General features: G+C 61.9%; 6 protein-coding genes and 1 non-coding gene across 11 annotated transcripts in view; 5 read left to right on the plus strand and 2 right to left on the minus strand.

Annotated features, from left to right (window-relative positions):
• Positions 1-11841: 11841 nt before the first annotated feature.
• TLE5 (TLE family member 5, transcriptional modulator) lies at positions 11842-19960 on the minus strand. Its single transcript, XM_044752132.2, has 7 exons — positions 19787-19960; positions 18642-18739; positions 16309-16372; positions 15100-15144; positions 14333-14395; positions 12999-13073; positions 11842-12894 (listed from the first exon to the last, which is right to left on the minus strand). Exons 1-7 carry the CDS (start codon positions 19811-19813, stop codon positions 12673-12675), a joined length of 594 nt encoding a protein of 197 aa, XP_044608067.1. The 5' UTR covers positions 19814-19960; the 3' UTR covers positions 11842-12672.
• Positions 19961-27339: 7379 nt separating this feature from the next.
• LOC123279190 (U6 spliceosomal RNA) lies at positions 27340-27446 on the minus strand. Its single transcript, XR_006517109.1, has one exon. It is a non-coding gene; the product is annotated as a U6 spliceosomal RNA (small nuclear RNA).
• A 14882-nt stretch (positions 27447-42328) lies between these two features.
• Positions 42329-61720, plus strand: GNA11 (G protein subunit alpha 11). The gene is made up of 7 exons (XM_044753798.2): positions 42329-42504; positions 52175-52359; positions 54428-54582; positions 55094-55222; positions 57740-57869; positions 57946-58099; positions 59449-61720. The coding sequence occupies exons 1-7, from the start codon at positions 42369-42371 to the stop codon at positions 59637-59639; spliced, it is 1080 nt and encodes a 359-aa protein (XP_044609733.1). The 5' UTR covers positions 42329-42368; the 3' UTR covers positions 59640-61720.
• A 5869-nt stretch (positions 61721-67589) lies between these two features.
• Positions 67590-88542, plus strand: GNA15 (G protein subunit alpha 15). The gene is made up of 7 exons (XM_014843073.3): positions 67590-68115; positions 74628-74812; positions 78085-78239; positions 78816-78944; positions 83363-83492; positions 84639-84792; positions 85140-88542. The coding sequence occupies exons 1-7, from the start codon at positions 67971-67973 to the stop codon at positions 85364-85366; spliced, it is 1125 nt and encodes a 374-aa protein (XP_014698559.1). The 5' UTR covers positions 67590-67970; the 3' UTR covers positions 85367-88542.
• A 2260-nt stretch (positions 88543-90802) lies between these two features.
• On the plus strand, positions 90803-95406 carry S1PR4 (sphingosine-1-phosphate receptor 4). Its single transcript, XM_070491698.1, has one exon. The coding sequence runs from the start codon at positions 92366-92368 to the stop codon at positions 93995-93997; it is 1632 nt and encodes a 543-aa protein (XP_070347799.1). The 5' UTR covers positions 90803-92365; the 3' UTR covers positions 93998-95406.
• A 3699-nt stretch (positions 95407-99105) lies between these two features.
• NCLN (nicalin) lies at positions 99106-115783 on the plus strand. 2 transcript variants are annotated; one of them, XM_044753792.2, is made up of 15 exons: positions 99106-99445; positions 104981-105171; positions 105969-106113; positions 108053-108147; positions 109963-110043; positions 110919-111022; positions 111385-111473; positions 111575-111714; positions 112004-112182; positions 113378-113465; positions 113544-113582; positions 113663-113826; positions 114393-114446; positions 114541-114619; positions 114706-115783. In XM_044753792.2, the coding sequence occupies exons 1-15, from the start codon at positions 99262-99264 to the stop codon at positions 114763-114765; spliced, it is 1692 nt and encodes a 563-aa protein (XP_044609727.1). In that variant the 5' UTR covers positions 99106-99261; the 3' UTR covers positions 114766-115783. The 2 variants fall into 2 exon arrangements, with proteins under 2 accessions (XP_044609727.1, XP_044609728.1); XM_044753793.2 differs by having other exon boundaries at positions 113666-113826.
• A 7967-nt stretch (positions 115784-123750) lies between these two features.
• CELF5 (CUGBP Elav-like family member 5) overlaps positions 123751-127567 on the plus strand; it is a 48506-nt gene continuing 44689 nt past the window's right edge. For 2 of the 4 annotated variants that reach the window (XR_006516617.2, XM_044752848.2), the window contains exon 1: positions 123758-124151. Coding sequence is in view for 2 of the 4 variants with exons in the window: in XM_044752848.2 (XP_044608783.2) it covers positions 123893-124151 (259 nt within the window). In the remaining 2 variants the exon portion in view is untranslated. Of the gene's footprint in view, positions 124152-124533; positions 124743-127567 lie in introns of those variants that run through there. The other 2 variants (XM_044752847.2, XM_044752852.2) reach the window with 2 other exon arrangements.

Below are 127567 nucleotides of genomic sequence, written 5' to 3' on the forward strand. Positions count from 1 at the left end.
GAAACCTCAGAGTGGCTCCTTCAGTCGATCAACAAACACGCATTGAGTACCCACTGCTGTCGCCGCTGGGGCCTGGCAGGGAACGAGACAGAGAAAACCCCTACCCCGTGTTGATGTCTGCACCCAGGTCAGCAGGCGAGCGAGCGAGCAAACGCGCACACAAGCCCGGATCAGACTTAAGAGCATCGTTTCCAGCCAACAGCCACTTCTTGAACATCCACTGCGGGGCGGGCATCCTTCCAGGGATGCAAGGGCGGATGAAGGAGGAAGAGTCCTGCCTCCTCTGAGTTCAAGGGACGGGGCAAGATGGCAGCTTGGTAGTGACGGAATTATTTGTGTGTCCAAAGGAGTTTGGGGAGCAGTGGCGGAGATGGATGAGAGGGAACCCCATGACCTGGGGCATCTGGGAGAGGCCTCTTTGGGGAGGTTAACATAGGAGACGAGACCTGAAAGATGAGGATGGGCAGCCCCAGGGAGGGAGGGGAAGAGAGATCCAGGCGATAGTGTGTGTAGGGAGTGTTCAATGGCTCCCTATTGCCATCCAAATAAGTTCCAAATGCCTTCCTCTTCCTATGAGGCCCTGCACAAACCCCCTCCCCGCCCTCCCTCCTCCCTCTCTCCCCCTCCTCCCTCTGCTCCAGCCACACGGGCCTCCTCGCTGTTCCTCCCACAGGCCAGGCCCGGTCCTGCCCCAGGGCCTTTGCACTGACTGTTCCTCCCACCTGGAATGCTGTTCCCTTGCTTCTCACCATTCCAGTCTCAGCTCAAATGTCACCTCCTCAGAAAGTCCCCTCCCGGCCACCCATTTAAGCTGCATCCATGTTATCACCCCACCCTGTTATTCTCCAACACTGCGTCCTATCCTTTTTCTCGTTCTAGTTCCTATCAGAGTTTTTTATGTTGTTTGTGGTTCGTTTAGAAGGATTATGTTTCTTCGTGGGTTGTTCTCTTCATTATTTGTCTCCCCTTAGTACAGAGCCTGTCTGGGTCTCTGCAGAGCCCGGCACACAGCAGGTGCTCCATAAATGCACAGGCAGTGGGGCGAGGAGCAGAAACAGCTGATCCAGCCCAAGGCAGAAGTCCCTGGCCGCACTCCTGGTGGGAAATCCTAGGAGACAGGGAGTTCCTCAGTTCCACCACGTTCGGGGGCGTCTCTGAAGTCCTGCCTCCCGCGGCAAGGCAGCATCCCCCCTCCCTGGGCCACCAGTCCAAATGGGGGAGCCCCCCCCGCCCCTTCCCAGCCCGTCTCTCCTCCTGCGCCTTCTCTGGCCAAAAGCGCTCGGCCACCCCAAGTGCAAGGGCCCCTGGTCGGCCCCCATCCCGCAGCCCCGCCCAGAGCAGCCTTCCTTGTCCCCTCTGTCTCCGTGGGCTCCCGACCCGGTGGCCCTGGTCACCTGGGTGTCACCTTGGCCCGTGCTTCTGGCTGCCCAGGCTCTGGGGCACCACATTCTTTTTGAGCTTCGGTCAACACTGTCGTGAGGGTGGGTCCAAGCTCTGCTCCCAATCCTGAGCCCCTCCCCGCCCCGGGGGGTGCAGCCACCAAGGGGCATTTCCCCTGCATGCTCCCCAGGCCGCTAGATGCAGCGTCTTCCCCCACACCTGGTCCTCACCCTGTCGGACCCCACAGCCCACCCTGGTTCCCAAGACGGAGCATCAGCCTGGCCTCTCTCCCCCCACAGCTGCTGTGTAACCCTCCTCCTGTCTCCACAGCCCCCTCCCTGCCTGCACCAGCTCCCATCTGCCATCAAGCTACCTCCCCCCTCTGTGCAGCCTTCACCTTTATCACGTTCCCTTTGAGCCTGGCCCTCCCTCCCTTAAAACCCTCCCATGGCTCCCTATTGCCCTTGGGTCAGATTCCCAGATCTTCGGGCTAGCATCCTTGCCCTGCCCCCGCTGGCCCGCCCAGCTTCACCTCCCTCCACCGGTTCACTCTCTCTGCTCCAGCCACGCCAGCCAGATGACCTCATCTCTGCTCTTTCCCACCTCACCTCGGGGGCTTTGCTTAGGTTGTTATCTCTTCCTGGAATTCCCTCCCACTCCTTCTGCCTGGAGGAAGTCCATGCCTTCAGGGCTCAGCCAAAAAGACACCTCTTCCAGGCATCTCCTCCAGAAGGATCGCCCCCAGCCTTACCTCGCCCGCTCCGCACAAGCACTGAACGCAGACAGCCTAGTGTTGGTGGCTAAGTGGACATTTATCCTACAGCCACTTCCTCCTGCTGGAGGATGCTGGGGCCTTAGAGACAACCCAAGCCTCGCAGGGAGGGCTCCCAGGGTGGGTGGAGGAGGACACAGACCTGAGCACGCACTCCCTGGGCCACACAGTCAGGGCCAGGACTGAGAGAGCACCCGGGGCCCCAGGGACCCAGAACTGGAACAGGGCTTCTGCCGGTGAGTCCAGAGGTGGCTTCCTGGAGGAGGGGGCCTGTACCCACCAGTCTTAGATCTCCCAGCCAGGCGCACTCCACAGGCGTGGGTAAATACAGACTTGTGGATTGCCTGAGAAGCCACAAGACCACACACACACACACACACACACACACACACTCACCCCCCATGGTGTGTGTGACCTGCTAGGAAGCAAGGGACACTTCGTTCTGAACACGAGCATCCCCAGATTTGGAAGCAGAATTTGGGGAGGCTCCACTGAGACCAGTGTGTGAGATGGGGGGACCCCCGGGCAGCCTGGGGCACCATAACCCGCTGACATGCCACATCCGGCCGCAGCAGGAGGCCGGGAAGGGCCGGCCAGTCCAGGCCAGGCCAGGCGAGACGGACAGACTGGACAGTCCAGCACGACCTCCTCATTCAAGCGACAAGACTTTCCCCAGCCAACTCCTTTGCCATCAGGGGCCTTCACGCCCCACCTCCCTGGGTCTCAGTTTCCCCATCTGCAAAATGCAGCCAGACGCTGCAAAATGGGGAAAGGGGCTCGGCTTCCAAGCTCTCCCCTCCCTCCGCACGGAAAGGCTCAGCCCCGGTGGTTGCTGGCTGGCTTTTTATGATGTGGATGTGGGTGGTTGTTTTTTTTTTTTTTTCCAAGGAAAAAGCCGAGAAGCAGCGCTGGGCCCCGGGACCCCTCAGACCACCTTAAATCAACCCCGCCGCCCCGGCTACTGTGGAAATTCCTTTCTCCGCGGTGATTGGCTGGGCGCGCCAGCCAATCCGCCCGCGGCGCTCCCACATGGGCCCGTGACGTCACAATGGGCGCTGGCCAATGGGGGCTCCGGGAGCCGGCAACCAATGGCTGGAGACCCTGGCATCGGCTGGGCCAATCGGAAGGCGGCATGGAGAGTGTAGCTCCCCCTCCCTAGGAGGGCTGAGACCCTCGTGGACGCGCGAGCCTGGCCGGGTGGGAGGGGGGATCGGCTCGAGTTTACCCCAAAACAGGGAGAAGCGAGCCACCCCTGAGCCTGGGGGGGGGGGCCACCCCTTCAAAACAAGACCCCCTCGTCCAACATGCCACCTTGCAAAAGCTCAGGGCGTCTCGCCCTGTTTCACAGATGGGTAAACTGAGGCACAGAGCCGGTTAAGTCACGCTGGACGCCCCACCCCAACCCCATGAAGGAGCTGAGACTCTCCCCCGAGCCCAGAGGCTCCCAGCGAGGCTCAGTTTTTGTCCCCCAGATCAGATCGGGAAGGCATGGGCCTCTGTGTAACCGAAGGGAGAGAGAGGCTGCTCCCCGTGCCTCAGTTTCCCCGAGCGCGGACGGGAGAAGGGAAGGGAGCAGGGGTTCTGGGAAAAACTACGATCCCCAGAAGCCCCCGCGCGGCGCCCGGCCGGGCTGTCAATCAAAGTAACGTGGGACGCTGTCGGCCGCGCTCCCCCGCCCGCCTCTCCCCTGCCAGCTCCCGCTCCTCCCCGCCGGCTCCGGGCCCGGCGCGGTATAATTACAGCCCATTGATCCGCCCCGGGCCGGGAAAGCGGCTCCCTCGGGGAGGCCGAGCCTTTGGCTTCCGACACCGCCAACCTCTGCCTGCCGCCCCCCCAGCAGCGCGGCTGGGCCACCGGCCAGGCCCGTCCCCTCCCGCCTGCCAGGGCTCCGGGTGACCTCTGAGCCTCCGCTCCCCACCGCACGCAGTTGGCGGGCAGCTCCCCCCACACCCCGTAAAAATCACACACACATTTCCTCCCACCCGGGAACCTGGGGAGCCGCACCGCCCCCCCCCCCACCCCGCCGTGTTCCAGCTCCCCCCACCTCCCCGCCTGACCTTGAGACTCTCTCTGGGCCTCAGTTTACAAACCTGGGGGGTGAGATGGTGGGACAAGACTGGTTCGTGAAACCGACGCTCTCTGCCGTCCGGCGTGGGCAGCCAGGGCCAGGCCACGCTGGGGACTCAAGGAGGGGTTCCCCAGGTTGAGGAGATGGGGGGAGACAGAGCAGAAAACGCCCAGCCCCCCTGTGGTCAGGGCTGCGGTAGAAGAAGGGACCAGGGGTGGGGGTGGCCGCAGAACCAGGAGGGAGGTCCACGCTTGGGAAATTGGAAAGGCCTTCTGGATGGCAGGTGGGGGTGTTTAAGCTGGGGTTCTGCGGAATGCATAGGAGTTGTGCCCTTTGAGCAGTGCCTTTATGTTACCCTAACTCAAAGTGGAAGAGGAAAAATGGGGCAGCCATAAGCCCTCCCCTGGGATTGAAGACCCTTGAGCTCTGACCCCTCCTGGGTGGACCTCTGAACTTTCTCTGGTGGGAAATGGGAGGAGGTGGACACACCCACGGGTCCCTCTGCCTGCTTTCACACCGGTCTGTAAAGATGCAAAGACCCTGGCCAATGGGAGGTGGCGACCCAGCAGCCAGGCAGGGGCACTGGGGTGGCTGAGCGTTCAGAGCTCCGGCCTCTCCCTGGGCGAGAACCGGGCAGCTCTGGGGACAAGAGACAGGGAGTCCAGGCCGGCCCCGGCTGGATAGACGAGGTTGATACTAGAATCTTCAAATAAGTTACAGCCTCTAAAGCACTTCATTCATACCAAGTGCTCAGGAAGGGGCAGCCATTTGGACTCCCACTATGCCCCCAAAGGGCCTTCTCTCCCACCCCAAGCTCACACCCCACGGCCGGGCTGTGCACTCACTCTCCGATCCTCCCACCTCTTTGATCACCCATTAAAATGTGAATCAGAGCCCAGCCTTCCCTTTACGCAAGAACCTTCCATAGCTCCCCAGCACTCTCAGAATCTGACCCCCGTCCCCTCCCTGCCCTCCCTCCTCCCTCTCTCCCCCTCCTCCCTCTGCTCCAGCCACACAGGCCTCCTGGCTGTTGCTCCACCACACCAGGCCCGGTCCTGCCCCAGGGCCTTTGCACGGGTTGTTTCCTTTACCTGGACCATGGTTGGCTCATCTCTGCCTTCCAGTCTTGGATCAAACATCCTCACAAGGAGGCCTGGCCCAGCCAGCCTGGCTAGAGAAGCTCCCCACCTCCCTAGCTGGTCAGCCTCTCTCATTTCATTTCCTCCAGAAGCCTCCTCACTCTCTGGACACTATTTATTTGCTTGTGTGTTTATGGTCTGCCCAACACAGCGCCGGCTCCACAGGCTGGGAGGATAGAGGGGTGCGCCTCAGGAGGGGCGGAGCCCCGCCCAGGTCACCCAACATGCAGGGCAGGGCCCCAGAGTCCCTGACAAGCTGCTCAGTGCTGACCAGCCTGCAGGAGTCGACTGCAACCTGAGGTCAGAGCACCCCCGAGGCCTGGGTTCGAATCCCCCTTGGCCGCTGTGTCGCTGTGATTCTGTAAGGTGGGAGCAATAGGGTCAAACAGCTGAAGGGATGAACAGGCCTTTGCTATTATTATCGTGCGAGAGCGTGCAGGGCCCGCCGGGGACCACCCTGGGTGGGGGGGAGCAGGGCTGGAGCTGGCACCCAAAAGGCAGCCCCTGTTTTTGCCCCCCTGGGGTGTCCTGGTCATTGCACCCATCCCGGCCCAGGCCCATCCACCCTCCTGACACCCCCCTGGAGCTTGCCTCCCTCGGGGTTCCTCGCTGGACCCTGGCCTCCCCCGGCCCCCAGGAGGCCAGCACCCGATTCCGGAACAACGCTGTGGCCCGAGCCCCGTCCTTCTCTTCCAGCCTCTGCTTGGCTGAGGCCCGTTACCCTCGCTGGGCCCCGGTTTGCTCCTCTGGGAAAGGGGGCCAGCCCTGATCAGGGGACCTGTGCTGCTGGCGAGGTTGTGTTGAAGGCCCCCATGGCAGTCCTGCCTCTAGGCTCACGGTCCCCACTACCTGGAACAGCTTCCCTCCCCACAGCCGTCTCCCCCTGGCAGGCTCCTTCTGTCACCCGGGTCTCAGCTCCAATGTCACCTCCTCAGGGGGGCCTCTCCCATCTCCGGGCTTAAGCAGCCCCTTGTCATCCTGTCTCCTGCCCCTGCTCGAATTTTCCTCCTGGCACTATACTGTTCCCTGGAATTATCTCGTCTGCCGGCGTCTGTGTTGTCTGTCTCCCCCACGACCCCGCTGTCACGCTGTGGGCTCCCTGAGGCTCGAGAAGGGCTCTATCCTGGGTCCCTGGCACCCAGCAGGCACCTGATCAATTCCGGTTGGTCTAGCTTGGGGTGGGGGAGAAGGGAAGGCGGCCAGGCCCAGAGAGGCCTGGGGACCTGCCCAAGGTCACACAGCGCCGCGCACAGGGGGGGCGCTCTGCAGCTGCTGCTCAGGAGCCTCAGGGCCACCCCTCCCCGCGTTCCAGGCCGGGCCGGGCCAAGTGCCAGGTGGCCCGCCCCTCCTCCCCCGCCACCGCCGCCGCCGGGGCACCCAGCATCAAGCAGGCGGGCCGGCCCAGCGCGCTCCCCAGCAGGCCGGGGCAGGCCCAGCGGGGGCCGGGATCCGGGAGGCGGAGGGAGAGAGAGGGAGGGAGGGAGGGAGGGAGGGAGGAGGAAGGGGGCGGAGGAGACAAAGCGGGAGGAGGCGGAGGGAGGGGGATGGGAGGAGGGTCAGGGGGGGAGGGGCGGGCCTCCCGGCCTGGCAGACGCCCAGCATCAGGGCCCGGGGCGCCTGGGGGGGGGGGGGGGAGAGGTTTGTAGGGGGAGGGCGGGGCGCACGGGGAGAGGAGGAGGGAGAGAGGGAGGGAAGGGAGGGAACCTTGGAGGACCTTGAAGGGCAGAGGGAGAAACAGAGAGAGAGACGGGAGGCAGAGGGAGCCGGAGACGGAGCCCTGGGGACCCCCCCCCCCCGAGGCAGCGGGGGTGGGGGGAGAGTCAGAGAAGGGCAGATCCCCCGGGAGGGACCCTCAGCGGGAGGCCTTAGCGTAGGGGCGGTGGGGCACAGGTTGGGGCTGCAGGCGGCTCCCCCCTGCGGTAACTAAGGTCGGACAACATGCCCTGCGCCCCGGCCTCCGTCTCTCCCCGCCAGCCTGGCCCCTCAGCGCCCCCACAACCTCCTGGTCCTCGCGCATCTCGGGGCGCCCCTGCCCTGCTCAGACACCTCCCATGGCTCCCGGAGGCCCCCCAGCTCTCCCGCCTGGCAGGCAGGGGCCTGCGGGGGGCCGGCCCAGCCCCCCTCCTCCAGCTCACTTTTCCCCCTAAATCTTCAGGGACCCCCTCCTGTGTGCCAGGCACAGTTCAAGGCCCCGGGGATTTGGGAGGGACCCCAACAGACCAAGTCCCTCTTGTCACGGAGCTCACAGGAGGGGGGACAGAAGGAAACCAGGGAACGTTTGTTGACCCAAGTTGTGCGCGCCCGATAAAGCAAGCAGGAGCGAGGAGGCGGTGGTGGCTGTGGGGACAGTGTGTTCCAGGCAGAGGCCAAGGCCCCGAGGTGGGACGGTGCTTGGTGCTCGGTCACCCTCCAGCCTGGAGCAGAGGCCAAGAAGGGCGAGGAGGAGGGCCACGCGGCTCGAGGAGCACCCCTGCCCCGCACCCCTCCTCAGCAGCCGCCTCCTGTATACCTGGCCCTGCCTGGCACCCCCACCTTTGAAGTCCTCCCCACTCCCGCCGCTCTGCCCGTCTGCACCGGGTCCGGAAGCTTCTCTTCCTCTTCAACAAAATGGCTAAGATCCTGGACCCCAGAGCTGGGCCCTGCCAGCGTCTGGACTCAGCTTCCCTGCTGTGTGCCCGTCGGGGAGGCACTTTTGAGTCTCGAGCCTCAGTTTCCTCGTCTGTAGAATGGTCCTTCTTCCACGGGCATTTTCCGGAATTAATGGAGACCCGCAGTAGAGGCGGGAGCCACAGCGGACGGTCAGCAAAGGGCAAATCCAGCAGCCGGGGCAGCAGACCCGGCCGCGGCCCTCCCTGCCTTGCTTGGTGACAGGGACAATTTCCTGCCCGTCCTTGGGCCTCAGTGCTCCTGTCTGCACGATGCGCAGAGAGCGAGATCCCTTCGGGGTCCCCCACTCCAGCGTCCCGGCAGCCAGGCCTCTTTCCTGTGTCCCCCAAGCCCACGTGGAGCGCAGACCCCCAAAGGACCGGGAAGGAGGGAGGCGCTGAAATATTCGAGGTCACAGATGGACCTGGCCGGCCTGTGACTGTCTCACGTGTCACCTCCCAGTTTTGGCTCCTGGTTTTCTCCGGGGTCAGGGGTCCCTAAGTCCTCTCACCCCTGCTGAGCCCAGGAGGCCAAACCCCGGAGCAGCAGGGGGGCTGGGGGGGGCCCTCAGTTCGCAGGGGTCCCCCGGGGTGTGGGATGGGTGCGTGGGGACAGGGGCTGGTCAGTCTCACGACACTGGGGCTTGTGGGATTCTCCAACACTGGATGGGGAAATGGAGGCACAGAGAGAGCCCCACGACAGATGGAATGTATACCCTTGAGGCATACAGACCCCCTGCCAGAAAGACCCTTAGAAAGGGGGAGGGGGCTGGGAGTGGGGAGGGATCTGAGAAGTGGGGGGGGGTCGGCCTTCGAGAAGGGACTCCCGGGAGGGACAGGGTCTGAGACGGGGCAGGGTAGTCAGAAGGGGGGGTTCACCCCAGGCTCGCTGCTCCCCTCCCCTCAGGAGCTGGGAGCACCTCCCCCCCCTCAGCCCCCTCCCCAGGTCCTCCACCCCTCCCCTCCCCGCCCCTTCCTCTCATTCCTCCTTCCCTCCCCCTTCCCTTCTCCCCATCCCCCTGCATCCCCCTGCATCCCCCTTCTCTCCTCCCCCTCCTCCTTCCTTTCCCGAACCCCCTGCCCTCCCTTTTCTCCCTCCTCTCCCCCTCCCCTCCCGCCCTCCCTTCCTCCGCCTCATTAGGCGGCCGCGGCGCGGGCCCCATTAGCGGATCAATTAGCCGAGGTCGCCGGCGGCGGGTCGTTAAGCGCGGAGGCCGAGGCGGCGGGAGGCCCTCCGAACCCCCCACCCCCCCCCCCCCCCCCCCCGCCTCCTGGAGCCCCAACCCTCCTCTCAGGGGACCCAGCCCTGCAGGGGGGGGGGGACCAGGCCAGAGGGAGACCAGAGGTCACACACCTGCCCCTCTTCTTGGAGAAGAACCCCGGGTGGGGCTGCCGGCTTGGCCCCCCCCTCGGTGCCCTGCATGCATGTGCCCCAGCGTCAGTAATAATAATTACAGCATCAGCTGCCAGCCCGGGAGGCCTCGCTGGCCCACAGTCGCTCCGGGGTCGAGCCCCGTGCAGACCAGGGCTGCCCGCAATAAATTTGCGGACAATTATCGAGTCGCTTCTATGTGCAAATTTCAAAAAAAAAAAAGGAACCGACCCTCTGGTCTCTGCCTCGTGTCTGTCACACGCCCCCGGCGACACACTGTATTTTCCTTATTTCTCTGTCTCCCCGACCCACGGCGGGGATGTGTCTGTTCTGTCCTCGCTGTGGCCCCCGGGGCTCAGAGTGGAGTCTCGGAAAATGAGCGCACGCGTGTGCCGGGCTCTGCGTTCCCGGGGTTAAATAAGGCGATCTTGGTCACCAGCCTTGGTTCTGCGATCAGACCCATTTTCCAGGGAGGGAAGCCACGACCCAGCCGGGGGAAGCCACTTGCCCAGATCAGGCAGCTGGGGAGGAAGAACCGGAATTTAAACTCACCGCTGGGGACCCCATGCCTGGCACCATTATGTAACACATTAATAATATCCACTATGGGGGGAGGGGAGGAAGATGGAGGGGGGCGTGTGTCACAGAACCCTGCTTTGGGGGAGGGTCAGGGAAGGCCCTCGGAAAAGTGACTTCTGGGGAGTCTTGGGGGATTAGAACCCTGAGGAGGGGAGAAAAAAAAAGTACACTGTTCCTGGCGAAGGGAACAGCCTGTGCAAAGTCCTCAAGGCAATAAACAGTAAAATGTTTCAACCTGGCTGCAGCCTCAGCCTGCTGAGTAGGAATGATTGGAGGGCTGGGTGGCAGGACTGGCCCAGCAGGGCCTCGTGGGCCTTGGTGAAGAATTTAGCATTTATTCTGAGGGCCACCGGGGCCAAAGATAATCGATTTTTAAAAATTGTGAAAAATAACGCACCGACAGAAGAGTGCACAGATGGTAAATGAACATTTCTATGGATTTTCACAAAATGAACACACTCCTGTGATCAGCCGGCAAGTTAAGAAAGGAAACAAGGCCAGCCACGTCAGAAGTCCCTTTTGCCCCTCCCCCCTCCTAAGGGTAAACTGATGGCATGGGACACTGTCGGTCACTTGGCCTGTTTTGTTCTTCCAATTGCACGGTATTTACTCTTTTGTTCAGCGTTATGGGTGTGAGATGCCTGGTGTTGAGTCCCATTCTTTTTCACGGCTGCGTAGTATTCCACTGCACAACTAGGTCGTGACTTCTCCTCCTGTAGCTGATGGACAGCTGGTGGTTTCCAGTTTGGGTCGATGATAACTCACTTCAGTGGCTCTGAACGCTGTGATTTACAGCTTCTGGGCCGACTCAAACAGCATTTCTGTTGGAGGATGGACGCAAGAGGGGGATTGCTGGGTGCCAAACAGCCTTCCGAAGAAGATGGAACAATTTACACTCCCCAAGTGGCTGTGGCGTAGGTGACTTCGGGTTTTCAACACGAGGATGTGTGTTGAGCGGCGAGTGACCCCATCACACGGGCGTTTGGGGAGGTGCTTCGGCCGCAGTGGGGGAGACATGGGAGCCAGTAGGCGGCTGGTGTGACCACTCCGGTCCCCGCTCTGCCTCCTCTTTCTCTCCTTGGGGACACGAGGAGTTTTCCCTGAGGTCGGCAGTCCCGCCATGGCCCCCCTCTCCCTCCCTCCTTCCCTCTCTGTGCCTTTGCTCCAGTGGGAACCCACTGGACTAGGAGACGGGGCAGAACATCTTGGACTTCAGTATCCCTCAGTGTCCCAGCTCCCAGCGGGGGTTTATGTGCCACGCGGCCCTGGGAAGGATCTTGCAAAGTCAGGATGGCTCCCCCCACCCCAGCGCCACATCCTGGGTGGGCAGCCTGAGGTCCCCTTGGCCCAAGTGCCGGATGCACCGGGGGAATGTGGCTCCCCTTGGGGTGGTCCAGCTTGGGTGCAGTGGTGATGCTGGGGGGCTTTCAAAAGGGTCCTTGGAGGGTCGAGATTCAGCTGGGGGTCTGCGTTCTCTCATCCAGGACAAGGGTCTGTGTGTGTGTGCCACGGGGCCGGGGGTGAGGATTCCAGTCTCCACATCTTCCCTTTCAAAGGGAAAAGAATATCACTGGGAGCCCTCTGGCTTGGGGCTCAGAACCCAGCTCTGCCACACACCATCAGTGACCCCTTAGCCTTTGCCCCTATGTCTAAATGGCTGGCGAGACCTCAAGCACCTAGGCCGTGCTGTGTGACCTAGAGCCTCCGGCTGACCCTCTCTGGTCCAGAGATAAGACTACGCATACACCAGGAATCACCTAGGCTCCTCCATATCCGGTCCTGTAACGGAGGAAAGGGGCTCAGACATGAAGGACGCCCCCTCCTCCCCCAGGGAAGGCCCCCCCCCCCCCAGGGCAGCCGCAACACAGAGGCAGGAACACGGCAACCAACCTTCTCACATCTTTATTTGAAAGGCACAGCTAAGCCCACCCTCGAGACAGCATTTCACTTCTCTCCGCAGAGATCAAACGAGGAACACACAGAAGCCGGCAGTCTAAGAAACTATATACAGACACAGGTGTGGGTGTTGCTTTCTCTTTTTTTTTTTTAAACATTTTTCTGTGCTGTTTTTTGTTTGTTTGTTTGTTTTTAATATCCCCCTTCTTCAAAGACAAGCTAGTGTACTGGGAAAAGAAAAAAAGGAAAAGAAAAACCAAGACAACTCGAGTACCCTCATCTTTATTGGGGACGGGCAGGAAGAGGACTGTGGGGCGCCCGCCCGCCCCGCTCGGGCCCCTCTTCTGTGGGCGAGGGGACAGGCCCGGGGGGGCGTGTGCGGGGTGGGGGGGGACGGGGACTCGGGGGGCCCGGGCGGGGAGGGGGCAGCTAGCATCGCTCGCATGCAGTGCCGGTGGGGGGGAGGCTGGGGGCGCCCCGAGGGCCCGGGCGGACTGTCAGGTGCACGTGTGCGCAACAGGGGGTGCGGGGCGTGGGGTTCTTGAGGTTTTGCTCCCTTCCGACCTGGCCTCCATCTGCACCTCGGCTCGCCTCGGCTCTCTCGCCTTCAGGTTGCAGGGGGAGAGGGGCGGGAGGAGGAGGAGGAGGGGGGTCCGGGGCAGGAGCCGAGCCAGGGGGCGCCCCGCGCAGGCTGGGGCTCCCAGAAACACCACCGGGCGAGCCGACCCCGGGCGATCCTGTGTCTGGCGCCGAGCCTTCCTCTCTCTCTCTCTCTCTGCCTCCCCTCCCCGTCCCCCCCCCCCCCCCCCCCCCGCTGCCCGCTAATCCGACTTGTCGCCGTCGTCCTCCTGGTGGGTGTCCCCGTCGTGCCCGTTCTTGTCTTCCTTGGAGAGATGCGCCTGGGAGCCGAGCGCCGACAGCGACAGGAGGCCGGTGCCCGCGCTCACCGCCGGCAGCGAGGGCGGCTGCAGCCCCACGGGCAGCGGGGTCAGCGGCAGGGCCAAGGCCTGAAGCTGGGACAGCTGGTGGGCCTGGAGCTGCTGCTGCAGGGCGGAGGAGGGGGCGTTAGTCGGCAGGCACCCCCCCCGCAGCGCGCACGCCCGCCCGCCCTCCCTCCCTCCTGCCCGCAAGGCGACCCCAAACGCACTCGGATAATGGAGTTGAGCTCCGGCGCTGTGACCTGCTTGGCCCTCTCGATGGCTCCCAGGACCTGCTGCTGGTGCTGGAAGGAGGGTGGGGAGGAGAGAGGAGTCAGGTGATGCGCCCTCATCTCTGCCAGGGTTTGTGGCACCCACGCCCCTCCCCAGAAAGCCCCCTCTCTGCAGGGGATTCTTTCACCAAGCTTCAGTCTCTTCATCTGGAAAATAGAGGGGCCTACAAGACCCAGAGAGGCTGGTGGAAAAAGCCTTTGGAGGAGTCAGAGGTTAACCCCTGGGTGGTGACCTATCCGATGCCGCGTGCACAGAAATAAAAATGCAGTGCACAGCCCGGCCAAATGTACAGGGAAGTCCTGATCCTAGGAACTCAGAGACTGTGCTCTGAGATGTGCTAATCTAAGCTTCCCTACTTCTAGACCTGGGAAAGGCACAGCAAATTCTAGCAGGGCTGGGGTATGAGCCCAGGTTCAGGGCATTCCCGCCGCTCCTCAGAGCCCTGCCTGAAAGTCTGTCTCTCCTGCCATCAGATGCTAGAATCTGCCAATCTCCTTTTTCGCCTTGGCTACCAGGAAGCCCCTGTCACGAAAGGAAAGCACCAATCTAGGTCTGCAGAGCCCCAAGTGCCCCCTTCTCTGGGGCTGTCCTGGTGTCCTTCTGGGACTGTCCCCAGGCATGCCTGTCACCTAAAGGACCCTGAGATATGAAAAAGGAAATCATGAATTATTGACAGTCAACCTGGCAGAGAGCCGGAGCTGAGCCCTACATGGCCTCGCGGGTGCTGGTGGTGGAGCCAGCCTCACACCAGGAGTCTGAGAACCCGAGAAAGAAGAAGAGGAAGGACTGGCTGCCCAGTTCCCCTGGGTGTGTGTGTGTGTGTGTGTGCGCGCGCGCCTGTGGCCGTGTGTGCCCGTGTCAGCGTACACCTTGTGCGCCTGCGTGTGTGTGCACCTCTGTGTGTCTGCCTGCCGTGTGCATCCGTATGTTGCATCTGTGTGGGTCTGTGTGCTGGGCGTCCTCCCCACAGCCTCCGTCCCCTTGTTCCCAGCCTGCAGCGGGAACATCCGCAGGGCCTAGCGGATGAAGCCCCGGAGGGTGAGAAATGAGGCAAGACGATTCAGGGCGGCCTTGGCCGATCTGACATTTTACCCGAAATGACTCACCCGGCCTGGGAACTCCACAGCGGGGGAGGCCCCTCCCTCCCCGCCCTGCGCCCCTTGGGGTTTTCGGGCCTGGGAGGTCCAAAGAGGGCCGGTGTGTGCCCTGGGGCGCCCAGCACGCTGTAGCCCCAGGCGGCAGGGGGGTGTTCCCGTCCCGGAGCGCTCACCTCCTGGGACAGGTAGGGCAGCACCTGCGCGCAGATCCCATTCAGCCTCTTCACGATCTCAGCCTGGAACAGACAGCCGCCTCGGTCCGCAGGTGCCGCCGGCCCGGGCCCCGCCCACCAGACCCAGGGCCCGCCCACTAGACCCAGGCCCCGCCCACCAGGCCCAGGGCCCGCCCATTAGGCCCGGGCCCCGCCCACCGGGCCCAGGGCCCGCCCATTAAGCCCGGGCCCCGCCCACCGGGCCCAGGGCCCGCCCACTAGACCCAGCCCCGCCCACCAGACCCGCGGCCCCGCCCACCAGGCCCAGGGCCCGCCCACTAGACCCAGCCCCGCCCACCAGGCCCAGGGGCCGCCCACGTGGCCCAGGTCCGCGCCTAACAGCGCAAGCGCAGGCCCACGCGGGGGCTGGCGGCCAGCGGACGATGACGCCGGTGCCGACGGGTAGTGGGCGCCCCGTGGGAGGGAGCGAGGGAGGGGGCGGTGGGGGCAGTCGGCATCCACATTCCGTGACGTCCCAGATACTGGCCTCATGGAGGCACCGACGGCAGAAGCCAGGGCAGAGGGCAATCCGGGGGTTGCAAGGCGTACCCACCCCGCACTGTCACCAAGGGGAGGCGACAGGGTTGGGGTGGCACGTCCCTGCCCCTCTCCTTGGAAGGGGATCAACCTGTGACAGGATCCCAGGGCGGACCTGATGCTCAGCCGGGCCAGAGGGGGCGAGGGGACGGCGGAGGAGGGGGCGGCGGCGGCGGCGGAGGGGTCCGTACCTGCTTGTGCATCTCGATGTTCAAGCCGTAGGACATCTCGTAGTACTGCGTGGGGGGGACAGAGAGGGAGAAGTGGGGCGGGCGAAGACGGGGGCTCGAGAGACAAAGAGATGGGGGTGACAGGGAGAGACAGGAGAGGGAGGCAGAGAAGGGGAGAGACGGTGGGAGGGAGAGACGGAGCCAGGCAGGGGGAGGGAGGGAGGCTGGGAGGGGGGACACCCGCCCCTGGAGCGGGAGCGAGGCGGCCCAGGTGCCTGGCTGGGGGGCTGGGCCTCTGGCTTCTGGCGTAATTATCGAGTCCCCCCCTCCACCAACACACACACATTCCAGGCCTCCTAATCTCTTATCTTTATGTGTCTTGTCTGCGGGTGGCCCCAGACTCCAGGGAAGTTTGCCTTCCTGGGTATAAATAATCCAGGATACACAGAGCTTGCCGGGTCTGGCTCCGAAGCCGGCAGCCCCCCTCCCCACGCCCCACATCTGACCCTGCCCCTCCCTTGCTGGCAACTGTCCCGTGGGAGAGGGGAGAACCAAGTTGGTTCCAGCCCCTTGCACGCTTGCTTTCCCCTTCTCTGCCGAGCAAGCTCCTACTCGTTCATCAAGACCCCAGCAGCAATACCCCACTCTCCACGCAGCCTTCCTCAGGCAGCGTGCCCCCCTTCTGGAGCCCCCAGTCCCGGGTCCCTTCTCTGCCCCAGCGCCATCCCTCCGGGCCGAGAGGGGCCGTGTCTGGCTCTGCTCGGGGCTGGACCAAGGCAGGGGTTTTGGGGGCCAAAACGGCCACCTGGAGGGGATGCAACTGAGCAAGTGATTTCAGCAGGGTGCACGGGCGGGGGCTGAAATGTCAGGCCAAGGGGAGCCAATGTCACCCCCCAACACACTAACCCCCAAGGGCGTCCCCCTCCCAGGGCGGGCAGGGGAGGAGGGGGCGGGGAGGGGCCCACGTCAGTTCCTGGCCGCGGCTCCACAGCTGCGTCCGCGGCTGCCAAGGACGGCGGGGGGACCTGGCAGGCCCGGGCTGCAACCCGGTGGCTTGGCACCTCCGTCACCGCCTGGGCCGCCAGCCAGGCCAGCCGGGCGGACGCGGCCGAGCGCCAGGGGCCGCGGGATGGAGAGCAGCCGCGACGCCCTGCTCTTCCCGGGGGGAGGCGGCCGCGGTGCGGCGGGGAGGAGGGTCCGGGGTCCCCCACGCCCGCCCGCCCGGCTTACCATGACGTAATGACGCTGCATCTCCGACTTCTCGCTGGCCAGCTTGTCGCATTCGAGCTTCAGGCTGAAAGGGGGACAGGAGGGAGGGGCGGGCGCTGGGCTGGGGTTCCCCGCCCCCCAGGTGCTGGGGGACCCCGACCTTCAAGGGGGACACACGTGCCCTCCTCTGTGAAGACGGGGCAGGGGGAACCTCGGTTCATTAGCTCTAAGATGGGGATTATGAAACCAGCCTCGCGGATCGGCGGTGGAGAATAATAATGAGAATAATAATAAAAAAATAACCAAAGTCAGAGCGATGGCCGGACTCTGGGTGAGACGGGGATTCAGAGAACCCTTGACCTATCCCGAACCTGAATGAAGTCAAAACTATTAGCGTCACTCTCATTTTACAGATGATGCAATGTATGCCCAGAGACGTTGAGTAACTGGCTCAAGGTCACACAGCCAGGAAGCTGGCTTCAGAGGCCACACTCTCCACCAGTGGGGAAAACTCTCCAGCGAGGGAGGGACAGACAGACACGGCAGAGGGGCCCAGAGGGCGGGGCTGGCTGTAGGGCCCTGGGATGGACTCACCAAGGAATCCCCAAGAGGCCACAGCCCCTCTGATTTCAAGAGGGGGTGAAAGTTCCAGTGCTGGGTAACACGATGGTGACCCGGCCTCTCTCAGGCTCCCCCAGTGAGGACGAGCTGCGGCATTTCTCTAAGCACCGCGCCCCCCAAAGGGAGCTGACAGCACAGCCACAAGGCAGCCCGGCCGGCTTCCAAGGTGTCCTGCTCCCTCGATGCTGTGTGACTGCAGGCAAACTCCTCTCCCTCTCTGGGCCTGGGTCTCCAGGCTGTTAAATACCAACTTCCCCAGGTGGGGTGGTGAGGAGGAAGCGGATTAAGACAAGAAGCGCTCTTAGAACAACGCCTGGCATACAGTAAGCATCCAATAAATGCTTAGTGGTCTCATGGTCAGCCCAGGAGCCGAATGTGTCCCCCCAGGGGGTCCAGTTTGTTTTCTGATTTTCTTTAAAAATGTGCGTTTGTTGACATCACTAAAAAACAGAAAATCAGGCCGTTTGATCCCCGACTCTGGATTTTTGGCCTTTTCTGAGGGCCCGGCAGAGCCGGCGGCGCCCCCACATGGCCGGACCCCTCCCTGTACCGAGGGAACCCCCGTCCAGGGCACCGAGACCCGCAAGCACAGAGAGGGCTCTGGCCTCCCCGAGGTCACACAGCACTGAGGCAGCGATGTGATGCTGAGTCTCTGGGGCTGGACCACCCGGGGCTCAGAGTGCGGTGGGCGAGGGCCGGGCTGGGAGGGGAGGACCCCCCAGGTCTCCCAAAGGCCAGGCCCACCAGGGCAACCCGAGACCCCTCCCCGTCACGGGACCAGAGCACATTCCCGGGGCCTGCCTTTCAACTGTGCGTGCCTCAGTCTCCCCATCTTTAAAATGGGCACAATTACAGCACGGCACGAACGATCTCCTGAGAGGGTGTCTGTTCCCTATTTAGCACCCACGGAAGCTACGAGGCAGCCCCAAATCGCTGGATGTTCGTAAAAAAAAATCACTATTCTTTCTATTTGGAGGAAACCCAGCATCCTTCAGTAACTCCTTCTGTATGGGTAAACTGAGTCCAGAGAGGGTCCCCCAGACCCCCCTGGGATTTGTGGCCTCCTTTGGACCCCCTTCTGATTCCCAGGTAACCCCTCCCCCATTCTTCAACCCAGAGAGACTGCGTGCAAATCTCAGTTCTGCCACCTCCTTGCTGTGCATCCCCAGGAAATCCCTGACCTCTCTGGGCCGAAGCGTCTCAAGCGTAAGATGAAAGTAATACTACTTCCTTCCTCTTACAGGGGTCACACGCCAGCCCCTTAGAAAGGCCAGAAAGTGACATTCTGGAGGGAGGATCACCTTCGAGAACCTGCCGGCTGCCAGGGTGGCTGTCTCCAAAACCAGGCCGAAAGAGACAGCCCATCAGGCGGCACGATTTTTCCTTTTGGGGGTGGGCAGCCGGAGGGTGCAGCCCCTACTCCGGTTGTGGGGAGGTCGGTTATCCAGTGGGGACTGGGGTGGGACGCGGGCTCTGACGCCCTACAGCTGAGGCTTGGGGCAAATTATTTAACTTTCTGTGCGTCGATTTCCGCATCTGAGCAATGGGACTGCTCGAAAAAAGAAATGAGTTTAAAAACGGGCCCAGTGCCCAGGGTGGCACCTGCCAGGGGAGACCCTCTGGATCTGGATTTTTCCGGGTGTGTGCACACGGGGGGGGGGGTGGCGCCCTGGCTCGGGGCTGTCCTGCTCCGGGGTCCCCCCCGCCCCCCGGGGCGCAGACAGACCCCTCACCTGTGGTACTGCGCCTGCAGGAGCTGGAACTCGTCCTTGATGCGGTCGCACGAGTCCGAGGTGGTGAATTTGAGTTGCTGGGGTAGGTGCGACGAGCCCTGCGGGAGGGGGCGGCGGGGTCAGGCCCAGGCGTGGAGGGGGGACCCCTCCCTCCCTCCGGGGCGGCCCCGAGGCCAGGCCGGCCCAGCTGCGCATCCCCTCCACCCCCGCGCCCCACTTCCCGGGCCCGTGTTTACAGCCCCCGGCGTGCCCCCGCCCTCGCTTCCTGCCCTCGCCTCTCCCGGGGGAAGCCAGGGGGTGGGCGCGCCCGGAGCTGCCGAGTCCCCGCCGCCCCCGGGCTGGGGGGGGCGCTGGGAGGCCCGCCCTGGGGTGGGAGGGGGGCATGAGGCGCCCTCTACCGCCCCTCCAAGCGCCGGGAGGGGGGCGCCCATCGAGCGCCCCCGCTGCCTCTGGGAGAGGGAGGGGGCGCAGGCGTCCTAGGGGGTCCCCGTCCCCAAGATGGGGGGAGCCAGGCCTCCCTGCAAAGTCCCGTTGGGGGAGGGGCCCCTCTCGGCGCCCAGAATCTCCCGGCGGGGGTCCCTCACCCCAGATTCCCAGCACCCTTCCTCCGGGCCGCGCTCTTTCGGGAGGGGTGCGCCTCGATAGGCCCCCACTCCCGGCGCCGAGAGCAGCCCCGCCGTTAGAGGTGCGCGGTGGGGCCCCGGGGCGCCCCAGGCCCGACGCCAAGGCCGCCCAGGCCCTGCCTGGCTCGGTGGGGGGGCGCAGGGCCCAAGCGCCGGGGAGGGGGGGCGGCGCGGGGCCGGGAGCTGGAGGGGACACGGCCTGGGAGCTGGGATGGGGGGGCTCGGCCCGGAAGCTGGGAGGGGGACCGGGAGCTACGTGGGGGGGGGGAGCCCTGGGAGCTGGGGGGGTGAGTAGCGCTGGGCCTGGATCTGGAGGGGACCGGGCCCAGGAGTTGGGGGGAGGCGCCGAGCAGGGAGCTGGGGTAGGGGGGCGCAGGGACGGGACCTGGGGGGGAAACGGCAGAGCTGGGAGCTGGGGGTGCCGGGCGCGGACTTGGGGGCGCGCAGGGCCGGGACGTGGGGAGGGGTGCGGTGCCCGGATCTGGGGCGGGGGGGGACGCCGGGCCGGCGGGCCCCGCTTACCGAATGCCTGCTTTGTGGAAACATCATGTCAGTCGCGGCGGGGGGCGCGGGCTGCGCCCCGGCTGTGCGCCCCGGCTCGGGCGGCTCGGGGCGCCGGGCGGCCGCGCCTTTGTCCCGGCGCCGATCGGCAGCTCCCGGGGCCGCCGCCGCCGCCGCCTCCCGCGCCCGGCCTCGCCCGCTTCCTGCGCCCCCTCCCCGCGCGCCCGGCCCCGGCGCGCCCCGGGCCCCGCTTCCTGCGCGCCCGGCGCCCTCCCCGCCCTCCGCGCCTCCCCGCCCGCCGCCCGCGCGCCCGGCCGCCGCTCCTATTGTCTAATGGCGGCGACGCCGGCGGGGGCCGCGGCCTCGACTCCACCTGCTGCCGCCGCCGCCGCCGCCGCCCGGGCCCCGTGCGCGCCGCCGAGGGGGGGGGCGCGCGCCCGGGGAGGCCCGCCGATCCCTCCCCGCCCGCCTCCCCCGGGCCGCCGGCGCGGTGACCTTGGGCCCGGCGCGCGCCCCCCTCCCCGCCCCCCACCCCGCGCCGCCGCCCCTCCCGGCCTCCCGGGCCTCGGTTTCCCCATCTGTCAAAGAAAGGGGCCCGGCCGCCCCCATCGCCACGGCTGGCTGTGTCATGGCGCGACCTGGACGCGTGCCAGGGACATGCTCTGTCACCTTGGCTCGCCGGCTGTGCTCTCCGAGGCTCGGTTTCCTCCTCGGAAGAGAGGCGGGGGTTCCACCGCCGGCCTCCTGGGAGCCATGGCTTCCGCGCGCGCATGGATGGAGCGCCTACTGTGTGCCAGGCCCTGCTCCAGGATGCGGGGGTCAGGGTGTGCGGGGCGGGGGTGGGGGGCGCGTACAACGTGGGGAGACGAATACACCGGGCAGACCCCCTGCGGGTCAGATGGTGGTCGCAGGCGTGGAGAAAAGAAAGCAGAGAGGAGGCCCGGGCCGGTGCAGTTTTAGAGAGGGCACTGGAAGGGGCGAGAGGGAGCCAGCAGGGGCCTGCGCGGGTGCAGGCTTCCCCAAAGAGGCGAAACAGCAAGAGCAAAGGCCCTGAGGCAGCACGGTGCCTGGCACGGGGGCGCAGGGCGGGAAATGAGCGCAGGGAGGCAGGGCCGGTGGCCTGGGGCCTGCGCCCAGGTGCCCGGCTCCCAGAAGGGCCTGTGCGTGGGGTCAACTGTTGTGCTCTGGAAATCCCGAATAATTTTTGAAGGAGGGGCCTAGCAGTTTTGTTTTGCATGGCGCGCTGCAAATTCGGTAGCTGGTGGCTGTGAGCAGGGCAGATGGGGCCCGGCCTGGGGAGCCGCCCCGGTGTGTGTGTGGGGGCCACCCGGGCTTGTCCCCTGAGGGAAGGGGGGAGCCCTGGAGGGCTGTGGGTGGAGGAGGGCGGGTCTGACAATTTTGATGGGATCTCTCTGGCGGCCATGTGGGGAACAGACCTGGGAGAAGCTGTTGAAATAACGCAGGTGAACCCCTGGCAAGTGCTAACTGCTGTCGCTTCCTTCTCGTCATGGTCGTTGTCGTCGTCAGCTCCGCAGCTGCCACCAGTCAATTAACTGCTCTGGGCCCTGGGTTCCCAAGTGTAAGATGGTTACGACCCCGGTCACCTTTCCCCGGCGGATGAGGGGCGGCGACTAGGATGAGAGAAATAAGCAAACTTGAAGGCTCTCTCTGCCCCTCCCAAAAAAAAGCCCCTCAAGATAAATAATACTTCAGGGCAGTATTTTAAAAAATAAAAATTAGGGGCCGGCCCCATGGCGCAGCGGTTAAGTTCACATGTTCCGCTTCAGCGGCCTGGGGTTCGCTGGTTCGGATCCCGGGTGTGGACATGACACCGCTTGGCAAGCCATGCTGTGGCAGGCGTCCCACATATAAAGTAGAAGAAGATGGGCATGGATGTGAGCTCAGGGCCAATCTTCCTCAGCAAAAAAAATAAATAAATAAAAAGGAGGATTGGCAGCAGATATTACCACAGGGCTAATCTTCCTCAAAAAAAAAAAAAAAGGTTAGGGTTTCAAGATGGTGACCACAAGGGCATGAAACCGAGCGTGGGGTCCTCGAGTGCAGGACCCTGTGAGATGTGGAACCAGCCCCACCCCAGTCCCCACCCGCCCCCCAGACCATGGGGACAGACATCGTTTCTCTGGGGAGGCCCTCATCCAGGCAGGCACCTCCCGGTGTTGGCACTTGGGAACCAGCGCTCCCATCGCAGCAGACCACAGACTGGTTGGGGGGACAGAACTGGGCACAGACGCCCCCCCAGCACTGTGGGGTCCGGGCTCACCTCTCAGCGCATAAAGAAACCTAGAATTATGGCCCAAACTGTGAGCACAAAGAAACCCACTCACCCAGATATGTTTTTACTCCACGCCAGGCCCTGCCGTCCACATTTTAACTTAGGAACAGCCTTGATGGCCTTTTGGAAGATGGGGAAATTACGGCCCCGAGAGGTTACGTGACTTGGCCGAAATCACACAGCCGGTAGGTGCCAGAGCCAGGATATAAAGCCAGATATTTGGGCCCTTGACCGCTGAGCAAGGCTGCCCCTCTCGGTGGGGCATGAAGGCAGGGCACTGGGGGCTTCTGGCTGGAGAGGGCTGGGAGCCAGGACGAGGCGGGGCCCTGCTTTCCGCCCTGAGTTCGCATTTTACCTGCAGGGCACTAGGGAGCCATGGGAGGCGTTAGAGCACGTTTTCAGTCTGCGCTGTGGGCATTCTGGCCTGGATTATTCTCCGTGGGGGCCGTTCTGGGCACTGTGGGGTGTTGAGCAGCATCCCTGGCCCCCCTTATGGGATGCTCAGAAACACCCCCAGTCTTGACAGCCACAGGTGCCTCCAGACATGCGCCAGTGTCCTGGCTTAGAGCAGCAGACAGAGGCCTCCAGGGCCGGGTGGTGGAAGATTCCTGCTGGCGAGGCAGGAGGCCGGCAGACCAGGGGAGAGGCCCAAACTGGGGCTCTAGGAGGGGCCGGCCGGGCTAGGGCCGAAGGCTGCGCCCCATGAGGGAACCGTCTGAACGGTGTAATTAATGTGGGACCCCAGGCCTTTGGAGGATCTTACCGTCTGGGTGGCTGCCGTCCCACCCCTCTGCCCCCATCCATCCCCGACTCCCTGGGTGCCCGTCGTGCACTGTCCTCTCCCTGGGGTCCCAGGGCCACATCGGGAGCCAGTTTGGGGTGGGAACGAGTCGCCTGTCTCCAGCCACATGGCCACTCCTCAGAGGCGGGAGGAAGCAGGTGGAGGGCGCTGCGGGAGCCAGAGCCCCCGCTGTCCTGTTCTGGGTTCCAGCCCCTGGTCTGTTGCACCCGAGTGGGTGACCGGGGGCCCGGGTGACTTCAGTGCTCTGCACCTCAGTCCTACCCTACCGCAAGTGGAGCCGGTGTTCGTTCACTCCCTGAGTGACTGTTTGTTTAACACACCTACTGTGTGCCGAGCGTGGCTCTCAGTGGAGGTTTACAGCAGTGACTAAGGAGGATGAAATTCCTTCCCCTCGAACACACCAGTCCCGGGCCTGCCCCAGGGCCTTTGCAGGGGCTGCGCCCTCTGCCTGGACTGCTCATCCCCAAATCCCAACTTGGCTAAGGCCTTCATTTCCTTCTAGTCTTGACTTAAATGTCACCTTCTCGATGAGGCCTCACTGTGACTTCCCTAGTTCATTCTGGCAAGGCTGGGACTAGAGTGGGCAAGTGTACTTTCGAGTGACACACTTTCTTCAGACATAAAACTTAAGGGGACACCAAAAATCTCAGTCAACATCATAAACACTATTTTAATACAACTTTTTTTTTTTTTTGCTGAGGAAGATTAGCCCTGAGCTAACATTTGTGCCAGTCTGCCTCTATTTTGTATGTGGCACACCACCACAGCATGACTGAAGAGTGATAGGTCTGCGCCCAGCATGTGAACCCGCGAACCCAGGCCGCCAAAGCAGAGCATGGCCAGCTTAACCACTACACCACGCGGCTGGCCCCTATTTTTTTGTTTTCCTTTGTTTTTTTTTTTTTTACAGATCGACACCTGAGTGAACATCTGTTGCCAATCTTCTTTTGTTTTTCTTCTTTTCCCCAGATCCCCCCAGTACATAGTTGTCTATTTTAGTTGTGGGTCCTTCTAGTTGTTGCATGTGGGGCGCTGCCTCAGCATGGCCTGACTAGCGGTGCCATGTCCGCGCCCAGGATCCCAACCGGCGAAACCCTGGGCCGCTAAAGCAGAGTGCGCAAACTTAGCCACTCGGCCACGGGGCCAGCCCCTATTTTTTTTTTTATTGTATTAAAATATATGTAAAATTTCCCATTAGAGACACTCAGTGCATTCACAACGTTGTGCAATCATTACCTCTATTTTATTCCAGAACATTCCATCCCCCCAAAAAGAAACCCCATCCCCATCAGCATCACCCTCACCCCCCAGCCCTTGGCCCCCCTGAACCCGCTCTTTGTGGATCTGCCTGTTCTGGACATTTCACGTCCATGGGATCATACACTGTGTGTCATTCTGTGTCTGCTGCTTCCCCTGAGCGTCGTGTGTTCAGGTCCGTCCATGTGCAGCCGTGTCAGGGCCTTGCTCCTCTTCACGGCTGCATAATATTCCACTGTGTGGACAGACACTTGTGTGTGTCCATCATCCGTCGATGGGCACTGGGGTGTGTCCCCCTTTTGACTGTGGTGAATAAGCCGCCGTGAACATTCATAGATGCGTTTTCCTGTGGACGGACGTTTTCAGTGTTTTGTGCGGAGACCCAAGAGGGGGCCCGCGGGACCACGTGGCGATCCGTGTTTAATTTTCCGAGGACCCGCCCTCCCGTTTCCCGCGGCGGCTGCACCGTCTTATGTTCCCCCCAGCTGCGCACGGGGCCTCCAGTTTCTCCACGTCCTCGCCAACACTTGTTCTTGTCCATTTAAAAAAAAAAAGATAATGTCAGCCATTCCAGCGGGTGTGAAGTGGCATCTCGCTGTGGTTTTGATCTGCACGAGGCAATATTTGAACCGATCGTGATAAATGGAGAAGTTTCCATGATGAACAAAATTTCAAACTTTTAAATAAAAACAGGACCCAGTGCTTCAATTGCATGACCCACGTCCATATTATGGGCTCAATAGATGCTGTGACGGGTCACATTTGGGTCCCAAACTCATTGCATGAGGAAATCAGTGATTATTATATTATTTCTTCCTTCTCCTACCTTCCTTTCTTTAATAAATGCCTCTTCTTTACCAGGCCATTTGCTATGGAAAAACAGTGGAGAATAAACAGATGGACACTGACGGGACACATATTAATGCCCAGGCTGGCCCCTAATTTTCATCCCCATCACTACAATGCAAGATACATGAACATGAAAAGTCAGTTACCCCAGGGCCTTTGCACATGCTGTTCCCCCTCTCTGGAACACTTTTCCTTACATCTTTCCGTGAACTTAATCCTTCTTGTCTGCTTGAATGGCTGTTCCTCAGAGAAGCCCTCCGTGATCAGCCCAATGGAAAAAAAAAAAACATCATTCTTTACTATCTCATCCACTTTTATTCTTTAAAATAGCATTTGTCAGTCTGAGATGGTCATGTTTAATCTCGGTCTTCTTGGTTATCTGTCAGCCCGTCTGACTAAAAGATTCGTGACAGCCTGTCCTGTTTCCCGCTGTGTCCCAGCACACGGCTGGCGTCTGGCTAGGGACTGACAGTCAGTACAGAAAGCAGGTATTTGTGAAACGACTGAATGAAGTAGGAGTTACGATCCCCATTTTCCAGATGAGGAAACTGAGGCTCAGAGAGGAGCGATGATGGATTCTGTGATTTGTGTATCTTTGGAATCCTTGTCTTCTTTTCCACCCACAGAGCTCAGTCTCTTGATGAGCATTTATTAAGCACTGACTGTATGCCCGGCCCTAGTCTGGATGCTAAGGATGCAGGGACTCCCAGGGACCCTGACCTTACAGTCTCCCCGGGAAGCCGGCCAGTAACCAAGTAACTGTACAGACAGGCATCCTGCCGTGGCCCGTCAGCAAGCCCACTGGTCCCAGCTTCACAAATAGACCCGGAACCCAAAGGTCCCCAAATGGGGCCCCTCTCGAGAGGCCCTCTGAGGCGGCCCCCGTGTCACGTGATGCGTCCCCACAGTCTCTGAACGCCTCCTTGCATTCCAGCCCCACGAGACGTTCCGGGCTCCTCCTGTCCTTTCCCTGCTCTGCTCCTGGCGTCAGACGTCTCTTGCGGGAGCCTGTTCCTGGAGACGGAGATGGTACTTAGACACCAAGGCCCGGGCGCTGGGGCACGCGGCTGTGACGTCGCTGTTCCCCGGCCTCCAGGTGAGTGGAGTTGGGAGACACACGCACGCACACACACACACATTCACATATTTACACCTAAGCCTATCGTCTGTCATCTGTCTATCCATCCGTCTATCAGCTAGTGATCTTATCTATTACCTATCACCTGTTTATCATCTGTCTCTATATTTATCATCTATTTATCTACCCTATCTATGCTCTATCTTTATCTATTGTCTATCATTTGTCTGTTTATCTATCATCTATATATCTATCATTTTATTTATCTTATCTATCATCTGTCTACATCCTCCAGCAATCTAATCTGTCTGTTATCTATGTATCTATCTAGTTATCATCTGCGTCTATCCATCTATCACATATCATCTATATCCATCTGTCTGTCTATCTATCTATCATCTATCATCTGTGTCTATCTATCTGTCCATCCACCTATCTATCGATCCACTTATCTATCTATCCATCTATCTATCTACCCATCCATCCATCTATCTATCTATCCATCCATCCATCTATCTATCATCTGTGTCCATCCATCCATCTATCCATCTATCCATCTATCATCTGTGTCCATCTATCTGTCTATCCATCTGTCTATCTATCCATCCATCCATCCATCTATCTATCATCTGTGTCCATCTATCTATCTATCCATCTGTCTATCTATCCATCCATCCATCCATCCATCCATCTATCATCTGTGTCCATCTATCTATCTATCCATCTGTCTATCTATCTATCCATCAATCTGTCTATCCATCTATCTATCTATCGTCTGTCTGTCTAACTATCTATCATCTGTGTCCATCTCTCTATTTATCCATCCATCCGTCTATCTATCTATCTATCCATCATCTCTGTCTGTCTATCTATCCATCCGTCTGTCTGTCTATCCATCTATCTATCCATCCGTGCATCCATCCACGTCTCTCTCTCTCTGTCTTAAGGGCTGAGTTCACACTGACCCCTCCGATTCGCTCCCACCCCCTGCATTCCCCCCCTCTTACCGCATTGACCCCCTTCTCCAGCGGGGCTCCCGGCTCCGAGGGGAAGTTTTGAAAACACAAATGAAGTTGTGTCCGTCCCTGTTCAGGACCTTCCCTGGGCTCCCTCGTGCATTTGGTTGTTATTATTATTAATTATTATTATTTTACAAAACAAGTTACGAGTTTGTTGTGAAATTCTCCTAGCCGAAAAACCAAATTGAGTATTTATTCTGTCCATTTCATTGTACGTATTTCAATTGCCTGGTTAGTGAAAAATAAAGAAACCTATCATTTTTGGCTTAAATTTTTAAAAACATGGAACGCTTCCCGAATTGGCGTGTCATCTTTGCTCAGGGGCCCCGCTGACCTTCTCTCTATCGTTCCAATTTTAGTATATGTGCTACCGAAGCGGGCACCCTCACGCATTTTCAATGAGACCCACATCCTCCCTGCGGGCTCCCAGGGTCCCCCTCCCTTGGGGAGAAGCTGAGTCCTCCCCAGGCCCCGCACGACCTGCCCCGTCCCCTCCCCGCCCTCCCTCCTCCCTCTCTCCCCCTCCTCCCTCTGCTCCAGCCACACGGCCGCCTCGCTGTTCCTTCCACACACCAGGCCCGGGCCTGCCCCAGGGCCTTTGCATGGGCTGTGCCCTCTACTGGGAGGTTCTTCTCCTAGAGGTTGCCTGGTCTGCTCCTCACTTCCTTCGGGTCCCAGCCCGGATATCGTTTCCTCAACCTTGGACCTCCCTAAAATAGCCCCACACCCATTCGCTGGCCCTGCTCTATTTTTCTTTCTAGCAACATCTCTATCTCTGTACATTTTCATTCACATGCTCACTGTCCCCACTAGAACGTCAGCTCCAGGCAAAGCAGAATGCAGCTTGGTCCGGCCGGGCTGCCACACGCTGGGCAGCTTATAAAGGAGGGACGCTTATTTCCCATGGGTCTGGAGGCTGGAGGGTCCAAGGTCAAGGGCCGGCAGCTCGGGTTTCCGGCGAGGGCTCCCTCCTGGGCTCGCAGATGGCCGCCTTCTTGCCGAGGCCTCCCGGCATCTCCCTCTCGTCCTCCTCTTATAAGGACACTGATCCCGTCGGGTGAGGACTCCATCCTTGTGACCTCATGTCACCATCGTTCCCTCCTCAGGGCCCCATCTCCAAATACAGCCACCCTGGGGGTCCCACGCAGGACTTTGGGGGGACGCAACTCAGTCCGCAGCACAGCTCCGCTCCTGGGAAATGACTGACCCGCGCTGTCCCTTCCCACATCCCGTGTGCCGAGCCCTGGAGCCCCGGGAAGGGCCGAGGAGGCCGGGCTCTGGGCTCCGCTTGGTGCGAGCATAGCAGGGGAAGCTGACATTTACGCCATTTCTCTCTCACGCTGTGCTCCAAACCTGGGGCGGGCCTGCCCTGGGGACAGTCGGCCACATCTGGGGACCTCTGTGGCTGTCACAGCTCCTGGCATCGAGTGGGTGGGGCCAGGGTTGCTGCTCGACCCCCCACAGCGCCCAGGATGGCCCCACAGAGAGTGACCAGCCCCGTGTCCACAGTGCCGAGTGGGGGGTCCTCGCTGCTCTAATGAGAACCAAGTGGAAGGAAGCGTATGGGGAGCTTGGTTCCAGGAAAATTGGTAACAATGGGGCTGACCTTGGCTGGGGGCCGGGGGGCTGCTCAGGGAGGGCGCCCCCCAAATGACGGAAGTCGGGGTTACCTGGGTGACAAGTGACGGGCTGGGGAAGTTTACACCTGCAAAGGCCCGGAGGACGGAACAGAGCTGCCGAAATCGGGGAGCACAGAGGGGGCTGGAGGCGGGGTGGGTGAGGGGGAGAGAAGGGAGGAGACGGTGGGGGCGGACCACCCGGGGCCTCGGACTCTGCAATCATCATTCACTCAAGGGAGCTGGGGAGCCACAGAAGGGCTGGGAATATGGCGGGAGGGCAGCATGACCCCATTCAGCTTTCAAAACCTCCCTCTGGCTGTCGGTCACATATCCACAAGATACATAAAGTGCAGGATGCAGGGGTGCATTATGACTTTTGTGGGTCCCTCCCTGTAAGAAAAATATTAAAGATGATATTTTGCGACAGCGTGGGTACACAGACGGATGTAATCCGGGCTGGATGTCTGATGACATATTCATGATCATTCTATTCATTGTTTTTTTCTGATTTTAAAGGAAATTAAAACATTTTCTTTCTCTTTTTTTTTTTTTCTTTTTTTTGAGGAACATTAGCCCTGAGCTAACATCTGCTGCCAATCCTCCTCTTTTTGCTGAGGAAGGCTGGCCCTGAGCTCACATCCGTGCCCATCTTCCTCTATTTTCTATGTGGGATGCCTGCCACAGCATGGCTTGCCAAGTGGTGCCACGTCCGCACCCAGGATCCGAACCTACGAACCCGGGGCCACCAAAGCAGAATGCGCGAACTTAACTGCTGCGCCACCAGCCTGGCCCCTAAACATTTTCATGGAAGCCTGCAAGTATCCTGGGTTCCGGGCACGGCCCAGGGGACACGTTGGCCCCGGCAGGAAAAACATCCCGAGAGCAGAGAGGAGCTGGACCAGGGTGGGGGCCAGGCAGAGAGAGAAGCGGCCAGATGTGAACGGGGTTCAGCGGGTGGCGGTCAGGATGGACGGCGGGAGGGAGGGGTGACAAGGATGGACGGCGGAGCCATCGTGACAGTGAGCTGGGCTGTGAGAGGTGAGGGGGTGGCTTCCTGCCTCAGTTTGGACATGCTGAGCTTGAGAGCCCTGTGACTTGCCCACAGACATGCCAAGGAGGGGAAAATAGATACGCTGGACGTCGTCGAAATTAAGAACTTTCATGTGTCAAAGGGTGCCGTCAAGGGAATGAAGACAACTCACAGAATGGGAGAACAGAGTTCACATCCCGTGTCTGATGGGGGTCCATTCTCCAGCATATATAAAGAGCTCCTAGAATTCAACAACAAAGCAAAACAAACCGCCGCATTCGAGAACGGGCAGAGGACCTGGACGGACTTTTCTCCAAGAAGATATCTGATGGTCAAGAAGCCCATGAAAAGATGCTCGACATCACTAATCATTAGGGAAACGCCAATCAAAACACAATGAGGGGCCTGCCTGGTGGCAGTGGTCAAGGTCACATGCTGCACTTCAGTGGCCCAGGGTGCACCACTCATCAAGCCATGCCGAGGGGGCGTCCCACGTAGAAGAACTAGAATGATCCACAACTAGGATATGCAACTATGCACTGGGGCTTTGGGGAGAAAAAAAAGAAGAAGATTGGCAACAGATGTTAGCTCCACGGCCGACCCTCTGAGGACCCTCCAGGCTGTTTCCCACGGTGGCCGCCCCGCTCGCCTTCCCTCACCGTCCATCCCGTGTCCAGCCCTTCGAGCAGCCCCTCGTTCCCAGGCCTCGCGCGTTCTGTCTGCAACCGGGAAAGTCCGGGAGGATGAAGAAGCGAGGCCCCCTGTGCTGGGGCTGGTCCCACAGTGGACTCACTTGTCGCCTATTCTGTGTGTGGGGACAAGGGAGGCTCAGGGAGGGTGTGGCCCGGCCTCGTAGGGGCCGGAACCGACCCTGGCCGAGCTCGACAATGAATGCATTTTGTCTCTAAGCTTCTCCTCATGTCTGGAGCATCCGCCCGCGCCCTTGGGATCCACTCTTGGGGTGTTTAAAGGTCTTCCCAGCGTTTCCCTGGGGCTGTGCTGTAATTAGGCGCCGAGATTAGGGGGCCACCTCCAGCGGGCGTGTCTCTGGGGACATCCGGGGACCACGGGGAGCAGGGAGGCGTGGCTGCCCGCCTGGCCTGCCCTCCCGGAGACACCCAAGGGCCAAGTGCCAGCCGCGGCTCTGCGACTGGTGGGCTGTGTGACTCTGGACAAGCGTCTGGCCCTCTCTGGGCCTCTGCTTTCCCATCTGTCTAGTGGGTGAGGATATGGCGGGGCTCCTGCAGGACACTGTGCCCCGGTCCTGGTGCCCAGAGGCCCCCAGCCTCCCCGCTAACAAATAAACACCCCGTCATCGTTAGTGGCCCGGGTCCGCCGATCTCCCCCATATCCCCAGTGCTGTTCCAGGCGCTTGAAGTGGGACACGATGATCACTCCCATTTTCCAGCTGAGGCCCAGAGAAGTTGAGGAACGGACCCAGGGGCACACAGCAGACGAGTGGAAGGGCCAGGATTTGAACCTCAACCATCTTCCTAAAACCACCGGGAAATGTTTCCTGACGTCCTGCTGGGCGTGGGCTGAGCTCTCCTCGTTCCGCAGGAGTGCAGCGGGGCGATCGCGGCCCCCAAATTCTTAGGCTGAAGCCCCAACCCCCAGGGAATGGCATCCGGAGGGCGACTTTTGGGAGGGGGGAGAGGAGGTCATGGGGGCCCCACGGTGGGACTAGTGTCCTCGTAAGAGGAAGGGGCCAGAGCTCGCTCTCCACCGCGTGAGGACACAGCAGGAGGCGGCCGTCTGTCATCCAAGGAGAGAGACCTCACCAGACGCTGACCCCGTCGGCACCTTGGTCTTGGGCTCCCAGCCTCCAGGGTGGTAAGAAAATAAATTTCGGTCATTTAAGACACCCCGTCTATGGTATTCTGTTATGGCAGCCCGAGCAGGCTAAGACAACGGGTTATGCACAAGGAGACCCAGAGGCTCAGAGAAGGCAAGACACCGCCCTAAGGTCACACAGCCAGGAATGAACAGAGGTGAGATTCGAACTCCAGTCTGGCTGGTTCTCAGTTCCCCGTGGGTCCCCCCCGACCTTCGCGTGCCCCCACAAACCGCTACAGGGGGCAGTTTAACCTCATGGTGGGTTCCAAGCCTCGCTCTGCCATTCTGCTCACTGAGGGATGGGGACCAAAGCACCAAGCTGCGTCCTCTCTCTCCGCCTTGGTTTCCTCATCCGCAAGACAGGAGTCCTAACAGTTCCAGAAAATTGTGAGGATGGGATGAAATCAGGCCTGAGGGGCCCTTCGCCGGGGATCAGCACAGAGGGAAGAGCGCCTGGCAGCTGTCTACTCTGACCCTCGGTTTCTTCTTCTATAAAACGGGCAGCATGTCAGTACCTACTTGAGTGGAGACTGGAGTTGAAGGAAATAAAGTGCTCAGAACAGAGGCTGGGGCCAGTGAATGATGCACATATATTAATTTTTTTAAAAATGGTTATAAACACAAACAAGTCCGGACCCAGAAACACCACGCCCACGGACTGACACACACTGGGACCCCGGCTGCCCAAGGACAAGTGGGGCTTTCTCTGCAAACCCGGCTGTGCACTCCGGACACCACGGGGCACACGTGGCTGTTGGCATTTAAATGCAAATAGCTCGAAAGAAAAGGAAATTAAAACTCCAGCTCCTTGCTTGCCAGGGCCACATCTTATCGCCATCGGGCAACAAGCGCCCTGCGGGGACCCCGCCACCCCAAGGTCAGGGGAGGCGGCAGCGCAGGGCCGGGTGCGGTTCCACGACCGTCCACACGGGGGCAGCGCGTCTCCGGACCTGGCGGAGGCCAGCCAGGAGCCAGCATCCCTCCGCCGGCGCAGCCTCCGCGGGGACCGCCCTGGGCCTGGCTCCGTGCTGGGCACTGCGCACCGGACGGCCCAGTCCAGGCCCCCCCCCCCCCCCGGGGCACTTGGACATGGGGGCCGGGTCATCTCTGGGGGGGGCCGCCCTGGGCACTGTGGGGGGCTGGGCAGCATCCCTGGCCCCACCCACTGGATGCCAGGAACGCCCACAGTGTGACACCCACAGATGTCCCCAACATCGCTGACTCTCTCTCGACAGGGCAAGATTACACGCAGCCGAGATGCGCCGCGTCGACGCATCGCCCAGGAAAGGATTTAAATCACGAGATAAGAAGCGGTTATACAGCGACGGGGGCCTTCGAACTTTTTTTGGCCCTGTCACCTCCACCCAGTACAAATAAAAGAAATAAACACAGAGAAATTAATTAAAAATATGGGGCTGGCCCCGTGGCCGGGTGGTTGAGTTCGCGCGCTCCGCTGCAGGTGGCCCAGTGTTTCGTGGGTTTGAATCCTGGGCGCGGACATGGCACTGCTCATCAAACCATGCCGAGGTGGCATCCCACATGCCACAACTAGAAGGACCCACAACGAAGGATATACAACTATGTACTGGGGGGCTTTGGGGAGAAAAAGGAAAAAATAAAATCTTTAACAACAACAAAAAAAGAAATTAATTAGAAATATATCTATGTGCACACACTCAGGATGCACATTTAAACACGCACGTTGCCCCAGTAAGAGTTGCATGGGGTGACACGCGGCCTGCACAGCGTGACGAGTTGTGATGGGTCCTTTTCTACTTCATCTAAAATCAAGATGAGGCTCGTGACCCACTCTCTTGATTTCTCGACTCGCAGGTTGACGAAAACAATGATTTGGAATCCGGGCCGGGAAGGACCCAAAGGGGACCCAAACCCTAAAGCCCGGCGGTTACCGAAGAGGTCGTCTGTGATGGGGTCGCGGCCTGGGAAGTGGCCAGCGGCTATGTCACAACGTGGGTGTGTGTTGGACGCAGGATGTGGAGCAGAGGGGCCCAGACGTGGAGAGCCGGCAGCCCGGGCGCAGGGACAGGAGGTTCGCGAGCAGGCTGGTCTGACCCGCTTAAAACACGGCAGAAGGGGGCCGGCCCGGTGGCACAGCCGTTAAGTGCACACGTTCTGCTTCCCGGTGGCCTGGGGTTCGCCGGGTCGGATCCCGGGTGTGGACATGGCACCGCTTGGCACGCCATGCTATGGTAGGCGTCCCACATATAAAGTAGAGGAAGATGGGCATGGATGTTAGCTCAGGGCCAGTCTTCCTCAGCAAAAAGAGGAGGATTGACAGCAGTTAGCTCAGGGCCAATCTTCCTCAAAAAAAAAAAAAAAAAAAACACCACGGCAGAGGACTCCAGCGGACCTTCCTCCAGAGAGACGTGCAAATGGCCAAGAAGCACATGGAAAGCCATTTAGCATCATCGGTGATCTGGGAAGAGCAAATCGGAGCTGTGACGGGATCCGCCTCACACCCGCTAGGACAGCTAGGAGAATAATTAGAGTAAAACCCAGAAAGGGTGATGGGTTGGAGGATGTGGAGACATCAGAAGCCTCACGCATGGCGGGTGGGAGGTAAAATGGGGCAGCCGCTGTGGACGACGGTCTGGCCGGTCCTCGCAATGTGAGACGTAGTGTTTCCATCTGACCCAGCAATGCCGTGCAGAGGTTTTTATCCAAAAGAAGTGAAAGCACGGCCTCAAATAGATATTTGCACACCCACGTTCACAGCAGCCAAAAGGTGCAAACACCCCGGGTGTCCATAGACGGGTGATGGATAAACACAGTGTGTCCATCACAGCCTGGAATATTACGCAGCCGTGAAAAGGAAGGAGAGCCTGATGCCTGCTCCCACGTGGAGGGACCTGGAGGACGTGATGCTCAGGGACGTGAGCCAGACACAGAAGGACACACACTGTGTGGTCCACTCACAGGAGGTCCCCAGAGGAGCCACATCCACAGAGACAGAAAGTGGATGGGGGGCCAGGGGCTGGGGGAGGGGTGGGAGTCAGTGTTTCCTGGGGACAGAGCTGCAGTTTGGGGAGATGGAAAGTTCTGGAGACGGATGGAGGGGATGGTTGCACAGCAACGTGAATGTGCTTCATGCCGCTGAGCTGGGCCCTGAAAATGGTGAAAAGGGTCAATTTACGTGAGGTGTATTTCACTACAAGTAAAAAAAAAAAAAATGAAATTGAAAAATGTAACGAAATACCCCCCCTTTGCTCGGATCAGGGAACAGAGCTGGACATGCCGCCCCCCGCGGTCGGGGCTCGGTGGAGGGAGGGATGCGCTGGGGTGACCCGGGGGGTGGAGGGGGCTGGGGGAGGAGCGAGGACTCAACCGGGCTCGGAGCCCCCAGATCAACCCCGGAGGCCCCGGGAGATGCGCCCGCGACGCCCTGACCGTAAGGGCCCCCTCGGTGCTGCCCTGAGATCCCCGTCGACTGGGCCCCGGTGTTTTCATTCGTCAATCCAGCTGTCCCCCCGGCTGCCTCGTGCCCTCCCCCCCGGGGACCCTTCCAGGCCTTTCTGGAAGAGGCATGCTGGGCCCCCCAGCTGTTCCCTGCCCAGGACACGGGGAGCCACACGGAGCCCGCGTGGCCGCCGTCCCTGTGCCCTCCCCTCCCGCCCGCCCGGGCGCCTGGATCGCTTTTACTGCCAGGGCCCAGATAAGGGAACCGACGCGGGACGAGTCACCCATAAGACTCAAAACCGAAACCCTTCTCGGCCACACCTCTCGTGCCCACGGGCTGACCGGGCAGGACTTGGGCCCGACCCACCTCTGTCTGCCCCTCTGTGCCTCAGTTTCCCTCTCTGAAGGAAGGGGCCGAGACGGAGGCATTCCACGTGGCATCAGTTGCTCCGTGGTGAGCAGTGTTTATTCCAGAAGTGCGGTGTTGATGGCAACGTACATGGGGGGCGGGGGAAGCGTATGTGACAATGGTTTTGAGTCGTGACATAAGGTGAGGCAGGGCATGTGTACAGCCCGGTCTGTGGGGCACATGCTCCTTCCTTCCTTCCTTCCTTCATTCATTCATAGTTAGTAAACTCCTTGATGCCCCCTCTGTGGCCAGCCCTCTGCCGGGCAGACCCCGAGGGCCCAGTAAAGAGCCTTAGGCCTGAACATTGAAACGTCCCCAACTTGGAGGACGCAGAGCTGGACACAGATACTCTTAGCCCCAAGGGGCAGACGAGGGGACCTGAGGTTGAGGAAACCCCAGGGAAGGAATCAAGTATTTGTCAGAGGGAGATTGGTAAAGACTGTATGGAAGTGGGGGCATTAATGTTGGGGCTTTGAAGGATGAATAGAGGTTCACCACTTCTGGCCATTGGAAACCCCGCAGTCTGGGAAAGACAGGGTTGGGCACAGATGCTCCTAGCCCTGTGGTGTAGGAGCTGTGGCAGAAGGTGGGACCTGAGGCTGGGGGAGTTCAAGAGGGGGGAGTGGGCTTGTGTGTGTAGGGAGAGGGAGGAAAGGCTGCCTGGAGGAGGAGGTGTTGATCTATTGGAAACTGGCAGAGCAGAGAGGGTGAGGAGGGTGTTTGGGCATTTGAGCTGAGGTTTTGAAGGATGAATAGGAGTTCACTAGTCCTGGCCCTTTGCAGCCCCTAAACTTGGGAGGAAGGTTGTGTGGACCAAGCCAGGACAGAGAAATGGACACAGGGGTGGGGAGCCCAGGGTGGGGGGGGCCTGGCGCTGCCTTGAAGAGTCATTCATTCCTTCACTGCCACCTGCCTGAGACCTGGCCCTCGGCTGGAAGCTGGGGACACAAGGATGACAACACTCCAGTCCTGGTTGTCCAGGAGTCCAGCTAGGGGTGGGCCTTGGACGTTCCCCAGGGAGCACATTTCGGGAAGAGGGGTTGGTGGAAGCGGACCCTGGGCTACCAGCTGCGCCTCCCCCCCCCCCCCACCCCGGAATAGGAACTAACGATAATTACGGTTATTGCAACAAAAATCACTACAGCCGGCTCGGCGGCTGCAGATGAGGCCGTGTCTCCAGCGCTTGGCGGGAGTTAAACCCTCGAGGCGCCGACCGTCGTCGCTCAGTTGTACAGAAAAGGGGACGGAGGGACCGAGTCCCCGCCTCAAGGTCGCGGAGCTGGGATTTGAACCCAGAAATCGTGGGCGCAGAGTCTGGGGCGTTACTGACCGCCTCTCTTCCCGCCATCCCACAGCCTCCACCTGGGCCCTGGCGTCGCCTCCTGGACCAGCGCCGGCCCCTCCTCCTGGTCCCCGTCTGTCCTGCCCGCAGCCGCCACCAGAGGGCGCCCGGAGCCCCTGAGTCCGTCCCGCCGCCTCCTCCCGCAGCCCTCCAGGCTCCCCTCCCTGGGCGGGAAACCAAGTCCTCCCCGAGGCCCCCCAGATCCCGCACGACCTGCCCCGTCCCCTCCCTGCCCTCCCTCCTCCCTCTGTCTCCCTCCTCCCTCTGCTCCAGCCACACGGCAGAAGGAACGGAGTCTCAGAGAGGGATAGCCACCTCCTGAAAGTCACACAGCCTGGCGGGGAGTGTATGGGAGAATGAGAACCAGAGAGTTCGACTCTTACCTCCCAGCTTAAAATGAGACAGTTGGGGCCGCCCGGTGGCGCAGTGGTTAAGTTCACACATTCCACTTCTCGGCAACCTGGGGTTTGCTGGTTCAGATCCTGGATGTAGACATGGAACCAATTGGCAAGCCATGCTGTGGTAGGCGTCCCACATATAAAGTAGAGGAAGATGGGCACGGATGTTAGCTCAGGGCCAGTCTTCCTCAGCAAAAAGAGGAGGATTGGCAGCAGTTAGCTCAGGGCCAATCTTCCTCAGAAAAAAAAAAAATGAGACAGCTATGAACACCTGGGTGCCAATCTTTGCATGGACGTATGTTCTCATTTCTTTTGGGTAAATGCCCAGAAGCGAAATGGCCAGATCCCATGGAGGGTGTATGTTTAACCTTCGAGAACCCAGTTCCGGCCGCCCCCTGTCCTCGCCAGCACTTAGTGTGGTCGGTCTTTCTCATCGCAGCTGTGCTGGGGGTGGCTCCTCGCTGTGGTTCCCACGGGCCTTTTCCTGACGTTCTTGCTGGCCACCCGTCTGCCTTTCTGGGTAAAGAACAAAGGCTCATATTTATGGAGCGTGCGGCAAACGTGAATTGAGGGGCTCCGTAGACCAGGTGGGGTGTCGACACCCAGACCCCCACGTCTTCTGGGATCACACCGTCTTAGAGAGATTAAAACAAGGGAACAAATGGAAACCGCCCATGATGGCAGGTTGGGGACACTGTGGGGGTACTGGGAGGAGCCGAGCCCCTCTCTGGTTCCTCCGAAGCTGGGTGTCCGGGGACGTCAGTGGTTTGCCTTTCAGGGGAGAACGGCGAGCGCCCCATTTTCAGAGGCCGGGGTGGGGCAGGGCCTGGAGAGCTGTGGACTCTGTGCCCTGGAGTCCAGGCTGCTGCCCCTCCAAGCCGCCCGCCCCCCCAGGCCCCGGGCCTCACTCACCTTTGCCCTCAGCTCCGTGCCAGCAGACAGCCTTGTCTCCCGACCCCTGGCCCCCCATAAAGTGGGGCTCCCTCCTCCAGGCCCGAGGCCACTTCCAAGGCTGCAGGAGGGGGGCCTGTGGGACCCAGGAGGGCAGGCTCCGGGCCATCAAGGTGTGGCACCGCGGACTTTGTGTCTCTGGGCCTCCTGGTGGGGAGGCCAAAGTCAGGGATCAGCAACCAGCCGGGCCCTGGGGCCTGTTCCCCATCTCTGCATGGGCCTCAGTTTCCCTTCTTACTCTCCGGGGGCCTTCCCGGCGTCCATCCAGCTCCCGGCACGTAGTAGGCACTTAGTGAACAGATGAGGATGATGACACCCCCGTTGATTCTGTTCCCTGCTGTTCCCCTCGCTTCCTGCTCCTGACGCCCAGGGTAGAGCTGTGGCCAGGAGGGGGTGTCTCGGGTGACATTTGATAAATACCTGGGGAACGCAGGAGCCCACTCACTCTCCCCTGGTCTTATTCATTGCCATGCCCTCAGCGGCAGTCCCCGCCTCACTGCCCCTGCCTCAGCGTCCTTTGAAACGTTTAAGCATCTATGAAGCACCTACTGTGTACTTTATCAGTACCACCTCCTTGCACGTTTTTTTTCCAGCTTTATCAACGCATAATTGACACGCAACGAACTACACAGATTTAAAAGGTACAATTCGATGAGTTTTCTCGCATGTCTGCTCCCGAGCAACCACTGGCACAATTGAAAGTTTCCTTGTTCCTCTCCCTGCCCCCACCCTCCATCCCCAGGTGACCAGCAAGCTAATTTCAGTCGCCATGGACTTATTTCCACTGGTGGCATTTTCCAGAATGTTATATAAATGGAATCACACAGGACGCCCTCCTCTCCGTCAGCATGAGGCATCTAAGGTTTGTGCATGCTGCCATGTGCTTTTCCTTTTTCACGGCTGAGTAATATTCCAACATGTGGCTGGATCATGGTTTGCTCTTCCGCTCGCCTGCTGCTGGACATATGGGTTGTTTCCAGTTTGGGGTGTTACGAATAAAGCTGCCGTGCACAGCCCTAGGGTGACATTACTCCCACTTCCCTCGAGGCTTGTAGGTGTTGTCGATTTCTGCATAGCAAGTCGCCCCCCAACTCGGTGCCTTGAAACGATCAACATTCGCGATCTCACAGCGTTTCTGAGGCTCAGGGAGTTGGGGGGGATGTCGAGGAGTGGTTTTGGCTGGGGGTGGGGGGGTGTCTCTGAGGAGGTCACGCTCAAGCTGTCGGCCGGGGCTGCCTCATCTGAAGGCTCGACTGGGGCCGAGGAGCCGCTGCCAGGATGGCTCCCTTGCGTGGCTGGTGGCAAGAGGCCTCAGTTCTCCTCCACATGGCTCTTCCAGCGGGATAGTCTGGGCGTCTTTACAGAGCCACCGGGCTCTAAGAGCGAGCGAGGGGGAGCCCAAGGTGGGAGCCCCAGACGTCTTATAACCCGATCTCAGAAGCCACGTCTATCATTTTCTCCTTGTTAGAAACAGATCGAGAAATTCAACCCACATCTCAGGCAGGGGGCGAATTACACACGGCCACCAAGATCAGGAAGCGGGGCTCCCCAGCGGCTGTCCTCGAGGCCATCTACCACCATCCCCTCGTATTTAAATGTTTAAGCAAACATTAGGCTTCTATGGTATACTTCCCAAGAACCTTTTTCTTGACGATTTACAACAGCTCTCGGATAAAAAACTAGCGTATAAATCGTGCCCATTTTGCAGATGGGGATCAGGCCCGGGGAAGGGAAGTTGCCCGCCTGCAGCCCACACCAGAGGAGGCAGCCGAAAAAAGATCACGTGCCGAGGGTCACGTCCTGCCTGAGGAGGAGGTGACGGCGTCGAGGGACAGGAGCAGAGAACGGAAGAAAATACAAGGAGTCTTTTTTCTCCAGAGGAAGAGAAGAAGCACCCGGGAGAGCTGGGTTCCTTCATCGACTTGACAAACATTTATCAAGTGCCCATGGAATGCCAGGTTCTGTTTTAGGGCGTGGGGACTCCACAGAGAACGAGGTGGACAACATTTCCCACGTGCGTGGAGGTCACACATGTGAATGATCTACTCCATGCCTCGCTGTGCAGAGTGGTGCTTGGCACGCGGGAGGGAGTGTCACCAGAGGAGGGAAGAGGCCTCCACGCTGGACGTGGGGGACCCCGTGGTGACCGACACACGCACGGTCACTGCCCACAGTCTGGTGGTTGACAAGGACAGCAAACAACTCCAACAGAAAACAACTCATCCATCCTTTCCTTGAATCTTTATTGAGCACCGACTGTGTACCAAGCCTGGTTCTAGCTGCTGCAGTGATGGAGACAGACAAAGACACCTTGTATTCTGGGTAAATGAGTAAAGAGATAAAGAGGATGACTTCGGCCATGAAAGGGGCTGTGGGGCAAATCCGGTGGGTGGTGACGGGGGTGGGGACGTTCAAGCCCGAGCCACAGTGGTTTTGTTCAGTTTCCCCGGTTGTGGGTTCGTTGCACAGTGGAGCGTCTGTCTGTCTGTGGGGGGCCCAGGAGCCTTGGCTGCGGGTCCCGCTGGGGCGGGAACAGAAACCCCGAAGGCGAGAGGTTCAAGGAGCGAATCTGCCTGCATTCCCCGTCGACTAATAAAGGCAAACTTTGACCCCCTCGTCCCTTATCTGGGGACACGGGACTGTGGCGTGTCAAGGTGCAGGGATGGGACCTGGGTAGGGCCGGGTGGGGAGGGGAGTGGGGGTCCCGCCAGGTTGGGGCTGGCAGAGGTGCCAGGAGGGGAGAACAAGAAACGGTTTCCGGGTCCGTGAAACGGGTTTCCAGGACCAGGAACACTCCAGGCCCTTTTATTATTTTTCTATCATTTCCTACGCATTAGTTGAGCACCTCCTGTGTGTCTGGGACTCGTTCTAGGTCTTTCTGGAAGAGGCCAGAGAGTATCTGTTTCAGGGCTGTCTGCAACGACTCAGCTCGGGCCTCGCAGCGTGCAAGCGGCCGAGCTCCACAGCGAAACGGACGGGGGTGGCCATGTTCTGATAAAACGCACCAGGCGGTAGGGTTGGTTTAAAGGGCTCATAGCAGTGCTTGGTATACAGTAGGCACTCCATAATGCTTGTGCCCTGTCTGATATATAGCACGAATCACATTAATTCTTGGGCCATGCCCAGTATACAGCAGGCACTGCATTAATGCTTGGTCCATGCCTAGTATACAGCAGGCACTGTATTAATACTTTAGCCCTGTCTGGTATATAGCAGGCATTACATTAATGCTTGTTCTCTGCCTGGAATACAGCAGGTGCTACCTCATGCCTGGTCCATGCCCGGTTTACAGTAGGCATCCTACAAATGTATATTTCCTGCCTGGTATACAGCAGGCAGTGCATCAAAGCGTGGTCCATGCCTAGTATACAGCAGGCACTGCATTAGTGCTTTAGCCCTGTCTGGTACACAGCAGACGCTGCATGAATGCTTAGTCCCTGCCTGTTAGGTGGTAGGTACTGCATTAAAGGCTGGTGCACGCCTGGTATGCAGCAGGCACTGCATTAATCCTTGCTCCATACGTGGACTAGAGCAGGCGCTGCATCAGTCCTGGCCCCGGGCCTGGTATGCAGCAGGCCTTCCATTAATGCTCGTCCCAAGAATGGACGAGCGGAAGGCTCATTTCCGGGCAGGCAGTGCCAGGACGGCCCGGGAGACCGCAAGGGCCGGTCCCCCCTGGGTCTCGCGCAGGGCGGGGGTCTCCCGGCCCCGCGACCGCCTCGGCCGGGCGCGCGCCTCCCGCTCCGGGGCCGAGCGGGGCCGAGCGCGGCCGAGCGGAGCCGAGCGCCTCCGAGCCGGCCGGCGGAGTCCGCCACATTCCCACAATCCCGGGCGGCCCCGCCCGGCTCCCGGCCGCGCGTCCCCCAGCCCACGTCGGCGCAACCTAACCCGCGGGCGCGCCCGGCTCGCCCCGCCCCGCCCCGCCCCGCCCGCCGCTAGTCCCGCCCCCGCGGCGGCGCGCGGGCCGCCGCCCCCTCCCATTGGCCGCGCCGCCCGCCCGTCGGCGCCGTCCGCGCGCGGGTTAGGTTGTGCTGTGCTGTCGCTCGGTCGGCGGCTGCGGTTGGCGGCGGCGGCGGCGGCGGCGGCGGCGGCGGCGGCGGCGGCGGCTGCGGCGGCTGCGCGGGCGGAGGGCGGCCGGGCGGGAGAGCGCGGCCGAGCGGGACCGGCGCTCGCAGGTGGCCGAGCGGACCGGCCGGCCGGGGGCCGAGCGCCGAGGCCAGGCGGGCGCGGCCGGCGGCGGCGGGCAGGGCGGGCGGGGGGCGGCGGGGGCGGCGGGGGCGGCCGGGCGGCCGGGGCCGGGACGATGACTCTGGAGTCCATGATGGCGTGTTGCCTGAGCGACGAGGTGAAGGAGTCCAAGCGCATCAACGCCGAGATCGAGAAGCAGCTGCGGCGGGACAAGCGCGACGCCCGGCGCGAGCTCAAGCTGCTGCTGCTCGGTGAGTGGCCGGGCCTGCGGGCGCACCGGGGCCGATCCCCGCCCGGGCTGGACACGGGGGCCGATCCCCGCCCGGGCTGGACCCCGATCCCCGCCCGTGCTGGACACGGGGGCCGATCCCCGCTCGGGCTGGACCACGATCCTCTCTCCGGCTGGACACGGGGGCCGATCCTCCCTCTGGCTGGACCCCGATCCCCGCCCGGGCTGGACACGGAGGCCGGTCCCCGCCCAGGCTGGACCCTGATCCCCCTCTTGGGCTGGACATGGGGGCCGATCTCTGGCTAGGCCGGACCCCCATCCCATGCCCATGCTGGACACTGATCCCTCCCCAGGCTGGACACCAGTCCCTGCCTGTGTTGGACACGGGGGCCCCGATTCCTGCCCATGTTGGACGTGGGGGTCCGTCTCCACCCATGTTGGACAGACCTCTGCCCGTGCTGCCCCCACCCTGAGTCTGAATTGTCTACAGTGGGCCCTGGGGCCTCAGGTCAGCCTCTACATGTGCTGTCCACAGCAAGGCCTCAGTTTCTGTGGGGTCAGCGCCCACCTGTGTTGTCCAACTCGGGGCCACAGGGTCAGGTGCCTGTGCCAGCCAGGTGGGGCCTGACCCTGCCCATGCTCTCCACCTCCAGAGCCCCTTCAGTCTCTGCAGGGTCAGCTCCTGAGTGTCCTGTCCACATCAGGTCCCAGGTTCCTTCAGGGTCAGTCCGTGTCTTCGCTGTCCAGCTGCAGTCCCTGGACCCCTAGGGGCCATCCCCTGTCTCTGCTGTCCAGGTGGAGTCTCTGGACCCCTAGGGGTCAACCCCTGCTTCTCCTGTCGAGGTCAGGCCCGCAGAAGCCTGGAGGCTCTGTCCTCCGCCCCTCCTCATGGGACGACCCCCTCCGCACACAGGGCTGGCCCCTGTCCCTACTCCACCGAGTATCCCGCCTTGCTGCCCCCTGCAGCAGTTCAGAACCAGCCCTCTGGGCTGCCATCCACACGGCGCCCCTCACCTCCCAGCATCCCATCTCTCCTCCCACCAGGTGGAGCCCTGTGCCCTCCAGCCCCGCTCCCTCCGGCTGCTGCCTGCCCCCGCTGCCCTCCCCAGTGGGGTCCACCCCTTGAGGGAGGATGGCCTGCCCTCTCATCTCGGGTTTCGGTTTTAGCCAGAGGCCTGGCCGGGCAGACCCTGCAGGGGCCTCGAGGGTGTTCTGAACATCCCCGTTCCCTCTCCTGCGTCCTCTCCTTCCTCTCCGGGAGAAGATGCCGTGGTCTCCGTTGCCCCGAGGCACACCTGTTGCAGGGAGCCCGGCGGCGCAGCCGTGGGCACAGTGTTGTCACCCCAAATAAGGGCTGTTGAAGGACTTAGCTTTGCTGTCAAAGGCTGCAAGGTCGTTTACAGAACAGAAACCCAGCCTGCCCTTCCGCTGAGCTCTGCGGGGCCTGGGCTGCAGGGATGGGCAGGCCTGCTGGGGAAGGGCGGGATGCTCGCTCGCGCTCAGAGTAGCCTCGGTGGGCCCGGGGCCCCATGGGAAGGGCTGTCACGGAGGGGGTACCGCAGAACAGGGGAGGGTTTAGAGGCACCGAGTTTGATGGACGAGTGGCGTTGGGGCCCTTTGTGGGTGGCACGTCTTGGCAGGAACACACTGCTTCTCCCTCCCACAGGGACCCACCGGATACTCGCCTTGATGAAATATCTTCTCTGGGTTTTTGTACATATGTTCTGATTTACCTAAAAGCTATGCAGTTGGCCGTCTTTCCCAGACAGACAGGCGGGGAGTAACCTCAGAGCCTGGAGGGAGCCGGCAGTGGGCTTCTCCGGGTGGCACTCTGGTGACAGTGTGGCGCTGGCCGGCCTTGGCTGCGCGCGTGGACTTTATGTTGGAGCGCACTTTGGACATGACTGGCATCTTCACAGTATTACCAGCCGGCCTTGCCCAGGGCTGCGTGAGCCTCCAGCCTCCCCGCTGCCTCCGGAGCGCCCCCAGGCTGCAGATGGCGGCGGGGTTCAAGGATGCAGGTCAGCAGCCCGAGCTCCTGCAGCCTCGCTCTCTGCTCTCCCTGGGCTGGCAGGCCTGGCCCGCGTCCCACGGGCAGTGACCTATGCCCCCCTAGAGTCGGCTGCTGGAGCACCTGTGTCTGTGTCCCCCTCCTCCCCGTGTGACCCCAAACGGCACCCAACCCTCCCCCGCTAGCCTGCTCAGGGATTCCTGCTCCTGTCCCAGGAGCTCACGGGTCCAAAGTGAAGGTTTATGACACCAGGAGGACAAGCTGTAAATGCCGGGCCGAGGTCTAGGGGCCGCCCTGGCGCTGCAGGGTGTGGAGCCGCATCCCCAGCCCCACCCACTCCATGCCAGGAGCACCCCCACTGTGACCACCACTGATGTCCCCACGTGTCACTCGTGTCCCCTGGGGGCGGGATCGCCCCTGTCTGAGGCCCCTGCCTTGTGGTAGCACAGCGCAGACGTGTGTGGCAGAGCTGGTGTGTAATCAGCGTGGATAGTCACGTCAGACCTTTGTGAATGCTCGAGAAGCAATGGCTTTGTCGGGCCGCATGTGTGCGTGTGTGCACACTCGGCGCAGTGTGTGCACGCGTGCATGTGGCACACGCACCTTTATGGGTTCTGTGGTCTGGGCTGCGGCCTCGTTAACGTGTCGTCTGGTGGGAAGTAGGAGGGGGCAGCCCTGTCCGCAGTGCACACGCTGCCGCCAGCCTGGGGCCCGTGGACCTGGGGACCAGTGTCGCTACCCGTTTTTTTTTTTTTTAACGATTTTATTTTTCCCTTTTCTCCCCAAAGCCCCCGGTACATAGTTGTGTATTCTTCGTTGTGGGTCCTTCTAGTTGTGGCATGTGGGACGCTGCCTCAGCGTGGTCTGATGAGCAGTGCCATGTCCGCGCCCAGGATTCGAACCAACGAAACACTGGGCCGCCTGTAGCGCAGCGCGCGAACTTAACCACTCGGCCACGGGGTCGGCCCCTCGCTCCCCCGTTTTACTGAAGAGAACCTGGGGCCGGGGCTGCAGCCCGTGGGGAGCCACTGGGGCCAGGGCCCCGGCTGCCTTCTGCCTCCATCGTCTCCTTTGCCTCCAGGTTTCGGTTTCTTGGCAGGAACCACCGAGGAGGCGCTTGTCTGTCCCTCGGCAGGGAGAGTGACGCCTTCCACGGGAAGCGCGTTCCTGGAGGCCCGTGGCCTGGGGTTTCTAAATAAAGCAGGGAGGCCGGTTGTCCGGGCTTCCTCTCCTGCTCCACAGCCCCGAGGGGCAGGGACACGGCCGGAACCCGAGTGGGGTGTGGCAGCCGGCGGGAAGGGCGAGCCTCCCGGCCACTGGGAGAGTGGGGAGTGCCCTTGGGTGGCCTCGTCCACCCTGATGACCCTGGGGCTGCCACAGTTCCGAGGCCCCCCGGGACGTTCCTCCCGTGCGTTGTTTTCTTGCTCTGAGGGTCTGCTCCCTGGGGTGCTGTCCCTGGACGCACGAGGATCTGCCTTCCCTCGGGTCCCTGCCCCAACCGGGATCACCCTGTCCCCTTGCTGGGGCTGTAGGGCTGGGCCCCTGCAAGGACTCCTGGTGAGGGGCAGTTGGTGTGGCGGGGCCTCGCGGGTGTCGCGGGCTCGGGTTGGCCCTACACTCGGGCCGCGACCACAGCGGTGGTGCACTCAGGCGGGCCGTCCCCGCGCGGTGCCGAGCTGCCCTGGCCGCTGCGGCCGGGCCGGAGGAAGTGCTTTACTCTGATTTCTAACCACAGAAGGTTTCACTTTCTGATTTTTGTGGCGCAGCCATCCCCGGGCAGCCCCGTGAGCATGTCTGTGGCCTCGCTGCTCCTGGCGGGGGCTGGCGCGGTGGGCGGGGTCCAGGATGGAGCGCGGACAAGAGCGCGGGCAGGAGGGGTGCCAGCCACGGTCCCTGCTCCGTCCCAGATGGCGCTGGGTGCAGAGTCGGAGCCGGGCGGGGCGGGTCTGGTCTGGGGCTCCAGCCGAGCGAGTGGGCAGAGTGGACCGCAGTCAGGAGGAGCCGGCCTGTCTTGGGTCCCCCGTGGGGCCCTCCTTTCCCGCTGGGAGCTGTGGCCATTCACAGAGGAGGGTCAGGCTTGGCGGCCTGCTCGCCTGGGGTCCCCGAGTGGCGACAGAGTGGGGCGTCTCCGCGGGCTGTGGGAGCGCCCATGTCTGTCCTGGAGGAGCGCGAGCTGCTCCCAGCACCGGCTCCCGGGCTCGGGCTGGCCTGTGGGCACTCAGTGCAGCCGCTCACGGTGTTGCCAGCTCCTGGGGCAGGGCCTGTGGGCTCCCCGTGCCTCCCTGCCGGTCCCTCCACCGCCCCCCACCTCGGGGTCCTCGCACCCCACGGCCGGGGGCACAGCGCTGGGCAGGCCTCAGAAAGGTTTGCTGAGTGACTCTGATTTGCTTGCTGAATTTGCTTCCCCCGGGGAACGGGAGTGACTTGGTGTCCTCACAGTGCGCTTGGACGTGAGGCCCCCTGCTCAGGCGGGCCCCGTGCACCTGGCCTGTGGCCTTCGGCTCCCATGTGTCTGCAGACGGGGGCTCCAGGGCACAGCTCCCAGCTGGGTCCCTCCTCAGGCCTCCTGTCGGCCTGGGATGGCCCCGTGTGGCCAGCGCAGTGGTGGGGAGACCGTGGTGATCAGGCCATGTTTTCCAACCTCATCTTCCTCGTCTGTCTGGGGGGAACGATGCCTCTACCCATGGCTTTGTCGTAGGACTGAAGGTGAGGATGCCAGCCATGCACTAGGCACACAGTAGGCAGTCTTTGCACACAGTAGGCCCTCAGCAAGTAGGAGAAGTTGTTTTGTGTTTTGTGTTTTGTTCCTACTGGAAGCTTTGCGCATGTTTCTTTTTAAAAGCTGTGGAACAGCCTTAGGAGGGAGCTAGCCAGGACGAGCTAGAAAGTGCCAGAAGGTGCTGGATTGGGGTTTCTGGCCCCACATGACTCCCGAGCCTCTGTTTTCTCTTCTGTGAAATGGGAGACTCATGCTGATTTTTTTTAGGACTAGTCTGAGGGTTAACGAGGTGATGGTTGTGAAGCTGGGGAGCGCCACCTCTCTTGTTCCTTTTATTCCACCACGCTGTCCACACGCGTCAGCGGGTCCGTCTGCCACTGGGCGGGGTCTCCCTGCCCCACAGCAGGGTCTCCGAGCTTCAGCCATCTCGTTGCCCGCTCTGACCCCCAGCACCTGGAGGGTGCTGTGCGTGGTGGGCGCACCCTGAGCACCGTCAGAGGAGCGGCCCTGGCTGGGCCTGGTGGACACTGCTGTGGCAGCCGTCCTGTCGGTGTGCTCGGGGACCTCAGTCGGGGCGTAGAGCTGGAGGGGATGAGAGGTGACGGGTCAGACCCGCATGGAGGCCCGGGGGGCGGGAGTTTGGGAAGCAGGTCTGGGTTCTGAGGCCCCATGGAGATGTCCGTGAGCTGGGCAGCAGGTGCGGTCTGTGCCCAGGCCCCAGGCCCCAGCCTTGCCAATGCACCTGCAGCTGAGCTGGACGGCGGGGTTGGGCAGGATGGGGGGCTCACACCAGGCCCCTGACCCTTGGGGGTGTCAGGAAGGGCTGCAACATGGCCCAGTACATAGGGACAAAGTGGGCTCAGAAGGCACGTGGTGGGTGAGGGACGCCCGCCAAAACCTCACAGTCGCAGCAGGCGCGGGGCCTGGCCAAGGGGTGATGAGTGTCGGCACCGGGGGGCCCGGGCAGGGGACACCAACCCTGTGCCCGCCCCAGCCCACTTTGGCCTGGAGTGGAGATAAGACGACGTGACGAGTCCAGAGGTCCATCCCATCGCCGCCCATGGCTTCCCGTCGCCTCGGAGCAGCAAGCTCTCACCTCCTTCCTGTGCTGTCGGCGCCCGCTGGTGCCTTTCTGTCGCTGGGCCCTCGGCTGGCTGAGGAGCACTTCCCCCAGGGCACCTGCCTTTTCTCACGGCCCTGAGTGATGGTCGTAGCAGAACAAGGAGAGACAGATGCCCTGGGGGCGGGGGGAGGGGTTGGGGGACCTGTGGTTGTGAGGCCAGGAGACCCGAGTCTGTTGAGGTCCGACAGTTACCTGCTGTGTGACCTCAGTGAAGGAAGGAAGGAAGGAAGGAATGAATGAGTGGAGCTGGAAGTTTGTCATCGTGGTTCTCGGCTGCACGCGGGTTTGGCATTTTTTCCATCACCTGCAAGAGGTCGGTGCCCTGTCTTTGATCTCAGGCCATTGACACAGCTCGAGGTCCGTCCTGGGTTCGGGCTGCATTGCCAGGACTCTAGGTCTGGGCAGGGCCGTCACCTGGGCCTCCCCGCCTTCTGGGGGTTCCCGTGGTTGTGGACAGCCAGGCGGCAGCCACGGGCCCCACTGTGGACTCCAACAGTCACGTTCTCATCGCCGGGTCGTGGCCAACTTCCTGCCCTGCCCTCCTCTCCCCAACACTGAGAGGGTGTCCGCAGACCTGCTCCCCCATCCCCCCTTCTGCTGGCCTGGGTCTTGGCTGGAGGGGGCCGGTGCTGCCTCCTCCTCCGCATGCGCCTTCCCTCCGCGTGCTGCCTCTTCCCCAGGTCCTCACCGAGGTTGGACTGGGAGTGTGCCCAGAGGGTGTCCTGCAGGCTCCCAGGCCGGCCCTGTCCCCGCTGTCCCCGCCCCGTGCTGGAGTGCGACCTCTGACCCCTGGGCTGGACCCCAGGTGCTCCCGTTCCTGGAGAAATGACCAGTCAAGCCCGGCCCCAGCACGGGGGATGTGTGGGGGACGTGGACAGAGCCGGCTTGGTGGATGGGACTAAGTTCATTCTGAGAAAGCGTGCGCAGCGCCTTCTGGAGCTGGGCCTGGGCGGGGGCTGGGGCACAGGCCGCAGGCAGAACCCCTCGAGAGGGGACAGGGGACCGCAGGCCTCACAATGGTGACTCGGCAGCGGCCTCTGGAGCAGAACCAGTGGGGCGCTGGGGGGGCTGTGACTGTGGTTTCCGCGGGGGGCCAGTCATATGGGGCCGATGGGGTGGCTCCTGTCCTCAGGGGCGTTTCTGGGAAGGGACGGTGGAGGGGGTCAGGGGCCTCGGACGTGGACTTGGGGTCCGCCTGCAGCGTGGACCTGGAGCCGCCCGGCTTCCTCATGGGGAGGTGTCTCATGCGCTTGTCCCTCAGCATCCCCACCTGTGTGGGTGCAGACCCACCGCCGCCCTCTGTGTGAATGTCGCCAGCACCTCGGGGACCCACGACCCACCAGCCCGCAGCAGCCCCTATGTCCTCTCACCCTGCAGCCTCGTCAGCTCAGAAACATTCCCTGAACAGAGCCGTGCGCTGTCCAAGCCCCGGGGCGGCTTTTTCCTCTCATTCCCAGAGGCCATCGGGCTGCTGTGTGTCCACATGCGGCAACTTGTCATTGCTGAGTGGCAATTGTGGTACAGAAGGCACAGATGGCAGCCATCCGCCAGGGGAGGCCATTCGGGCTGATGCCACGGTCTGGCAGTTACATGTGAACCTGTCCCGGGTTGTGTGCGGGTGTCTCATGTCGTGTTGCTTCGCTCAGGCCGGTGTTGGCGGAGCTCAGAGCCTAGGTGGCCGTGCCCTGTGCTCTGCGTGGTTGGGAGTGAGTGGGGTCTGCGTGGCCAGGGCGAGGCCTGACCAGGGGGCTCGAGCGCCCTTGCTGTTGGGGGCTTGTTTTTCTCCTGGCGGGCAGCTGGTGGAGCCTGTGAGACCACATCTGTTGGTGGGTCGTCCCAGGGCGGGCAGGATGCACTGGGGCTGCAACACTGGGGCTGGGTGAGCAGCCGGTTCCCGATGGGCCTCGAGCCCAGAGACCCCGCTGGGCAGGTGGACACTGTGGGGGCAGCTGAGTTGCACATGGCGGCAGGCCGTGTCACAGGTGGCCGTGTGAGGACAGCAGCGAGGACATGGGTGCAGCTCGGGCACATGCGTGGTGGGCAGAGGCTGGGCCGACTCAGGGTGGTGAGGATGGGCCTGAGCAGCGGGATGGGGCGCGTGTGGGGGTCCGGAGTCCCCAGAAGGGGGCACTGGGCTCGGTCTGTGAGCGGGTGGCCCCCACGGGGGCATTGAGTGGGGGTCTCAGGCAGTGTGTTCTTAGAGTTCAGAAGTTGTCCCTTGCTGTGTAGTGAAGTCGCTCCAGAACTCGGTAGCTTGAAACCACACAATTATCTCTCAATTTCCGAGGGTGAGGAACCTGGGGGTCCCAGCTGGGGGTCTCTCGTGGGGTCGAGGTCAGGCTGTCGTCCAGGGCTGCCTCATCTGAGGGCTCGACTGGGGCTGGAGGAGCCACTTCGGAGCTGGTTCCCCTGCGTGGCTGTTGGTGGAGGCCTCGGGTCCTCGCTGCGTGGGCCTCCCCACAGCACAGTGCTGCCTCCCGTGGTCAGGGGTCCAGAGCGCCAGGAGGAAGCGCCTGCCATGTGTCACCTCGTCCCGGAAGTGATGCGTATCGTTCGCCATGTTCTGCTGGTTAGGACGGGTCCCCGGGGCAGGCGGGCTCGGGAGGAGTCGGGCTGTGCCTCTGGGACGAGGCAGGTGCGTGGACGTGTTGGAGACAGCTGCGGCTGCCGGCCCGTGCGCAGGGTGGATGGGGGTGGGAGACGGGTTTGCTGCTCATGGCGGGAGGCAGTGGTCCTTGACCGGGGGTGGCAGGGGGGAGGGTGGGCGGGGAGAGGCTGAACAGGAGGGACCCCAGCAGCGTCGGTGCTGGTGCGGGATCGGGGTCCCCAGGACCCCAAGTCACACGGGAGGCGTTGAGACTGGGGCCCATTGCGAGCTGGGATGAGGACACAGCCGGCCATGTGGCCCCTTGTCTCACAATTTCCAGCCCGACGCTCTGGGCCCCTTGATCCTGCGAGGCAGCCGACCACTATGCCCCCCTCAGGGTCAGCGTGCCCGCCTGGAAGGGCCTCGGGAGGTGGTGTCCCCTCACACTCACGGAGGGAGAGCGGGGCCCAGCAGGGGTCAGTGACGTGATCGTGCCCACTGGGGCGGAGGGGAGAGAGTGGATGCGCGGGAGTGGCGAGCCGGGGGGCCTCTGGGGGGACCTGGGACGTGGGGCTCGGGGTCGTCCGGGTGCCGTGGTCACGCTGGGTGCAGCCGGGGGCTCAGCGGTGGGTGGCTGATGTGGGGCAGGGTTCCAGGTTCGGGGCTAACGAGGAAGGAGCCTTTGGGGGTCGTGGGGTGACGATATGGTGCCCTGGGACTCGATCTGGCCCTCGAACCGCGTGGCCTTCGATGCGGCTGCCAAGCCCCTGCCCCGGAGGACAGTGCTCGGGTGGCTCTCGCGGTGGAGGAGCGGCCCGGGTCAGGGGAGAGGCGCTCAGGTCAGGCTCGCTTGTCCCGGGGGCGCGGGAAAGCATGGAGCGAAGGCCACAGAGAGGGACTGGAGGCGCGACTCTGAGGGTGGTGTCACTCCCACCTGGGGAGGGTCTCAGCCTTTCGGCCTCTGCGTCCTCCTCTGCAGCCCTGTCACCTCCAGATGTGGCAGCTCCAGTCGCTGTGACCGGCAGGCGCTGGGGGCGCAGACGCCGCCCTTCCTTTCTCTGGGCCTCAGTTTCCTCTCGTGCAGGACGCGGTGTGCTGGAGGAGGAGGAGGTTGAAGGCGGGGACACACTTTGCAGGGCGGCTGCCCGCTGGACGGGTGCGCCCCACGCCCCCTCCGAGGGCGGCTGAGCCAGGGGCGCGGAGGGCGGGTCCTGGCGCCACGCTCACCTGCCCGCCCCACGTGCGTCCGCAGGCACCGGCGAGAGCGGCAAGAGCACGTTCATCAAGCAGATGCGCATCATCCACGGGGCCGGCTACTCGGAGGAGGACAAGCGGGGCTTCACGAAGCTGGTGTACCAGAACATCTTCACCGCCATGCAGGCCATGATCCGCGCCATGGAGACGTTGAGGATCCTGTACAAGCACGAGCACAACAAGGTGAGGCGCGCGCGCAGGGCCCCGCCTCCGGCCCTGGGGCAGCGCCGCCGCTGCGCCTCTGACGGCCTCCGTCCCCGCCATGCACTGCCTCTGGAGGCCACTGGCCTCCGTGCCGGGCGTGTCCGCTTGACCCCAGACTCCCTGCCACGTAGCTGTCAGCAGCCCATGTGGCAGACGGGGGTGCCGGGCCCTGGTAGCCGCCTCCGGGCTGGGCAGTGCGGGCTTACCTACTGGTTTTGGCCCCCTCGGAGGGCCACACTATGTCTGACCCTCTGGGTGACCCCTCATGGCAGGGAGTACTTCTCTCCTGTGTTCTACAGGAACAACTTTATTGAGATAAAATTCCCACATCATACAATTCGATTAAAGGGCCGAATTCCCTGGTTTTTAGTGCATTCACAGAGTCGACATTCCGTCACCCTAAGAGGAAGCCCCGTCCCCACCAGCAGTCACCCCCACCCCCTCCCCAGCCCCTGGCCCCCACGAGCCTGCTCTCTGTCTGTGGATCTGCCTGTTCTGGACGTTTCGCGTCCATGGGGTCACACGCCGTGTGTCCTTTTGTGTCTGCTTCTCTCCCTGAGCGTTGTGTGTGCAGGTCTGTCCACGTGCAGCTGTGTCAGGGCCTCGCTCCTCTTCATGGCTGCGTAATATTCTAGCGTGTGGGTGGACATGCTGTGTCTGTTGACTGCCAGCAGACATCTGGTTGTGTCCACTTTTTGGCTCTTGTGAATCGTGCCTCGGTGACATTGGTGTGTGGGTGTTTGCACGCCTGTTCTCAGCTCCTGGGCGTGTACGGGGAGTGGAGCTGTGCCCCGTGGTGGCGGCAGTGCGCCCTCTGGGGGAGCCGCCCCCTGCTCGCCCAGCCAGCGCCCCTGGCCTCCCTGCTTTGCTCTTGTGGCTCTGTCCTCGGTGGCCCCTCACACACCAGACGTTGCGTCCGGCTGACATGTGGCGTGGAGTCCACTTTTGTTCAAATATGACTTACATGAGTCATTTGCTTTGAGGCTTAGGAAGGTCAATCTGCCAGGTTTCTGATGTGGCTCCGATTGGCGCCTTGCTTCCCTTTCCCCCACTTCACAGGGATCAGGGCACCCACAGGGCCAGGCACTGGGGGGGGCCCCACTGGCCTGGCTGTGGGGCCCTGTGTGTGGGGCCCCTGGGGTCTGGTTGGTCCCATCCCTTCAGCCGAGGCCCCCCCAGAGGCTCACGGTGGGACACAGATCTCCATCAGCATCCAGAACGGGCGCACACCGCGGCCGCTTTCCTAACTCTGGTGTTAGTGATGCGCGGCTGCACCCTGCCATTTGCATATTGTCCTTGGTGGCTTTTGCTGCAGTGGCTGAGAGTGTGGCCTCTCTGGCCCTCCACAGAGCCAGGTCGCTCGTCCCCGATCTGCATGAAGCCGCGGTTAGTCGGCTTTCCGGGGCTGTCTGCCTCTCCAGGGCTGATTAAGCCGTGGGCCACTGGCCGTTGAGTCCCGCTCCAGCCCCTCCCCGCCCGTGGTTGGTCCCCTGGCCCCCAGCCCCCAGTCATCTCATTCCCACACAAACGACACTGTCGCTTCAGAGATGACAAGGGTTCAAGGAGCTGTGTGCCAGGAAACGGGGGCAGAGACCAAAGGAGCAAGCCTCGTTTGTCACAGCAGCTCCCTGTGACTCGGTGTCCTCACTGTGACGGGAGCTGCCGGCGGTGCTGTTGGCTCCCTGTCCTGTTGGGAGGCTGGGATCTCCTCCCGGGGTCTTCGCCTGGTGGCTTTGTAGAGAGAGAGAGCTCACTCAGGTGTCTGTCTGCTCGTTCCCAGCCCCTGCCTGCTCCCACCTGCCAGAGCCGCCAGGGCAGCCCCCCACCCTGGGGACGCGGGGGCCGGGTGGGCCGCTCCCAGGAGCTGCCTGGCTCCTCGCCCTGAGGGACAGTGGCTGCTGGCGCCCTCGCTTCTTTCTGACACGTGTTCCCGGGAAGCTGGAGCCGATGGGCCCGACTCCGGCCGCCGGGGGCTGGGTGCGCGGCCGTGTCCCGGGGCCTCCGTGTGGCCGGGCCCCCGGTGAGCCTCTGCCCTCCCACCTCGCAGGCCAACGCGCTCCTGATCCGGGAAGTGGACGTGGAGAAGGTGACAACCTTCGAGCACCGGTACGTCAGCGCCATCAAGACGCTGTGGGCTGACCCCGGCATCCAGGAGTGCTACGACCGCAGACGCGAGTACCAGCTCTCCGACTCGGCCAAGTAGTGAGTAGGGGCCCGGCGGGAGCGGGCGCGAGGGACATCCAGGGACCCGGGGTGGGGGACTGAGAGAGAACGTGGGCGCAGGCGTGGCACGTGTGCTAGAGGAACGGAGACACCACGCTGGGGGCGCGGGCCATGTGCTGGAATCTTCTCTGGTGTCTGCGGCCTTTCTGTGAATCTGCAGCAGTTCTAGCCGAGGGGCCATCCCTGGAAGCCCCAGCCCTGGCCCTGGCCCTGCAGCGCCTGCTTGGGGTCCCTCAGACCGGCCTCTGACGTCCCAGCCTTCCCTGCTTGGCGTCCTTTGTGTCCCCAGAGACCCAGCCGCTGACCGGGTCCTTCCTCCCCGGTCGGGGGTGGGCAGGGCCCCACAGCGACCCCAGCATCCTGTCTTGTCCGGGGGTGTTGGGCCGACTCAGACCCCGCCAGCGAGCACGGTGCCGGGCCCCTTGGACCGGCGGTGGCCGGGATGTGCCCGGGCAGCTGGCCTGAGCGCGCCCCTCCCACTGTGTTACAGCTACCTGACGGACGTGGACCGCATCGCCACTCTGGGCTACCTGCCCACCCAGCAGGACGTGCTGCGGGTGCGCGTGCCCACCACGGGCATCATCGAGTACCCTTTTGACCTGGAGAACATCATCTTCAGGTATCTGCGCGTGGCTTCCTTGGGGGGCGGCTGGCGGCCTGGGGCTCTGCGAGCTGGCGAGGCCGTTGGTCCCCCAGACCCCGAGGCCCTGTCGTGGGGCAGCGGAAGGCTCCTTGGCCCCCGGGCTTTGCTGTCAGGGAGCTTCTGGTCCAGGAGGAGAGAAGACTTGTAAACAGTGACTGTCACCGAGTGTCAGCGGAAGCCCTGCCTGGGTGGCCGTGACCTCGAGGGGTCGGGGGCTGGCCGGAGGGGCCTGGAGGCTTGGGCGGGGCCTCTGCAATGGGGCCGCAGCAGGGAGGGTGCCGGTGCGTGTGCGGATGGGGGGTGGCCCAGAGTCCCAGCCAGAGCAGGGCGTGGCGGAGGGAACCTGAAGGCCCCCAGGGACCCATGCAGAGCCAGGTGACGGGGCTTCCGGGCCGCTGTGCCTCTCAACATGTTGTAAAAGGGACAAGCTCTCCCTCAGGGTCCAGTCCTGGCAGGTTGTGCGGCCGGAGTGGACTCGGTGCCGTCCCCGAGGACACGCACCCCGCCACTCAGCGAGGCTGCAGCTTGTCCAGAGCTGCTAGCGGCAAGGCCAAGTGTGGTCTCCTGGGGCGGCCACGACAGATGACCACAGACGGGCAGTTTCCACCCGCAGACATTTGTGCTCTCCCAGTCCTGGAGGCCGGAGTCTGAGATCGGGCATCGCAGGGCTGGTCCTTCTAGACTGTGAGGGGGCGTCTGTCCCATGTCTCCCGGCTTCTGGGGTCCCTGGCAGTCCTTGTGTCCCTTGGCTTGTGGACGCGTCACCCCGATCTCTGCCTCCATCATCACATGGCCTCCCTGTGTGTCTGCGTCCACGTGTCCCCTATTCTCGTAAAGACCCCGGTCCTTGGACCAGGGCCCCCTCTCCAGCAGGGCTCAACCCAGCCAGTTACATCCGCCCTGCCCTGCTTCCATGTTGGCCGTTCCCTGTTCCGGGGGCACTGAATCTGGGGGACACCGTTTGGCCCCGTGCACTGAGGCACAGGCTCTGGTGGGCCTGTCTCCCGGCCGTGACGCCTCCCTCGCTGCACTTGTCACGGCGCCTCCCCGGGCAGGGGCTCCTCCCACGGAGGCGGGCAGCTGTGTCGCTGGCCGCGGTCTCCTGCCCTGGAGCCTTGAAGCGCCCGCCCCGCCGGGGTCTGGGGAGTGTCTTGGGTTTGTTTCGAGGGTTTGTGTCCTCGCCCGAGACCTGCTGGGTCCCTGCTTCATGTGGGGGCTGCCTGCGCCCTTGTGTCCTGGTGTCCTGGGGTCCCTCACACGGTCTCCCCCTGCCTCTGCCCCAGTGCCCATCCCTGCTCCCTCCTGGAGCTCAGGCAGTGGTGTCACCTCCTCCCGGAGGCCTTTCCCTATACCCCGCAACCCCACTGAACGCGCCCACTGGGTGCCCGAGCCACACATGGCCTCCACTCCTCTGCCGGCATTGCCCCTCCTCCGGCCACCCCTTCCTCCGGTCGTGTGTTCACAGAAGGCAGGCTGGGGGCGCCGGCACCGAGCTCGTGGCCCGGCCCCAGTGCGAGCCCGGCTGGCACTGACTGATGGCGTGGTCGCCCCAATGCGTGAGGACATGAGCCTGGTCCCAAACAGGACCTGGTGTGGAGACTGCCCCTGGGGCCTGCGTTCTGGCCCCGTCCTGGGGAGGCTCACGCTCCAGAGGCTGTGGCCTCCGACCTCACGGCCCTGCTGGGTTCCCCAGACTGGCTGCTGCTGCTGGCTGGGCCTGGCATCCGAGCACGGGGCCCTCAACTGGCCACCACCCTCCTGGGGCTTCACAGTCACCCTGGCACACCTGCCGTCCACCCACTCCTGCTGGCCGCTCCCTGAGAGCCCTGCAGGGTGATGGGCCTCTGCTGGCGTGCAGGCCGCCTGTGCTCCCCTGGGCGCCCCCGCCATGTCTATCCGAGCCCAGCCTTCCACTCGAGCTGCGGACGGGTGGCCATGGGGACCTCACCTCCTCAGGCTGGTGTTCGGGCCTGTCCTCTCCATCTCCATTTTCCTTTTAAAAATAGAGCATCTCCCCTCATTGTGGAAAACTTAGGAAATTCACAAGTAGAAAGAAGAGCCCCCATAGCTGCCCGTGACACTCAAGGCCCCCTTGTGTCTGTGCCTGTCGTCAGTGTTCCGTACACGCAGCCCAAGAAGGGGACAAGCATTTGTGCCCCACAGCTGTCCCCTCGTGATGGCCAAGGCCCGTCCGTGGCGCCTGTCCCTCCGTTTGTCCAGCTGTTGCCATGGGGGAGCCTGAGACGGCTGTGGGGTCTCGGGTGCTGCCTGTTGCCCAGCGAGGGAGGGTGGGCCCTCTCGGGTCCCACTGGGGTCTGCACTGCGCCCCCGGTGCTGTAGACGGGGCCCTTTCAGAGCAGTCGCGCCCCCAGGGGCGGCCCTGCACCCCTGCCGTTCCCGCCAGCGCTGGCCACTCCGGGGCCATGGCTCGTCGGGGGGAGGCCGTGTCGTGGGCAGCCCCAGCACTGATCCCCGGCGCTTCCGCCCCTGCAGGATGGTGGACGTGGGAGGACAGAGGTCCGAGCGGAGGAAGTGGATCCATTGCTTCGAGAACGTGACGTCCATCATGTTCCTCGTGGCACTCAGCGAGTACGACCAGGTCCTGGTGGAGTCGGACAATGAGGTGAGGGCCTGGGGCAGGGCGGCGTCCCCGCAGGGGCCCGGCGGAGGGGCCGTCACTCGCAGCCTTCCCTCCACAGAACCGCATGGAGGAGAGCAAGGCGCTCTTCCGGACTATCATCACCTACCCCTGGTTCCAGAACTCGTCCGTCATTCTCTTCCTCAACAAGAAGGACCTGCTGGAGGACAAGATTCTCTACTCCCACCTCGTCGACTACTTCCCCGAGTTCGACGGTGAGCCCGGGGCGGGGGCCTGCGCGCGGCCGCGGCGTCCTCACCCCTCTGCCCCGTGCTCCCTGTGGGGCCCCCGCAGAACCAGGAGAAGGTTCTGGAGCCCCCACACCCTACCGGGCCTGTTGGGGAGGGCTGAGTGCTGGGTGTCTCCAGCGCATCCCTTGCCCTCTCTGGGCCTCAGCATTCTCATCTGGGAATCAGGGACGGCAGCGAGGAGGGTGTTTCCTGGGGTCCTCTGGAGGCCAGCAGCACCGTCAGTGTCCCAGGGAGCTCCCCGGGGCTCTGGGCCGCCTCTCGCCTCAGCTCGGTGCTGCTCCCGGGCCTCTGACGGGCAGAAAGGCCCGCCTGTCCCCAGGGGGTTCTGTCCTCGAGGGGGCTCTGGGCTCAGCGCCACGCCGGGACACTCCCAGTCCCCACTCGGCAGCCTGTCCGCACGCGCCCATGGCCCGAGCCAGGAGTCCCCGTGGGCTCGGTGGCCCTGCGGGGAGGAGCGAGGCGCTGGAAACGAGGGCAGGAACAACACACCAGGACTGTGTCCTGACTGCTCCCTGGATGGCCCGCACTCCTCACGGGAGGCGAACAGCTCCCTGCAGACCCCCAGGCCCTTAGAGGAGCGGGGAGGAGGGATGGGGGTGGCAGGGCTGGGCCTGGGGACGGCTCCGGTGGGGTGCTCCTGTAGACCGGGGCCGGTGCTCTGAGGGGGCAGGGGGTCAGGAGTGTGGCTCTCGGCTTTCGCAGCCTCCTGGGTGGCGGGTGGCTTCCCCGTGGGGCTGAGCCGTAGGGGGTGGCAGGGGGTGATGCGCTGAGACCCCAGGGCGAGTGGGCTGGGCGGGAGGGAGGGTGGTGCGGCCATGCACGTGTGCACGTGTCTGCAGGTGTGCATGGCGGTGTGTGCGCCCAGGGGTGTGTATGTGTGCAGATGCGTGGGCGGGGGTACCCGAGCGCATGGGTGCGGCGCCGGCCCTGTTTGGTTGTGGGTGTGTTTGGGGTGCGGCGTGAGCGCGGTGGGGGGAAGCGAGGCCGAGAAGGAGGGTCAGCTCCAGTGTGGAGGAGGTGGGAGCATCCACGTGGGCAGCAGCAGCGGCCCAGGGGGCCGGGGCTGGGGGCTGAGGGCCGGGTGGGTGGGGATGGGCGGATGCCTGAGTGGACCCCGGGGCGGACCCCCACGCATGCGCACGTGCGGGAAGCTGCGCCCAGCGGGGCCCCGGCTCAGACCCCGAAGCACGTGGCATAAACCGCGGGCAGCCGGCCCAGGAGCCGGGTGGGAAGCTGTCCCCGCGGGGCCGGGGGCCGGTGCCCGGATCCGGGTTCCCAGGCAGGGAGCTGTGCTCACCGCCCCGCCCCCCCAGGGCCGCAGCGGGACGCGCAGGCCGCGCGCGAGTTCATCCTGAAGATGTTCGTGGACCTGAACCCCGACAGCGACAAGATCATCTACTCGCACTTCACGTGCGCCACCGACACGGAGAACATCCGCTTCGTCTTCGCCGCCGTCAAGGACACCATCCTGCAGCTGAACCTGAAGGAGTACAACCTGGTGTGACCCCGGCGGCCGCGGAGGGAGACCGAGGGCCGGCGACAGGCCCCCCTCCGGCCGCGCGCCGGGCCGCCCGCCGCCCCGGCTCTGCCCACGGAGGAGACGGGTTTTTTTTCATATTTCTAACAAATGGTTTTTATTTCACAGTTATCAGGGGATGTACATCTTTGTTTCTACACGATTCGTGCAGCTTCTCACCTTTTGTCAGCCGCAAAGGCAGCCTTTTTCTGGCCTTGACTTGTGGCTCGCTTTTTTCTAAAAAAAAAAGAAAAAAAAAGGAAAAAGAATCAAAAAAGGAAAACGGAGACAAGTGGAGATGAGCCCCGCGAGCGCCGAGCCCCGGCAACCCCAGGCCTGGCGCGGCCGCAGCCCCGGCGCCGGACTCCTGCCCCCTCCACCGCGGAGGGGGGCGCACGGACTCCGACTTCCCCCCCTTTTTTAAGTTATTGGCATCCTCGTGACGGACGCTGTGTTTTGCCCACCGGACTCCAAGAAGTGGGGGGTGGGTGGCTGGCGCCCCCCGCTGCCCACCCTGGGAAGTGCCTGACCATTATTTTTCTTTTTTTTTTTTTTTTGCGGAAAAAAATGATGAGTACGTCCTGCGTACGCTCCACCGTGGAGGAGACGCCCCGGGCCCTGTCGCACCCTGTGCGGCCGCCCCATCCCCACCCCACTGCCGGGGCCCCGACCCCGGGGAGCCGCGGGGAGGCCCCTCGCTTGGGAGCGGCTTCCGTCGTGTTCCGTTTTGCAGCCCATTTGGGAAGAGCGATCGCGGGGCGGGGACGGTGTCGGGATATTCTCAGGTCTGTCCCCAAGAGGCGGGGCCGTGGCCTCCATCGCCCGGCCGGCCGTCGGGGGCGCCTCGGCCCGGGGGGTCTCCAGGCCTGGCCCCCCCGCCCCGGCCTCGCACTGAGCCAGAGCCGCGGGGCCGCTTCCTGGGGGCGCGGGGTGGCTCTTCACCTGGTGGAGACCGAGCACTACAGTGTTTTTGTTTTGTATGTGTGGGTTTTGTTTTTTTGCACAAACGGACCGGGAGGGGAACTGCCGGCGATGCCTTGGGCCCCGCGCCACCGGGAGTGGCCGTGCGTGCCGCCGGTGCTGCGCCCGAGCAGGAAGGGGGCTCGTGGCCCTGGGGGCAGGCGGCGGGCAGGAGTTGGGGGCTGCGGCGCTCCTGGGGGTCAGAACGGGCCGGGGGCCCCCAGCCTCTCAGCCCGTTTCTCTTTGGCATCTCTGCCAAAAGGGTCCTTCTCGTGCCATTCTGTGCCGCCCCCCCAGGCGCGCCCGCAGTGGGGGGCAGATGGTGCTGCTGGCGGGGCCCCTCCGGTCCTCGCGGGCCGGCCTCTCCGCGTCCTCGCGCCTCTCCAGGGCCCCGATCACAAGAAGGGACCAGGATGGGCTCTCCGGGGGGTGGCGTGGATGGGGAGGGGGCCCCCAAGTATTAACTCTTCCCCGAGGTGGGCAGCGTGCCAAGCATCGCAGGGCCAACGCCGGGCGGACGGCAGGGCCTCCCACGCCCGGGCGCCGAGGCCGGTTCCGTGCCAACGCCAGCCGGGCCGGGGTCTCGGCCCCTCCCTCGCCCGGGGGGTGAGGCGGGTGGGTTTCTCGTTCTCCACCCTGTGAACTTCACCTCCATCGAGATTTCTCCGAGCGGCGACCTCCCTCCGGTCCTGTCTCCCCGCAGAAGGAAAGCCGCCGCCCGGGCGCCCTGGTCCCCGCCGGGGAGACATCCCAGTGCCAACGCCCCCGCCGCGCGGACGTGCTCCAGTCGCCCTTGTATATTACACAGTCCTGATTTCAGACGATTTAACCCTTAACCTATTTAAAAAAAGAATATTATATAAAAATGCTGTTTTTAAACCTTTTGTCATTTGAAATGCATGTACTGTGCGTGCTGGGGGCGGGGCGCCATCCGCTCCATGCCAGCTTCCTGGGCCGGGGCCGCCCGCGACCAGGCCGGGGGGACGGCGGGCGCAGCTCAGCGTGTGGGGCCCTGACCCCTTAATCCAGGGACACCCGATGGAAATCGACTTTTCATATCTTTCTCCTGAAATGAATTGTTTTAAATTGGAATAAATTTTGTTCCTAAACGCTGCGGCCCCTTCTGGCTTATTTCCTTGTTGCTGGTGACAGGGGTGGGTGGGGGGCAGTGGAGGGGCCCTGAAGGTCCCCGGATGTCCCCTGGTCTCCCTGCGGTTGGCTGGGAACCCGCACCTTCAGGCTGCGATCAGCTCACAGGAGCCACGGCCACGGCTGCCCAGGGTGCGCCCCCCACCGTGAGGGGCCCGTGCCTGCAGCATCCCCTCTCTGAGCTCCTCCTGGCCCCTGACTTCAGGTCCGTCTGTGTGTGCTGCGGGGCTGGAGCGCCCTGCGAGAGGCACCTCTGTGTTACGGGGCAGGGGCCTGAGATGAGGGACATGCTCCCTGTCGCCGATGCCCTGGGAGACACACCCTCCCCCGCCTTCATGGCTAGAAACTGAAGAGGGTGAGCCAGGGGGTCTCTGCCGTCTTCCTTCAGTCGTGTGTTCCTTAAACGACTTTTTTCTAATTGTGGTAAAATAGACATAAAGTTTACCATCTTCGCCATTTTTCAGCGCACAGCTTGGCGGCATGAAGCACATTCACACGGTTGTGCCACCATCCCCCCCCATCTGTCTCCAGAACTTTCCATCTCCCCAAACTGAAGCTCTGTCCCCATGAAACGCTGACTCCCACCCCTCCCCCAGCCCCTGGCCCCCCATCCACTTTCTGTCTCTGTGGATGTGGCTCCTCTGGGGACCTCCTGTGAGTGGACCACACAGTGTGTGTCCTTCTGTGTCTGGCTCACGTCCCTGAGCATCATGTCCTCCAGGTCCGTCCACGTGGGAGCAGGTGTCAGGATCTCCTCCCTTTACATGGCTGCGTAATATTCCAGGGTGTGGAAGGACCACACTGTGAGTGTTCATCACCCGTCCAGGGACACTCGGGTGCTTCCAGCTTTTGGCGGCTGTGAATCCAGCTGCTCTGCGCGTGGCTGGGCAAATAGCCCTTCAAGCCCCTGCCTTCGATTTCTTGGGGCGGACACACCTAGCAGTGGGATTGCGGGCTCACACGGGGATTTGATGTTTAATTTGTTTTGAGGAGCCATCATCCTGTTTTCCGCCGCGGCTGCCCCACTGCACGATCCCGCCAGCCGTGCGCAAGGTCCCAACTTCTCCACATCCGCCTCCTGTTTGATGTACTCGTCGGTCAGCTGATAGGCCTTGAAGGCCCCCTGTGTGCCAGGCACCCTCCTAGCTGCTGCGGACACAGCCGCGGAGATAGCACTTAGCGTCACGACTTAATCTATGAAGAGAAACAGCAGGGAAGGGCGACAGGGAGCAGTAGAGGCCACTTGAGACGGGCTGTTCAGGAAAGGCTTTTCTGAGGAGGTGGCATGTGAGTAGGAAGACTGGAAGAGAAGGGGCCGTGCTGTGACCTCAGGGAACAGCTTTCCAGGGAGAGGGCACAGCCAGTGCAAAGGCCCTGGGGCAGGCCCAGGCCTGGAGTGTGGGAGGAACAGCGAGGAGACCCGTGTGGCTGGAGCAGAGGGAGGAGGGGGACAGAGGGAGGAGGGAGGGCGGGGAGGGGACCGGGCAGGTCGTGCGGGGGGCCTAGGGGGTCGCGGGGAGGACTTGGCTTCTCCCGGAGGGAGGGGGAGCCTGGAGGGCTGCGGGCGGAGGAGGCGGGCCCGACTCAGGGGCTCCGGGCGCCCTCTGGTGGCGGCCGCGGGGAGGACAGGCTGGGGGTGAGGGCGGGAGCCGGGGACCAGGGAGGAGGGCCCGGCGCTGGTCCGGAGGCGATGCTGGGGGCCCAGGCGGAGGCGGAGGAGGGCGGTGGGTGGGAGGGAGCCGCCGCCACCGCAGCCGGCGCACCTGGACGTCTTGCCCCCCGCGTCCGGCAAGTGTCGCCCGCCCCCCACCCGCCGGAGGTCCGCTCATCATCGGGTGTCCCCGTCGCTCCTGTGGCTCCTCCGCGGTGCGGGCCTGTCCGAGCGCCTACTGTCCTTTCTCTCGGATGCACACCCAGAAGGGCAGTGGCTCGATGGAGAATTTTTTGTCTGATCCAAATCAGTGATTCCTCAGTCAGTAAAAGGGAGGGGGGTGGACCTTTGTGTCCCAGTCTTCCCCCACCCTGGGGGGGGGGGGCGTGACCTTGGGTGTGGCCAAGGGCAGCGTCCAGGGAGGGCCAGGCTGTCCACTCAGCGGCCAACACTCCCAGCCACTGAGGAGCGGGAAGTACTTTGAAACTGTGTGAACACCCTATTCCTCATTAGACGGAAAGGCCGTTTTTAATACCAAAGAGGCAGCGAGGGGGGTGTGGATTCTGAATAACGGAGGCTGTTTGGGGTGGAAGAAATTGAGCCCCATAAAAACCCACCCGGGCTCGTGGGGGGGGGGTCGGTTGGTGGGTGCCCTTTGGCAAAAGATCATTGATATCTGGGAAGTGGCTGATAACCCAGCAGTTCCGCAGCTGGGTGTTTATCCTCAGAAAGTCGTACCTTGAGTCACCAAAGGGGACGCGCCAAGTGGCCGGAGCCGCCCTGTTCATGGTGGCCCCGAACTGAAATTGAACCAAATGCCGGTGACCGGAGGAGCGAGGAACAGCACAGCACGGTGCCTGCGGTTGACAATACTTAACAAGGCCGTGTCGTCCACTTGAAAGTTGCCAAGAGAGCTGATCTTAAAAGTTCTCATCACAAGAAAAAAAAGAAATTGTAACTATATGTGGTGATGGATGCTGACTAGACACTTATGGTGCTGAGCGTTTTGCAATATAGACAAATATCGAATCGTTACGCTGTACACCTGAAGCTAGAAGGATGTGACAAGTCCATTGTATCTCAAGTAAAACAAATAAATAGAAAATACTGATAAGAAACAAAAAAGAATGGACGAATAGATGGTGGGATGTTCGCCTGGGGGAATCGTCTTCGGCAAGGAGAATTGATAAACAGCGACCACGCGTGCCAGTACGATTTATCACACAAACGTATTGTTGAGTGGCAGATAGAAACCAGACTCCCGTCGGGCAATTCCATTTCCATAAAGTACAAAAAGGGCAAAAATTAAACACGATTTTTAGGGATGCTAATGCTGTTCTAAATTTATAAAGAAAAAACACCAAAAGTTTCCTTTTGTGTAAAAATGGAGGAAATTTCATAAGAGAATCAATTCACCAAGAAGACCCAGTAATCCGAAATATGCACAAAATAGATGGAGCAAAATGTGACAGAACCCAGAGGAGAAAGGGACAATTCCACAAATGCGCTTCAAAACGTCCACACTCCTCTCTCAGCAACCGATAGAGTAAGAGACAGAATATTAGCAAGAACATAGGGGATCGAAGAGACATCGTCACCCGAATAGACTCGCACAAATACAGTGAAATGACTTTTGGCCAACGTAGAAAGGCAATTCGATGCGGAAGGACCATCTTTTCAACAAATGGCGCTGGGACAAAAGGATATCCATATGCAAAAAAATAATTTAAAAAAAAAAAGGAACCTCAATCTAGACAAAATGAACTCAGAATGGATCACAGATCTAAACGTCAAATGTAAATCACTATAACTCCTCGAAGAAAACATGAGAGAACATCTTTGTGGCTTCGGGTTTGGCAAATCGTTCTTAGCTACGACACCAAAAAGCACCATCCATATAGGAAAAAAATGGATAAATTGAACCTCACCCAAATTACAAGCTTTTGCTCCACAAAGGACACAGGGAAGAGGGTGACAAGCCAAACCACAGACTGGGGGGAAATGTTTGCAAATCACCTCCCCAAGAAAGGACTCGTGTCCAGAATATATAAATAATTCTCAAGACGCGATAACAAGAAAACAATCTAGTAAAGGAAACATTTGAACAGGCGTCTCGTCAAGGTAGATACACGGGTGACACGTGAGAAGATACTCAACGTCATCACTGATCACGGAGATGCAGGTGAAATTCCCAGTGAGACACCATCGTGTGTATCTGAAAATGGCTAAAGCGAAAAATACAGACAATACCAAGTGCTGACGAGGATGCAGGGCAACTGGAACTCTCATACGTTGCTGGCGGGGATGCGAAATGGTACGGCTGCCTCGGGGACCAGAGAAAGCAAATACAACGCCCCGTGAATTTTAAGAATGAAAAACGAAATAAATCTTGTTACTGAAGAGTTCTTCCCAAACAGAGACACACGGTGCACGGCAGAGCGATGCAGACCACGGTGACGGGGGGGAAGGAGGAGGTCCCCATTGCACAGAACTCCTGGGGGCCCCGGGGGTCGGCCTGATGGGCCTCACAGGGGTGTTGGCCTCACAGGAGCCGATCAGGTTGTATATTCACATTTTATGCGTTTTCTGTATGTGTGTGTGTTTTCAAAGACGCACGCTGGCTCGCCCGACTTCCCAAATGGACTAGAACGTGACAAATGTCCCGAACGGCACCGGCACATGGAAAGGAAGCAGCTGGCCCCTTTGGGGAACTGAAAAGGGACGTTTGTTTTGAAGCTGGAGGAATTCGCAGGGGCCGGGCCCCTGGAGGAGGGGGATCGAGAAGCGGGGTGGTTACTCTGAGGTCAGTGGGAGCCATGGAGGGAGTCAGACCAGGCCTGACACCGGTCCTGTTGTGACGTGCCAAGGGCCTGGGGTCCCCCACCCGGAGACGGACAGCAGGGAGATGCCCGGGGTGGGGACGGCCCTCGTGTTCCCGGCACGCCGGGCTGTGACTCAGCCGGCCACCCCAGCTGTTCCTTTCTGCAGCCCAGCAGCCCTCCCAGCTCTGCCGGCCCAGACGCATTTCTGCTTTTCTTCACCTGCCCGGAGTGGGAAGTCGCCCGGGGCCCCCGGCTCGGGAGCGCCCCTCCTCTCGGCCGCCCATCCGGTTGAGGGCGGGAGGCTGGCTGGGCGGGGCAGCGCCCACCAGTGACCCAACGGTGGTGGGGGGCAGGGCCCGGGGTGGGGGCCCTATCGAACTTCCCATCTGCCGTTCGTTGTGAATTAACGGCAAAGAAAACCGCACGCTGCGACCCGCCAGGGGCGTGGGGGAGGGGTGACGGTGGCTGCTGTGTGACCCCAGGCGCGTCACTCCACCTCTCTGAGCCTCGCTGGGACCATCTGGGAGGGATCCAGAGGCTCTCCGAATCGTGTGTATCTGCACAGGGGGTTTGATCCGGAACTTTCTAGAGCATTCTAGAACCTCTCAGATGGGGTTCTGCACCCAAACACGGCAAAGAGCTGCTGGGTTGGAGACAGTCTGTGACCTCCCCTTTGACTGTGAGTGTCTAGGAGGCAGCCATATGTGCACCCCACGGTCCTCGTCCTACTTCTAGGGTCCTGAGGACAACGGGGGTCCAGGCAGGGGGCCTGGCGGCCTCGTTGGGAAGGTCCTGGGCCAGGCTGCTGTCTGACTCCTCCCCCTGGACCCAAATGTCATCTTGTCAGCATGACCTCCATGACCCATTTATAGCCCCAACCTCAGCCCCCCCCACATGCCCGGCCCCCTTCTCTGCTTTAGTTTTTGCTTAGACTGAACCGCCATCCAACAGGCTCAAATATTTTTAAAAATGTCCAGAATGCCTGGTACACAGTAGGCGCTCAATAATTGCGCAAAGAATGCACAGCCCCTCCCCACAGCTGCCTGGTCAGCGTTTAGACCCTGGGCCCCCACGGGGGAGAGATGACTCCCCGCCCCGTCTCCTCCCAATCCTGCGGCCCCCGGCAAATGTCTTCATGGCTGTGTGCCTCATTTTCCCTGTCTGCACATCAGGATGATAACATTAACTCGGGGCGATGTGCGCAGGAAATGAATCCATACAAGAGCACGGCACGCAGCAGGTGCCCCCTGGATTCGGCTGTTTTTTGAGAAAGGATCATGGTTGGTATTGGGAGGACAGCTCCTCATTGGCTCAGAGGAGGGGGTGGGCCTGGGCACAGCAGGGGGCGGCGTCAGAGGCCCTTCCCCAGAATGAGGAAGGAGGGCCCAGCAGGTTGCTGCCGGTGCCCCGACTGACTGCGTGCTGGCAGGCGTTCCTTGGGGCCGCCCCGCCCTCCCTGGGTGCCCACCTCATCTCGTGCCACCCACAGCCTGTCTGGCCAGGCCCGGGCAGGTCTGAGGATGGGTGGGGAGCCCTGAGCCTCACCCCCTCTCTCCGCCGCCGCCTCCGCCTGCCCCGCCCTGGGCCCGGCACTCAGGCCTCGCCGAGCTGGGCCCTCCTGGTGCCAGAGGCTGAGAAATCGGGGGTCCCTGAGGGGGTCCCCAGAGCCGGCCGGGTGGGGGCGCCCTCCCCAGGGGGGCCGGGGCCATGCCCCCTGGCGCCCTCTGAGCCCCGACCATGGCCCGCTCGCTGACCTGGCGCTGCTGCCCCTGGTGCCTGACGGAGGAGGAGAAGACGGCGGCCCGGATCGACCAGGAGATCAACCGGATCCTCTTGGAACAGAAGAAGCGGGACCGCGGGGAGCTGAAGCTGCTGCTGCTGGGTGAGCCCAGGGCCCGGCGGGGGCGGGCAGCGGGCAAGGGGGGCGACACGAGGACAAGGACTCGGAGGAGGGCCCAAGGAGGGGACCCTCAAATCCCTCGGGGGCCAGGAGAGCCTGGAAATCCATTTCCCAGATGAGGAGACCGAGGGCCAGGGTGGCCCAGTTGCTCGTCCAAAGGTGTGGGCGCTGGGCCCATCCACAAGAACGGAGGTGGCTCGGCCGGGCAGCCCGACGGGGACCCGCTCCTGCCCAGCAGGCCCAGCCCGCCCTACCAGCTGCTGCGTCACGGGAAGGGAGCGAGGACGCGGGGCCGCGAGCCCGGCTTTCCCTCCCTACGCGGCCGGCCCGGGAAGGCGGAGGGCCCCCCCGGGTGGCTCTGGAGGTCGCTCAGCCCAGGTCCTCGGGGCAGAGCGTGGGTTTGTTCATTCATTCCCGCCGCGTCAGGGAACTCGTGGGGACATCGTCTTCCGGGCCGGGGACAGGCGTGAAGCCCGTCAACTAACAAGCAGGGTGACTTCCGGCAGCGAGAGTCGCCCCGGGCGAGGGAGCCAGAGGGACTCGGTGGGGGGGCAGCCATTGTAAGGTTCTGAGATGCGACCTCAGAACCTCGAGTCTTGTCGCCCGCGGGGGTCCGCTCCCCCAACCTCCTGGCCGTGCGTGTGGCTCCGCCCACCAGCCTAACCCTGGGGACTGCGGCCCCGGAGGGACCCCCCTGAGCCCTGGGTGGGGGGGCTGGGGAAGGGCCCTGGTGTCCCCAAGTCACCTCTGCCTGCCCGGGGCAAATAGGCTGGTCATCGGCTCGGTCGCCCTCTCTGTTCCCTTGCCCGGTGGGCCAGGCAGCCCCATGGAGTGGAGGGAGAGCAGAGAGGGGACTCTGGGACCCCCCAGGAGCGGCATCTGCACGGGGCCCCTCTGATTCGGGTCTGGAATCAGGCAGAGGAATTTCCTCCCCATCCTTGGAGGAGAGCCGGGGCGGCGTGAAATTCAGACTCTCGGGCCCCAGCTCACCGCCCCGCCATAGTCCTTCAGCTGCAGCCCCCCGGCCCCTCCACCCACCGCATGGGTCTTGTTTCCCTTAAATGTTTGGGAAAATCATCAATGAAGCCATCGGAGCCCAGAGGTTTTAATTAAGAACTTAATTTCTTTAATAGCTGGGCTATTATTATATTAATAATATATGTGGTCTCTGATATTTATTAATTTTTAATAAATAGGGCGATTGAGGCTACCTATTTCTTCTTGAGCGAGCTTCGGCTATTGGGGTCTTTTAAAGAATTTGTCAGTTTCTTCAAAGTCGAGCGGACGAGTGTGAAGTTGCTTATGACGTTCCCTCGTCTGTAGGACCCGTAGTGATGGCCCCTTTCTCATGCTGTGTCTCGAGCTCTCTGATCCGTCAGGCCAGGGGTTTATCCACGTTAGGGATCTCTCCGCGCACATGTCGGGTTCACTTGTCTGTGCCTCGGGGCCTTTGCACTTGCCATTCTCCCCGTTAAGAGCGTGGCGGGCGCTCCCACTCGAGGCAGGTGGCAGCTCAAGTGTCCCCTCCTCCGAGAAGCCTTCCCTGATTTCCCCCAGCTACAAAGGCAGCCCCATCCTTCTCCTACCTTTGTGACTTTCCGTCCTGTTTTGGGGCCATTTTCCCCAGAGCTGTGCCACATCTTCCCGGAGCTGGGACGGTCCCTTGCCCGGCTCCACTCTGACCACCGCACAGCCAGCCCCAAATCAGGAAGCCCCTTCTGCTGGTGCGGGGGTAGGGGGACAAGGACGGGAGGGGGGCTGCCCATGTCCCCCAGCGCCCACGTTGGCACTTGGACAGCCCTGGCGACTGTGGTTTACACCACCCCCACCCCAGCCCCACGGCCGCCTCTGCACCCCGCTCCCTTCTTGAAAACAGGAATTGAATCCAAAAGTTATTTTTTCCTCTTTTTGAGGAAGCGGCCGAGGGTCGGGGGTCTGTCCGTGACAGACAGTGCTGACCCCCTCGGGGAGGTGGGGAGTCAGAAGGAGGCAATGAATGGGGCCGACTCTGTCCATGGCGCTGGAGGCAAGTACTTCTCGCATCCCCGGATGGAGAAACTGAGGCCCAGAGAGGTGAAGCGACTTGCCTGAGGCAGCACAGCCAGGATCTGAACCTAGGATTCCGGTTCCAAAGCCCGTGCGTTCACCTGACCGCCTTGAGAATGTGCGGCGGGAGAGAAGAGCCACAGAACCCCCATGACAGATGGGGAAACTGAGGCCCAGGGAGGTGGCAGGAGTGGTCTGAGGCCCAGTGGGATGTGGAAACTGAGCTGCCTGCCCCCCGGCTGCCCAGGCCTGGCTCCCCATGGCCCTGGCACCCTGTTTCTGGGGCGGGCAGGGTGGGTGGGGGTGCCGGCCCCCGGGGAGGGGGCCTCTCGGGATGCCCGGGGCTGGGCCCGCTGCTCCCCATGTCTGCCGGCTCCCACTTCCTCCTCCCGCCCCCGGAGGAAGCCGCCACTTCCCGTCGGGGCTGCATGGCGGTGGCAGCCAGGTGGACACGGCCACCCTGCAGCCCCCCGCCCGCCCCTCGCAGACCGGGAGCGGGTGCTGGACGGGCTCCCGAGTCCCCGGGGCCCGAGGACAGGCTCGGGCCGCAGACGGGGCCCCGCCCGGCCTGGGTCTCCAGACTTCAGGCTCTGACCCGTCCGTGAGTCACGACGTCCGCGGTGCGGGTGGCGGACAGGAATTTTTTTTCTTTAATGAAACCAAAGAGAAGAGAAAAAAATCAGTGCGTGTCCACGCGGGGACCTGGTCCTTCCGGGGACCTCTGTTCTCTACCTTTTTGGGGAGACCCAGGGCGTCACCCACAGCCCCTGAGCCTCCTGGCGGCCACGTGTCCGGAGAAACCGCGAGTGGCTCAGATTGAGAGGATGCCCGGGCCAGTCGACGGGCCGCGTCCCGTTTTGTGGCAGGACCCGTAAGGGCTCGAGTTGGCGCCTCTGATTCCCCGCTGGCTGTGTGACCCTGGGAAAGTCACATCACCTCTCTGAGCCCCCCGCACGGATGGGAAAACAGCGGGAATCTGCGTGAGGATTGAGCCAGGACACGCACAGCGGACCGTGGCCCCGGGCCTGGCAGGTGCCAAGAGTCCATCATGCTCGCCGGGATGATGATGATGACGGTTACTATTATGGGTGGTTGTTATTGTTGAGGCAGCGCCTGGGGAACTTCCTGGGATGATAATTATAAAGCCCATGAGCTCTGGACTCAGCCAGGATTGGGGTGGAGTCCCCGCTTGGCCACTCACCAGCTCCACGACCCTAGGAATCAGTCCCCTTAGCTGATCTGGGACTCAGTTTCCTCACATGAAAAGGGGGGCTTAGAGTCGTCCCTCTCTCACCGCGACTCCTGGCAAACTGGTCCCGTACAGCACCCAGGGCCTTGGGAGCGCGCAGTCAAGGGCCCCGGGGCTCGCAGCTGCCTCTGCCGGCCCCAAATGGCCGTGGATCCGAAGACCGGCCGGTCCACCGGCTTCGTCCGTGGGCAGGAGGGCTGCGGGCTCGTCTCGCTGACCGTGTCGTTCAGATGCTCCCCTGCGGGAACAGTTAGTGCGCTTGACGTGTCCCTGTCTAACATCCCAGAGATTCCAGAATCTGCGACACGTACAGCCCCACGCTGGCGAGCTTCACATGGCGGACCTGGGGCGTGGGTTTTTTTTTTTCTTTTGAGGAAGATTAGCCCTGAGCTAACTGCTGCCAATCCTCCTCTTTTTTTTTTTTTTTTTTTTTTGCTGAGGAAGACTGGCCCTGAGCGCACATCCGTGCCCATCTTCCTCTACTTTCTATGTGGGACGCCTACCACAGCATGGCGTGCCAAGCAGTGCCATGTCCACACCCGGGATCCGAACTGGCGAACCCCAGGCCGCCAAAGCGGAACATGCACACTTAACCACTGTACCGCTGGGCCAGCCCCGGGTTGTTTTTTTTAAGGAAACTTTTTATTTTGGAGTAATTTTAGATGCACAGAAAAGTGGCAAAGCTGCTGAGACTCCCTGGGTCCTGTGACCAGCTTCCGCTCAAGGGCACGTCCGATGTCACCCCTGGGCATAGGTCACAGCCCAGAAATTAACCCGGAACCCGGGACCTGACATTGACGAAACTCCAGACTGTGGATTTTACGGGTGTTTCCCCCGAGGCCCCTTTTTCCGTTTCACTTTCCAATCAGGCATCTCACTCGGCATGTCAGGCTTTTTCTTTCTGTTTCTTAACTTTTTATTTTGAAAGACTCCCAGACTCAGAGAAACGTTGCCCCCAGATTCTGCAGATGTTCACATTTTATGGTTTTTTTTTTTTTGAGGAAGACTGGCCCTGAGCTCACATCGGTGCCCATCTTCCTCTACTTTCTATGTGGGACGCCTACCACAGCATGGCGTGCCAAGCGGTGTCATGTCCGCACCCGGGATCCGAACCGGCGAACCGCGGGGCTGCTGAGAAGCGGAACGTGCGCACTTAACCGCTGCGCCACCGGGCCGGCCCCCATTTTACTTTTTTTTTCGTCTCTGTCCTCTCTCTCTCTCTGAACACGTAACACACAATTTATAAGTGGACGTGCATCTACTTAGACTTTATATAATGCACAATTATATCGAAAATTTATTTACCATACATTTCTATGTTTCATACATACCTATTCATTCTTTTTTCTGAACCGTTTGCAAGGAAGTTACAGACCTGACAGCTTTTTACCCCAAAATGCCTCATCAGTGGGTTTGAGTTCCACAAAAAAGCCAAGCCCGTCGTCCTCCCGCGAGTCTGACTGCCATCCCGCCACTTTGTCCCACTTTCCCAGCTCATGTCCTGGAGGGCAGAGAAAGTGACCCTTCTTCTCGGCCCTTGAGTCCAGCCGCTTCATTAACACCTGGTGTCACCCCAGACCTGCCCTTGCTGTCCTCCGATGGACCGGAGGCGGGTTGGGGACAGGGCCCCCCGCACGTGGGGACGAGGGGACAAATGCCACATCCTAGCTCCCCTTCCCTCCGCCTCCAGCTCCCCCTCGTCCCCGCTCCTCGCCCTCTGCTCCCATTTCCTCTTTCTGGGCTCCAGCCGGGTCACCCCTTCCCTTTTTGCTGCTCGATCCAGTTCCTCCTGCCCCGAGCCCCTCCCGCCCCGGGAAGGACCCCATGCCCGTGTCCCCAGGAGCCACAGAGGGGACAGTTTACAGATGAGAAAACAGAGGCCCAGAGAGAGCCAGATCTCGGGGCTCAGACAGCGGGGGGCCGAGCCTCCGTCTTCCAGCTTCTGGCCCCCGGCTCTGGAAGATTCCAGTGTCACGATCACAAACCGGGGGCCCGAGTCGCGGGTGTGCGGCCTGCGCTCGGAAGGGCCCTGTGGTCTCGTCTTGACCTCGGCCCTGTGGATTCTGCAGACGCCCTGCAAGGACGCCTCTCCCCACTGTGGTCCATCGGCAAGGCCATGCCGATCTGCCTCCCAAATATCTCTGGAATGTACCCCCTTCTCTCCAGCTCCACCGCGGCCACCTGGTCCCCCAGCATTGCCCCCTGGACCTGCCCCGTCCCCTCCCTGCCCTCCCTCCTCCTTTTCTCCCTCTCTCCCCCTCCTCCCTCTGCTCCAGCCACACAGGCTCCTCGCTGTTCCTCCCACACGCCAGGCCTGGGCCTGCCCCAGGGCCTTTGCACGCTCTGTGCCCGCTGCCTGGAATGCTCTTCCCGGAGATCTTGGCATGAGAGCAACCTTCCCAGCCTTCAGATCTCAGCCCCACAAGCCACCCCCACCGAGAGGCCTTCCTTGACCCTCAGCTCTGGTGGTCACCTGTTCATTCCTTCCCCTGTTCATCCTGTCTTATTGCCTTCATACAAGTTTCTCTATCTGAAATTATCATAGCAAGTAATAAGGGGAATTATTACCATGCTAAACATACTTCGGTCACTCTTACTATGTCTAGTCTCCTATAAACCGGGATCCACAAATTTTCTCCGTAAAAGGCCAGATAGTGAATATTTCCAGCTTTGTGAGCCTCTCGGTCTCTGTCTGACGGCTCAACTCTGCTGTTGCAGCCAGAAAGCAAAATAGGCAACTCGTAAAGGAATGGGTGTGGCCGTGTGCCAATAAAACTTTATTTACGAATGCCAGAACTTGAATTTCATATAATTTTCACGTCACCCAATAGTCTTCTTTGGATTCCTTTCAGCTATTTAAAAAATGTCAAAGCCGTAACCGTGAAAACCGGGAGAAACATAAAAACGGTGCAAGTGGTAAAAACTCGGGGGCCGCGCGAAAACAGATTGGGGGCGGCATTCGGCCCGCGGGCCGCAGTTTTCGAGCCCTCCCGGGGCAGCTGACAATGAACTCCATCAGCCCCGCACATCCACGAGCAGGCAGGGCCTCCTGCGATCCGCCTTTTCCAGACGGGGAAACTGAGGCACAGAGCGGTTTCAGCCCTGGCTGAGCGGGGATTTGAACCCCGGGGGTTGGGGAGCGGGGAGCGTCCGGGGTTCGGAGCCCGCGGAGGGCTGAGCCGATCGCGCGTCTCCGCAGGCCCCGGGGAGAGCGGGAAGAGCACGTTCATCAAGCAGATGCGCATCATCCACGGGGCCGGCTACTCGGAGGAGGACCGCAAGGGCTTCCGGCCCCTCGTCTACCAGAACATCTTCGTCTCCGTGCGCAACATGCTCGAGGCCATGGAGCGGCTGCAGATCCCCTTCAGCCGGCCCGAGAGTAAGGTGAGCGGCCGGGGCCCCTAGGACTTGGGGGGGGGGGCGGCCTGTCCTAATGGACCCCCAAGGAGGAGCTGTGTCCCCTCGGACCCACCCCCCGGGATCCTCCCCTCCATTCCAGGCGGCTGGGCCCCCGCAGGGTCCCCCCACCTCGTGTCGCCTCCAGCGGAATCCTGTCCCCTTGTCTCTATCCCTCCGTCCCTCACTGGACATCAGGTGACCGCCCCTGCTCGGCTATTGTGAACAGCGCTGCAGCCAAGGCGGGCCTGCTGGTCTCTTTTCCAGATCCCGATTTCAATTCCTTTGGCTAACCCCCCGAGAAGGGGCCTTGCTGGATCCCATGGTAGCCCTAGGGTTCGTTTTTGGGGGACCCTCCTTGCTGTTTTCCACATTGACACATTTCCACATTGACATCCCCCTCCTCAGGGCACAGGGTGGAGGGGGGCGCAGTTTCTTCACATCTCCCCCCCCCCAACGCTTGTGTGTGTGTGTGTTTTTAAAATTATTATTTTTTTAATTTTTTTATTTTTGAGGAAGATTGGCCCTGAGCTAACATCTGCTGCCAATCCTCCTCTTTTTGCTGAGGAAGACTGGCCCTGAGCTAACATCCGTGCCCATCTTCCTCTACTTTATACGTGGGACGCCTGCCACAGCATGGCTTGCCAAGCAGTGCCATGTCCACACCCGGGATCCAAACCGACGAACCCCGGGCCACCAAAGTGGAACGTGCACACTTAACCACTGTGCCAGCCGGCTGGCCCCTAGAAGTTCTTAATTTTAATGAAGTCTAACATATCAATCTTTTCTGATTAATGTGGTTTTCTTTTTTTTGTGGCCAGTTTAAGAAATATTTTTGTACCCCAAGGTCCCGGTGAAATTTTCTATTGCTATCTTTTAGGAGCTTTATCGTTTCACATTTAAATTCACATTCCACCTAGAATTGATTTTTTTCGTGTAGGATGCGAGGCAGGGATCAAATTTCTTTGCTTTTTTTTTTTCTATGTGGATATTCGATTGTTCCGGCATCATCTATTGAAAAGACCACCCTTTGCTCCCCTTACTACAATCTCACTGTTGTCATAAGTCATGTGTCCTAATGTGTCTGGATCTGTCAGTGCTCACTGTTCTCTTCCATGGTCTGTTTATCTCTGAACGAATATCGTTTCAAGTTATGACTGTAGCTCCCTAGTGTAATCTTGACATCCACTAGTGTAAATGCTTCCACTTGTGTCTTCTCCCGAATTGCAGTGGCTACTCCAGGCCCCTTGCATTTCTATATAAGTTTAGAATTATCAATTTTTGCACACACACACACCCCTTTCTGGAGTTTTGGTTAGGATTGCATTGAATCCATAGATCAATTTGGGGAGAATCATCAACTTAAAAACACTGCTTCTTCCAATCCATGAACATAGTATATCCCTCCAGTTATTTTCCTCTTTCAAATGTTTTCTTAGCGATGTTTTGTCCATTTCAGTGTGGCGAGTTTTCACGTCTATCGACAGATTTATTCCTAGGTGTTTGATCCCTTCTGGTGCTGCTGTAAATGAGATTTAAGGTTTTTAAAATTTCCGCTAGCGGGTGCTTAGCGTATAGACACACATTGGATTTTTGCTTATTGATCTTGCGTTCGGGGCCTTGGTTAAGTTCACTTGCTTATTCGAATAGCTTATCTCTAGACTATTCTGGATTCTCTGCATATGGTCATCTCATCCGTGAACAACCACCGTGTAATTTAGTCGCTTCCAAACCTGGCGCCTTAGATTCCTTCTTCCCGTGTGGTTGCACTGGCCAGGACCTCAGCTTGGTGTTCGTTAGCGGCAGGAACGGACATCCCTGTCTCATTCCCAGGCCCAGAGCACAGTCCCCTGCCTTTTAAAATCTTCAAGGACCCTCATTTGCTTCAATCAAAGCACATTACGATCTACTGAGGGCCTTCCTTGAATATAATTTTTACTGTGAATTTTTTTTTTTTTGAGGAAGATTAGCCCTGAGCTAACATCTGCTGCCAGTCCTTCTCTTTTTGCTGAGGAAGGCTGGCCCTGAGCTCACATCCGTGCCCATCTTCCTCTACTTTATGTGTGGGACGCCTACCACAGCATGGCTTGCCAATGTCTGCACCCAGGATCCTAACCGGCGAATCCCGGGCCACCAGAGCAGAACGTGCGAACTTAACCGCTGTGCCACCGGGCCAGCCCCTACTGTGAATTTTTCAAAGGATGTTTCCTTAAATTTCTGCTTTTAAAATTATTACCCATTTTGATTGTCCATGTTTTTCAAAACTTCGGAGCCAATATATTTTCAGGCTGTGTATTTTTCTGCTCGGGCCGCCATAACAAAGTGCCACAGCCAGCGCAGCTTAAACAACAGAAATTTACTTGCTCATAACTCTAGTCTTAGAAGTCCACGATCCAGGTGTCGCCGGGGCTGGTTCCTCTGTGGCCTCTCTCCTTGGCCTGCAGATGGCCATCGTCTCCGTGCATCCTCACATGGCCGTCCCTCGGTGCCTGTCCGTGTCCTCATCTTCTCTTCTTATGAGGATACTGGTCCTTTTGGGTCAGGGCCCAACTTAGTGATCTCATTCTAACTTTACCTCTGTGGAGACCCAGCTCCAGATAAGGTCACCTTCTGGGGTCCTGGGGGTTACGGCTCCGATGTGTGAATTTGCAGAGGGCAGGGGGAGTGGAGGACACAGTTCAGCCCATAACAGGCTGCAGGCTTTTTCATCGATCCTACACAGGTCACATGCCTGCATATATACACTCAGATGCACACACACGTGCAAATGCCCACAAATGCACACACCGGCGCATGTGCCCACACAAACACAAATCCACATGCACGCGCAAGGACACAGCCAAGTGTGCGCACAGACACCAGTGCACCTGCAGGAGCACAAGTCACATGTGTGCACGTACAAATACATGATGCACGCACGCACACAAGGGCACACGCACACTCAGGCCATCGCAGAGGGCTCAGCGACACTGGTGCCTGTTCCCGGTGGAAGGAAAGGAGGACAGAGGAGCACAGGTTGCTGTGCGGACGGAGGAGGAGCGCTTTCCCTCGGCGCCCCCCGCCACCCCGTGGATAAATGCATGAAGGGAGGAGGGAGCAAATCGGAGGGGCCGATGGAGCGGGCAGAGCACAGGCCACGGTGCATGTGGAGGCAAGTGGCTCCGGGATGGGAAGGAGAGGCAGTCGGGGCAGGAGGGCAGGGGGCTCCTGGAGACGTGTGGAGGGAGCAGCCCTGACCCGCCCCGTCCGTCCCCCCCCAGCACCACGCCAGCCTGGTCATGAGCCAGGACCCCTACAAGGTGACCACCTTCGAGAAGCGCTACGCCGTGGCCATCCAGTGGCTGTGGAGGGACGCGGGGGTCCGGGCCTGCTACGAGCGTCGGCGCGAGTTCCACCTGCTCGACTCGGCCGTGTAGTGAGTCTGGGGTCCCCGGGCAAGGGGCGGGGGTGGGACTGAGGGCCAGGCGGGCACTGGGCACAGCGGCGGCCGAGACGCAGCTAGCGGAGACCCGGTCCCCAGGGGCGGGAACCCGACAGAGGGTCCCCAGGCTGCTGGCGGCTCCCCCCGCGCGGACATGCTGTGGGGCGCAGGCTGGCCGTGGGGATGGTCTTGCTGCAGGGTGACTCTATCCCGGGGTGACACAGCTCCTGGGGTGACGCTGCTCATCATCGCGCAGCAACATGTGCTGGGCATCTAGAGAGAGCTGGCACCTGCGAGCCCGCTCCTGGGCCATCAGTGTGCTTGGGACAGTGCCACTCCAGGGGTTGACAGCTCCCCCAAGGTGACACCCCTCCCTAGTGACCGACACTCCCACGGCTTCAGGCTGCTGCTCCTGAGCCACCTGCAGACCCTAGGGGTCCCGGCCCCTCCCCAGGGGTTTCCCGCCCTCCCCAAGCAGGGTCCTCCCACTGGGCTCTGCCTGGGTGGGGTGGGGGGTCTGAGAAGCTAAGGGGGCTGCCAGGCCGAGCCTCAGGGCTCCTCACTCCACAGCTACCTGTCCCACCTGGAGCGGATCACAGAGCCTGACTACATCCCCACGGCACAGGACGTGCTCCGCAGCCGCATGCCCACCACCGGCATCAACGAGTACTGCTTCTCCGTGCAGAAAACCAACCTGCGGTGAGTGCACGGCCTGGCGGGTGGGCAGGCTTCCTGCCAGAAGGGCGAAGGAGCTGGGGCCCTGAGGGATGAGTAGGAGTTTGCTTGTCCCAGCCCTCACAGGGCTTCCAGGCTGAAGGAGGCAAATCTGGACACACACACCTCCAGCGCCCCCCTGCAGTCACGACTGGGACCTGGAAGAGCCCAGAGTGAGGCACTAGAGCTCCAGGAGGGGAGGTCTTCCTGGAGGAGGGGACATTGGTATTGGGGCATTGAAGGATGAGTAGGAGTTCACTAGTGCCCACCTTTGAGGGGCTGCTGGGCAGAACCAGACAGAGACTATGTGGTCCGGGCTATGCCAGAGGGAATGGTTCAGGGCAGGAAAGCTCAGAGGGTGAGCCCTCTAGTGGCCAATGAGGAGGTGAGGCTGGAGGTCAGAAGACTCAGAAGGAGGCAGGAACCACAGTCCAGGCAGGAAGGGTGGGTAAGGGCCAGGGCAGTGGCCGTGGGGATGGAAACGAGGGGATGGCGCAAAAATTGTTTCTGATGTAGAATGGGCAGCGGGGTGGGGAGGCTCAGATACGATGGTGAAATCATTGGGGCAGGTTGAGTCTGAGGGGTCTGGAGCATCTGGGAACTGGCTGGATGCACAAAGCCTGAGCTGGAAGACAGAGGTGTGAGCGGCCAGAGCAGCAAGGGGTCGTCCAGGGAGAGTGACGGCCAGTGTCAAAGGCCAAGGAGAGGTCAGGAAGAATATAGGACAGTGAGAGGGACATCAATGACCTTAGCAAGCTCGGCATCTGTGGGCTGATGGCGGGGGCTGTGGAAGGTGCGGAGTGATGCCTGGAGACACGGGTTCTACCCACCCATGTTGAGTCTCTCCCAAGAGAGCCTGGACCGCCCCCCAAATGTGCTGTTCTGGCCTCGGCAATGGTCTTTACCAGGAAACTTCCTAATTTGTCTGTTTGCCATGGGTCTCCTCCACCAGATGGAGAGCCCCACAAGGTCAGGGGACGAGTCTGATTCTCCTGCTTCGCCGGTGATCAGGTCAAGGTCAGAGTGGACATTGGTCAACGTGGGAGGATGGGTAAAAGGATGGAAGGATAGATGGGGGGGTGGATGGGTGGGTAGATGTGTAGATGGATGTATGGATGGATGGATGGATGGAGGGAGGGATGGATGGATGGATGGACAGATGGATAGATGGGTGGATGGGTGGGTGGATGGGTGGATGGATGGATGGATGGATGGAGGGAGGGATGGATGGATGGATGGACAGATGGATAGATGGGTGGATGGGTGGGTGGATGGGTGGATGGATGGATGGATGGATGGAGGGAGGAATGGATGGATGGATGGACAGATGGATAGATGGGTGGATGGGTGGGTGGATGGGTGGATGTATGGATGGATGGATGGAGGGAGGGATGGATGGATGGATGGACAGATGGATAGATGGGTGGATGGGTGGGTGGATGGGTGGATGTATGGATGGATGGATGGAGGGAGGGATGGATGGATGGATGGACAGATGGATAGATGGGTGGATGGGTGGGTGGATGGGTGGATGTATGGATGGATGGATGGAGGGAGGGATGGATGGATGGATGGACAGATGGATAGATGGGTGGATGGGTGGGTGGATGGGTGGATGTATGGATGGATGGATGGAGGGAGGGATGGATGGATGGATGGACAGATGGATAGATGGGTGGATGGGTGGGTGGATGGGTGGATGGATGGATGGATGGATGGAGGGAGGGATGGATGGATGGATGGACAGATGGATAGATGGGTGGATGGGTGGGTGGATGGGTGGATGGATGGATGGACAGATGGGTGCATGAGTGGATGGGTGGATGGATGGGTGGGTGGGTGGATGGATGGTGGATGGATGGATGGATGATGGATTGTGGATGACTGGATGGATGGTAGATGGATGGATGGAGGGATGGATGGAGGATGGATGGGTGGATGGATGGGTGGATGGATGGATGGATGGGTGGATGGGTGGGTGGATGGATGGTGGATGGATGGATGGATGGATGGATGGGTGGATGGATGGGTGGATGGATGGATGGATGGGTGGATGGATGGGTGGATGGATGGTGGATGGGTGGATGGATGGATGGATGGGTGGATGGATGGGTGGATGGATGGTGGATGGGTGGGTGGATGGGTGGATGGAGGGATGGATGGATGGATGATGGATGGGTGGATGGATGGGTGGATGGATGGATCGTGGATGACTGGATGGATGGTAGATGGATGGATGGAGGGATGGATGGAGGATGGATGGATGGGTGGTGGATGGATGAATGGATGCGTGGATGGGTGGACGGATGGATGGACAGATGGGTCCATGAGTGGATGGGTGGATGAGTGAGTAGGTGGATGGGTAGATAGATGGATAGATGAGTGGATGGAAGAATGGATGGATAGAGGATGGATGGATGGGTGGGTGGATGGATGGATGGAGGGAGGATGGATGGGTGGATGGAGGATGGATGGGTGGATGGATGGATGGATGGATGGACGGGTGGATGGATGGATGTATGGATGGAGGATGGATGGATGGATGGGTGGATGGATGGTGGATGCATGGATGGTGGATGGATGTAGGATGGGTGGATGGATGGGTGGATGGATGGTGGATGGATGGATGGTGGATGGATGGATGGTGGATGGATGGATGGATGGGTGGCTGGATGGTGGATGGATGGATGGTGGATGGATGGATGGATGGTGGATGGATGGATGGATAGTGGATGGATGGATGAATGGTGGATGGATGGATGGACGGTGGATGGACGGTGGATGGATGGTGGATGATGGATGGTGGATGGATGGATGGTGGATGGATGGATGGATGGGTGGCTGGATGGTGGATGGATGGTGGATGGATGGATGGTGGATGGATGGATGGATGGTGGATGGATGGTGGACGGATGGATGGATGGTGGATGGATGGATGGATGGTGGATGGACGGTGGATGGATGGTGGATGATGGATGGTGGATGGATGGATGGATGGTGGATGGATGGTGGATGGATGGATGGATGGTGGATGGATGGTGGATGGATGGATGGATGGTGGATGGATGGATGGATGGTGGATGGATGGTGGATGGATGGATGGATGGATGGATGGTGGATGGGTGGATGGATGGGTGGATGGATGGTGGATGGATGGTGGATGGTGGATGGATGGTGGATGGGTGGATGGATGGATGGGTGGATGGATGGATGGATGGTGGATGGATGGATGGATGGTGGATGGATGGATGGTGGATGGATGGATGGATGGTGGATGGATGGATGGATGGATGGGTGGATGGGTGGATGGATGGATGGAGGATGGATGGATGGATGGATGGTGGATGGGTGGATGTATGGATGGAGGATGGATGGATGGATGGATGGTGGATGGGTACGGGTGTATAGATAGGTGGATGGTGGGTAAAATTTTGTGAGCCCAGGTGGAGTTGGGAAAGTTCACAGGGAAGGCTGGGCTGAGGAGGGGCTTTGTAGGTGGAGAGACTTGAGTACGTTCTTAGGCTGAAGAGAGAGACTCACCAATGGAGTGAGGGCTCAGAGGCAACTGAGACTCTGAGACGTGAGCCTGACGAGCAGCGTCCCCCATCCGTCTCGGTCTCCAGACCCCCACTCTCAACTACTGCACCCCCCCCCCAGTTCTGGACGTGGGGGTTGAGGGAGTCTGAAGGCACGTGAGAGGGTTTGGTATCGGGGATCAGGAGCCACAGGCACCAGCCTCGGTTTCCCCTCCTGCACATAGGGCAAGTCGCTTCTTGCTGTGTGAGGCTCTGGCATTTCCTGTCGGCAGCCCAGTACCAGGTGCATCCCCCGGGAAGTGACGCAGGCCTTGCGATCAGTGACCCGCCTTTCCTAGAAGGGGGAACAGGAAGGCCAGTGGGCTCAGCCTTTTGTTGCGGTGTGTAGGGTGCAGCTGGGCCCTCGCCCTGGGCCACACACACAGGATGGCGTTTGCCCAGCTCTGTCCCCCCCAGACACTCTGGTGGCCAGCCAGAACACAGCACCCCCATTCCGCTGATGGGGAAACTGAGTTCTGGAGACGTCGCACAATTTGCCCCGGGCCACCCAGCCAGAACCAGACTCCGGATGTGTCCTCCACCACAGGGGTGGAAGTCAGGCAGCCCAGCACAGTAGAAGCTCGGGACAGTCCCCTCGCCTCCCTGTGCCTCAGTTTCCGCCCCCCTGTAAAACAGGCACAATAGCGATTCCTGCCCCACGGGGGTGAAATGCAAGAATGCACAAGAGGCGTCGGCCAGGCAGCTGGCACCTCTTCGTGCTGCTATTAGTACTGATCCCGGCATGCCCCAGAAGTGATGGGGGTCTGGGGTGCCACGTCGCGGGGTCCTGACTGGGCCTGAGCTCTGAAAGGGGGCGGTTCCCTGTAGGATCGTGGACGTTGGGGGCCAGAGGTCAGAACGTAAGAAGTGGATCCACTGCTTCGAGAACGTGATCGCGCTCATCTACCTGGCCTCGCTGAGCGAATATGACCAGTGTCTGGAGGAAAACAACCAAGAGGTGAGGGGCCTCCCCCCTCGATGGCCCAGGGACCCGCCGCGGAGCGGGGGGCCCCACATCGCTCTCGAGCGGGCCTGTGTGTGTCCTGCGTGGCTTTGAGCTTCACCCTCTACTCTCGCGCGGTCAGCCCACTGAGCCCCAAGACAGATGCACAAGGACTTGTGTAGCCAGGACCCTGGACACGCGCGTGTGCACGTGTGCACACACACACACACACTGAGGGATGCTCAAGCCCGGGACACGGCCCCCCCAGAGGCACAACACAAGCTGTCCCGGGTAACAGGTCCCACTGCGGGGTCCCGCCCTGCTTTCATTCAGAAAGTCCGGGGATCGCTTGTGTTCTATGAATGTGAACTCTTCTCCTGATTAACACCTGGGCACGGAGGTCGGGCACCACGTCATCTCTTAAGGGGGCCCCTCCAAGAGTCGCAGTTTCACAGCAACAGTTTGGGGATCCGAGCGTCCGATGATCTAATTCTGACTTTCAGACTGAATCACACAGGATGAGTCTGAGGTTATTCCGACACAGCCCTTGCTCGAATCCAGCCACACGAGACGTCCCAGTTTGCTAGGGCTGCCGCAGCAAAGGAGCACCAGGCGGGAGGCTGAAACAACAGAAACTTATCCTCTCACGCTTCTGGAGGCCGGAGGCCAGAGGTCGAGGTCCAGCCTCCGGGGTTCCTGGCATCCTCCGTGGTCATTGCCTTGTAGACGCCTCCCCTCCTCTCTGCCTCCATCTTCACGTGGCGTCCTCGCTGCGTGCCTTCTGTGTCCTCCTTTCCTCTTTCCAAAAGGACACCAGTCCTTGGACTTAGGGCCACCCTACTCCAGTATGACCTCTTAAATAATGACATCTTCTGAGACCCTATTCCCAAGTAAGGCCACATTCTGAAGTTCCAGGTGGATGTGAATCTCTGGGTGGGGGATGCCAGTCACACCAGTTCAGGCACAAAACCACATCGGGCACACACGGGCAGCTGGCCACATGAAAGTATGGGCACCCCCCTCTGACCCAGCCCACCAGGAACTGGGGAGCCCAAGCCCCTGGACTGTGGGCCGACAGCCCCATGTCCACGTGGGGGGAGGGCTCCTGTTCGGCCGAGGTGTCCGGCTGGAGCAATGACCTGCCTGTGTCCCCCGACCTAGAACCGGATGAAGGAGAGCCTGGCCCTGTTTGGCACCATCCTGGAACTTCCCTGGTTCAAAAGCACCTCCGTCATCCTCTTCCTCAACAAAACCGACATCCTGGAGGAGAAGATCCCCACCTCCCACCTGGCTACCTACTTCCCCAGTTTCCAGGGTGGGTGCTTCTAGAACTTTCTCTACACTCCCACTTTCTAGGGCCTCCCAAAAGCAGTGTGTCTCTCTCTTTAACCCAGTTCTGCCCAAAGTCCCAGAGCCGAGTCTCATTGGTCTGTTCCAGGTCATGTGACTCAGCCAGGCCCGCTCCTATTGGCTGAGCCTGGGTCATGTGACGTGCTGGAAAGCCCAAAGATGGCGACCCCCTGCAGGAAACCGTGGTGCCTGGTCCCTGGCGCCCCTGGTTCCCTGCTGTTGCCTGTCTCGGGAGGAGGGTCTCCAGGGCGCCCCTTGGTCCCAGGAGGGAGGGTCTGCCGGGTGCCCTGACCGCCCACTGCCGCCCCGCAGGCCCCAAGCAGGACGCGGAGGCGGCCAAGAGCTTCATCCTGAACATGTACGTCAGCATGTACGCCAGCTGCGTGGACGGCGCCGACGCCGACCGGAAGGGCACGCGCTCCCGGCGCCTCTTCAGCCACTACACGTGCGCCACGGACACGCAGAACATCCGCAAGGTCTTCAAGGACGTGCGGGACTCGGTCCTGGCCCGCTACCTGGACGAGATCAACCTGCTGTGACCCAGGCCCCGCCGCCCCCGGGCTCGGACCCCCGTGCAGCAGGCGACACCTGCGGGCAAGCGGGCAGGAGGCGCGCCCGGATGACCCTGGTGGCTCCAGGCTCAGGGGGCGGAAGGGCCGCCAGGGAGTCGGAGATGGAAGGCTGGTCGCCGCCCCGACCCTTCTCTGCCCGTCGCCAGGACAGATCCCGGGGTCTCCCTCCCTTGACTCAGTTTACTCCCTTGGGGAGGGAGCATTTGGGATGGCAGGGTGGAGGAAGAGGTGAAGAGAGCGGGGGACAGAGAACTTGGTGGGTGGAGGACAGAGCCCCACAGCCAGGTATGTCCCCTCCTGGGCGGGGGTATGTCCCCTCCTTGGGACCCGCCTGGGGGTGACGCACGCGCTCTGGGATGGGGAAAGTGGTCCTTCAGGGGGAGGGATGCGGACTCTTGCGCCCCCTGGCGGACAGGAGGCGACATCTCCCAGCCTGAGATCTGGGTACGGCCCGCACTTCCCTTTTCTTGGGAGGGAGAGACACCCCCGGAAGACGCTGTCCCTTTCAGAGCCTCGTGGCTCAAAGTGTGTCCTGACCCGGTTTGCAGAAGAGGGACACCGAGGCCCACAGGCCTCCCCGCTCCTTCCCTGGCTGGGATGCAGGCACGCTGCGTCTTACATCCTTCTGTATTTATTCTCTCACCTTCTGCGGGCCCCTTGCCCGGTGGACATTAAAGGAATGACATTCTGGAGACCTATGATTTCTTAGGGGCGTCCTGTTGATTCCCCGCCGTGGTCCCATCTCAGGTCGCCCGTCCCGGGCAGGGTATCAACATGGCGAAGGAAGCAAAAAAGTTCTACTTGTTGTCCACCCGCCTGTGCTGGACTGTGCACACTTTGAGCCAGGAGGTGGAGTCCGGTGACTCTCCTTGGCCCGGTGGGGGGCGTTTGAGCCCACTCACCCCAAATTCCGGCAGCAGCCCTCACTCATCGCTGATGAAACTGAAGAAGAGTCCAGGTTGTGGTCTCACGCCATCCTCAGGGCACCGCATGTGACACAAGCCGCATCACCCCCATTTTACAGATGAGGAAACTGAGGCACGGAGGAACGGAATAATTTGACTAAGGCTACACGCCTGGGAGCTGGCGGAGCCAAGATCCTATGATTCATTCAGGACCTTTTTTTTACTTAAAAAAAAATAAACTTTATGTTTTAGAATAGCCCTAGATTTACAGAAAAACTGTGAAGATAGTACAGAGAGTGGCGTTATAAAGCCACACCCAATTCCGCCATTCTTAACATCTTATTTTATATGGTACATTTGTTTACCATTAATGAACCAATATTGACACATTTTTAAGTGAAGTCCATACTCTATCCAGACTGCCTTAGTTTTCCCCGATGTCCTTCTGTCCCAGAACCCCACGTGACACTGAGTCAACACGTCTCCTTGGGCTCCCCTGGGCTGTGATGGTTTCTCTGACTTTCTGTGTTTTTTGACGACCTTCACAGGCCTGACGGGTGCTGGTCCGGTATCATGTTAGTTTCCTGTGGCCTCTGTAACAAAGTGCCGCAGACCAGGGGCGGGGGCTCCCCGGGAGGGTCCTTCCTGCCTCTTCCAGCTTCTGGGGGCCCCAGGCATCCCTCGGCTTCTGGCTGCATCGCTCTGATCTCTGCCTCTGTCTCTGTGTCTCTGTCTCTCTCTTTCCGGGAAGCACGTAACAACATAACATCTGGTTGGTTCTCTCTCTCTCTCTCATGTAAAAATTGCTCGGTGGGTTTCTGGCGCATCAGTCTGATCCATCCGTCATGGATTTCCCAGTGAACCTCTCTCCTAATGGTCTGAGCAGCCATTGATCATCATTGCTGAGATATGTCATTAGGGGTTGCAAGAATGGTGACTTCTGCTTTCATTTCTTCTGTAATTATTCTATGAAAAAAAATGCTCACCCAAAAGAATTGGAAGCAGGATCTTAAGAGATATTTGTACACGCGTGTTCTCAGCAGCAGGATTCACAGTAGCCAAGAAGTGGAAGCAACTCAAGTGTACGTGGACGGATGATGGATCCACACAGTGTGGTCCATCCAGACACTGGAATATTATGCAGCCATGAAAAAGGAGATCCTGACACCTGCTCCCGCGTGGATGGACCTGGAGGACGTGATGCTCAGTGACATGAGCCAGACACAGAAGGACACACACTGTGTGGTCCACTCACAGGAGGTCCCCAGAGGAGCCACATCCACAGAGACAGAAAGTGGATGGGGGGCCAGGGGCTGGGGGAGGGGTGGGAGTCAGTGTTTCATGGGGACAGAGCTTCCGTTTGGGGAGATGGAAAGTTCTGGAGACGGATGGAGGGGATGGTGGCACAACTGTCTGAATGTGCTTCATGCCACTGAGCTGCTCACTTAAAAATGATTAAGACGGTAAATCTTATATTATGTGCATTTTACCACAATTAAAAACAATTTTTAAAATGTAGTATGATAAAAAAAAAACCCTCTCCTTAAATAATTGGTCACCAGAAATAAAGGCCACGCAGGACAGACAGGATAAATGCCTGATTCTGGCCTTTTATTTAGCAGTTTTCAGAAGGATGAGTTGGTTCCCCAGTATCCACGAAAGAGAACCAAAGAGAGTTTCCCTTTCAGGTCACTGAGCTCATGGTTGGGAAGGTTTGACGTGTATCCATACACAGCGGGTCATATCCGTTCTTTATGCCCACGCTGTTCCATCTTTGGCCAGTGGAAACCTCTCTGGGTTGGCTCCTTAGTCCCTTTGATGTGACCCCAGTGACCTTAAGAGCTCAGAGTTCCGCACAGTGAGATGCTTCCAGTTAGGAAATCCTGATTTTCTTCACTCATCTTTTTATTTTGAAAAGATTTCAAACCTCCAGAAGTTGCAAAGCCATGACAATAATGCCCCCTATACCCATCACTGAGGTCAGAGGTCAGCGCATTTCCTGCTCAGAGCCTGTTTTGTTAATAAAGTTTTATTGGCACATGGCCCCGCCCACTATTTACACATCGTCCTGGCAGCAGAGTTGAGGAGATGCGACAGAGACTGTCCGGCCCTCAAAGCCGAAAATATTGACCCTTCGGCCCTTTGCAAAAAAAAATTCCCCACCCGTGAGATGGATCCACCTGTGATTAACCTTTTGCTTTATATTTCTCAATAAACGTAATCTAAAAGTATACAATACTTTCTATAGAGAATATATGCGTTCTTATTCTTTTTAACTTTTCTAAATAATTTGAGAGTAAGTTGGAGACCTCATGCACCTTTGCTCCAGACCAGAGGGCGTCGATACAATAATATTATCTAATACACAGTCCGTGTGAAATTGTCACCGGTGGTCCCAATATCATCTTTTACTCCAACTTTCCTCTGTTTCTGGAGTCCAGTCGGGACCACTCATTGCATTTCGTGTCACGCATCTTGGGTCTCCTTCCATCCGAGACAGTCTTGGGCTTTCTCCATCTGTCATGACCTTTCATGACCTTGACCCTTTCGAAGGGTACAGGCCAGTTATTCTGTGGAATGTCCCCCAGTGTGGGTTTGTCGGTGGTTCCCATGATCAGCTGCAGGTTATACACTGTGGGCGGGAATATTTTGGAAGCGGGGTGTCCTTCTCGGGGCGCCGTGTTGGGAGGCCCAGGGTGCCCGTTTAGCGCATTGATGGGGATGTTTAATTGGATGGCTCGGTTATGGTGACATTCACGAGCTTTCTCGAGTCACTCGTTTTTCTCTTTGTGACGGACGAGTAACCTGCAGGAGGATACTTTGAGATTATGTAAATATCCTGCTCCCTAGCGAACTCAATAATTTTAGCATCCGTTGTCAATTCCTGCCTGGATTCGTGAATGCCGCGATGGTTACAAAATGTCGGGGTTTCTAGCTCTGTTGTTGAGGAGATGCTGGGTCACGTGGAAAGATCATTCTTTTTTTTTTTTTTCCAAATTTTTTTATTGTGGTAAAATACGCATAACGTAAACTTTATCATCTTAGCTATTTTAAGCGTACGGCTCAGTGGAGTTAAATATACTCATAATGTTGTGCAGCCATCACCGCCATCCATCTCCAGAACTCTTTTCATCTTGTAAAATTGAAACTGGCCCCTGTTCAATGCTAACTCCCCTCCCCCAGCCCCCGGCCCCCACCGTCTACTTTCTGTCTCTACGATTTTCAGATTATTCATTGTTGTTTTTTTCTTTTTGCTGAGGAAGATTAGCCCTGAGCTAACATCTGCTGCCAGTCCTCCTCTTTTTGCTGAGGAAGACTGGCCCTGAGCTCACATCCGTGCCCATCTTCCTCTACTTTATACGTGGGACGCCTACCACAGCATGGCTTGACAAGCGGTGCCATGTTCGCACCCGGGATCCGAACCAGGGAACCCCAGGCCGCCGAAGCGGAACGTGCGCACTTAACTGCTGCACCACCAGGCTGGCCCCTAGATTTTTGTTTGAGTCCCGAGTCCACGCGGATACTGTCCATCCCGTTCCACCGCCACGGTTCTTTCCTGCATTCTCCCATTGCATGTTTGCATCTTCTTTCTCCCCCAGTGAGGACTTGGTTCCTAACAATATCGATACACTTGGTATTTCGCTCAAGTCCCAGAACACACACGATAGTTTCAGAATTGCTACACTCATACCACTCCCGAAAACAGATCTACCACCAGAATTCAAATTGTTTTTGCAGCTCTTTTTGTCTTTAGAGCGAGTCCTGTGTCCCAAAGTGGCATAAACGAATTCTTTTCTATTTCAGTGTGGTTATATTTTTTCATTGGAAATACAGTTCAGTTTGTCTGTTTTCTATGTTCCATCTTAAAGCTTTTTCTCCTCCATCCTTGATTTAATTTTATTGTTGAATATAGAAAGCATTAACAGAGCTTGAAAACTATACTGAGAGGAATATAGAGGGTGTCATCCTCTCCTCTTTTCAATTTCAATCCTATCCACCCCTTGTGGGAAACCTATTTCGTTGGTTCCTGGTTTATCTCTCCTGTGTTTCATTTCCAAAACCAAGAAGATATGTGTATATTTTATTCTCCTTTTTTACACAAAAGGTAGCACGTTACATAGACTCTTGTACTTTTCCCCTCACTTACCAGTGTGTCCTGGAAATCACTCCATTCCATTCACAGGAGTCATCTCCATTCTTTTTCCTGGCTGCATAGTACTCCGCTCTGGGAGGCAGTGGAATTCATCAGCCTCTCTCCTGTGTGCAGGCATTTGGGTTGCTTCTAATATTTGCATTTTCAAATAACAATGAATAACCCGCATGCACTCTTGGATATGGGTAGAGCTGTGTCTTCAGGGCAGATTTCGGGGGGGGGGTTGCTCTTCTGTAGCATGTGGATAAATGAGATTAAATAAGGCAGAATGCACAAGTGGCCGTACGCCTAGGTGGCAAGTAACTCAAGGCCAAGGTCATTGTCAGACAGCTTGGCTTTGGTAGTCAAACTCTATGCTCTCATAGCATTTTATTTTAGTCCTGAATTTGCTGTAGGAGCCCAGGGTCAGGGGCTCAGCCAGGTCAGGGGTCAGAGTTGGGGTAAGCCTATGGTCATAGATTCAACCAAGGTCAGGGTTCAGTCTGGGATCAGGGCTCAGTCCAGGATCAGGACTCAGTCTAGGATCAGGGCTCAGTCCAAGATCAGGGCTCAGTCCAGCATCACAGCTCAGCCTGGCCTCAGGACTCAGGCCAGCATCAGGGCTCAGCCTGAGATCAGGGCTCAGTCCAGGATCAGGGCTCAGCCTGGGATTAGGGCTCAGTCCAGGATCAGGCTCAACCTGAGATCAGGGCTCTGTCTAGAGTCCAGACTCAGCCTGGGATCAGGGTTCAGTCCAGGATCAGGGCTCAGCCTTGGATTAGGGTTCAGTCCAGAAACAGGGCTCAGCTTTAGATCAGGGCTCAGTCTAGGATCAGAGCTCAGTCCAGGATCAGGGCTCAGCCTGGGATCAGGGCTCAGTCCAGTATTGGAGCTCAGCCTGGCATCAGGATTCAGTCCAGAGTGCAGGCTCAGTCCAGTCTCAGGGCTCAGTCCAGGATCAGAGCTCAGCCTGGGATCAGGGCTCAGTCTGTGATCAGAGCTCAGCTTGGGATCAGGGCTCAGTCTGGGGTCCGGGCTCAGCCTCAGAACACACAATGTGTCTCTCCGTGACTGTGCCGGTTGGGGGGTGCCTTGTGAGGTGGAGACTGAGGCTGGGTTGTCCTGCTGTGCGGGGTGGCACCTGGCTGAGGCTTGGCTGCTTGTCCCCCACCAGCAGCCTCACACCCCAGCTGCCCTCACAGCTGCCTCACAGCCCCTCCTCCCACAGCCTCACCCCTCAGATCCGTTTCTGCTTGGTCACCTCCAGTGACAAGAAGCTGCCACCTCCCCAGCAGCACTTGCTCTGAGCGTCCCTGTCACTGTCCCGTGCCTGCAGCTGGACAGTGACGAAGGGAGGGTGCTGGTCAGAGCCACTGCCCCCTGCTGCCCTCAACTCCCATCTCCTGCCCACCCCCACCTCCATGGGGAGACCGGAGCCCCTGGGGGGACCCCAGTTCCCGTTATGGGATGTCTGCCCCTCCCACCCCAGACCTCAGGGCAGCTCCAGTCCACGCACCCCCACCACTTCCTCTCCCCCACCTGGTGCCCACACCTCGGTCCTCAACCGTCTCAGCTTGAGGCAGCCTGAGCCCGGGGAGGATGGACATGGGATGGGGGCGTGGGCTTCCCCTTTTCCTGGGAGCCCCATCCCCTCCTGATGTTAGAGGCTGCCTGGGTGGGGGTCCCCAGCTCTGCTCCTCGCAGGGCCAGCCTCAGGGGCCGGAGAGGCGACTGAAGGCCCTGGTGAGGACGGTCCTGGCTGAGACCCGGACGTGTGCTGTCCACTTCCTGCCGTGTGTTCTCTGGGGGGACCCGGGGCAGCTGGTGCCACCCGCTCCAGGCCTCAGTTTCTCCCTCTGTGGACAGGTATACTGCAGGTCAGTCCTGGCCCTGTCTTCCATACCACCGATGAGGTAGCCGTTGGTGCTCATGTGTGTGCAGTCACGCAACAAGCATTTATTGAGCACCTACTGTGTACCAGGCAGGGCTCGGAGCAGTTGGGGAGACGGTGATGGAACAGCGGGGTGCTGGAGGGGGTGGCTCCAGCTGGGGAAGGGGGAGTCGCCCAGCATGGAAGGAGAGGCAGGTGCCGTGGGGGGGGGCCATCTCCTCTCCCCTCTGGGGCCCCCACCCCGCCGTCAGCTTTCGAGGACCGGAAGGGGGCAGAGACGGGGTCTCGAAGCCGAGCGTGCGTGCTTGCGTGCGGCGCCCTCCGGCAGCTGGGGTGGGAGCCGGCCGACCGTTGGCTGCTCCGCCCCTGCCCGGCCGCACCCCCACCCTGGGGGTACCTTGAGCATAACAGGAAATTTCAAACAACAGGAAACCAAGAGAGGGCAAGGCAGCGGCTCCACCCTGCCCGGGGGCCAGCCACCCCGGGGCCTCAGTCTGCCCCGGGGGACCGCCATGAACGCCACGGGGTCCCCGGCCGAGGCCCCCGAGTCCTGCCAGCAGCTGGCGGCCAGCGGGCACAGCCGACTCATCCTCCTGCACTACAATCACTCGGGCCGGCTGGCGGGGCGGCCGGGGCCCGAGGACGGGGGCCTGGGGGTCCTTCGCGGGCTCTTCGTGGCCATGAGCTGCCTGGTGGTGCTGGAGAACCTGCTGGTGCTGGTGGCCATCGTGACCCACATGCGGTCCCGCCGCTGGGTCTACTACTGCCTGGTCAACATCACGCTGAGTGACCTGCTCACCGGCGTGGCCTACCTGGCCAACGTCCTGTTCTCGGGGGCGCACACCTTCCGCCTGGCGCCCGCCCACTGGTTCCTGCGGGAGGGCGTGCTGTTCATGGCGCTGGCCGCCTCCACCTTCAGCCTGCTCTTCACCGCCGGCGAACGCTTCGCCACCATGGTGCGCCCGGTGGCGGAGAGCGGGGCCACCAAGAAGGGCCGCGTCTGCGGCTTCATCGGGCTGTGCTGGCTGCTGGCGGGGCTGCTGGGGCTGCTGCCGCTGCTCGGCTGGAACTGCGTGTGCGCCTTCCAGCGCTGCTCCAGCCTCCTCCCGCTCTACTCCAAGGCCTACATCCTCTTCTGCGTGGTCATCTTCGCCTTCATCCTGGCCACCATCACGCTGCTTTACGGGGCGATCTTCCGGCTCGTGAGGGCCAACGGGCAGAAGGCCGCGCGCGCCCCGGCCCGCCGCAAGGCCCACCGGCTGCTCAAGACGGTGCTCATGATCCTGGTGGCCTTCGTGGTGTGCTGGGGCCCCCTCTTCGGCCTGCTGCTGGCCGACATCTTCGGCTCCAACGTCTGGGCGCAGGAGTACCTGCGGGGCATGGATTGGATCCTGGCGCTTGCCGTGCTCAATTCGGCCGTCAACCCGCTCATCTACTCCTTCCGCAGCCGCGAGGTGTGCCGGGCCGTGGTGGCCTTCCTGTGCTGCGGCTGCCTCCGGCTGGGCCTGCGGGGGCCCGGCGACTGCCTGGCCCAGGCGGCCGAGGCGCACTCCGGGGCCTCCACCACCGACAGCTCGCTGAGGCCCAGAGACAGCTTTCGGGGCTCCCGGTCGCACAGCTTTCGGATGCGCGAGCCCCTGTCCAGCATCTCCAGCGTGCGGAGCGGCTGAGCCACAGCGGTGGGGGGGGGCCCACGGTCCGGCCGCCGGGGCGTGCCCGGGGCTCAGCTGCAGAGAGGGTGGCCCGGGACGGGTGAGCCGCGGGCCTGAGGGGCGCGCAGGGGTGCAGCAGGCAGGCCCGGATGGAGAGGAGGGGACAGAGCCGTCAGACAAGGCCCTGCGGACGCCACAGAAAGTCCTGGGAGCTGGAGGTGACTCTTCAGTGGGACAGAGGGCGCCCCGGAGTGGGGGTGCGTGAGTTCCTGTACGTGCCTGGCTCCTGTGTGCTTCTAAGGCAGCCCCAGCCCCTCTCTGGGCCTCAGTGGGACTCTCAGCCTGCAAGGGGCTGGCTGTGGGGTCGACGCCCTGGGAACATGGAAGTTCCGTGACGATCCGTGATGTCACAGCCTCCCTCTTGTTCTCGCGTGCGCCCAGGCGTGACGGCACGGGGCTGTGGGTCTGCTGGCCGCGTGCACGGAGGTGTGCCCGTGCCCAGGGAGGAGCCAGGGCTGTGTGTGCTATGGGGGCTGTGGTTGTGAGGGCGAGTGTGTGTGAGTGAGAGAGCGAGGCGGCGGGCAGGACGGGTCGTGCTCGGGAGCGTGTGCTGGCGTGTCCACGCGTGCACAGCATCTCCCATCCGAGGGCGCGTGTCACCCGACCGCTCTGCCGAAAAGCGTGTGTGTGAGTTTCGAGACCGCCGGGCGGGGGCCCCTGGTGACAGTTGAGACCAGCCCCATCCCGCTCACTTCCCCTTTCCCTGCCCTCGCTGTCACCTCTGGCCCCGAGGCCTCCTTCCCCCTGGGCTCTGGCCTCTGCGTCTTTTGGGGGGCCCCGTCGGGGGGCCAGCAGAGGGACGGCCGCCTGGCTCTCCCGGCCTCGGGGAGCCCCGCCTGTTCCTCTGGAAGGCCCTTGAGCACGCTGCCTCACCGTCCCCATCTGCAAAAGGGGCTGAGGACAGAGGGCACCCACGGCAGGAGGTCGCGGGCCACACTCAGCGCTGCTGGTGATGGACACGTCCTGCATCGTCGCCGTCCGCTACAGGAGCCCACGTGGCCACGGAGCGCTTGCTGAGCGGCCCGTGCAAACGAAGAACTGAACTTTGAATGGTATTTAATTTGAATTTGTTGGCATTTAAATAGCCCCCGGGGACTTTGGGACAGCGCGGGTGGACCCTCGATACGCGGCCACCTTCTGCTGGTTGAACGTCCTCTCGCCGTCCTCCGAGGGCCACGCCAGTGCTCGCGGCTCTTCGGCTCCGTCTGACCGAGCTCCCGGGAGCGCCCTGCCTGATGGCGCGGGACGGCCCTGCTCTGTGCCTCTGTTTCCCTCCGCACCACGGGGGACGCGGTGACGGACATTGCGGCAGCCACGAGCCACGTGTGGCTACTGAAAATGAATTAAAATGAAATGAAATGTCAAAATGCGGCTTCTCAGGGTCTCCGTCGGCTGGAGCTGCCGGGTCCCGGGCGGCAGGCTGGGCGGCTTGAGCGACAGAAATGGGTCGTCTCGCGGTCTGGAGGCTGGGGGTCCCGGATCCAGGGGTCGGCGGGGCTGGGTCCTGCGGAGGCCAGGGGGCGGGAGGAATCTGTCCCCTGCGCTCTGAGATTCTGGGGGTCCTGGCCATCCCTGGCGGTCCTTGGCCGTGGACGCATCGCCCCATCTTCTCTCCACCTTCACGGTGGCTTCTCCCTGTGCGCACGTCTGTGTCCAAATGTCCCCTTTTGATAAGGACGCCGTATTCCAGTGTGACAACTGATGACATCTGTAACCAGCCTGTTTCCTATAAGGTCCCCGTCTGAGGTCCTGGGACTTAGGGCTTCAACATATAAATTTGAGAGAGAGCACAGTTCAGCCCGTGACAGTCGCACTCGCCACAGGTCAAGCGCTCAGGAGTGACACGTGGCTCGAGGCTACTGTTTTGGGCCATGTCGATGCAGGACATTGCCATCAGCACGTATCCGGTTGCCCCACTGCTCGTATTTTTCTGACTCCCATTCCCCGTGTGTTTATCTGGGATGGTGACAGGAGGGGGTGGGGGAGGTATTGGTGGAATTAGGGGTGCGTGGAGCCTGGGCCACCCCAAAGCTCTAGCCTGCCTTCTGGGCCTGTGTGAGGTGCCCCGGTTGGTCCCTGCGCCCCGCGGGGCATCATATGCTTTGTTTTGACTGAGCGGAACGTATTTACTTCTCCCTCCTACCACAGGGCCTTTGCACCAGCCTTTTTGTCCCCACCAAGGCCGCCTGCCTGGCACATGCCTACCCTCATTCTTTACTTGCCTACTGCCTATCCATCCTGTTGGTCTCAGCTTGAGCATTGCCTCCTCCAGGAAGTCCCCTCTGATTTCGCCTCCTCCTGAGGCCTCCTCCGGGCTCCCATGGCTGCCTGTGTGTCCCCATCACGGCTCCAATCACCCCTGGTCATGAGCCCAGCTCCTCCTCTGGCCTGTGAGCTCCATGATGGTGGCGACTGTGGCCGTGTCCGGGTCACCGCTGTGTCCCCAGCACCCAGCACACAGCAGGTGCTCAGTGACCTGGGGCTCTGGGAGAATTGGAGCCAGCAGCCTGCCTTCCGCGGAGCCCTGAAACCTCCTCCTCTCCTTCTTCCCCAGCCCAGCCCTCCTCCCTGACTGGACGACCCCAAGAATCCCGACTTCTGCTCATCAGGTGGCCCGGGGGTCTGTCACCTGTTACGGTTCCCCAGCTCTGCACACACCAGGGCCTCAGCCTGCTCACCTGTCACACGAGGCTACTGACAGCCCCGTCTTCCTGGGATGTCGATAAGGAGAGGCCTATAAAGGGCCGCAAACTATTGCGGGTTTGTTTTAAAATGAATAATAATAACAAGACTTATATATCACTCGGTGCCTGGTGTTGTTCTAATCGCCTTTGTATTAACTCCTTTAATCGCCACAGTACCTCCAGGAGGCAGATACCACCATCAACTCTATTTAACAGATGCAGAAATGGAGGCCCAGAGAGGTTAGGAGACTTACCCAAGGTCACACAGCCGCGAAACGGCAGGGCTGGGATTCAAACCTGGGGTTCTTGATCCCTGCCTGTTACTGCCTCTCTGAGGAATGAACAAACAAGCAGAGGACTAAGCGAATGAATGAATGAATAAATGAATAAAAGAATACTAGTTCCTTCCCTCCTTGGAAAACTCAGAATTAGCGTTCCAGTTCATTCTTTGGGCCACCTGCGGTTTCACTTCCGCGAAGCAAATCAGTCAAATCTCCCCATTTTGCAGAAGGGAAAACCAGCGCTCAGGCGAGGACGCGACGTGGGCAGATCCAGGGTCGAGGCCTCGCCATCTGGGCCCGGGTGAGGCCCGGCTGCTGGCCGGCCTCCGGGCGAGTGTGTGTGTACCCGGAGCCCGGCCCGGGGAGAGGCAGATGGAAGAAGCCGGGAAGGCCCGTTTGCTGACCGAGCGCACGTGGGCCCGAACGAGTTCTCGTCCCTTTTCCCGCCCTGCCAGGCCACTCCTGACTCCTCGGGCCTCCTAGGACCCCCTGGAGGGGCCTGGGGGTGGCCGGAAGCAGGGGACTCAGCTGGGATGGGTGGGCTGGTCTGTTGGGGCTTTCATGACTCATTCATTCACTCAAGCACCACGTGCCGGGCTCTGTTCTGGGCACACACACAACCCGGGGTGCCTGCTGTCATTAAGGTCCCCCTCTGCTGGGGTGACAGACACCTCCCTGAGGAATGTCCAGCATCATTTCAGTAAGGAGCTCGCCATGCAGAAAGGTGTGGGGACAGCATTCGCGGGAACAGCCGAGGTGACAGCCCTGAGGCTGCACGAGCTGGGTGCATTCTCGTAACACCCACACTTATCGAGTGCTTACTGTATGCCTTCCTCTTTGCAAGCAAGTTTATGTGGATTATCTTATTGAATTCCTACACACCCCCGGGAGGAGGGGGAGAGCATTTAATTATTTATCAACATATTTGGCAGCTGAGGAAACCGAGGCTCAGAGAGGGGAAGCGACTTGCCCGAGGTCACACAGCTGGGAAGGGGCGGAGCCGGGATTTGAACCCATTTCTGTCGCCACCTGTCACTCGGGACGGAAGTGAGGCCCCAAGTCCTCAGGCAACCGTGTTGAAGCCTGGGATGTCAACTCGCTGGGGGCCAGGGCTGCAGTGCTCTGCACCCTGTGGCCTCAGTCTCCCCATCTGTACACAGGGATGTGAGTTACTGATGCTCCTTAGGACTCCTGGCCCTGAGACAGTAGGCTCTTAGGATTGCCAGATTAGAAAATACAAATTTGGGACACCTAGTAGAATCTGAATTTCTGGTGGATAGCGAATAATGTTTTACTATGAATATGCCCCAAATATGAATAAGCACGAGTGTAAGTATTTTTTACTGTGTCCCAAATATGAATAAGCATAAGTATAAATAGTTTTTTACCACGAGGATACTCTAAATGTGAATAAGCATGAGTGTAAATAGTTATATGCCAACCCCTGTGGGAAAACTAGGGTCCAGACTACAAATCCCATAATCCATTGCGTCATCCCTTTAGGAAGCTTCTATCGTGATTTTTTTACTCTCATTCATTCATCCAAAAATTATATGGACCACCCACGGTATGTCAGGTCGTGTGTTAGGTTCTGGGGATACATCAATGCACAAAGCCGACAAAAGCCTTTGCCCTCATGGAGTTTAACATCTCCGTTCCTTCGGAGTTTTAAACGATTTTTCTCAGACTTCACCCAGGAAGACTACAGCTCCCATGACCCCTTATGCTTGCTCGAAAGGACTACAATTCCCAGGAGACCTAGCGCACCAAGGCCAGCCCCTCTCTTCCTTCATTTCCAACTTCCTTCCGGGTCGCAAGGTCACCCACATCTCGCCTCCTCCCTCGCCTCACAACAAAGACAGAGTTTAAGTAAATTCCACTGCAAATAGTTTCTTTTAAGTCCAAGTATTTTCTGGTTTTGAGTTTATGTGAAACTTTAGCAGATTTAGCTAAACAGCCCACCACAGCTTCCTGCATCGGGGAGTAAACGAATAGGCCTACAACTCCCAGGTGTTTCCACGCTCGCCTGGGGACTACAATTTCCAGCAGGCCGCGCGGCGGGCGGGGCGGTCCGCGGCCGTGCCCGCAGGACCCCGGAGCGGGCGCGGGCTGCCCGGCGCGGCGCCCGCAGGACCCCGGCGGCTACCCATGCCGAGGTGAGTCCGCGGGAGCCGCCGCCGCCGCAGCCGCCGTTGCCGCCGTCGCCGCCGTCGTCCCGTCCCCGCCGCCGCCTCGCGCGGCCCCGCCGCCGGCCAGGATGCTGGAGGAAGCGGGCGAGGTGCTGGAGAACATGCTGAAGGCGTCGTGCCTGCCGCTCGGCTTCATCGTCTTCCTGCCCGCCGTGCTGCTGCTCGTGGCGCCGCCGCTGCCCGCCGCCGACGCGGCGCACGAGTTCACCGTCTACCGCATGCAGCAGTACGACCTGCAGGGCCAGCCCTACGGTGCGTGGACGCCTCCCCGCCGGCCTCGCCCGCGCGGCCTCCCCCTTCCCGGCCTCCCTCCTGGGCCCGGCCTCCCCCGTCCCGGCCTCCCCTCTCCCGGCCTCCCCCCTCTTAGCCTCCCTCCTGGGCCCGGCCTCTCCCGCCCCGGCCTCCCCCTTCCCAGCCTCCCTCCTGGGCCCGGCCTCCCCCATCTCGATCTCCCTCCTCCCGGCCTCCCCCCAAATCCCAGCCTCCCCCAAGCTTGGTCTCTCCCCTCCCGGCCTCCCCCCTCCCGGCCTCCCCCGTCCCAGCCTCCCTCCTGGATCCGGCCTCCCTCCTCCGTCTGGCCTCCCCCTTCCTGCTCTCCCCACTCTCCGCTCTCCCTCCCCCGGGCTTCGGTCCCCCCTGGCCAGGCAGCCCCCCTTCTGTCAACCTGGTCTCTGCTCCCCGGGCCCCAGGACCTGCCACTCCTGCCTGTCCAGCAGGAGTCCCGCCCACAGGCCTCATTTGGGCGGCCAGACCCTTAACCCAGGCCCCAGGCAAGTGACAGCCTGAGTGCCTGGACCCCTGCTCCGCCCCAGGAACCCACCCGGCTGGCTCCCACAGCCCCCCGGCCCTAACGAGGGCTCCTTGCCCGGGACCCAGAGCTCCTGCCTCAGCCCACGTTCCCCCCGCCTTGGAGCCTGGCTCCCCTTTTTCTTCATTCCCGGCTGGCCCAGAGTCTCTCTGCCCCACCCCTCCCCTGGACACCCCCTGGGTGGGCTGTCCCACGAGTCAGGCCTGTGCACCCGAGCTGCCACCTTTGGCCTGCTGGCCGTGGACACCCTGCTCGGCCTCTGCCAGGCGGAGCTGCCCCGCCCTCCATGGCCCTGGCACCGGGTGCTCTTTGTCCGCCGGCTGTATTCTGCCCCCATCAGGGCTCGAGGGCCCCCCGTCGCTAACACCGTCCTGGCCCCCAGTCCAGGCCCGTCTCCCCAGGCTCCCGGCTCTGCCCGGTCCCAGCTTGTGTGCTGGTTCCTCAGAATTGTCCGCTGAGCCCCCATCCCCCTTCTCAGGCTCCTCGCCTTTGGGCTCCTGGGGTCTTTTGGCGCCCCCGTCTCGTTCCCACTTTGGTGCATGTCTGCCCCCTCAGCTCGCCGTCCTCACCCCAGCTCCCCAAACTCCGCCGGCTCCCCTCCCAGGATTTCTCGGTTGTCTGGCCCGGCTCAGGTCCCTTCCCCAGATGCCAGCCCAGATCCTGCTCAGCTGCCTGCTCCCCACCCCTGTCCCCTCGCCTGTCGCCTGTCGAGGTTTTGGTCCCAGTGCCCATGTCATTCTGAATTCCCTTGTTTTCTCCGGAGTGTAGCCATCTCTGGTGTTCCAGAAACTTCTGGCCTCTGGTTTTTCTTCCAGCCTGGTGCCTTAAGTCCTTGCAGGTCAAGGCCTGACCCCCCCTTGAAGGAGCCCCCTCCCCAGTTCTGGTCCCCGCATCTCAGAGCCCGGGTTCCCCTGCATTGGCCCCTGTTTTTGGAACTTCCCAGGCCCCGCGGGAGCCCCAGGCTCTGGAGGCAGGTCCGGAGTTCCCTCAGATCCCTCCTCGCCCCAGCGCTACGTCGTTTCTGTTTAGGGCAGTCGTTCTCAACCCAGGGGTCCCTGGGTGATGACTCTGTGGCTGTCACACTGGGGGAGCTCCTGGTATCAAGTGGTGGGTGCTCAGCCCTCACAGCACCCGGGACGGGCCCCGGGGAGGGACCCGGCTGATGTCTGCAGTGCCGGGGGCAGAGAGCTGGGGGTATGGTGGTGGCCTAGACGGGAGACCCCCCCCCCCCCCGGCCGCAGACGGTGGGAGGGAAGGCCGGGAGCCGCTGGCGCTGCGGGCGCGTTTCCAGGCGTCATCGGGCGTCCTCCTGAGCGGAGGGTCTTCGCCAGCGCCGCCCGCTGGGACTTTTTGCGACAATGGACGGGTTCTGTGTGTTCACTGTCCCATACGGGAGCCACCGGCCATAGGTGGCCAGGGACACTTGAGACGTGTCGCGTGCAACGGAGGAAGGGGACTTTTTGCGCTGTTTCATTGTAGTAAATCCAAACAGCCACGGGGGGCTGGCGGGCGCTGTCCTGGGCAGCCCCGCTCTGGAGCCTCCGTTGGTTTCCCCGAGGAATCCATTGTCCGGGGGGCCCAGACCCTAGAGCTCGACGTGACCCGGTTCTTTCTGCTCAGTCGGCCCGGCTTGCCCGACTCACACTCGGGGCCATGCTCGGAGCCTGCTGTCCCTCGGGTGGCTGTCCTTGGTGGCCTGGACACCCCGTCTCTCCAGGCGGCTCCACGGTGTCCCATGTGCAGCCGACGGGCCCCCTCTCCCTGCACCTGCCCAGGCGCCAGGCTGCGGGCTCCCCATCTCCTCGGGGCAGATCCGGGGAACCCTCTCTCCTCCCCGGCCTCCCTCCTTGCGCTCAGCTGTGCTCCCCTCCCGTCTCCGCGTCCTCTCCCCTGACTCTGGGATTCCTCCCCGTTCTTTTTCCTGACGTGTCGCCTCCCCCCATGCCCTCCTTCCCCATCCCCGTCTTTGTCGCCCCCAGTGAGAAGCCCGGATGCCACCTGCCCTGCGAGGGGGGTCCTGGCCGGTCTGTGACCGCGGGCTTGGGGCGCGCACAGGGCCTGGCGGGACGCCCCATCTTAGCAGAGGGCGGCTCGCCTGCAGCGTGGGGAGCAGAGGCCCGGCCCAGAGCTCGGGTGAGACCCCTCAGGGAGAAGCTGGCGGGATCGCCGGGGCTGGGGGGGTGGCCCCTCGGGGTCCGAGGCCGTGCTGCTTGTTCTGGGGCAGCGGGAAGGCCTGGGGGCCACAGGGAGCCCCTATCTTGCGCTCCTGGCGGCCGGGCCCCCGAGGGCTGGCGACATGCTCCCCTGCGTCGGCAGCGCCCTCTGCCCACCCGCTCCCCGCCCGGGCCCCCGGCTCTGGGGCTGCTTTCCCAACTTCCTGTGGCTCCTGTTGAGAAACTCCGGGCAGCCGGGCTGCTGGGAAGGAAAGGGGTGTGCCTGCTGCGGGGCCAGCCGGCCAGGGCGTGACCGCGCCCCTGCACGGGACTCTGGCCCCCGGGGTGATGCGCTGGTCACGGCAGTGGCTCTGTGCCCGCTCACGTCCCCCTCACTTGATGCCACGGCTGAGACAGGCCCCGGGAGGTGGGGCCGCAGCACCGAGCACCCAGCACGCACGGGGCCCCCAGGGCTCCTCCACCGGCCCGGCCCTCCGCCCCGTGTTGTCAGTAAAGCTTTATTGGTGTGGCCATGTGCACCGGTTTCCCAAGCGAAGGCGGAGCGGGTGGTTATGTAGACGGGGGCCGCAGGCGAGAGAGAGGGGCCACTCTCTGGCCCCCAGTAGAGAAGCGTTTGACCCCCGTCCGGGTCTGGTCCCGTTGTCAGAATGGGCAGCTTCCTTCCGGGTGTCCTGCGCCCCTCTTTGTGGCTCTGCCTGTCCCAACGTGGAGTGAGGGAGGCCGGGCCAGCTTGGACCTGGAGTTGGCAGAGCGGGGCTGCGCCCTGGGGGCCCTTGGAGTCCGGGGGACCCTGGGGGCTGGTGTCCACCTGGCTCCTTGCTCGGCCCTCCTCCTGGAAGGCGGAGTGCTGGTTCCTGCCCTGTGCACAGTGGGCTTCACAGGTGGCCTCCAAGTCCCCAGCTCCTGGGAGGCAGAGGGCCCCTGGGAGCCAAGGTGGGGGGGGGGGGCCCCTGGGAGCCAGGGGGTGGGGCCAGGGCCTCCCCACATTCTCGGCGTTTCAAGGGCATCCTGAAGGTCTTTGCTGCCCTCCCAGGGCCCCACCGGCCCCGAAGCAGAGAGGAGGCTGGGTGTGTGGGGCGCAGGCAGGGAGGCGCCCGGCCCACCCGCACTCCCTGGTCCCAGGCCCCCACTCCTGGGACGGCCCTCCGCATTCCCGCCGGGGACGCTGGCCCTTCTGTGTTCCTCTGGCCCCTCTCTGTGACCATCCCCCAGGACCCCGCGCTTCTCCGCATCACTATTTTGAGCATTCACTACGGGGGTCTCAAACCCTAGGGCCACATCTGGCCCCCAGGCGCGCTAGGGTTGCTTTGCTCGTTTCGTGCCTCTCGGGTCAGCCTGAGGCGTCTGAAACGTTTTGGACTCTGGCAGCTTCGCAGCTGGGTGCAGGTGGTCCTGGTGCTTGGGGGCTGCGTGCGCCCCCCTTCCTACCATCCACGGGGGCCAGTGTGCCTGTGGGCAGCCACGGAGAAGTCAGTGCTCCTCCGCGGTGCTGCATAGACCATCACCGTGGCCTCTCCTGGCCACCCCTGCCCAGCAGAACCCATGTGGGCGGCAGTGCCTGGGTGCCGTGTCCCAGGGGACCCATTGGCTGCAGGAAAGCTTGCTGTCTGGGCGGGGAAACAGCCTCTCGCCCCCTCCTGGTTCACTGGATCTTTCTGGGCCTCTCAGAAGAGGTGGGAGATGGCGCTTGGTTATAGAGCAGATGTTCCCACCCCAGGTGACTGTCCCCCAGGGGACAGAGGGCGACGTCTGGGGACGTCTGTGGGTGTCACACTGGGGGAACTCCTGGCGTCAAGTGGGTGAGGCCAAGGATGCTGTTCAAACCCCCGCAGTATCTAGGACGGCCCCCAGAGAGTGACGGCCTGGGTGTGGAAGGACGTGGAGAGGGCCTGCGGGTCTGGGCTCTGGGGGCGTTGGGGAGACGGGGTCCTTCACTGGTCTCCCAGCTGCTGTCCATCGGGAGCCTGGGCCCGGGGTTGCCGTTGGCGCCGGGTTTCTCCTGCTCTGAGCGAGGTGCTGTCCCCGGAGCCCTGGAGCAGGCAGGGAAGCCGATGGCGGGTCCAGGTTCTAGAGGCTGCTGGTCCGCCAGGGAAACGCCCGCTCGGCGGGGAGCCCCGAGGGGAGGAGGGGCTGGAGGGCGGGACCTGGAGCCGGGAGGGCAGGCTTGTCACCTGGGGCTCCCCCTGCTTGGTGACGGGTGGGGTGGGTGCTGGGCGCCCAGCAGCAGGGCGGGCGGGTCGGATGCGGTCAGCCGGCGCCCGGGGAGCCACGGGGAGTCCCGTGGAGGGCGCTCATGGGAGCCGGCGGTGGGCTTCTAGTCCGGGGTCCCCCGGGCATGTGCGCGACATGGGGGGCTGAGCGGGCCCCGGGCCGCTGTCAGGGGGGCTGACGGCTCCGCCCGCTGGGCGACGCGGGAGGAGCTCGTCACGGCGCCCCGTCCCTCGTGGGGGGAGTCGTGCGCGTGGGCACATGGGCAGGGTCCCCGCGGGTGGCCGCTGAACGGGGACAGCGTCACTTCTGAGGGCTGCCGCCCCGGGTACAGGGGGGCGGGGCGGGGCGCCCGTGGCCATGGCCCAGAGTAGGAACAGCCGAGCTGCCTCCCGCCGGGTGGGCGCTGGTGGGGCCCGATTTTCCTGGAGGAGGGTCTTTGCGTCCCCCGGTTCTCAGAAGGCCAGAGACTCCTGGGGTTCGGGGGGCCCTGGGGGACGTGGCCCAGCCTAGGCAGAGGATCCCGAGGCGGTGGTCCCCGGGCGAGGGCCCCGGTGCAGTAGAGCGAGCCCCCGCCCCTCTCTCCCTCCCCCGCAGGCACGCGGAATGCAGTGCTCAACACGGAGGCGCGCACCATGGACGCGGACGTGCTGAGCCGCCGCTGCGTGCTCGTGCGCCTGCTGGACTTCTCCTACGAGCGGTACCAGAGGGCCCTGCGCCAGTCGGCCGGCGCCGTGGTCATCATCCTGCCGCGGGCCATGGCTGCCGTGCCCCAGGACGTCATCCGGGTGAGCACCCCAGTGAGCCACTGCCGTCGCGGGGAGCTGGCTGTGTGACTGGGGCATGTTGGTTCACCTCTCTGAGCCCTCTCCCTTGGGGACGTGGGAAGGCACCTGTTCCTCTTCCTCAGCGGTCCTTCCGGAGCTGTTCTGTCCCCAGGGGACGCTGGGCCATGTCTGGGGACATCTGTGGTTGTCACAGCTCCTGGTATCAAGTGAGCGGGGTCAGGGATGCTGCTCCCCCCACCACACCGCCCAGGATGACCCCCAGGGAGTGACCCGGCCCCATGTCAGCTGTGCCTGGGGAGGGAGCTGCGTTGTTCCCGAGTCTGATGGGGCCCCTTAGACACGTGGGCGGAGGGTGCTCTTGCCCGGGAGAAGGGTGTGTGTGGGGCGACTCACGCCCTCTGTACTTGCTGGCCTCTGCCGTCAGCCTGGGAAGCCAACATCCGTCACCCACTAACAGCTGAGGACGTGGTGGCCGGGGGGGCGGGACCGGCCCACAGTGACCCTGGACCTGACCCCAGACCCGGCTGGCTCCAGCGCCCATCCTCTGCCCAGCCTGCTTCCTCCCTGACGGGTACTGTCCAGGGGGCCCCGTGAGCATCGCCACTCCCTGCCCGTCCCTCCGTCCTGGTCCCCTCCCTGTCCCCCTCCCGCCCCGTCCTCCTCTCCAGCGTGACCCCGGCCTCGTTAACCGGCCTCAAAGCAGGCGTGGTGCCAGGCCCCGGCCTGCCTGCCCACAGGGGACAGCCGGTGGGCTCTGCCCAGGCCAGGAGCCGCCTAACTGTGTGTCTCCCCCGCAGCAATTCATGGAGATCGAGCCCGAGATGCTGGCCATGGAGACCATCGTCCCCGTGTACTTTGCCGTGGAGGATGAGGCCCTGCTCTCCATCTACGAGCAGACGCAGGCCGCCTCTGCCTCCCAGGGCTCAGCCTCGGCCGCCGAAGGTGCGCTCGGGCGGGGTCAGGGTCGCACCGTGCCACCTCGGGGTGCTGTCTCAGAGCGAGCATGTGGCGTCCGTCCTCGGCCTTAGTGCTGTGGGTCACAGCCTTGCCCCAGATCTGCAGTGTCGGGCTTGGGTTGGGGGCCGGGACTCTGCATTCGCAGCTGCCACCGCCCGTCCCCTTTCAAACAGAAGCTCGAGCACCCCGGATTCGAGAGGGGGCCTCGCACCTGCAGCCTCTGAGTGGTTGACGGGAAACGCGGGCGTCTGTCGGATTTTCTCTGTCCGTTGTGCCTGCCGAGTGGGTTCCGGGTGTCACCGTCTTGCCCGAGTCCATCCGAGCGGGTCAGCAGTGTCCTGGGGACAGGAGACCCCGGGTCCTCGCGCCCCTGGACGGGGGAGGCTGCAGGGCGCCGGAGTGGGCCGCTGTTGGGAGTGAGACGGCGGAAGTGGTGGAGGAAATGCAGCGGGAGGGACCGCCAGCTCCGTCCTCACCCGTGGGGGGCTGCTACGGGAGAGGAGGGGGCACTCAGGCCTGAGGAGAGAGGACGAGGCGGCAGGTTCGCTGACACGGGGACACCCGGCCCAGCTCCTCAGGGACTCGGTTTGGTGAGCCGCGCATAAGCTGTAAAAAAAAAAAAAAAAAAAAAGGCTCATCCCCCCCGGCCAGGTTGTCAGCTGCGTGGGGCTCTAGCTTGGGGGTTGGCAAACTGCCACCCGTGGGCCACGTGTTCGTGTAAATAAGGCTTTATCGGCACACAGGCAGCATTCACGTGGGCTTTGGGGCAGCTCTCAGGCTGCACCGGCAGAGGCCAGGGGCTGCAGGAGAGCCGAAAACCTGGACTCTGGTCCTTGACAGGAGGAGGTTGCTGTCCCTGGGCCACATTAAGGTCTTGACAGTGGCCGTCTGCGTTGTGGCAGCAGGAGAGTGAATTTAGGGAAGTCCTGCATGTCCAGTTAGAGCGGAAGGGAAGGGATCTTCTACTTGGTGGAATATTATGCGGTCGTTAAAAACGTTTTGGGGGTAGAATTTTTTTTTTTATTTTCTTTGTCCTCCCCAAAGCTCCTGTACGTGGTTGTATATTCTAGTGGTGGGTCCTTGTTCTTCTCTGTGAGCCGCCCCCACAGCACAGCTGTTGGCAGACGGGTGGTGTGGTTCCCCACCTGGGAACCAAACCTGGGCGGCCGCAGCGGAGGGCGCCCGCCTTAAACGGCTGGGTCCCCAGGGCTGGCTCTGGGGCAGGCTTTCTGGCAGCATGGGAAAGTGCTTATTTTGCATTGGTTAGTGGGGAGAACAGATGTAAAACCATAAATATTAACCACAACTGTCTTTGTTAGAAGAGCTTATTTTAGAGTATGTGAAAGTTCAGGAGAAGTTGTGGAAACACTGCAGGGCCCCCGCGCGGCGCCCCCGGCCTGTTCCCCCGCTGATGGCATCTCCATGCCCATCACGACCGCATCTTGAAACGCGTCCACGACAGATGCGCACTCACGCTGGGGAGAACTCACGGCGTCATAGGGCAGCCCCTGGCCCCACCTGAAAACGTATCATTCTCCGTGGACGATGTGCTCACACCGAGTCGGGGCCACTGGGGGGCGCGCCTGCTCGCCAGCAGACGGGTCACAAAGCTGCGGGTGCTCACGCCGTTCGGGCTTTCGGGGCTGGGCCGCAGGCTCGTGGGCCGTCAGGGGGAGACTCCCGTTTCTGGGTCACCGCCAGGGTGACCGCCTTGTCGTCCCCATGCTGGATGGGTCCTTGGGGGCTGGCCTGAGGGCGCCCCCCCAAGTCCACTCATGGCATTGTGTTCCAGTCCGTGTGGTCAGCTGTGCACACGACCCTGCTTACATGGAAGCCCTGGGTTCTGGGGTGTCGGGGTGACTAGGGCGCCGGCTCGGATCCAGGACCCCTGGACTCAGGCTGACCCTCCCCCTCCCGCCCCCAGTGCTGCTCCACACGGCCACCGCCAACGGCTTCCAGATGGTCACCAGCGGGGTCCAGAGCAAGGCCGTGAGCGACTGGCTCATCACCAGTGTGGAGGTGAGTGCCGGGCCCTGCCCGCTGCGCCCAGACTCTGCGAGCTCGTCTCTCTGGCCAGTCCCCACTGCAGGGGGCCTCAGATAGGGAAGCTGGGCCATGTTGAGGGGAGAGGTGGGACACCCCGCGGCCCCCTGCCTGCCTCCCGAGTGCCATCGCCAGCCTCCCACTGTGCCGCCACTTCAGGGCCTTTGCACGGGCCATCCCTGCTGCCCAGCTCTCCCTGCAGGCCCAGGGTGGCCAGCCCCGTCTCGGCACGGCACACCCCCTGCAGCCCTGCATCCTCAGAACTCTCTGGGGCCGCACTCCCCCCCTGTCCGGAGCTGAGCTGAGCTCTCGGTCTCCAGGTAGCTGATTAAAGCAGCACCCCAGACACGGAGGAGTCCGGCCCTTACTCGGCCCTGTGCTGGTGTGAGCGAGCGTCTGGGCCACACGCCAGCTCCCCGGTCCGGTCTCCTCTCCTCAAGGGTCCTCCATGGGGTTGTCTGCTGTGCGGGGTGCCCGGACCAAAGGCTGCAGAGCGGGGGTGTTCAGGGTCCCCTCCTGCCTCAGGAGGCCACAGAGAAGGGACTAGGGATGAGGAACGCAGATACAGTAAGAGTGTGGCAGCCAGGGCGGGTCCTTGACGGTGGCTCCCGCAGAGCCTGCGTGTCCCGGGTCGGGAGTGGCGGCGGCTCCCCGTGAGGCCCCAGGCGAGGCCTTGTCACTGTCCCCGGTCGTTAGTCTGGCCGGACTCATCAGCCGGCGCCCCGGCCCCTCCCGGCTTCACTCTCCCGAGCGGTCATCACCTCGTGGCACATTTGGGACCCGCGTGTTGCTTCCCCATCGGCCTGAGCACCATGTGCGGTGAGCATGTTCATCTTGGCCCCTCTTGTGTCCTTGGAGCCCAGCCCGGTGCCCGGCACACAGCAGGCCCTCGGTGAGCGCTCGTGGCCGAGATGCCAGTCCCCCAGCTAGCCCCCTGCTTGGGCCAGGCGGCACCTTCAGCATTCACTGGCACCTGTGGGCCCTGGTCCCCGGGGCTTAGAGCAGATGGGGCGGGGCTGCCCCACCGCCCCCGGTGTCCTAGTGTGGCTCGGGTGGAAGGCGGAGGCGCCACACTCAGAGCCCCTCACCTCCAGGGGTGAGGGGGTGCTCTCCGGGCCGTGCCTACCCTTGAGCGCCGTTCGAGCCCCGCCGCCCCTCCCTCGCCGAGCTTGTCCCCGTGGGGAGGTCTGGGGGCGACAGGCGGGCACTCAGAGCAAACAGCCAGGGAGTACTCTGCCGGGGCGGTGGGCGCCATCCCCACGGCACCCCTCCCAGGTTTGTGGGGCCTCGGGTGCGTCCTGGCTGGGTGCAGGGGTTGGGGGAGCAGGGTTCTGGGGGGTGGACAGGCCACCTCGGTGCGGGGGCTGCAGCAGCGTCCAGCGGCGGGGCGACGATAGGGCGAACTTGGTTTTACCGTCATGGTTGCCTGGGCAGAGGAAGCCACGTCTTGGCTGTCAGGCTCCGGGGGCTCAGGCAGGGCTGCAGGGGGTCCGTTTTGCCAGCGGACGGAGCCCCCGAGGGTCTGGAGGGCCCTTCTGGCCATTTGGGGTCTGTTCCCACCTGCCGGCCCGGCTGCCCCGGCCTTTCGTTCTGGAAACTTCTGTGCGGCTGTGAGCTGGGCACCATCCCTGTCACTCCCGTGGGAGGCGGGATGGGGAGGAGGCAGGGGCTGGGCCTCCCTTGCTCCCCCAGCCCCAGACTTGTCCTGAGTTGTCGTGACGAGGACCGCGTGGCCCAGAGCCAGAATGCTGCCCCCGAGGGTGGGGTGGCGCTCACAGCCTGTCTCTGCAGGGCCGGCTCACCGGGCTCGGCGGAGAGGAGCTCCCCACCATCGTCCTCGTGGCCCACTACGACGCCTTCGGAGTGGCCCCTGTACGTATGTGCCCCCAGAGGGGTGCCCATGGGCTGGGTGTCCTCGGGCAGCTGACACGGAGGCTGACTGGGGCAGGGCGCGTGGTCGGGCCAGGATTCGAGCCCAGGGGGCTGTGTTGGGTTCCCCGGGCCACCCCCAGGAGTGGGGACCCCAGGACTCAGCAGTGGTTGTCCGCACGGCCGTGGTTTCTGCAGAGAAAGAACATGAGTCAAAATGAGCAGAGGGAAGGGCGTGTGGGGCAGGGGCGAGAGACCAGGCAGAAGCTTCCAGAGTCCTCTCCCAGGGGAGTCCCACAGGACGTGCCTGATGCCCCCAAACCAGACATGACAGTGTGTGTGAGGGGCCGTCCCCAGGGCTTGGAGACCAGGACGGGGTTCTCGGGGGGCCGGGCGCAGGGCCTCTGCCCGGCATGGACGGGGTCCTGGGCACGGGAGGAGAGCAGAGCTCGGCCAACCCCGTGTCTCACAGACAGCTGAGGGCTGGGAGCCTGGGCAGCGCGGGCGGCTGGCCCTGAGTCCAGGTCCAGGGCCACCGGCGGCCAGCCTGGCGAGCCTGCCTCTCTGAGGACGTGGCCTCAGGCCCACTCAGCTGCCCCCAGGCTGCACTCTCGGAGCCCACAGCGAGGTCCGGCTCCTGCAGAGGGTCCGTGAGCCGACGCCCGGCTCCCTCTGCAAGAGAGTCCTGCTCTCAGCGACAAACCAGCGGGACCGAGCAGGCTGCCGCCGTTGGGGCGCTGTCAGGCTGGGGCCCAAGCAGAGGAGCCGCCCCAGCTGCGCGCTGCACACGTGGGCTGGGCCACGATGGGCGACTGTCCAGAGCGGGCGGTGCTGTGGCGCGGACGCGGGTGACCGCCGGCCTCTCTCCCGCCCCGCAGTGGCTGTCGCACGGCGCGGATTCCAACGGCAGCGGCATCTCCGTGCTGCTGGAGCTCGCCCGCCTCTTCTCCCGTCTCTACACCTACAAGCGCACCCACGCTGCGTACGTGCCGCCCAGGCCTCGCCCGGCTCGGGCACGGTCACGCGCGGTCCCCGAGTCTGACCCGGGAAGGACACTGTGCATTGAGGGATCGGGGGGCCAGGCCTGGAGCTGAGCCCCTCCCAGATCCCGCCCCCAGGGGACACCAGGCCACGTGTGGGGACATCAGTGGTTGTCACGCTGGGTGTGTCCTGGCGCTGAGTGGGTGGGGCCAGGGTGCTGTTTCATCTTCCACAGGGAGGGGCCCACCAGATGTCCACGTCAGGGCTGGGGGTGCCCTGCGCTCAGGGCTGGTCAGGATTTTGTCCCTGGGGGGGGACGCCCCTCCTTGTGGGGACGAGCTGACGCCCCCGCCCCGCCCCCAGGTACAACCTGCTTTTCTTCGCCTCCGGAGGGGGCAAGTTTAACTACCAGGGCACCAAGCGCTGGCTGGAAGACAACCTGGACCACACAGGTGAGGCGGGCGGCCACGCTGGCCGGGCCTGGGGGGTCAGGGCCCCGGGGTGGGGGCCCGATCCTCGCACCCCGACCTCCCCAGCTCTCGCTGCCCCGCAGATTCCAGCCTGCTGCAGGACAACGTGGCCTTCGTCCTCTGCCTGGACACCGTGGGCCGAGGGGACAGCCTGCACCTGCACGTGTCCAAGCCACCCCGGGAGGGGACGCTGCAGCATGCCTTCCTGCGGGAGCTCGAGACGGTGGGGCCTGCGGGCGGCCCGGCACAGGCGGCGGGCTTGAGGGCTACAGGTCACCAGGGGGGCCGGGCCCCCGCCTCCCTTTAGTGGGGATTCACGTCCACCAGGCAGCAGACCAGGCCCTTTGCGGACCCTGGGGCCCTGCGGCGGCCTCTCCCCCTTTTCTAGACCCAGGAAGTCAGGGGAGGGACCTGGGACCCTCCTGGCACCCAAGGCCCCATGAGCATTGGCCAAGTGGGCGGGGCTGGGACCATGGTGCGGGCCGGCTGATGCTCCGCCCCTCCCCATGCAGGTGGCGGCCCACCAGTTCCCCGAGGTGCGCTTTTCCATGGTGCACAAGAAGATCAACCTGGCGGAGGACATGCTGGCCTGGGAGCACGAGCGCTTCGCCATCCGCCGGCTGCCCGCCTTCACCCTGTCCCACCTGGAGAGCCACCGCAGCGGCCAGCGCAGCAGCATCATGGACGTGCGGTGAGCGCTGCCCGGCTGCCCCAGGCCCTGCGAACCCGCCACATTCTAGAATGTTCTTTGCAGAGTAGATGCAGGCACCTGGAGGGAAGGAACCTGCCTTGGGGAGGAGGGGAAAGGGCCCGTGCCAGCCTGGCAGCACGAGGAACAGAAAGGAGGGCAGCTTGCCTGAGCCGGGGTGGGGGGCGGGGGGCTGGGTCAGGTTATGACCTCCCTGTTATGGGGACAAAGAGGACAGAGTGACCCTCCACATGACTCCCGGGCCCTGGACACCTCAGTCCACTCTGCTGTTCGGACATCGTGGCTCCTGCCCCTGGACCTTTGCACAGCCGCCCTGTCTCCCTGGTCCCTCACACCCCCTCAGGGAGCCCTGCTCCCTGCCCTTTTCCGCTTGCTCTCTGTGACCCTGGGCACCTCTGGCTTCTGCCATTTCATGAGCTGACGTCTCATCTGTCTGCTCGGCTGCCACATCAGCCCTCAGCTGGGCGGGGTTTTGTGGCGGGACTGGCCGCCATGTCTGGGCTGGCTCACTCACTGGCCAGCCTTGGGCAGCGCCCAGCTCCTGGACACGTGTCTGCGTGGGGCTGAGAAGGTGGTCCTGGAGGGGCCTGGCCTGGAGACGGGCGAGGCCCAGAGAGAGAGCAGGCCCGGCCAGTCCTGGGGCCTCGGGGAGCTTCCTGGGGGCTTCGTGGAGGAGGCGGTGCCGGCACCAGGGGGGTGAGCCAGGAGGAGGTGTTCCAGGGCCGAGGGCGCCAGAGCAAAGCAGAGTTGGCAGGAAGGAGGCGCGGGGCCTGGAGGGCGAGCTGGGCCCCCCTCAACCCTCCGTGCCCCCTTGGGAGCCCCTGTCCCCCACGCCTGCTGGCATCAGAGACGTTTGGCTCCCAAAGTTCCTCTTTATGGGTGTGTGTGTGGCCGGCAATCCTGGTGTCCCTTGGCTCGTGGCCACGTCCCCCCGACCTGTGCCTGTCGTCACAGGGCCGTCTCCCTGCGTGCGTCCGTGTCGGCTGTCCCTCTTAGAAGGAAGCGGCCGCTGGACTGGGGCCCCCGCTTCAGTGTGGCCTCGTCTCCACCAGTCACGGCCGCAGAGGCCCCACTTCCACATGAGCTCGCGGTCCCGGGTCCTGGGGGGCGTCAAAGTGGGGGGTATGTGTATGCGTATATATATATATGGGCTTTTTCCCCAATTCTGCCCTCGCAGGTCCCGGGTCGACTCTAAAACCCTGACACGCAACACGAGGCTCATCGCCGAGGCCCTGACGCGGGTCATCTACAACCTGACGGAGAAGGTGAGCCCCCGCGTCCCCCGTGAGTGACCCCTGCCCCCCCTGCGGCCCACACTCAGGCCGTCCCCTCGCTCTCCGCAGGGCACGCCCCCTGACATGCCGGTCTTCACGGAGCAGATGGTAACGGCGGGCCGGGCGGGCGGCGGCGGGCGGGGGCCGGGGCGGCGGGCGGGCCGGTGACGGCGGCCGCGTCCCCGCAGCAGATCCAGCAGGAGCAGCTGGACTCAGTGATGGACTGGCTCACCGAGCAGCCGCGGGCCGCGCAGCTGGTGGACAAGGACGGCCCGTTCCTCAGCACGCTGGAGCATTACCTGAGCCGCTACCTGAAGGAGGTGAAGCCGCACCACGTCAGGGCCGACAAGCGGTGAGGCCCGGGGGCGGCTTCCGGGGTCTCCCCGGCGCCAGAGCCAGCGCGCGGAAGTCCTGGACGGAAGTAGAAAGTCCGGGCGCTGGTTACACTCGAGTCCCAGACGAACAGCAGATCGTTTCTTAGCATAAGTCTATCCCTCGGGGCACCCGAGGCCCCGCGTGTCTCCCTCCTGACTCTTGATACTCTCGGGAGACTGAGCACTCGGGCAGAAGAAGAAACCGAGGCTCAGAGTGGACCCCCAGGTGTGGGGCTGGGCTCTCTGACTCCTGGGCCGTGGTCGCCCTCCCTCAATAGAAGTCCTTCCCCTAACAGTAGAATTTACGCAGTCAGCGTGTTTCACATTTACAGAGTACGTTCTGAGCCCCCCAAAAAGTAATAGGAAAGATGTTGCTTCCCAGTGAAGGACGGCTCTTCCCCCGGAGGGACAGCCTCCCGCGGACACACAGGGCACTCCCTCCTGGGTCCCCGGGCGGGCAGAACCTGTGGGCGGCCGGTGTCTGGGGGCCCTGGGCCGTGTGCGGCCGTCGGGTGAGCCCCCTGAGAGAGCACTCTCCCCCCAGGGACCCTGAGTTCGTCTTCTACGACCAGCTGAAGCAGGTCATGAACGCCTACAGGTGAGCCGCCCGGGGCCAGGAGCCCACGGTGCCCCGTGACCACCCGGGGGGCTGCGGCTGCGCCCCCCTCACCCCGCCGGCCCCCTCTCCCCAGGGTCAAGCCGGCCATCTTTGACCTGCTCCTGGCCGTGTGCATCGGCGCCTACCTCGGCATGGCCTACACGGCCGTCCAGGTGAGCGGGGGGGGGCCGGGCCTGGGGCCCTGGGGTCCTGCTCACGGGGCAGCCCGGCCTCACTCACGCCCTCCCGCCGCCCCCAGCACTTCGACCTGCTGTACAGAACGGTGCAGAGGCTGCTGCTGAAGGCCAAGACGCAGTGACCTGCCACCCGCGCCCCCGCCCCGTGGCCGCCCCCGCGCTGGCCGTGTGCTCGAGGACCCGGGCTCCTTCCTCTTGGTGTCCCTCGGACTCACTCGGAGCAGCTTTGGCGGCATCCCGGGGTCAGGCCTCGGACTCGGGGACACGCCTGGAGCCGGCCACGACCCTCAGGGCCACCAAGCCCGCCACGACAGGACATGCGCCCCGGCAGCCTCGGTGGCACTCTGCCCGCGGTGCTGAGCGGGGACTGCGGGCCCCGGGGTCGGGCCACCCTGCGCGCTGCTCCGCGTCCCGCCAGCGGCTCAGACGCTCGCCTCCCTCGTGTGTGAAGCCGCCACGCCAGCCATGGGGGCTCCGGTCCCCACCCCTCGCTCGGAGGCCCGCTCCGGGCGGCCCGGGGACGCGGCTCCCTGCTCCCCGGCCGTCTTCCCTCCTCTGACCCCCGACCCGGCCCTCCGGGCTGTCCCTGCGCTCGGCCTGGGCCCTGGGGCCAGAGGGGCCCCTCCCTGGCTGCTGCTCTTCCGGCTACCGGGCCTGGTTCCTCATCGGGGAGCGGGGGCTGCGTCCCGGGGAGCCGTCCGGGCTGGGGGTCGAGCAAGAGTGTCTGCCGGAGGGTCGCGCCCGTGGGCCGTGGGGAGGTCTGGGCCTGACCCCTCACCCAGGCGCCTGGTGGGCGTGGGGGAGGGAGCGGGGCCTCCAGGGCCGCCGACCTCAGGGAGCCGGGGAACCGGATCGCTAGCAATATGAGCCGCGCAGGGTGAGGGCTGGGGGTCTCGGCGTCACTGACCCCCAGGGGCCCAGCCCTCCGCCTCCCCCTCGGCCCCCGTCCTGCGGCCTCCCAGGCCCAGGGGCTTCCCTCTTCCTCGGCCCCCCTCCTCCGCCCTGCTGTGTGCCCGTCCCCCCAGCACCGGTGACCTAGAGGGGCCGGCGGTGAGCGTCCCCCGGCGGTAGGCAGGCCCCTGGCCGCCCCGAGCTCAGACTGCAGTGGGACGATCAGAAATAAAGCCATATCGAAAGATCGGCCTGGCGTGTCCTGTGCGGGCTCCTGGGGCTCGGTCCCCACGTTGGCGGTGGCCTGGGGGCCGCGGGAAGAGTGGGGTCCCTTGTGCCCGGTGCCAGACACCCGGGCCCTGCGTGGTCCCCCCAGTTCTCTCAGTCATTCGACAAACACTCTGAGCATGCGTGTGTCGGGCTCTGAGACGCTCGGGGTCCGGCCGGGGACAGTCCCTGCCCTCGGGAGCTTGTGCTCTGGGGGCGGGGCGGACAGACAGACAGACTGCAGGCTTAGCGGTCTGCGCTTCGGGCGGGGAGGAAGCGTCGAGGAAGGTCGGAGCGCTGGGGCTGCGGCTCAGGGGCATCGGGAGCGGGGCGAGAGACTGTGGGGTCTCCCCCAGAATGGAGGGGAGCCCAGGGGCTGCGGGCGGAGGCGGCGGCCCTGACTCGGGGCTCCGGGCGCCGTCTGGCGGCGGCCGCGGGGAGGGCGGACGGGGCCGGGAGGAGGGGCCGGCGCTGGTCCCGGGGGCGATGGGGACCAGGCGGAGGCCGGGGAGGGAGGAGCGCGCGGGTCCCCGAGGGCAGGGCCTGGGCTCCGGGCCGGGCAGGCTCCTCTGAGCCCCGCGCGGGGGCTGCACCCCGAGGGCGCGCTGCTGGGGGTCCCCCGAGCGAGGCCACGTGCCAGGGCGCCGACGCCGCCTCGGCTCCCCGACTCGGGCGGGACCCCGCATGTCGAGGGACGTGCCCGGCTGTTCCCCCTTGACGCAAAAAGGTCCATCCGCCGAGACCCCTCTGCAGGATGGCGCGTCGCGGGCGGTGTCGCATCCCCCGTGTCCGGCGTGGGGGGCGAGGACACCCGTGCCCGCGGTGGCGCCTGCAAAATAGGATTCGCGTGTAAATCTTACTATTTCGCTTTCTGAGCATCCCTCTGCAGGCGGGACGGACGTGAAGTGCGCGGTGTCACGTGCGCGCCCGCGAGGCCTTCACCGTGCGAGGTGGTGCGCGTGCGCGTCGCTCTCGGTCCTCTCCTCGCTCCCCTTTGCCCCCCTCCCTGTGCCTTCCTTGTCCCCAGGCGACCGCTGGTCACGTCACGACAGATTAGTCTCATTCGACGGAGCCCACCAATATTTGCCCCCCTGCCCTGTGCCTGGGCCCGTGCTGGGCTCGGGGAGCCACTGCCAACCGGACACCCTGTTGCGGCCCCCCTGGGGCTCACAGTCCACAGGGGAAGACGGGTCACAGGCAAAAATAACCCAGGTGGACAGTGAGGACTCCCCGAGGAGAGGCCTTTGAGTGGAATCGGGATGACAAGAAGGATCAAGCCATGTGGAAATCCGAGATAGTGGTCCAGGCAGAAGACACGGCGTATGCAAAGGCCCTGGGCCTGGCGTGTTGGAGGAGCAGTGAGGAGGCCCGAGAGGCTGGAGCAGAGGGAGGGCCCTGGGGAGGTGTTTCATTTTGCTCTCAGTGCCATGGGGAACTGTGGGGAGGGGGCGGGCAGGGAGAGGAGGGTCGTGACCTGACCTGCATTTGGAAAGGTCACCGGGTCCCGGAGGACGGTTATGAAGATGAAAGAAGAGAAGGCCGCCCGGGCCAGCCGCACGAGGCTCATTCCGTGGGCTCCCTGGGTGCCCGAGAGCCTCACCTCAGGTCCCTGTCAACCCTGGGTGGCGGCAAACGATTTGGGCAAAGGCAGCCTCCACCGAGGGCAGTGCGTCCTCCGTGGGGACCCCAGACGGGTTGCGTCCAGTGTCTTTGATCTCTTCCTGGGGTTCTTTGTCTTCAGACCATAAGTCACAGCGAACGTCCCTAGGAAGCACCCCAGTGTCTCCCCCGTCTGCACAGAGCCACTCTCTGCTGCGTCCCTTTTTCTCTTTAAAATTGTTGCCGTGCCCGGTTAGGAACACGGACGGTGTCCAGCGCTGTTTTGTGGACGCACGTACATGGCGCCTGCTGTCCTCTTGCACTGACCCTTGTGTATTTCTCACACACACACTCCTGTTCACTGCTGTGTAGTATTCCGTCCTCGGAAGGTACTCGACTTACTGTCCCAGTGCCCTGCTGGCGGACACACAGCTTGTGGCCGGCTTCCCGCCATCACACACCTTCGAGGAGCACCCGGAAGGAGCGTGTTTACCCAATGCGCTCGGGCAGACAGAGGCCAGGGTGACCGGCCCGCTGCTTAGCTTTATAAATAAAGTTTTATTGACACGTGGCCCCGCCCACTGGCTTCCCTCCCGCCCGGGCGGCCCCAGGAGGAATGTGCAGCCCCGTCTACACTCTGGTTTTAATCGGCCTTTTGACCCACGGAAGGTCCAGAGAGAAGCGACCAGGGGACGCTCGCCGAGTGATGCTTAGAGGAGATGTGGCCCCGAGGGGCTGCGGGAGTTCCTCCACCAGCGGCCCAGGACGTCTGCACGGGGCGCCTTTCATCCATGCCGGGCGCCTGCCGGGGACCAGAGACCCCAGGGCCGAGGGCCGAGAGAGCCGTTCTCGCAGCCGGAATCTAAGACAGATGCCAGCAGCGTCCTTCACAGTCCAGAACATTCTGGATCATGCACTGCATTCTGGGTCCCATCTCTGGCCTCGTGCGCCCTGGAGTGGCTCCGCGTCTGCGTCTCACGACCCGTTGGCCAGTTTGTTAGGGGTCCTGGCTCCATCGCTCCTCAAACGCCGCCCTCCCCTTGTAACAAACACTGGTGACCCCTGCCTCAACCTGGTTCCAGAACATTCCATCACCCCAGAAAGAAACCCTGCCCCATCAGCAGTTACTCCCCACCCCCTCCCCAGCCCCTGACACCCCAAACCCGCTGTCTGTCTGTGGGTTTGCCTGTCCTGGACATGTCACCTAAATGGAATCCTACAACACAGAAACGGATGCAGCTCTGACTGTAGGTGACAGTGAGGGGTTGGCCCCACGAGGACTCATTTTCCATCCCTGAAGCCACATGGCGGGACCTGGGACATCGCCAGGGTCCCTGCGAGAGGGCGCATAGGCAGCTCCTTCCCAGCGGTGGAGCTGGGGGCGTTGAGAACCGGACATCTGTCTGCTTTGTGCTCATGGATGTGTGCGGGCGGGAGGCATCTGGGCTGGGTGGGGACTGCGGGGTAGTGTTCCCGGGGGACCATCCCCGGCTTCTAGGCCCTCACAGGGTGGGGGTGCTTCAGCCGCCTGGAATGTGCTAGAAGAGCCGCAGGCAGCCTGGGCAATGAGGAGCTTGGGGACACAGTGGGATCAGGGCCCAAGGGCATCAGGGTCGGAGGAGACAGAGTGAGGCTGACCATCACCCAGGAAGACACTCGGGAGGGCTGCCCCCTGCCCACAGGGCAGCTCCGGGCCGGGCCGCCCCCACCCACCACCCACCTCCACCCGCGAGCAGAGACCCGGGATGTCACAGAGATGGGGCGAGGCAGGGACGGACGGGAAGACAAGCCGTTTCTCCTTCCTCCTTGGGCTCAGCCCTGTCCACCCCCTCGGCCTGCGACATGAGTCTCGCCGTGGGCGCCCAGACAGGGCAGGGCAGATGGCTCCGGACCCTCGCTGCCTCGCCCCGAGGCGGTGAGAGACGTCGAGTCCAGGGCCCCAGACCTGCCGCATCAGGACCCGCGTCTGCAGCAGGCCACCCGGGGGATGCCTGCACCTGCGCAGTGCCGGCTACGCTTGCTCAGAGCCACCCCCACCCCCAACCCCCACTCTCTGTGGGGGTGAGCATCTCCCTGTCCACATCAGCCCTCTCCCCCGGGGACACTGGCCACGTCTGGGGATGCCTGTGGCTGTCACACTGGGGCTGCTCCTGGCATCAAGTGGGTGGGGGCCAGGGATGCTGCTCAACCCCCCACAGTGCCCAGGATGGCCCCCCACAGAGAAGCATGCGACCTCCCATGTCCACAGTTTTCCTTTCAGATAAATTTACTGAAGTGCATGTCGTTATTTGGAGAAACTCTACTCGGGGAGATCAACACCAAGCAAGTGCAAAGGCCCTGGGGCAGGTTTATGAAGCAACAGAGGTCCGGAGAGCCTGGCGACCTGCCAGAAGCTTGCTGCTTCTGGCTCCCCTGGGCTCTGCTCCCACCTCCTGCTTCTCCAGTGACAACCAGATGGTGGGCCTCCTGCGAGGGGGCCGTGTGACCAGGGCTCCTCTGGCTAAGACACCGCGGAGCATCGGCCCTGGGGCCCCACGTGCCTCCAGGCGCGCAACCTCAGTTTCCTCGACCCCGACCCCTTCCCGAGACGGCCGAGGGGTGTCAGCGGGTTGGGGAACAAGCTCGGGGAATGGGGAACGTCCAGGAGGCGAAATGCCGAGTTCAAGCTCCGGGACGGAGGTCAGGCTCGAGCTGGCCTGGGCTCCCCCCGCCCCTTGACCCGAGTCCATTTTGGGTGGAAAAAGGGGCCGAGAAAAACTCACCTCCGCTCACCAGCCGGCCGGGGACCTTTTATTTTTCTTCTTTGAACGGGCTCCCGCTGTCAGAGCCCGAAGGCCACGAGCATCCTGCTCGAGTATCCATGGAGACGGGCCTGCCTCGGGCTCCACCCGCCCGCCCGGCCCTCCTCCGGGCTCTGCTCCCCGCCCGGCCCCGATGCCCCTCCGGGCTGCCAGGAACAGTCACCATAATAGCCGATTGCTGAGCGCTCAGCACGTCCCGGGCGCTAACCCTCACGAATTGGCTCACAGAGTCCACACCGGGGGCTTCATCCTGTTCGCCCTCCTTCCTCGCACTTGGCAAATAAGGAAATTGAGGCTTAGCTGCCTAGAGCGCGGGGAAGGCGGTGTGGGATCATGGGAAGTGTGTGGGCTCCGGAGTCAGGCCAGCTGGGATGAAGTCCCAGCCCTCATGCTGTGTGACCTTGCACAAGTGACTTGACCTCTCTGAGCCTCAGTTTGTCCCTCCGTAAAGCGGGGATAGGAATAGGACTTACCGCTTATGGTTGCTGCAAGAATCGGGCAGGGCCCAGGGTCAGCTCACCTGCGGAGCAAACTTTAAGGGGGTGCCGGAAAACTGGGTTGTCAAGATAAAGAATATTTTAATGTAGTTCTTAAAAAATCAAAATTAATGTCCCCCAAACGCATAATGAACAAAACGTCACCATTTTAAATAGTATCGGTGTTACTGCATTTTCCTTTGGGCTCAGCAAGGCCTTCTTACTGATCCCGTCTTTGTTTGAAACTAAAAATTAACTTTAATTTAAAAAGAAATAAAACAATTAAATTAAAAAGTGCAATAAAATCAGGATGGGGAACAGGGCCATGCGGCGCCAATGGGGTAACTCAGTAAGACTGATCCTGTCTGTCTTTAAAATTTCGATATTTTGTCCCATTGTAATTTTTTGTGCATTAATTTTGATTTTTAAAAATATTGCATTAAATGCTTTTTGCTAAATGTTTTCTCAATTCAGTGACTTTTAGTATACTCGCAGAATTGTGCAACCATCATGTCTATCTAGTTCCAGAACATTCCATCAGCTTTGTCCCTATCAGCGGTCACCCGCACCCCCTCCCCAGCCCCTGGCCCCCACAAGCCCGCTCTCTGTGGATCGGCCTGTTCTGGACGTTTCCCGTCAATGGGGTCACACGCCGTGTGTCCTTCTGTGTCTGCTTCTCTCCCTGAGCGTCGTGTGTGCAGGTCCGTCCACGTGCGGCTGTGTCAGGGCCTCGCTCGTCTTCACGGCCGCGTAATATTCCAGCGTGTGGCGATGCCAGAAACAAAATGGGGTATGTCCATACAATGGAATATCATGCATCTTGACTGAGTTTTTTGATCCCTTCCCTTGGGTTTTATGCACGAGGTGAGTGCCTCACCCTAGTTCCCACCCTGAGGGTTAAATTAATATTTCGTGTAAGTTACTTAGCTCCGTGCCGGTGGTGGAGGTCCTGAGACCGTCCCCTCCAGCGCGACACAGACTCCTGCCCCCCAGTCCCTCAGTGCGGTGGTCCCCTGGCTACAGTCACTGACCTCCTCACTGTTCCTCCAGCTGTCAGGCAGTTTCTTGCCTCAGGGCCTTTGCACAGGCTGCTCCACTCACATCTTAGCTCAAGGGTCGTCCCCTCTGAGCAGCCTTCTCTGAATTTCCCTCCTAAAGCCGCCCCTCCACTCCCCTAGCTGTTTCCTTCTTCACATTTATCATGGTCTAAAAGAATCTGTTTATTTGTGCCCATCGCAAAGGTTGGTTGTGTGGATTGAATGAGCTCACACGCGTCACGCTGTTAGCACAGAACCTGGTGTCGGGGAAGAGCTGTGTGGTTTATCAATAGACCAGTAAGTACGTAGCATATCAGAATTAAATTAAATTAAAATCGGTATAAATGCTCTGGAAATAAAAGGAAGCTTGAGAAGGGAGGTTATGGTGTCTGAATGATTTTAGATGAAGCAGACAGAGAAAGCGATGGGGCATTGAAGGACTGAGCCAGGCACCACTTGGGGGAAGGGCATTCCAGATAGAGGGCACAGTCTGTGCAAAGGCCCTGGGGCAGGCCGGGGCCTGGCGTGTGGGAGGAACAGCAAGGAAGCCCGCATGGCTGGAGCAAAGGGAGGAGGGGGGAGAGGGAGGAGGGAGGGCAGGGAGGGGACGGGGCAGGTCGTGCAGGGCCTGGGGGGCCGCAGGGAGGACCCGGGCTTTAATTTGGGGACATCTTTGGAAGATTCTAGGCGGGGGTGTCATGACACCCACAGAACACGTGGCCTGAACGCGTCGATATCCTTTGAAACCTTTTGAACAGGGCACGCGCATACCAGTGATCAGAAGGGTTGCTCCTGGTTGCTGTGCATGTAAACACAACTTTCGCTATTTCTGTTCCATAAATAATCAAAGCGCTGAGCACAGCGCCTGGCACATGGCATTATCAGTGTTCCTTTTTGTTGCTATTGTTATTGTTATTGTTATTATTATTATTATTAATGAGTTATAAACTTAAAAGTGCTCGGGACAGCCAGATCGACGCCACGTGAGCGACCCATAGAACTGTGGCTACTCTTCGCGTTTTCCTGTTATCGGTGGGAGGAGCCGGTGCCACCTGGAAGCCGGGTCTGTCCTGCCCAAAGCTTCCTTTCCTGGTCACCCACCCAGAAGGCGGGGCCTGTGGGCCCGCTGGCCTCAGTTTTCCTGCCGGGACTGGGCACGGGGATGCGGAACGCTGGATGCGCGTGGAGGCGGATGTGGGATGAGCGCAGGAGGTGGGAGGCGGCATGAGGGCGGGAGGCGGATGCGGGATGAGCACGAGAGGTGGATGAGGGATGAGCGCGAGAGGCGAATGATGGATGAGCGCGGGAGGCGGATGCGGGATGCGCGTGAGGCGGATGAGGGATGAGCACGGGAGGCGGGAGGCGGGATGAGCGCGGGAGGCGGATGCGGGATGAGCGCGGGAGGCGGATGCGGGATGAGCGCGGGAGGCGGATGCGGGATGAGCACGGGAGGCGGGAGGCGGGATGAGCGCGGGAGGCGGATGCGGGATGAACGCGGCAGGCGGATGCGGGATGCGCGTGAGGCGGATGAGGGATGAGCACGGGAGGCGGGAGGCGGGATGAGCGCGGGAGGCGGATGCGGGATGAGCGCGGGAGGCGGATGCGGGATGAGCGCGGGAGGCCGGAGGCGGCATGAGCGCGGGAGGTGGGAGGCGGCATGAGGGCGGGAGGCGGATGCGGGATGAGCACGGGAGGCGGGAGGCGGGATGAGCGCGGGAGGCGGATGCGGGATGAACGCGGCAGGCGGATGCGGGATGCGCGTGAGGCGGATGAGGGATGAGCGCGGGAGGCCGGAGGCGGCATGAGCGCGGGAGGTGGGAGGCGGCATGAGGGCGGGAGGTGGATGAGGGATGAGCGCGGGAGGCGGGATGCGGGATGAGCGCGGCAGGCGGATGCGAGATGCGCGTGGGAGGCGGGAGGCGGGAGGCGGGACGCGCGCGGGAGGCGGATGCGGGCTGCGCGATGCGCGCTCCGGCCGCCAGGGGCCGCTGCGGAGCCGCCCTTTTGTGGTCCTGATGCTGGAGCGAGCGGGCGCGCGGAGGAGGGAGGAGGGCGCGGGGACGGGGCGGGAGGGAGGCGGGAGGCGGCGTCCGTCGCTCCAGCTGCGAGTCCGCCCGCCGCCCGCCGCCGCCGCCGCCGCCGGCTCGGTCCCGCGCCCGCCGCCCGCCTTCGCCCGCCATGGCCCGCCTGACGGAGAGCGAGGCGCGCCGGCAGCAGCAGCAGCTTCTGCAGCCGCGGCCCTCGCCCGTGGGCAGCAGCGGGCCCGAGCCCCCCGGGGGGCAGCCCGACGGCATGAAGGACCTGGACGCCATCAAGCTGTTCGTGGGCCAGATCCCGCGCAACCTGGACGAGAAGGACCTCAAGCCGCTCTTCGAGCAGTTCGGCCGCATCTACGAGCTCACGGTGCTCAAGGACCCCTACACCGGCATGCACAAAGGTGGGCCCCCTCCCCTCCGCTCTCCTCCCTCGGCCTCCCCACCCCACCTTCCGGCACCTTCTCTCCCCAGCCCTCCTCTCCTCACCTCCTCCCTCCGCTTCCCTCTGCCACAGCATCATTTCTTCCCCCCCTGTTCCACCCACCCCCTCCTCCCCGCTCTGGGGGTGCAGCTGACAGATCCGAGCTGGCCCCCTCCCCTCATCCGCCCCCTCTCCCTCCCTCCCCACCTTCCGGCATCCTCTCTCTCTCTCTCTTTCCTTTTCTCTCCTCTCCCATCTCCCTCTACCTCCCATCCTCTCCCCCCCCAGCATCCATCTCTCTCTCTCCCTCTCCCTCCCATTCCCTCCAGACCCCCACCCCTCCCTCCCTCCCTCACCCACTCTTTCCTGCCCCTTTGCTGGGGGAGCTGTCTGAACAGCTGCCACCCCTCCCTGTCCCCCCCCCATTCATTCGGCCTCCCCAGGCCCCGTCGGGGAACTTTGCACCTCTGCACTCCATTGCTTTGGGCATTTTCACAAAGCCAGGCCGGCGGCGGGGCAGGTCCGGCCAGCCGGCGGGGGGACACGGATGCCCAGGACCCCCGGCTAACCGGTAACTACAAAGAAAGCGGAGGTGGGGGGCGCGGGGAGCTGAGCCAGGCTGGGGGTGGGGGAGCGCCGGCCGCGGGTGGATCAAATGCTACCGCTTGCCCTCCCCCCCCTGCCCACCCTCTCTGTTCCCAGCAGCATCCCCCTCCCTCCCTCGGCCCTCCCCCCCCCCCTTGCTGCCTCCACCTTTGGCTCAAGTTAAAACTGGCCGAGCCTGGGAGCAGTGTGTTGAGGTCTGAGGCCAAAGACGATGAGCCTGGCCGGTCCATCTGGCAGAGCCCAGATCCCTGGCGGACAGGGAGGCGTGGGCGACCTGCGAGCCCAGCGGGGGAGGCCGGTGGGGTGGGGAGGCCTGCCCGCCGCCCTCCCCCGACTCCCTCTCTGATGGCATGCCAGGAGGGGGTGCCCAGGGACGGTGACCCCAGCCCTGGGTCCCATCACGGGCCCGGTGTCTGAATTGGGGCGGCTTGGACAGCATCCTGTCGGGTGTTGGGGACTAGGGGGTGGCGGGGGCGAAGGCTTTGTTTTGGACACCCCTGGCAAGACCCTGGAGGAACCTCGGGGGCGGACCAGGGCCCATGACCTATTTCAGACCCCATTTGTCCCCATCCTTCCTCCGTGTTGCAGGCACAGGAAGCATGACTTACATGTTTGTTGAATGAATGAATGAATGAATGAATGGATGATGGATGGATGGATGGTGGGTTGGGACAGGCCACAGGAAGAGTGTGGCGGGATGGAGCCCAGGCCTGTCACTTCGGCTCGACCCCCCCAGCTGGTACCCTGGGGGTGGAAAGGAACCCCTCCCCTCCCCCACCTCTTTTCAAATCCAACAATCACCAAAAAAAAAAAAAAAAATTGAGCCTGGAATATGTCGCTCCTCCATGTGGCCTGGGAGGGCAGTGGGCTCACACCCACCCGGGAGTCAAGCTCAGGGGTCCACGGCTTCACGGAGGGCTCTTTGCACACGCCCCCACCCCCTCGTGTGTCTGAAGGGCCATTTCTAGAAGGAATCTGATGGGAGTGGGGGTGGTGTCCACGTGGCCCCCCAAATGTTGAATGGAAAGGCTGTCGGTGAGCTCTGGGTCAGGAAGAGAGATGGGGTGCAGGGGACGGAGACGCGGGGGGCTCCTTCTGCCCTTCCCCAGTTTTAAGTGTCCCCCAGAAATCCCCCCGCCCCCCAGCGAGGAGAGGTGGGGGCCCTGTGGCTGAGTTTTCACCTGGCCCGGAGCCTCAGTTTCCCCACTGTCACCAGAGCAGGGCCCGATGAAGGTGGGGTATTTTTTTCCGGCTGGAGGATGCCAGGATCGGGGGTGCTTCAGGGTCTTTCCCATTTCTGAGCTTTCCTTGGTGGGTGGAAATTGGGAAGCGGGGTGTCCGTGACACCCAGCCCTCACCCTCCGCTTCAGAGGGGTCCTGGGTCCGTCTGAGCCCTGGAGGCTGGGCCTGGGGGTGACAACTGGTGGGCTTCCCCTCGTGTCAGCCCGCCAGTACCCTTGGGTCAAGAATGGATCCCCGCCTTGATACCACCTGTCTGGGTGTGGCGGGACCTCACCTGTGGGAGGGAGCTGGGGGGCAAGCTGGAGCGGGGGGCGTCTTGAGGGCCAGCGGCTGGGAGGCAGGCCTGGGTTTGGGGCGCAGCTGTGTGACCTCTGGCCAGTGGCTGCCCCTCTCTGGGACTCAGCCCAAGGGAAGTGGAATGACGGATGGGAGCCGGGGGAGAGGGCAGGTCCAGGCACCTCCCGCCAACACGCCTCTGGTTGGGTTTCTGGGGAGTCAACAGGGTCCAGGATGCGCTGTTGGTGCCGGCTCAGAGCGGCAGGGGTGGGGGGTGTGGCCCCCGGGGGTGGAGGGAAATTCCCCCAGGGCCTTCTCGGCCCCGGATGCTGGGGGATCCCGCGAGGTTGGGCATCGGGGCAGCTGAAAGGGCTGGAGCGGGCCGAGATGCTAAAGTCCATCTGGGGTCCTGTGACCCCGGCACCCAGCGTGGGAAGGGCCCCCCGGCATCATCTTTATCCTCGTGACCACCCCATGCTTCGTTCTCATACCCAGGGGCCCGTCTGTGATCCCTCACCCCAGGGACCACCACTGAGGCGGGCTTGCGGGTGTCAGCGCATCTCGTAGAGAAGGGAAACTGAGGCCCAGAGGGGCAAATACTGATCCCAAGATGACCAGAGCTGGGCTCCCGTCAGCCCCCGGCCTCCCTCCCAGGCCCAGGGAAGCGGGAGTGAATGTGTGTGACGGAGGGGCGACGGGCTCCCCCCAGCTGAGGCTGAGGCCCCCAAAGATGATGTTGGGGGGAAGGGGGCTCTGATGGCCACGGCCAAGGGTTGGGCAGAGGCACCCCGATTCCCAAGGGCCTGTGCCAGGCGGGAGCGCCGTGGGACCAAGAGAAAGGCAGGGGGTCCAGCTGGGCGCTGAGGATGGGGCGGCGGGGATGGGGGGGAGATGGAGGGAAGTGAGGGTTCCTCAGAGAGAGCGCAGGCCCGTGGGCGCTGGCTTTTTTTGTTTTTAGGAGAGAAAGATGGAGACAGAGAGAGACACAGAGACGAGAGAGACAGAGAGAGGGAGAGACGGAGGGAGGAAAGACACAGGGAGCACCCCCCACAGGGAGAGAGATGGAGAAAGGGGAGCAGCTAGGCCACAAGACCGCTGCCCCCCCAGATCTGCGCCTCATCCCAAGAAACGGGGTCTCCCCGGGGGCCCCAGCCCAGGCCGGGGGCTCAGGCCAGGAGCTGGGGGGCTGAGATGTGGCTCCCACTGGCCAGGGCCAGTCATCGCCCCTCCCGTCTCCTGCTGGGGGACACGCATCCCTGGCCGGGGTGGGGG

Source organism: Equus asinus, chromosome 20 (genome assembly GCF_041296235.1).
Source record: "Equus asinus isolate D_3611 breed Donkey chromosome 20, EquAss-T2T_v2, whole genome shotgun sequence".
In the NCBI taxonomy this organism is placed as follows: Eukaryota; Metazoa; Chordata; class Mammalia; order Perissodactyla; family Equidae; genus Equus; species Equus asinus.

What these genes read in the sequence shown, in the direction of transcription:
- TLE5 (XM_044752132.2), bottom strand. Translation starts at nt 19,813, where the DNA reads ATGATGTTTCCACAAAGCAGGCATTCG. An exon ending in TTCCACAAAGCAGGCATTCG is followed by an intron (nt 18,740 to 19,786) that starts GTAAGCGGGGCC and finishes CCCCTCCCGCAG; the next exon opens with GGCTCGTCGCACCTACCCCA. An exon ending in TGCCCTACCTGTCCCAGGAG is followed by an intron (nt 13,074 to 14,332) that starts GTGAGCGCTCCG and finishes CCCTCCTTCCAG; the next exon opens with CACCAGCAGCAGGTCCTGGG.
- GNA11 (XM_044753798.2), top strand. Translation starts at nt 42,369, where the DNA reads ATGACTCTGGAGTCCATGATGGCGTGTTGCCTGAGCGACGAGGTGAAG. An exon ending in GCTCAAGCTGCTGCTGCTCG is followed by an intron (nt 42,505 to 52,174) that starts GTGAGTGGCCGG and finishes GTGCGTCCGCAG; the next exon opens with GCACCGGCGAGAGCGGCAAG. An exon ending in TGGTGGAGTCGGACAATGAG is followed by an intron (nt 57,870 to 57,945) that starts GTGAGGGCCTGG and finishes TTCCCTCCACAG; the next exon opens with AACCGCATGGAGGAGAGCAA.
- GNA15 (XM_014843073.3), top strand. Translation starts at nt 67,971, where the DNA reads ATGGCCCGCTCGCTGACCTGGCGCTGCTGCCCCTGGTGCCTGACGGAG. An exon ending in TCAGCCGGCCCGAGAGTAAG is followed by an intron (nt 74,813 to 78,084) that starts GTGAGCGGCCGG and finishes GTCCCCCCCCAG; the next exon opens with CACCACGCCAGCCTGGTCAT. An exon ending in CTGCTCGACTCGGCCGTGTA is followed by an intron (nt 78,240 to 78,815) that starts GTGAGTCTGGGG and finishes CTCACTCCACAG; the next exon opens with CTACCTGTCCCACCTGGAGC.
- S1PR4 (XM_070491698.1), top strand. Translation starts at nt 92,366, where the DNA reads ATGTGTGTGCAGTCACGCAACAAGCATTTATTGAGCACCTACTGTGTA.
- NCLN (XM_044753792.2), top strand. Translation starts at nt 99,262, where the DNA reads ATGCTGGAGGAAGCGGGCGAGGTGCTGGAGAACATGCTGAAGGCGTCG. An exon ending in CTCAGCCTCGGCCGCCGAAG is followed by an intron (nt 106,114 to 108,052) that starts GTGCGCTCGGGC and finishes TCCCGCCCCCAG; the next exon opens with TGCTGCTCCACACGGCCACC. An exon ending in TCCTGCGGGAGCTCGAGACG is followed by an intron (nt 111,715 to 112,003) that starts GTGGGGCCTGCG and finishes CTCCCCATGCAG; the next exon opens with GTGGCGGCCCACCAGTTCCC.